At 43.3% G+C, this 136,486-nt stretch overlaps 2 protein-coding genes across 3 annotated transcripts; both read left to right on the plus strand.

The window, feature by feature from the left end:
• Window positions 1-2,773: 2,773 nt before the first annotated feature.
• Window positions 2,774-55,301, plus strand: CHAT (choline O-acetyltransferase). Of its 2 annotated transcripts, none has more exons than XM_081074728.1 (14): window positions 2,774-2,871; window positions 5,711-5,902; window positions 6,588-6,706; window positions 8,190-8,243; window positions 9,856-10,036; window positions 11,048-11,225; window positions 38,512-38,681; window positions 41,006-41,106; window positions 41,991-42,119; window positions 44,655-44,777; window positions 47,711-47,852; window positions 47,989-48,051; window positions 52,995-53,132; window positions 54,866-55,301. In XM_081074728.1, exons 1-14 carry the CDS (start codon window positions 2,806-2,808, stop codon window positions 55,133-55,135), a joined length of 1,926 nt encoding a protein of 641 aa, XP_080930854.1. In that variant the 5' UTR covers window positions 2,774-2,805; the 3' UTR covers window positions 55,136-55,301. The 2 variants fall into 2 exon arrangements, with proteins under 2 accessions (XP_080930854.1, XP_080930855.1); XM_081074729.1 differs by having other exon boundaries at window positions 2,797-2,871; window positions 5,714-5,902.
• Window positions 55,302-60,513: 5,212 nt separating this feature from the next.
• LOC308508112 (UPF0728 protein C10orf53) lies at window positions 60,514-102,101 on the plus strand (the record flags this gene model as incomplete). The annotated part of the gene is made up of 3 exons (XM_081074343.1): window positions 60,514-60,610; window positions 101,252-101,371; window positions 102,037-102,101. The coding sequence occupies 3 exons, from the start codon at window positions 60,514-60,516 to the stop codon at window positions 102,099-102,101; spliced, it is 282 nt and encodes a 93-aa protein (XP_080930469.1).
• Between the last annotated feature and the right edge of the window lie 34,385 nt (window positions 102,102-136,486).

The raw sequence follows: 136,486 nt of genomic DNA on the forward strand, positions 1-136,486 counted from the left end.
GGCAGCTGCAGGGGCTGATAGGAAACAAGTCTGTGAGGACCGGCAAGGTGACGTCACAGGGCTCTCGTGAGGTCCGTGTAACCTAGGACCTGCACGGCTCGGAGCGCCCTCGGACCCAGGCGAGCGCGCCGCTCCTCGCTCCTCAAACCTTCGGGCTCCCTCGGACTCCCACGAGCCTGTGCGGACCCACCTCCCAGCCCAGCCGCCCTGCACGCCGGATTCTAAGTGACTCTGGCACTGGTTCGTTACGAACATACTTTGCTAAGCTGTTACTGCTGTGTTGACGGCCGTATTGCTGCGACTATGCTGTGGTGCGAGGTTGAGGGCGAGGAGGCCGTTGCTCCCACCGCCTTCTCCGTGTGAACCAACCAGCACGCTGCAAGGCGCGACACCCGTGGGTCTGCCTTAATTCCGCTCGAAGCCGCGGCCGCCGCGGAGGCCTCGCTCGGGCCAGTGGATCCTCCGGGGTCCGTCCCTCGGACTTGCGCGAGGACCCCGCGGCGCGCTCCCCGACGCCCCGCCCCCGACGCCCCGCCCCCGACGCCCCGCCCCGCGGACACGCCCCCGGCGCCTCCCGCTCTCGCCCCGCCCCCCGCCCTGGACCGCGAGGTGCGGCGGCCGCCGCGTCGGAGAGCGGAGGAGAGCAGGTGAGAAAGGCCGGGCTGGCGGCGGGCGGCGCGGGCGGGCAGCGCAGGCACCGGACGGAGGCTCGGCCCAGGGGCCGGACCGGGCCGCGAGGCCCCCGGACGCGCGGAGCCCTCCTCGTCCCGAGCGGCCTCCGCCGTCGGGGCCGCGGGCAGACAGGGATCCCGCGGCTCCGGTGCTTTCCCGCGCAGGCTGGGGCTGCGGGGGGCGGGAAGCTAGATGCCGGGTGACGCGACGTTACGGGGAAAAGGACCCAGAGCGGCTTCGTCGTTAGTGCTCCGCGGCTCCTGGTGCGCGTCCTCACTTCTCCTGGGCCTCCGTCTGCTGAGTGCCACAGGCTGCACTTCTGTCCCCGGTCGAAGGGTCCCCAGGTCCCTCCCCGACCACCGGGAGGTGCCGGCGCACTGGTCTCTCCCACTGTGGAAGGGGCAGGAGGGGGGGGCGGGCGCCGTTTTAGCAAGTATAAGCGGGGTCTCAGGGAGTCCTGGGGCGTGCGGACAGCCTGTGCTGCCGGCCGCGCCGGGTTGGGCCTCCAGGGCAGAGCAGGGAGATCTCTGCGGGAAGCCTTTGGAAGCCCGGCGGGCCGGAGGGCACCGCCAGACCGACAGACAGGCAGGCAGACAGATACACCTCTGGGCTCCGGCCCGCGGGCCAAGGAGGAAGTGCTGCTGCCGCAGGGGCCTCCGCTTCGGCTCCCGGGATACCAGCCTGCTTACATCTGTGGGACTCCCAGACGTGGGGTCTCTGACGTTTCACTAGCATCTCCCCGCTATGGCGCTGGCTCCGGACCAGAGCAAAAGGAGGGGCATGGGCAGCACTGTCTCTAGGGCCTTGACCAACTTGGCCTCACCCTTCTTTGCCCCCTCAAAACCCTGTCTGCTAAGGGTGGACCCTCACCTGCCCGTTCTGGCAGTGGGTAGGGTCAGCTCCTATGCTCCAGCTCCATGGCGCCGGTGGGGGGTCTGGGGACCACCTAGTCCTGAGCACTCTGGCATGGTGCCCAGAAGGACTCTACATTCTCTGCCCAGCGCTTCCAGGCAACCCCAGGCTCCTCCACCCCTGGGCTGGATTCATCCATCTTTCTGTATGCTCTGTATGAGTCAACTGTGCCCATGCCCATCCCCAACCTGGACTGTGCCTGCCTGAGGTGGGGGTGAGGTGGGGGGTAGAATGGGCTAAGCATCAGCTTTAGGCTCTTGGGAATGAATAGGGGATGGGTGAGTGGAAAGCATGGGTGTGTGCCTCTAAAGGCTTATGCTTAGTTTAGAGGGATCTCTGAGGGTAGAGATTAGGCCCCACTGGCCTTAAAAACTGGCCTTTGCCCCTTTTGATCTGGCTCACTTCTACTGTCCCTTCAAAATTAATCCACCACTCTCCAGGCTGAGACAGGTGGCCCCTGGGCTGCCCAGCTTCCTGTACCACCTCAGCATTCCCATGCCACCCACACTGGTAACCTTCAGGCCAGAGACTGCCTAAGTCACAGCCCATCCAGTGGACCCCAGGGTCCTCTCTACCTTGGCCACAGGCCAGGCTCCCAGTCAGTCTCAGAGAGCCTTCTGGAACCCAGGGCTCTGGAAGGCCTTCATTCATTCATTCGGGCATATATTCATTCAGGGACGTATTCATGCACGCATGCATTTCTTTTACTCAGCTCCCCAGTACTAATCTTACTCCATGCCAAGCACCCAGTTGGTTCCAGAAATGAAGCACTGAACACTGCAGGTATGGTCTTGCCCTGGAGAAGCTCAGAGTCTAATGGGAAAGAGATTTTAATCTGCACTCATCTATTGGATCCCAGGCAGGAATAAAGCAAGCTCTCTGCCAATGGCCGCTAGTGGATTAGGAGTGGGCAAGCCCAGCCCTGCTTCCTCCCACGCTGCCATGGGTGGTCAGTTGAGCCTGGGTGACAGAAGCCTGGTGGAGCAGGTACCTGGAGATCAGAGGGACTGGTCTGGAAGCCAGGAGATTGGGGGCAGGCCTACAACGAGACTCGTGTACAGACAGTGTTGTCTAGTTCTGGCTTCCTCACAGGGTGTGGACAGGTATCACTATGAGAGATGAAGGGTCCGTGGCAGCTCTATATGGCTGGTTGTGTTGATGCTTCCCTGCTTCTTGGTCCCCAGGTCTGCACCTCTGCTTCCTCAACCGGGAGTCACCAAGATGCCCATCCTGGAAAAAGCCCCACCTAAGATGGCAACAAAAACTCCCAGCAGTGAGGAGGAACCTGTGAGTGACTTTTGGAGCCCTCTCTCTTACCCCTGCTCTCCCCACTCACATGCCCTTGCTTCCAGAACAGTCCTGGGTGGGACTGGCCCCCAGCACTCCATTGTCCTGGGCATGAGACCCAGGCAGCACGGTCTCATGGGTCTGTTGAGGAGTCTGGGAGGGCCTGGGGCTGGGGACTGGAAGTGGCTTCAGGGGGTGCTATGTGAATGCTGAAAGCCATACTTCCTAACCCCCAAGGCCAGGAAGAGCCCTTGACCTAGACCAGGCACTCTTGTTTTCTCCCAGGACTTCCCCCAACCCCAAGTCCCACTTCCGATGGCTTTGAGCCCAGTGGAGTTGCCTTCAATAGGCTGAGTCCCGTACTCTAAGCCTTGTCACATCCCAGCCCCAGCTGTTGTCACTAGTTCAGCCTAGAAGCTTAAGCACCCTCTTCCCCTCTGGCTTGAGACAAGCCACCCTTCCCTGAGAGGAGCCCAGAGCATTCTCTCCCTCAGCCCACTCACCTTCCAGACGGATAGAGCAACACATACGATCTCCAGGGAGTTGCATTTGTTGCTTCCTCTGCCACACTTGCCTTCTTGACACCTCCGTGACACCCCCATCCCCACCCCCGGCTTCATTTGAAACCCTGATCGGAACTTTCTGGCTTGTCCCCATGAAGTTGTTCACCACATTGTCCTGTCCACTACAGCTGACGACACCTCTGTTGTTGCTTCTTCTCCATGGCATGTCCCTCCCTTTAGACGGCGGCTGCCTTGAGAGCAGGCGCCATCTCTCCGTGGAACCTGAGTACAGCTTGGCTCACATAAACTGCAGGAAACATGTATTGACCTGAGACCCCCAGGTCCAAAGACCCTCATTAATACAAGTGCCTGCCTCTGTCCCCATTGGGGGCCAGAAGCCCGTTAGAGTCTGGGAGGAGCCCAAGAGGATGAAACATCAGAGTAGAGATTCTTGCCTCATTCCTTTTTACCTATCACCAATTCCTCATGGAGGGGAAGGCTGAGTCCCAGGGCACTGTCAGAGCCTCAAAGAAAAGTGGCCTGTTTCTAGCACGGGCTCCAGCCAGATCTGCTGGCACTCTTAGCCAAGCCACCAATTGGGCTGGGCTTTCTGTAGGTGCTTGCCCGCTTGCCCACTGCACAGGCTCCCAGGACCCGAGAGAAAGCAGAGGGAACCAGAATGGCTGGGTGGGGGACCTGGACCTCGCTCTCTGGGAGTGGACTGGACAATGTGAAATGCTGTCAGACCCATTCTCCAGTGGTCCCCAGGGCAGAGCAGCCCACAGTAAGCACTGACACCTGCCCCTCCTCCTCGGGCAGTGAACTCTAGACACAGGCTCAGACAGGTGGAGGACCCCCATTCATTCATCAGCACATGTTCACTTGGTCCCATGTGCTCAGAGCAGCTGTAGGGGCTCCAGCCTGTGCAGCAGCAGGAACCTGTACAGCAACAGAGACAATTTTCCACAGGCCCCTTCACTCTTCAGCCTACCTAGGGCGGAAATTCACTGCCCCCACCTCCCCACGGAGGAGAAACCCCTGAAAGAAGGTATCCCACTATCTGGCAACTTTGTAAAATTTAAGCAATAAGATGAAAAGTCCTGGTTTCCAATTGCAACCAGCTAAGTGAGGAGGAAGGAAAGGGGATAGAAAAGAGAACAAGGGAGAAAGGAGAGAACAGCCAACGAGGAAGGAGCAAAATGAATGCTGGATGAAGACTGAGTTCAGGTCCCAGCTCTGCCTCCAAATTGCTGGCTGACCTTGGACTATCCATTCTCTGGGCCTAAGTTTCCTCATCTGTCAGTGAAGCTAGCCATAAAATGATTGAGCACATATGTGAGATTGCTGGTAACACAGCTGGTAAACTGGGAAGCACAGGGACCAGACAGGGAGGACATCAGGGGGAAGTCGTACTCAGACTCTCTCCACACTTTGGGAGCCCCCAGAGATTATGGGGTTCCTCTTAGGAATCCCTTTGGAGGGCTAAAGACAATAACATCATAACATTTAATGGTGTGCCTATTTGGCACCAGTTTCTCTTATTTAATTCTCCCTGGGCCCCTCTAAGGCAGGAATTGGTATTTATGTGCTCTGGATAAGGAAGCTGAGAGTGGAGAGATTAAGAGAGGAAGAATTCCTACTGCACTTTCCCCCCACCCCTGCCCATACCCAAATGGAGCAGACGTCCCTCCATGGATTTCATAACTGGAAGGGATTTAATAAAGAGCCCAGGTCATGAGTCATCTTCCCAGGAAACATCTTGCAGAATTCTGGTCATCAAGGCAAGCCATGAACTATGTCTTCCGCCCCTTTCACCTGTCCAAACCTTTCCATGGAGCCCCAGCTGGGGACAGTTCCTAAGCTAAGAATGACTAGCAGCCATATCAATAGCAGGACTGTTTCATCTTAGACCCACTTGTTGTTGTTTATGAGCACTTTTATGTCCATGATCTCTTTGATCCTGTGAGAGGTGAGGTCAGTACCCCCATCTGATGGGAGGAAACTGAGGCACAGAGGGAGGGATGAGTTTCTCGAGGTCACACAACTGGTGGACAGCAGGCTCAGGGCAGGGACCCGGTCTGCCTGGGGCCAACACCAAGGTGTTTTCCACAGCACTTTGTCCTCTCCTGGAGGCAGGGCTGGGCATGGGAGAAAGCAAACAGGAGCTTCCTAAGTTCACAATTCTGCTGAGCTGAGCTGAGCCCTGGAAACAGATGAGTCCCAGGACAGGGAACAAGGATGGGGGAAGATGGAGACAGACACTGGGCATCAATTTGTGACAAGCATGGTCCACACAAAGGGCAGGCACAGCAAGGACTTGTGAACCTCCCTTCCAGGAGCTGCCCAAACTTCCAGTGCCCCCACTGCAGCAGACCCTGGCCACATACTTGCGGTGCATGCGGCACCTGGTGCCTGAGGAGCAGTTCAGGAGGAGCCAGGCCATCGTGCAGCGGTTTGGGGCCCCTGGTGGCCTTGGTGAGATCCTGCAGCAGAAGCTCTTAGAGCGACAGGAGAAGACAGCCAACTGGGTAAGAGCTGCTGGGAGGGAGCTGACTGGGTGCAGACAAAGGACCCACGGGCGGGGCAGAAGGCAGACATGGAGACAGAGGGATTTGGATGAAGGCCAGGTAGGTGGCAAAGATGGGGCAGATGGGGAACAGGAATAGGGGAGAGACAGGGGAGAGCAAGGCACAAGGTCGAGGAAGAGACAAGATGTGAGATGGGGGATAGGGATGAGGACAGAGGGGGACAGATGGGGGAAGGATGAGGACAGACAGGGAAAGGGTGGGGGCGGACTAGGACAAAGCTGGAGGACAGATGTGTGAACGGGACGGGGCAGCAAAAGGTAGAGATAAAGTCAGGGAAGCAGAGAGTGGTGAAAGGCAGGCATGGGGCCCTCATAAGGATGGGCAGGGGGCATGGATGAAGCACCAAACAACCAAGATGGGAACCTGGGATGGAAGACAAGAGCGAGTACAGGGCAAGGGTGAAAAACAGGCATGTGGGTTGGCAAGTACAAGGCCCTAGCACATAACTGGGACTCAGTGTATGTTTGTGGAATGAATGAATGAATGAAGTGCATGATCCAGTGACGTGTCCTGATTGTTCCTCCGGGCTGCCAGGATGGGACTGGTGTGCTCCACAGGCAAGGTGCCTGTGTTTGGAGGGGTGCACGTGGCACTTGGGGGTAATGGTGCCCCCCCTCCCCTGCAGGTGTCTGAGTACTGGCTGAATGACATGTATCTCAATAACCGCCTGGCCCTGCCTGTCAACTCCAGCCCAGCTGTGATCTTTGTCCGGCAGCACTTCCAGGACACCAATGACCAGCTAAGGTGAGGCCACCATGCCCCTGGGCTCATGTCTTGGGAGTCCGTCTAGGAGAGGGGTCCTGGCCCCAGCACTAGGAAAGACAAGCCGAGCTAGTGCCTTGGTGGAGCTTTCTGAGGCCAAATGGCCCTGACAGAAGCCGTCCAGGCCATGGGTCAGGAAGGAGGTTAGGTGAGAGTGCATGTGAGGAACAAACACAAGGTCTTCCTCAGAATGTATTTATTTGGGGTGAGTGGGCGCTGATGGAGGGCTCAGGTCCCGAGTTGTCCGCACGGCAGTCTTGACCTGGCTGGGGCCCTGGGAGGAGGTGGGTACCCTCTGATCCTACCAGTGCTTGAGCTGGGACTTGTTGGTGGGACACACTGCCCCAGGTGATCTGAGAGGCCTCTGCTGCCCTCCAGCCTCCAGCTCTTAACAGCGGCTCTGAGGGGGTGGAAATGATTTCCTTCCCGCCAGCTGCCTTCACCAGAGCCTGTGCCATCTGCTGCAATTTCAGAGCTCACTGAGCTGCTGGAAGGGCTCTGGGCCCAATAATGACGATGTAGGGGCCATTTACGCAGGGGTGGGGCAGGAAGGAAGGCTCTCCCTATAGGATTCACTCAGACCCAAATCTGGGTCTCTGGTTTTAAGACCTAAGTGGGGTGCAGCATGAGGACAGTTCAGAGGGAGGAAAAGAACAAAAGGTAGGGCCCACTTCACCTATGGACAGGGCTCAGCTGTGCTCAGGAGACCCTCACCCCCTCCTTCCTCACCAAGACCAGCCCAACTGTTTGGGGGGCAGCCTAACCCCTTCCCCTGGTCAAAAAGAGTGCAGAAGTACATGGCTGGTCAAATGACTTCTGAGAACAGTTCTCAAAGTTGCATCTGAGTGGGTATTTTCCTCCTGATGCAATTAAGCCACGGCTCATCATCCATGGAGAGTTAAGATGACCCGGTTCTGTGGTAGGGTTCCCCCCAGGACCCACTTTCCTTTTCATTAGCACTCAGGGAACCCAGTTGCTGACTTTTCCCAGGAAACGACATTTCCCAGAGCATCAGGGTCGTGGCCCAATCCAGCCCCAGCATGAGCCTTTCCTAGGAGGAACCCCACCCTGACTGTCCTGCCCTCTCCTGCCTGCTCCGTGGCCTCTTCTGGCTTCCTATCCTTCCTCCTCCTCACTCTCGCAGTCCAGTTTCCTCTCCTCCCTACAGTTCTCTCCACAAGACCATTTTTAATGCAATGCTTCTGAAGGACTGACAACATAGAGGTGGGTGTGGGAGGCAGCAAGAATCCCCTCTGATTAGGGCACCACAGGAGACCTTGCATCTGGTGGCTGGCCACTGAATTTGGGAAAGAGAAAGAAAGAAGGGGTGGGGTGGGGGAGGGAGGTTAGGCGACAGAGAGGAAGAAAGGAAGAAAGAAGGAAGAAGGGCGGGAGAGGAAGGTTGGAGAGAGGGAGGGAGCCTGGGCTCCTGAGAGGAGAGACTAAGCCTCATCTCTCCCTGCAGGTTTGCTGCCAATCTCATCTCCGGTGTGCTCAGCTACAAGGCCCTGCTAGACAGGTAGGACTGGGCCCAGCCCGCAAAGGGCGGTACCCTGTTCTGGCACAGCCTGTAGGCTCACCTGTCTCCCTGTCACACTAGACAAGGAGCTCCAGAGGGCAGGGACCGTGTCTGTGTTTCAGCTCTATGTTCTTCACTGCTGTCCCAGTGTAGGTGGGACCCTACCCATCCCCAGCATCAGGAGGACCTTTACCCCATCTGGCCCAACCACTAACAGTTCCTTTTCCTGGGTTAAGCGCTGTCCTTCCTCGAGCTCTTTCCTTCTTACCTCATATATACGCACTTGTAAGTGTATCGGACATCTAGAGAACACATGAGCAGGTAGAGAAGGGAGAGTTGTTGGATTGAGATGATGGTTAGTCACCTTGTTACCTGCCACTGGAAGGGAATGGGCTCCTTAGTCTGAGCCTATTTACTGGGCATCAACCCCAGTGGCTTCCTTTCTGCCTTAAACTGGTGTTCATAAAATTATCTGTGGTAAAGGACCAACAGATTTTTAAATTTTATAAAGTGTTTGTAAAATGAATTAGAAAATGGTACAAAGGTACAAAATATGAGATCACTGGCTTTATTATTATATTCAACAGACATAACATTCCTCTGTCCATTTGCTACAAAGGTTTCTGAAAGTGTCCTCTGGATTCCCATGTTCACCTTGTCATGGGTTGGTCATTACAGTTCAGTTGAACACCTGCACTTGAAGCAGCAGGGCTGTGGGACACTCACCTGGCCTGCCTCGAGGGACCCAAGCCCTTATCATGGCTGCCTCTTACCCACCCTTAGTGCTCAGCAGTGCGACTGCCCCTGGCCACTCCTTCCTGTCACCCTGGTTCACTACCTGCAACCCTTGCCCCCACCTACACATCGCAGGACCTGCACCCCATTAGAGCAGGAAACTCATGTCTTGCTTGCCACTACATTCCCAGGTCCCAGAATGGTGCCTGGCACAGAGGTATGCTCAGTAACATTTGTTGTCTGAAAGGGTGGAAGGAAGGAAGGAAGGAAAGAAGGAAGGAAGGAAGGAAGGAAGGAAGGAAGGAAGGAAGGAAGGAAGGAAGGAAGGGAAAGAGGGAAAGAGGAAAGAAGGGAGAGAGGAAGGAAGGAGGGAAAGGGAGAGAGACAGTGGGGAAGAAAGAGGAGGAGGAGGAAGAAGAAGAGGGAGAGGGAGAGGCAGAGGGAGGGGGGAAGGACACAAGGCATGCCGAGACCACAGGAGAAAGACAATTTTCTGCCTTGAACTCAGAAGACGCTTCTAGAAGAGGTGATGAAGGAGTAGGCTCTTTGAAGGAGTGAAAGGGGTTTTCAGGACAAGTTAGTTGAGCACAGGGTGGGAGTGAAGGCATGCCAAGAAAAGATCAGCATGAGCAAAGGCACAGAGGGCTAAATGGCAAGATCCATTGTAGTGCATGAGATGGGGTGAGCAAACCCCGAGGGTCGCCTTGGCCGTGGAAATGGGGCACTCCACTACTTTAAAGAGTGGAGACTCCAGCTCTTTGACTGCCATCGTAATGCAGTTCTGGTTTTGGTGCCCTGCTTTTCCTAATCGTGCTGGGGCTAGATGGTCAGTAGAACCAATTCTGATTCCTGCTTCTCCCCTGCTCTACCCTTTCAGCCACTCCATCCCCACAGACTGTGCCAAGGGCCAGCTATCAGGTCAGCAGCTCTGTATGAAGCAATATTATGGGCTCTTCTCCTCCTACCGGCTCCCCGGCCACACCCAGGACACACTGGTGGCCCAGAAGAGCAGTGTCATGCCCGAACCAGAGCACATCATTGTAGCCTGCTGCAACCAGGTAAGAGGCCCCTTGCTGCTGCACCCTGTGGGGCTTGGGACAGCATCTGTGTGCTCACCAGTCCTGCTCAGCCCCCTCCCAGAGTCACACAATGAGCTGGGACAGATTGGCTCCAGAGTGGGGACTTTTGATTCCCAGTCAGTGTCGTTTCTTGCTACTGGTTGGATTTTAAGAATGAGGAGAGTCATCAATTGAGAACCCCTTCCTTGGGCTCCCATTTCAGCCCTGATCTGCCAGGTCAGATTGAAAGAGCTAGCTGGATGGGTGGAGTGAGGGTGGTTAATGAGACTAGGCGTGGCCTCAGCCCCTCCTCATACAGTTACCCAGGCCCTGGCCTTCCCGGAGACCATACACAGACGGACAGCTTGACAGACTGATCGTTGGGACCTCCTCGCTTTGTTTTCCCCATTCACCAGTGTGTTTGACATCTATCCCTGTAGCTGTATCTAGAGCTAGTCACTCCTTTTCATGGCCAGGAAGGCATGCACTGGACAAGGCATGTACCACATTTTACTTAGCCATTCCCTCCCTACTGGAGACATTCAGGCTCTCTAGCATTTTGCTACAGCAAAAAAGGCTGACACACACATTCCTTTATAGGTCTTCCGGGGCCCAAGGGAATATGTTTCTCCAAGTCTTAGGCTAAGTGCAAGTGCTGAGTCATAGGGTGTGCACATTTTTAGTTTTGATAGACACTGCCCCCCAACAATGGTTGTACCAATTTATATTCAGTTCCCACAAACACAATAGTATTACATGAACTAGGAGCCACAAAAGCAAGTGATCTTTTAACAAAGTATAATCTGAACTTCTTTGATTGGTTAAGCTTGCAGTCCAGCACAGCTGACAGAGTTGGGTTGGCCCCAAATGGTGTCTATTCAGAGCCATCACGTACCTTGGGAACCTTGGGCCTGAGCATCCCCGTCCATCCTCACGTGTGAAGGCTCAGTGGAGGCCTGGCGCCTTGGGCCAGCTGCCATGAGTGACGTGTTTGACCTGTTTCCCCCACAGTTCTTTGTCTTGGATGTTGTCATTAATTTCCGCCGTCTCAGTGAGGGGGATCTGTTCACTCAGTTGAGGAAGATAGTCAAAATGGCTTCCAACGAGGATGAACGTTTGCCTCCAATCGGCCTGCTGACATCAGACGGGAGGAACGAGTGGGCTGAGGCCAGAACATTCCTCATGAAAGGTCAGCAGCAGTGCCCAGCACATGTCCACGCTCATCTCATCCTCACACCCATTGGCTTTCCGTCCTTCAGGGTCAGGACCATGCCTCATCCCCATTTGCCACTGCATGAGGAGCTCAGGCCTCCCTCCAACTCAGGAGCTGGCAGCAAGCCCTGCTGTCGGCGAGGCATCTTGATGCTGAAGGCACTTTGGTACCTTCTTATTTCATCTGACAATACCCCAGCTTTCTGGGGAAGGCTGACTAGCACTGGAATTCCAGAATGTCTGAGAATACTGCGGGAGGGAAGATTTCGAGTTAGAGCAAGGAAACCTGGCTGCAATTAAGCAGTTGTATTTGACTTGTGGGCAGGGAGGGTCCTCATTTGAGGGGTGTGAGTTGCTGGGACAGCTGTCCAGTGGGGATTTGGGACGGAGCCCAGCACTGGAAGGATAGCTGCTTGCGTCCTCCATGTGCTTTTTCAGGCCTAGAACTTGTCATTTTCAAGCTGACCTTATCCTTCTGGCTGGCTGCTCCTCTTGTGCAAGTTTCCAAGCATCCCCATAGGAAAGCTGGTAATAGTTTTAACATTTTAAAATCATCCTTCTGGGAATTACTTTTCAAATCCAAAGCTAACCGTATTCCCAGGAACTGGATGGGGAACCTTTCTCTCTTGCCTATGATTCATGGATGACAGGTGAGATTCTGTGAGGCTTTATCTGCCTCTCAGGCTTTCATTTGGCCAGGTATCCATCAAGACTCCTCGAGTGCTTGTAAGCTAAGGACCTGAGCTAGGCCTCAGGAGTATAAGAGGCAGAGAGGATAAAGCCCCTACCCCAAGTCCACTGGATAGGAACAGGGGAAGAGAGGCATGTGGGGGCAGGTTCAAATACATGGTAACGCATGTAAGGCGATGAGACAGTAGGTGCCAAATAAGTGCTCCAGAGCGGGAAGGTAGCCCTTCCAACTGAGAGGCTTTGAAACGGCTTCGTTGGAAGAGATGGGAATTGAGCAAAGCCCTGTGACATGAGTGAGGGGGCAGGAGACAGGGATAGCATCCAGGCTGGCAGGCTGACTGTGGGCAAAACTGGCCGTCCAGTGGGAGCGTGTCATGACCAGGAGGAAAGCAGCCTGGGCGACAAAGATGGCCATTCTGCTTGTGCTGGGAGAATGAGAAGGTGGTGGGGCCTGGCTCTTCGGCAACAGACACTTGCATTTTCTGGTCCTTCTCCCTAGAAAGCTCTTCCCACAGAGCTGGCTGGCTCTTTGCACCATCCAGAGCTCAGCTCAGGTGTCACCACCTTAGGCTCTCCTTAAGCATCCCTCCCCTAGCAAACTCTGTCACTTGGTCCTGTTTTCTCATCTTGATTACATTTCTCACTCTCTGATGCCACCTTTTCATTTGTTTGATTCGTGCTGATTATCTGCCTCCCTTCCCCAGTCAATAAGCTCCAGGAGAAGAGGAGCCTTATCTGTTTGGTTTAACTTCTGAAACTGCTGTGCCAAACATAGTAAGGGCCCGATTATATTTGTTAAATAAAAGAATGAAGGGTTACTAAGGAGACTGGGCCTCAGACTTATTTCCCATTTACCAAGTAACTAACCTTTCATTCAATTATAGGGTACCTGTGAGTGCTTGGTCCTAAATTGGGGGCTGCGCAGGCCACAGGGAGGTGTGAGAGCTGAGCGTGTTCTCACAGACCTAACTAAGTTGGGGAATTAATAACTTATCATTTGACAGTGAGTTAATTCCCCTAGGAGACCATGGTGTAATCAAATCCCACTCTTCTCCCCTCCAGGGACAGTGACAGGCATCAAAATAATCGCTTCTGCTTCCAGTACAATTTCTACTTTATTAGCAGGCCAGGCCAAGATATCTCCCTGCAGGACTGCCCAGGATTGCCTTGAGGTCTCAGTGCTTGGGCTGTGCTAATCGTAATTAATTTGTTAATGGCACTTGATCTGGCTTTCTGAATGGAAGTGCTGTTTCTGAGGGAAGCGTGACAGAAAGGAGGGGGCGCACATGCCTTCCCTTTGGAAAACCGATTAATCCAGTTAGCACTGACTGTGTCATCTGCACAGCAGGAAATCAATCCTTCACAGAGCCCTCCTCCCTGGAAGGGCCCCTTTACTACAGAAGGCAAATGGAGAAACCATTTAGGAAACAATTGCAGTATAAAAGTGAAAGATTATGGCAGATTGGGTTAGAGTTGAGAGGGAAGATGGAAAGACACAGATGAGGTCTAGATATATTTCAAAGTAGAAGAGGAAAGAAAAGAGAAATGAGAGAAAGATTCCTAGGTCTTTGATTTGAACATCTGAGTAGATGGTAGTACCATCACTGAAATGGGAGCCAGGTTGGGGAAGTAGCTACAGAATGGAGAAGTCCTTTCCAAGTGTGTCAGGTTTGAGATGCCTTGAGTCATCTAAGTGGAAACATCAAATCTGATCTATGTGTCTGAAACTTGAGAAAGAGGTTGGCACAGAGATATAAATTTGAAAGCTGTCAGCACATAAGTGATATTGAAAGTCACGGACCTGGGTGAGATCATCTTGAAGCAGAAGAACGGGGACTCAGAGGTCAGATAGAGAAAGATGCAAAGGGGATTGAAATAGAGCAGCCCTGAAGTCAAGAGAAAACCAGATGAGTCACAAAGATCCAAGAGGGAAGGAAGGAGTGGCCCACCACATGGAATGCTGCCGAGAGCTCAAGGAAGAGTCATTGGTGACCTTCACAAAGGTCAGACTGGAATAGTAGGAAGAACCAAGGCTGTATGCTGATGGAAGCAATCCAACAGCAGGAAGAAATTGTTGATGAGGTCAATGAGTAGACAATCAGTCAGTGTGGATAACTCTTTTCTGACATTTTGGTATTAAAAGGAGCAGAAAAATGAGGGACTTGCTGGAAGAGGATGGGGGTCAAGGGAAGTGTTTTTAGTAGGAGAGGCAAGGGCCTGGTTGTATATAGACAAATGCATGAACGTAATGAGGAGAGAGGAGATAAATGAAAGGGTGGAATTCTTGCAAAGACAAAAGGAGATGGAACCCAGAGAGTAAGAGACCTTTGCTTGGTTCAAGGAAAACAGAAACCTGAGCCCTAGGTCCATGAGATCGTGCTGTGGTGACAGGAGTTTGAACAGGTTCCCGACTGGTGGCTTCTGGCCTCAGATCAGCAGAGCCACATCCATGAGCTGAGAGAGGCAGAGGGTAGGATTCTGAAGACAAAAGAGAACACATGAAATAGCGTTTGGGAAAGTGGGAAAGAGAACTTACTCATGAAGCTTGATAAGATTTATGGACTGTGTTGAGGTCATGTTTAAGCACTTGAGGTCATACATTTTAGGAGAAACTAATTAGTACTGTTTTGCAATCCCCTCTCCCCACAATGTTCAGCTCCTCAGGTTCAGACAAGGAGAAGGGGGATCAGCAGGTTCAGCCAAGGTTGGAGAATATAATTGAGGGAAAGAGGGGAAGGTGTGGCAAAGGAATGGTTATAATGTTGGAATCTGAACCCAGTAAGGAGCTATAGTAGTCTGCTTGGGCTGCCATAACAAAGTACCACAAACTGAGCAGCTTAAACAACAAAAATTTATTTTCTCACAGTTCTGGAGGCCAGAGGTCTGAGATCAAGGTATCAACAGGGTTAGTTTCTTCTGAGGCCTCTCTCCTTGGCTTGAGGATGGCCGTCTTCTGCCTGTGTCTTTACAGGGTCTTTCCTCTGTGTGTGTCTGTGTCCTAATCTCCTCTTATGAGGGCACCAGTCATGTTGGATTAGGGCCCACCCTAATAACCTGACCTCATTTTACCTTAATTACTTCAATAAAGATCCTATCTCCAACTATAGTCCCATTCTGACGTCCTGAGGATTAGGATTTCACCTGAAGAATTTTGGGAAGACACAATTCAGCCCATGACAGGAGGGATGTGAAAGACAGAGGTGGATAATGGATTGTGGAAATAGTAGCGGGGCCCATGGTTTGTGGGGTGTCAGTGAGGTAAGTAAGTCAAGAGTGTGGTCAGAGGGTGGATGCTTGAAATTGACACTTTGGGTGGGGAGGTCAGCTCCTGGTAATGATGAGTTCCCAGAAATGATTGTGGGAGTGGATGCTGAAGTTAGAATGTCAAAGTTGGGAGGTTGACAGGCTGAGAGGAGGATTCGGGCTGGGTCATCCACAATGACATTCAAGCCACTTGAGTGATTGGAGTCATGATGGGAGGAGGAAGGTAAACCAGGAGCTCAGCTCAGCATAGTGGGGAGTTGTGAGGAGATAATGATAATAAGAGCACAGCAATAAGGGGTGATGGTGATGGAGGGATCAAAGGCTAGCCATTGTGGCTCCAAAGGGAAAGGGGGAAGGTGGAGTTGTTTAGGAGTGGAAACAGAGAGAAGGAAGCCACGTACCTGACCTGGCCATGGGGTACATGAGAGTGAAGGAAAACAGTCTGTGAGAGGGCACAGGGATGTGTACCCTCAGGCGGTGCCACCCTCCAGTCGAGGCAGAAGGCTACAGAACACTTTCAGAGAGTTTAATGATGCAGGGGATCAGCCACCTCTTGTCAGGCTTCATGAAGGGTTCAGGAAGGGGGGAAGGAGCGGGTGTGAGGGCTGAGCCCATGCCAGGGCCACTAGAGCAGCAGGACATGTGAGTGCCAGCGACAGACACAGGGACAGGGTCGTCATTGCAAACAATGCTCCCAAATCCTTAACTTCTGGGAAGCTGCTCTGTCCTAGTTGCAGGCATGCCTGCCTGGTTGTAGTTGTGGGGGTGGGGATGTCTTTCTAGCCCATGACAGTATCCTAATTAATACTGTGGGACAGGTTTCAGAGCATCTCAGCTAAAGTCCCAAGGTCTCCGCCCCTCTTCCTGGGACCTGGGCAGAAACCAGTGCCTATGGGCACTGGGCCCAGGCAGTTACTATCCGGCAAGAGACCTCAGTCAAGCTGAGTTCCTTTTGTCTTGGCGGAGGTCTAGAGAGAGGCCTCTGAGCTCAGACAAAAGCTGTCCCTGAATTCTCACAGGGTCAGCTGAGGCCCAGCAGGGCGATTGGTCGCATCCACCCTCTCTCCTCCAGAGAAGAGGTGGTCCGTTCCGCCCACGAGCTCCCAGCTTCTCTGCCCAACCTTCTTTCTGTGACATTGAGAGGGTGGAGCTCATGGAGGTACAGTCAGGCTACCATGGCACAGCTAATAGCAGTGGAGCCAGATTTCTGCTGCAAAGCCCATGCCCTTTCTCTGTGCCTGATGTCCCCACCGCCCCACAGCCTGTCACACAGAGCCTCTCACACAGGTCACGGAGGACGTGATACAGGACCAGTGTGTGTATTTTATCTCTGTTGGCAGCTCGGTCATGCACAGCCAATGCCAAGAGCCCTCCTGGGGTGCCAAGGACTACAAGTGCCACCAGAAACACCACAGCCTCCAGAGGTCTGCGGTCTTTGTTGGCGGAGACTGGAATACGCAGAATTGTTAGAACAAGAGCGGATAGGATAAAACCAAAGGAGTTCTCTGACAGGCATACTTAGGGCATTTGGGGGCCTCAGCCCTCTGCCCGTCATAGCCCAGGAAGGCTTCCTGTGCCAACTGGGACTGAGGCTCACCCAAGGTAGGCTGATGTCTGTGTGACTGGGGCTGGTCGACAACATCAGGATCATCTAGAGATGTCTTAGAACACAAAAAACAGATTTCTTGGTCCCAGTGATTTTCCAGTGGGACAGGAGTGAGCCACGGAATCTGTATTTGTAAGCACCCTCATGTGCAGCCCGGTTGGGATCCCCTTATTCAGATGTTAGCGGCTACTGTGCATCGAGGTCCCCTTGATGCTGGGCCCTGTCCTGGGCACTTTCTGTCCCTTGTCGCTTTAGGTCTTCATTATAAACTGGGAGGAGGATTTCATCCCCACGGAATGGAGGAGGCTGTGTCTCCCACTGATCGGGGTAACCCCACCCGTAGAGGTGTCAGCTGTGGAACTAGGCCTGACCCAGTATCATCTGCCCTCCAAGCCTGCAGGGGTGGGATTCAGGACCTCAGGAGGAACATCGTCTCAGGACCTCCCTCCCCAGCGAGCCGCGAAGCTGTGGCTTCCTAAACCCAGGAGGAGCCAACACCGTTATCCTGCTCTGGAAATTTAATTACACATTCAGCCCTGAGTCTGGAAGGCTACATCGCTTGTCAATTTGTAGGAAAAGAATAGCCAGCTCGCAGAGCTCCCCTCCCAGCTTTCCTGGGTGCTACCACGGAAATCCTGCCAACAGACTTGGAGGCAGATGTCTCCATTTATACAGGCCCATAAATATTTATCCCCAGCAGCCATTTAGAGCTGAGCCACTGCTTTCAAGGAGGGAGCTGACAGAAGGTGGCTGCATCTGCAGAAGGCCTCGGTCATGGTTTACAAGAACCACTTGGGATGGGGCGTTTTGCTATTTAAATATTGCCATCCAGAGATAGGCAAGTCAGCTGATTTTAAAACCAATTACACATTAGCAGGAACAGCCTCTCTGATTTAATTGGCCCAGAAATACCCGCAGACTCTCCAGGCTGAATGCTGTTCTCTTTCTTGGCGGGACGTGGGGCTGGAGCCAATGCCTCCCTCCTACCGTGGAATCATGAAGACTTTTATGGACCAGAGCATCCAGGCAGGCAGAGGTATGTGGTCTAGCGCGAGAAGCCTGGCCTTACCTGACATCCCTGCTGTCCCTGGAGCTTGGCTCCCTAGGCTGGGATATGACGATGGCAGCCCCTCCCTGTGGATAGTACTGAAGGGATTCAGAGAGGCTGCAAAGCAGTGGTCTGGTGTCTGGCACACAAAGAGAGGGAGTTCGCTAAATAATAAGTTTCATTACATTTGGGCAAACACTATGGGGACACAACCTCTCTAGAATAATCTGGTGACTGGAAATGGGCACCTGTTGAATGGGCACCATCCATGTGGTCGGAGACAGTGGCCTGTGGCGTCACATTGAGGACCTGTACTCCGTGCGTGGAACCCTAAGCCTTGTTAACTCTTGGGATGCTCTTTTGCTTCCGTCAGGTTCCTCACACACCATATACTCTGTGTGCACAGACCACAGACACCTCTCTCCTTTGATTTTCCCAAAGTTGCCATCACTCTGGCCCTCACTTTCCATGAAATCATGGAATGATATTTGGGGTACAATGGTATTTGGGGGTACAAGGCGTTGTTTTCCTATCTCCTGACCTTTCCATTCACCACCCCTCCCCCGATTCTGAAAGTATAATAGCTCTTTCCATGTGCCTTTGTGGAAAAGGTGATGAGAACCCAGAAGAAGGAGTAATTGATGGCTTTTGAGGGTTTTTTAATTATTAAATTAAACGTATTTGGGGATAATTGTACATGCACATGCACTTGTGGGAAATAATTTTGCCCATACTCTCCCTCTTTCCCAATGTTAATATCTTGCAAACCTCTAGTACAACATCACAACCAGGATACTGACTTTGAGACAGTCAAGATACAGAACATTCCCATCCCCACAAGGATCCCTCATGCTGCCCTTTGTAGCTACACCTACTTCCTGCCCCGGTCCTCCTAAACCCCTGGAAACCACTAATCTGTTCTCCATTTCTATAATGTTAGTATTGTTCCTAGAATGTTATATAAATGACATCATACAATACACGACCTTCTGAGACGGGCTGTTTTAAAGTTAAATTTATTGGGGTGATATTGATTAATAAAATTGTGTAGGTTTCAGTGTACAATTCTATAATCATCTGTATATTGCATTATGTGTTCATCACCCAAAGGTAACTATTCTTCTGTCACCGTATATTTGACTCCCTTTATCCTCTTTTACCACTCCCTCTCCCCACCTTACCTACTCTGGTCACCACTAAACTGTTGTCTGTATCTATGAATTTTTGTTTGTTTGTCTTCTTTGTTGCTTTCAGTTTTATATCCCGCGTATGAGTGGAGTCGTATGGTTCTCAACGTTCTCTGTCTGACTTATTTTGCTTAGCATGATAATCTCAAGATTCATCCATGTTGTTGCAAATGGCAGTATTTCATCTTTTCTTATGGCTGAATAGGATTTCATTGTATATGTACCACATCTTCTTTATCCATTCATCTATCGAAGGACACTTTGATTGTTTCCATGTCTTGGCCACCATGAATAATGCTGCAGGGAACATAGGGGTAAATAAATCTTTACAGACAAATGTTTTCAAATTTTGGGGGTAGATACCCAGGAGAGGGATTGCTGGGTCATATGGTAATTCTATTTGTAACTTTTTGAGGAACCTCCAAACTGCCTTCCATAGCGGCTGCACCAGTCTGCATTCCCACCAACATTGTATGAGGGTTCCTTTATCCCCACAGCCTCTCCAACACTTGTTACTATTTGTCTTGTTGATGATAGCCATTCTAACAGGTGGGATGTGGTATCTCATTATGGTTTTGATTTGCATTTCTTTTATAGTTAATGAAGTTGAGCATTTTTTCATATATCTGTTGATCATTTATATGTCTTCTTGGGAGAAATGTCTGTTTAGTTCCTCTGTCCATTTTTCAAATTGGATTGTTTGTTTTTTGTTGTTGATTTGTATGAGTTCTTTATATCTTTTGGATATTAGCCCCTTATCAGAGGTGTTGTTTGCAAATATCTTTTTTCATTTGGTTGGTTGCCTCTATTTTCTTGTGGTTTCTTTTACTGGGCAGGAGCTTTTTAGTTTGATGCAGTCCAATTCATTTATTTTAGCTTTTATTTCCTTGCCTTTGGAGTCAAATTCATAAAATCCTCTTTAAGATCAAGGTCCATAAATTTAGTACCTATGTTGTCTTGTATGCATTTTACTGTTTCAGGTCCTATATTTAGGGCTTTGATCCAATTTGTGCTAATTTTGTGTATGGTGACAAATAGCAGGCTAGTCTCATTGTTTTATTTATGACTGTCCAATTTTCCCAGCACCATTTATTGAAGAGGATTTCTTTTCTGCATTGTCTGTTTTTGGCTCCTTTGTTGAAAATTATTTGCCCAGATATATGTGGTTTTATTTCTGGGTTCTCTATTCTGTTCCACTGGTTTATGTGTCTTTTTTTCTGCTAATACCATGCTCTTTTGATTACTGTCACTTTGTAGTATAATTTTAAGTTATGGAGTGTGATACTTCTGGCCTTGTTCTTTTTTCTCAGGATGACTTTGGCTATTCAGGGTCTTTTGTGATTTTTACAAATCTGATGATTTTTTTTGTTGTTGTTCTATTTCTTTTAAAAATGCCATTGGAATTTTGATGGGGATTGCATTAAATCTGCATATTGCTTTGAGTCACATGGCCATTTTGACTATGTTGATTCTTCCAATCTGTGAGCATGGACTATCTTTCCATTTCTTGTGTCTCCTTCAATTTCTTTTAATAATGTCTTGTAGTTTTCAGTGTATAGCTCCTTCACATCCTTTGTTAAGTTTATTCCTAAGTATTTTATTATTTTTATTGCAATTGCAAAAGAAATTGTTTTCATTTCTTCACCTGAAATTTCATTGTTAGTATATAGGAATGCAATGGATTTTTTTACATTGATTTTTGTATCCTGCAACTTTACTGTATTGGTTTATTGTTTTTAATAGTTTTTGGTGTGGCTTTTATGGTTTTCTATATAAAGAAACATGTCGTCTGCAAAAAGTGACCATTTGACTTTTCATTCCTAATTTGGACGCCTTTTATTTCTTTTTCTTGACTGATTGCTCTGGCAAGGACTTCCAACACTATGTTGAAAAGCAGAGGTGATAGAGGACATCCTTGTCTTTTCCTGATCTTTGAGGAAAATGCTTTCAATTTTTTATCATTCAGTATGATATCAGCTGAGGGTTTCTCATATATGAGTATGGCCTTTATTATGTTGTGGTACTTTCCTTCTATACCCATTTTATAGTGTTTTAATCATAAATAGATTCTGTATCTTGTCAAATGCATTTTCTGCATCTACTGATATGATCATATGATTTTTATCCTTTCTTTGTTTATGTGATGTATCACATTGATCAATTTGCATACATTGAAATATCCTTGCACCCCTGGAATGAACCCAACTTGATTGTGATGTATAATCTTTTTAATGTATTGTTGTATTTGATTTGATAGTATTTTGTGTAGAATTTTTGTGTCTGTCTGTATTCATCAGAGATATTGACCTGTCTATATCTGTCTATAACACAAAGGATAAATTTATGTTATCCTTACCAATTTTTGGTCATCATAATGTTGATTATGATTGCCTCTTCATCAATTTTTGGAAGAGTTTGACAAGGACAAGTACTAAATCTTTTTTGAATGTTTGGTATAATTCACTAGTGAAGCTATCTAGTCATGGACTTTTACTTTTGGGGAGGTGTTTGATGATTATTTCTATTTCCTTACTGTTGATTGATCTATTTAGATTTTCCAGTTCGTGATTCAGTCTAGAAACGTTGTATATTTCTAAGAGCTTGTCCATTTCTTCTAGGTTATTGGATTTAGTGAAACAGTCTTTCAAAGTATTCTTGAATGATCCTTTGTATTTCTGTGATACCCATCGTAACGTCCTCTCTTTCATTTCTGATTTTGTTTGTGTGTTTTCTCTTTTTTCCTTAGTGAGTCTAGCCAGAAGTTTGTCAATTTTATTAATCTTTTCAAAGAACCAGCTCTTTGTTGCATTACTTTTTTCTATTGCCTTTTTGTTCTCTATTTCATTTAATTCTGCTCTAATTTTTATTATTTCCTTCCTTCTGCTGATTTGATCTTTTTCTAGTTCTTTAAGATGCAATGTTAGGTTATTTATTTGGGATTTTTCTTGTTTCTTGAGATAGGCCTGTAATTATGTAAACTTTCTCCTTATTACCACTTTTGTCGTATCCCAAAAGTTTTAATATGTTGTATTGTCATTCTCATTTGTTTCAGTGTATCTTTTGATCTCTTCTTTTATTTCTTCTTTGATCCAGTTGTTTATTATGATTATTATTGTTGTTGTTATTATTATTATTATTATTATTATTTTGACCCAGTTGTTCTTTAGTAGCATATTGTTCAGTCTCCACATATTTGTGGTTTTTCCCACTTTCATTTTGCAGTTGATTTCCAATTTCAAAGCATTGTGGTCAGATAATATGCTTGATATGATTTCAATCTTCTTAAATTTGTTCAGGCTATTTTCATGTGCCAACATATGGTCTATCTTTGAGAGAATGTTCTATGTGCACTAGAGAAGCATGTATAATCTGGTGTTCTGGGATGAAAGGCTTTGTAAATATTGATTATGTCCATTTGGTCTAATGTGTCATTTAAAAAGCCTATATTTCCTTATTAATTTTCTGTTTGGATGATCTATCCATAGCTGTCAATGGTGTATTTAGGTCCCCTACTATAATTGTGTTTTTGTCAGTTTCTTCCTTTAGTTCTGTTAGTGGTTGCTTTATATAGTTTGGTGCTTCCTGATTGGGACCATATATTGACAAGTGTTATATCTTCTTGATGTGTTGTCCCCTTTATCATTATGAAATGTCTATCTTTGTCTTTTGTTACCTTTTTTATTTGAAATCTATTTTGTCAGATATAAGTACAGCTACACCCTCTTTTCTCTGGATGCCATTTCCTTGGAATATCATTTTCCGTGCTTTTACTTTAAATCTATATTTATCTTTGCAGCTGAGATGTGTCTCTTGAAGGCAGCATATGTTTGGGTTTTGTTTTTCGATCCAATCTGCTATTCTGTGCCTTTTTATTGGTGAGTTCAGCCCACTTACATTTAGGGTGATTATTGATATATGAGGATTTCCTATATCCATTTCATCTTGTTTTCTGGTAGCTCGGTGTCCACATTGTTTATTGTCCCTTGTATTTCTGTCTGTTATTCTAGTTTGGTGGTATTCTATGATGTTTTTCTCTGGCAGAGAAATGATCCATCAAATACCATGAACAACCAAGGTAACAAGACAACTCTGAAAGAAAATGAAAAATCTCCAGAAAATAAACTTAAAGACATGGAAATATGTGATTTAAATGACAGAGAATTTAAGATTACAGTTCTGAAAAAAACTCAACAAGATGCAAGAAAGCACAGATAGGCAGTTTAATGAACTCAGAAATAAAATCAATGAACAAAATGAATACTTTACCAAAGAAATTGAAACTTTAAAAAAGAACAAAATAGAAATTCTGGAGCTAAAGAACTCAATAAAAGAGATGAAGAATGAAATAGCGAGCTTAGGAAATAGAGCTGATCAGATGGAGGAAAGAGTCAGTGATATTGAAGACAGAAATCTGGAAGTGGCATAGATGAAAAAAGAGAGAGTTGAGAGGAGAAGGAGGAGGAGAGAAAGAAAGAAAGAAAGAAAGAAGGAAGGAAGGAAGGAAGGAAGGAAGGAAGGAAGGAAGGAAGGAAGGAAGGAAGGAAGGAAGGAAAGAAGGAAAGAAGGAAAGAAGGAAAGAAGGAAAGAGGTAGGGAGGGAGGGAGGGAGAGAGGGAAGGAGAGGGAAGGGAGGAAGGAAGGAAGGAAGGAAGGAAGGAAGGAAGGAAGGAAGGAAGGAAAGAAGGAAGGAAGGAAGGAAGGAAGGAAGAACTCTACACGAACTATCTGATTCCATCAGAAAGAGCAATATGAGAATAATGTATACCAGAAGAGGAAGAGAGGGAGAAGGGAACAGAGAGCCTATTCAAACAATCAGGGAGAACTTCCCAAAACCTATGGAAAGGACTGGACCCTCCAATTCAAGAAGCAAACAGAACACCTAATTTTATCAATCCAAAAAGGCCTTCTCCAAGGCACATTATGTTAAAGCTGTCAAAATTAATGACAAAGAAAGAATTCTCAAGGCAGACAGAGAAAAGAAGACTGTAACCTATAAAGGAAATCCCATTAGATTATCATAGAATTTTTAAGCAGAAACTCTGTAAGCTAAGAGAGAGTGGAATCAAATATTCAAACTATTGAAAGAGAGAAATTACCAACCAAAAATAAAATATCCAGCAAAGTTATTCTTTAGCTATGAAGGAGAAATAAAGATCTCTCCAGACACACGGAAGCTGAGGGAATTTTCCACTATAAGGCCTGCGTTACAGGAACTACTGAAGGAGGCTATTCTACCTGAAACAAAAAGACAAAATGATATGAAACTATGAGTAAGATTACTAACAGAGACAGAAGCAGGAAATGGCAACCTTTATTCAGAATAGAGTATTATACACTTAAATATAACATAAAGACTAAAGGAGGTAGAAACATTTTTAAAAGAGAGAGAAGAAGGCAATAGCTACTACAACTTGGAAATGAACTTGCAGCATAAATAGGGATCATTTGTGACATCAAAAAAACATAAAAGAGAAGGGGGTAAAGGTCTGAATTGGCAAAGGGGAATGGAGAAAAGACGCATGCAAGAGAAAAAGAGCTACTATATATGAAACTTTGTTTTGCATAAACTTAATGGTAATCACACCAAAAAAAAAAAATCCAAAACTGAGACACATAACACTAAAAAAAGAGGAAATAGAGATTATCTTTTTTTTCACTCAGCATAATTCTCTGGAGATTCATCCAAGTTGTTGCATATGTCAATAGTTCCTTTTTATGTATTCCATGATGTATCACAATGGATGATCTAATCGTTCACCCATTCTGATTTCTTTCTACGTTTTTGGTATTATAAATAAAGCTATTATGGATATACATGTATAGGTTTCTGTGTGATCATAAGTTTTCATTTCAGGAAAAATGCCCAGGAATGAAATTGCTAGGTCATGTGACATCTGCATGTTAGTATATTAAGAAATTGCTAAAATGTTTCCAGAGTGACTACCATTTTACATTCCCATCAGCAATGCATGAGTGATCCAGTTTCTTGGCATCCTTGCCAGCATTTAGTGTTATCACTATTTTTTATTTGAGCTATTCTGATAGGTCTGTATCAATATCTTATTATAGTTTTAGTTTACATTTCTTAATGATTATCTTTTTGTGTGTTAATTTGCCATCTGTATATCCTCTTCAGTGAAATATCATTTCATGTCTTTTGCTCATTATACAATAGGATTGTTTGGGGATTTTGTTGTTGTTGTTGTTGTTTGTTTTACTGTGAGTTCTAAGAGTGGTTTATACATTTTTTACTAACATTTTATTGGACATATGGTTTTATATTTTCTCCCAATCTGTAGCTTATCTTTCATCTTCCTAACAGAATGTTTCACTGAGTAAAAGTTTTTAGTTTTGATAAAGTCCAATTTATCAATTTTTTCTTTTATGGATCGTGTATTTGGTTACAAGTTTAAGCATTCTTTGCCTATCCCTAGGTCCCAAGGATTTTCCCCTGTATTTTTTCTAAAAGTTTCATAATATTACATTGTAAATTTAAATTGATGATCCATTTTTTTTAAATAAGGTGTCAGATTTATATACATCCTTTCCCCATTGAATTACTTTCATACTTTTGTCAAAATCAGTTGAGCATATTTATGTGTGTCTATTTTGGGGTTTTCTATTCCCTTCCATTGATCTATATGTTCATCTCTTTTCCAATACCACACATTCTTGGTTATGTAGCTGTATAATAAGTCTTGAAATTGGATATACAAATTCCTCCAACTTTGTTCTTTTTCAAAATTGTTTTAGCTATTCTAGTTCCCTTGCTTTTTCACAATGACTTTTGAATAGTCTTGTCTATATCTAGAAATAGTCTTGATGGTTTATTGCTGGGAGCTGTGTTGAACCTGTATATCAATTTGGGGAGAATTGACATTCTGACTATGCTGAGTCTTCTGAAGCATGAACACGTTATATCTCTCCATTTACATAGTTCTCCTTTGATTTCTTTCATTAGTATTTTCTAGCTTCAATATACAAGTCCTGTACATTTTTGTTAGATTTACACTGAAGTATTTCATTTATTTTGCATGATTGTAAATGGTATTGTATTTTTAATTTTGATGTTTATGTGTTTGTCACTGGTATACAGAAGTACAATTGATTTCTGTGTGTTTATCTTATATCCTGCAAACTTGTTAAACTCATTTTTTAGTTCTAGAGCTTTTTTTTTTCTTCTTAGGATTTTCTACATAAACAATCATGTCATATGAAAATAAGAGCAGTTTTTTTTTTCCCTTTCTGATCTGTATCCCTTTTATTCCCTTTCCTAGCCTTGTGCACTGACCAGAATTTTGGGTACTATGTTGAATAGCAGTGGTAAGACTGGGTATCCTTTCTTAGTGGGAAAACATGCAATCTTTCACCTTTAAGTATGATGTTAGCTATAGGATTTTTTGTAAATGCTCTTTATGAAGTTGAAGAAATTCCCCTCTCATCCTAGTTTACTGAGGGGTTTTTTTTCTTTCTTTTTTACTTTTTTTTCTTTTTTTTAAGGAGGGCACAGCTTTCTTTTGTTTTTCTTTGTTAGATTTGCTAGAGATGTGATTGATCTCCATGTGGGGATCGTACTGGCAACCTTGGTGTTATCAGCACCACACTCTAACCAACTGAGCTCACCAGCCACCCCCATACTGAGATTTTTTTTTTTTAAGAGTAAGAATATTAAGTCACTTTCTATTAAGCCACTTTTTAAAAATTAAATTTATTGGGGTGACAATTGTTAGTAAATTTACATAGATTTCAGGTGTACAATTCTGTATTACATCATCTATAAATCCCATTGTGTGTTCACCACCCAGAGTCAGTTCTTTTTCCATCACCATATATTTGATCCCCCTTACCCTCATCACCCACCCCCCACCCCCTTACCCTCTGGTAACCACTAAATTATTGTCTGTCTATGAGTTTTTCTTTCTCATTTGTTTGTCTTGTTCTTTTGTTGTTTTTGGTTTATATACCACATATCAGTGAAATCATAGGGTTCTCTGCTTTTTCTATCTGACTTACTTCACTTAGCATTATACTCTCAAGATCCATCCATGTTGTCACAAATGCTCCTATATCATCTTTCCTTAACGCCGAATAGTATTCCATTGTGTATATATACCACAACTTCTTTATCCATTCATCTATCGAAGGACATTTTGGTTCCATGTCTTGGCCACCGTAAACAAAGCTGCAATGAACATTGGAGTACACGTGTCTCTATAGAGAAATGCTTCCAGATTTTTTTGGGTAGATACCCGGGAGAGGGATTGCTAGGTCAAATGGTAATTCTATTCGTAATTTCTTGAGGAACCTCCACACTGCCTTCCATAGCGGCTGCACCAGTCTGCATTCCCACCAACAGTGTATGAGGGTTCCTTTTTCTCCACAGCCTCTCCAACACTTGTTACTATTTGTCTTGTTGATGAAAGCCATTCTGAGTGGGGTGAGGTGATATCTCATTGTGGTTTTCATTTGCATTTCTCTGATGATTAGCGATGTTGAGCATTTTTTCATATGTCTATTTGCCATTTGTATATCCTCTTTGGAGAAATGTCTCTTCAGGTCCTCTGTCCATTTTTCAATTGGGTTGTTTGTTTTTTTGTTGTTGAGTTTCATGAGTTCTTTGTATATTTTGGATATTAGCCCCTTATCAGAAGCACTGTTTGCAAAAATCTTCTCCCATTCAGTTGGTTGCCTCACTATTTTGTCAATAGTTTCTTTTGCTGTGCAAAAGCTTTTCAGTTTCATATAATCCCATTCGTTTATTTTAGTTTTTACTTCCATTGCCTTTGGAGTCAAATTCATAAAATGCTCTTTGAACCCAAGGTCCATAAGTTTAGTACCTATGTTTTCTTCGATGCAGTTTATTGTGTCAGGTCTTATGCTTAAGTCTTTGATCCATTTTGAATTAATTTTGGTACATGGTGACAGATAGCAGTCCAGTTTCATTCTTTTGCACGTAGCTATCCAATTCTGCCAGCACCATTTATTGAAGAGGCTGTCTTTCCTCCATTGATACATCACATAAACAAAATAAAGGACAAAAATCATATGATTCTATCAATTGATGCAGAAAAAGCATTTGATAAGATACAACATCCATTTAAGATTAAAACACTTAATAAAATTGGTATAGAAGGAAAATACCTCAACATAATAAAGGCCATATACGACAAACCCTCAGCTAATCTCATAATTAATGGTGAAAAGCTGAAGCCCTTTGCTCTACCTTCAGGAACACGACAGGGCTGTCCCCTATCACCTGTGCTTTTCAACATAGTGTTGGAAGTCCTTGCCAGAGCAATCAGGCAAGAGAAAGAAATAAAATGCATCCAAATTGGGAATGAAGAAGTTAAATTGTCACTCTTTGCAGATGACATGATGCTATATATAGAAAACCCTAAAGACTCCACCAAAAAGCTATTAGAAACAATCAATGAATACAGTAAAGTTGCTGGCTACAAAATCAACGTACAAAAGTCCATTGCTTTCCTATATACCAACAATGAAATCTCAGAAAAAGAAATACAAAAAACAATTCCTTTTGCAATTGCAGCAAAAAGAATAAAATACCTAGGAATAAAGTTAACCAAGGATGTGAAGGACCTATATGCTGAAAACTATGAGACATTTTTGAAAGAAATTGAAGAAGACACAAAGAAATGGAAAGACATTCCGTGCTCATGGATTGGAAGAATCAACATAGTTAAAATGGTCATATTACCTAAAGCCATATACAGATTTAATGCAATCCCCATCAAAATCCCAATGGCATTTTTTAAAGAAATAGAACAAAAAATCATCAGATTTGTTTGGAACCACAAAAGACCCCAAATAGCCAAAGCAATACTAAAAAAAAAAGAACAATGCTGGAGGTATCACACTCCCTGATTTTTGCTTGTACTACAGGGCTACAATAATCAAAACAGCTTGGTATTGGCGGAAAAACAGACACATAGACCAATGGAATAGAATTGAGAACCCAGAAATAAAACCACATAAATATGGACAGATAATTTTTGACAAAGAAGCTAAAAACCATACTGAGATTTTATCATGAGTAGATGTTGAATTTTGTCAAGACTTTTACTGCATCAATTGATATAATCATGTATTTTTCCCTGTAGTCTATTAATATGATGGATTACATTAATTGATTCTCAAATATTGAACCAGCGTTGCATTCCTGGAATAAGGCTCACATAGTCATGAAGTATAATTTTGTCATGAGGTATAATTCTTTTGTAATTTTATTTACTCATATATTGTTTCGTATTTTTGTACCTATATTCATGAGGATTATTGATCTGCAGTTGGTTGTTTTGGGTGTGTGTATATTTGTACTTTGTCTTGTGTTGGTGTCAGGGTAACACTGTGTTCATAAAATGAATTGTGTTTCTTCCTCTTATAATATCTAGAAGAAATTGTGTGTTGTTGTTAATTCTTAAATGTTTGGTAGAATTCTCCAGTGCAACCATCTAGGTCTGTAGATTTCTTTCTTGGAAGTTTTAAACTTACAAATTCAATTCCCTTAGTAGTTATAGGGTTGTCAAAATTACCTACTTTATATTTGGTGCATTGTGGTCATTTATACTTTGCAAAGGATTTGTCCATTTCATTTAAGTTGTCAAATTTATGTCTGTAGAATTATTCATAGTATTTCCCAATTTCTCTTTTGATATCTGCAGGGTCTATAATGATATCCCTGTTTCATCCTGATATTGTGTCTTTTCTCCCTTTTGTTTTTCTTTGTTAGATTTGCTAGAGATGTGATTGGTCTTTCAAATTAACCTTTCTTTTCGTTGATTTTCTATTTCTTTGTTTTGTTTTCAATTTCATTGATTTTTGCTCTTTGTTATTTCCTTCCTCCTGCTTGCTTTGTGTTTATTTAGTCTTTCCCCCCTTTGTTCTTGAGGTTAGATCTTTTATTATTCATTTGAAACTTTTCCTCTTTTCTAATGTCAACATTTTTGCTATACATTTCCCTCTCAACAGTGCTTTAGCTAGGCTTCACAAATTTTGATATGGTGTATTTTTATTTTCATTCATTTCTATTCTTTAAAAATTTCCTTTAAGACTTCCTCTTTGAGCCATGGATTATTTGGAACAGTGTTATTTTGTTTCCAAACATTTGGAACTTTTCCTTTTATTTTTCTGTTACTTATTTTTACCTTGATTCTAGTGGTCAGAGAACACATTTTTGTATGATTTCAATTCTTTTCAATTTGTTGACAGTGATTAATGGACTAGAATATGGTCTACCTTGGCATGTATGTTCCATGGGCACTTGAAAGGAGTGTGCATTCTGCTGTTGTTGGGTGGAGTGTTCTATAGATGTCAATTAGCTTTTGTTGATTGATTATATTGTTGAGTTCTTCTATATCCTTGTTGACTTTCTGTCTAGTTGTTCTATCAATTATCGAGATAGGGGTGTTTAAGTGTCCAAATATAATTGTGGATTTGTCTATTTCTTGCTTCAGTTCTGTCAGTTTTTGCTTCAAGTAGTTTGTGGTATGTTTGGATTGCTTCTTGGTAGATTATCTTCCTTGTAGATTGACCCTTTGTTTTAATGTAATTCCTCTGGTAACTTTCTTTGCTTGAAGTTTACTTAATCTGATATTAATATAGCCACTTCTGCTTTATTTTAATTAATGTTTGCTTGATATATCTTTTTCCTTTCTTTTACTTTCAACCAACCTATATCATTATATTTGATGTGAGTTTCTTGTGTATAGCATATATACTGGGAAATGTTTTTAAATCTACTTTGTCAATTTCTGTCAATGTAATTGTGGATATGCTGGGGTTTAGCTCTGCCATTTTATGTTTTGTTTCCTCTGTTTTTCAATTCTTGCTTTCTTTTCCCTGCCTTCCTGTGGGTTACTTGAACATTTTTTAGAATTCCATTTTGATTTATCTGTAGTATTTTTAGTGTATCTGTTTGTATAGCTTTTTTTAGTGGTTTCTATAGGTATTGCCTTAGATATATGTAATTAATCATACTCTATTGATGTTGAAATTTTGTTACTTCTAGTGAAGTGTAGAAAATTTACCACCCTTTATGTCCCTTTACTCTGCCCCATTTATAATATAATTATCTTAAATATTTCCTCTAATAGAAATTTAAAACTATAGGCAGTGCTATATTTGCTTCAGTAGTTAAATATCATTTTAAAAACTCAAAAAGAGAATGGAAACTAATTTATTGAGATTTTTTAGTATTTCTGTTGTCCTTTCTTCCTTCTTAATGATCCAATGTTCCTCTCTTTATATAATTTCTGTTCTTTGGTGGGAAATTCCTTTAGCAATTCTTTTAGGGTAGCTCTGCTGGAGACAAATTCTCTTAGTTTTTTCTCATCTGAGAATGTTTTGATTTCCCCTTCATACCTGAAAGATATTTTTGCTGGATATAGAATTCTGTGGTGACAGTTTTCTTTTTCCCCCAGCACTTAAGAAAGGCTGTGCTATTTCCCACCAGTCTTCATGGTTTCTGATGAGAAATATGTTGTAATTTGATTTTTTCCTCCCCACCAATAAGTAAAGTGTCATTTTGTTCTCTCTGCTTTCCAGACTTTTTTTCTTTGTCTTTAGTTTTCAGAAGTCTGACTATAATATGCCTTGGTGTGGATGTCTTTGAATTTATCCTGTTTGGCATTAACTGAGCTTCTGGAATCTTCAGGTTTATGAGGTATAATCACAAAATATGGTGAATGTTTAAGTAAAAAAAAATATGACAGTAAAAGACACTTTGCCATTAATCCCACCTCACTCTGAACACACTTATCCCATCGTTCTTGCCATTTTCTGAAGCAGTTCTGGGAGACCTCTTTGGTGAGTATCTTTAGTTGCGCTGTTGTGGCTACCTTGATTTCCTGAATCGTTTTGAATTTGGGGAAGACTCAGAAGTTGCACAGTGCCAGATCCAGTGAACAAAGTCATTGAGGACACACCGTGATGTTTTTATTTGATAGAAATTGCCGTAACCAGAAGCAATGTGTGACATGGAGTGTTGTCATGATGGAGGATGATTTACGGCACACTTTAAAACACACCTTCTCTCAACCGTAGCTCACACCTGACTGACTGCACTGAACAATTTGAAACATGTCACACACTGTTACTAAGGTTCGACTTGCTGCTTCCCATATTAAAGATCCCTGCCTTTCCATTGGATGGCGCTCAGCAGCAGCATTCACTGTATGTTTGATCACACCTCATATCTCTTTTGCCCAGTTTGGGAAGTCTCCAGCCATTATTTCTCTGAGTACTTTCCTGCTCTGCTCTTTTTTCTCTCCTTTTGGGACTGTAATGAAATCATTGTTAGATCTTTTCTCCCACAGTTTCCTTAGATTATAAGGATTTTTGTCTATTTTCTCTGTTCAGATTGGCTTATTTCTATTGATTTATCTTTAAGTTAACTGATTCTTTTCTCTGCTCTCTACATTCTGCTGTTGAGCCCATCCACTGAGCTTTTATATTGGCTATATTTTTTTAGTTCTAAACTTACATTTTGGTTTTCTTTGTGTCTTTTGTTTCTTTGCTGAGACTCTCTGTTTTTGTTTTTTGTTTTTCATTTATTTTGAATGTGTTCATAAAAAATGTTGAAGCATTTTTACGATGGCTAATTTTAAAATATTTGTCAAATAATTGTAACATTTCTGTCTGTTCAGTGTTGGCATCTACTGATTCTCTCTTTTCATCCAAGTTGAGATTTCCCTGGTTCTTGGTATGGCAAGTGATTTTCTATTGAAACCTGAATGTATATATTCTGAGACTCTGGACCTTATTTAAACCTTTTGGTTTTAGCTGGCTTCCTCTGGCACTGCTCCAGCCATAAATATATGTGTTTAGAATTCTCATAGCTTCTGGGGACTGTGAGCATAAAGATTACCCCATAAGCCATAGAGTATAGAAGCATATGGGATGTGTGGTGGCAGATTTCCCTCCCAAGGGAGATATGATCCTTTCACCTAGGTAGGAAAGAGGCTCAGATGGGATTCACAATGGCTTAGAAGCTACAAGCCTCTGAGAAGGTGCCCAGTGCCTGCATCTCCTTAGACCACATGAGGCTGACCTGGGCCAACTTGTCAGGGAATGGATCAGAGAAAGCAAGTGTTCCAGAGAGGGGTGTGTGTGTGTGTGTGTGTGTGTGTGTGTGTGTGCGCGCGTGCGAGCGCGCGTGTGCGCGTGCACGCATGCACATTCTCACAGATGCTTGTGCACGTATGTGCACAGGTGTGTGTTGGGCAGCAGTGCCTGAGTGTTCTGCAGCCCTCCAAAGGCAGCAGTGCCATGTTGATTTTCTCTTTGCTCTTTTTAGTCACAGCTTGTAAGCTTTCCACATCTAATAGAAGCTCTAGGGCCCTCTAAGGCCTCATGGCCTCTGGAATTTCTGCATCACCGAAGCTGTCAACTCCCCAGGCGTGGGTGGCAGAGCAAGCTTCTCCTATTACTCAACTCCAACTTCTCACTATTAAGCAAGGGCTTCCTCCTTGAGGAAGATTGATTTACCACATTAAACAAGCCTCGGTGTGCTCGATGAGGATGTCACAAGACAAATGGCCCCTGCCGTGTGCCTCCAGCCCACTGCGCCCTATTTCCATTACACTTGGGCCAGAGTCATGGTGGATGAGTTTGGCTGTAGTTTATTTTCTGCCTTACACGATAAACTTGTCAGCATTTGACCGATCAGCTCCTTGTATGCAGGGAGTTCATTTGCAAGGCCACCTGGCATCCCCGCTCGGCTGTCCTGCTCCCATTTCACTCTATCTAATGAGCCAGGACCTCATTCCTATTGGTTGGCGCTAAGCTCCAGGACCCTGCACAACCAGCATGCAATGGTGATGGCTCAGCCCCTCCCAGGGGTCCCTTCCTCCTGTCTAGAGGGTGGCGTACTGATGCCCAAGAAACTATCCATTTTTGCTGTCAGCCTCGAGTTGCTTGGTTGGGGAGGACTGTGCCAGGCCTCCACTCTCCTGCCCAGAGGCTGTGTCAGGCCTGCTCCGCAGTCTCCTGGCTGGATTCCTGTGGGCTTCCTGGGGACCTAAGGACTGCTCACGTCACCTTGACCTTGGAGCTATTCCTAAGGAAACCTTGGTGCAGGCAGATACCAAGCCTGGGCTCTCAGAGTTCACTGAGAAATGGCCAACAGAGCCCAGGTGGGGAGCACTGGGGTCACCCGTGGCCCCTTGGCTGGCCTCCAGGCCAATGCCCTCCGCAAGCTCCTAGGCATCCTGGACTCTGCTCTGACCACATCAACCCCTGCCCGATTCTTCAGTGGCTTCCTGCTGTTGCTGGATCAAGTCTATATTCCTAAGACTGCCATTTGGTCCCAGATGATCTGCTCCTAACCTGGGCACAGGGTTGGGATCAAGTCCAGCTCGCCACTTACTGGATGACCTTAGGCAAGACATGTAGCTTCTCTGCTCCTCACCTGAGTCTAAAGTGATAATAGTATCTATCCCATATTCATCAGGATGAGTGCTTAGATTGTTGCCTGGCATGTGGTAGGTGCTCAAGAAAGATTAATTAACAGCATCACTTTACTGTGTCATTCCAGAATCACCTAAATTCTGTATGCCTTCACCCACAAGCTTGGGTGTCTACTTCCCAGCCCTAGGGGCCCTTTCCTGCACTGTTATCACCTTTCTGACATGCTTCTCCCTTCTTCTCTGCTCTCCATCCCAGGCCTGGCCAACGCCCTCCCATGTTCTGAAGTCACTAGCCAGCCTAGGAGCCCAAAGGAACCCCTAGAACAGCACACAGTGAAGGGCCAGGCCCCATGGTCATTGACAGGGATGCCTATCAATGGAGCAGAGATGGGCAGGGCTTAGAGTCTTGCAAAGGGTAAGGAATCCTTTCCCGTCTCCTTGCCTCTTCACCCCCTCTTGAAGCTCCATACCCCCAAAAGTAGTGGTTTTCTGACCCTCCAGAGGTCATGGCCCTTTCTCTTAGCCAGCTGGGCTCCCTCTCTGAGCTGTGTACATAGATATCAGCCTTACCTGTCCATGCAAACTCAAGTTCATTGCCAGCCGTGGACACTTTCTTGTGCCTGTCTCAGCTGGAAACTCTGGCACCACCCTCTATGAGCTCACAGACATGGGGAGGGGGCCAGATCAGAGCTTCTAAGGCTAGACTGGCAGTGACTGCTTGACACAGGGGTGTTCTGGGGGCAGTGGTAGGATCATGTGCTGCAGGGTCTTGTGCTGTGCAGTAGGACACAGTGGGTATAGAGGGAACAAGACCAGCTCTGTCTCAGGCACTCTGTGAGCCTGGCCTGCTGGACAGAGCAGAGGTTCATCTGTACTGAGCAGGCAGCTTCCGGTGTGAGGGGTCCTGGAGGGCGGGAGCTTCGTCTGGGCTGCTCCCACTATACCCAGGCACAGAGCCAACACTTCGGAGGATTAGGGAGCTCAGGAGGGTTCCACAAGCAGAGCTTTTATCAGCAGAGTGAGAGAAGGGCCCCATCCTGGGGACAGCCTTCCCCATGCATGTGCACAGCTGTCCAGGGAGTGGCAGGAGGCTGGTGTGAGATCCATGACAGGAGTAAGCATGGGCGACCCCCAAAGAGCAGCAGAGGTGAGCCCTGGAGTTCAGGGGCCATGTTTAGAAGTTTGGTTTTTACCTGGTGGTCAGGAGGATCCATTTCAGTTGGAAGGGGTGACACAGTGACTGCACCATTCTTAAGGAGCAAAGGGAAGGCAACTTTCCCCAGGGCCACGGCGAGGTCTCATTTACCTTTAGCTCCTCAAGGCAGAGCCCAAAGCCTTGAAGTTGATCAGACTGAGGCAGGAGAGCCCAAGAGGGCTTGTGGAAGGTGCTGAGTCATCCTGGCCCCATAGGGATCAAAAAGCATCTGAAAGTGCAATGCTCCCCAAGCCCTCATTCTAGACAGGAAAGGGGAATGGATGACTGAGAATGGGCGACCGTGCTGGTCACCCTCCTTCCCAGAGCGGAAGGCCTGCTGTGACTGATGGCTCCTTCCCCCAGGATTTTCAACAAGTGGGAGGAAGGGGACGGATGGGGACTGGAGACTCCTTTCACATGAAGACATGTGGAACCTCTCAAGAACTGGAAGAGTCGGCTGGGCAGAACAGGGAACCCATGTGCTCAGCAGGTGTTGAGGAGACCCAGGGGAGGGTCTTAAGAATTGCCTCACTCGAGGCTGACAGCATCAGCTGGGGAAATTCGCCACATGCCCAGTGAGAAAGCAGCGCAGAGAGCCCAGGGCAAGGCCAAGAGTAGGAAGGGGCAAACAGGACCTCACCGAAGGCCACCCCAAGTCCCCAGCTAGACAGAGGAAAGGACAGGCGCATTCCTGTGTGGTCCACCACTGGCAGCACCAGCTGTGTGTGGACTCTGCCTCCCACTGCCTGGGGAAGTGCTGCTGTGCTTGGCGCCGATCCACAGGCAGGAACTGGCTGGTGAATAGAGGATGCAGGGAGACCTTGAGTCTGAGAGTGGAAGCAGGTGGAAGCCACACCTGCTCCCATACATTCTCTGGATTTGGGGAAGGCAGATTCCCAATGACCATGGGCGATGATGGACATAATTCTGGAAGTAGAGAAGCTTCCGGAGCCCAGTGGGATGGGAAGGGGCAGGCGTTGAGAAGTGTGTGTGGCTATGGCTGCACATGAATTTGTTGTGTGCCTGAGCTCAGAATCTGGCACAGAACTGACTACAGGAAAGAGAAGGACCTTCACTCAGGACCAGGGACACCTACGTGCCTGCCTTGACGCTGTGACAAGAGGGAGCAAGGAGGGACATGACTGTCATCTTGGAGGGATCCTCAGCTCCCAGTATGTTTTTTTCTGACAAAGAGAAGAGCCTTCTGGACAGGCACCTTGAATTTAAATACCTGCAGCAACCAAGGAGGCTAAATGAGTGAGAAAGGACTGTGGCAAACCAGGGTGCAGCTTCTCAGCTCCAGCTAATTCCTGCAGTGTAACAACGTGAACCTAACATCACCAGACAGTGTAAGTTAGGATTAGATTTGGCCACATGTGACAGAAAACCCCAAATAACAGTGGCTTTAAAAATACAGAGGTTTCTCTGTCTTTCATGTACACCAGAAATGAGCCAGAGCTGATACATGGTGGCTAGGGTTCTTCCATCTCACTGAAAGGGTGTGGCCCTCATCCTTTTGGTCCCAAATGGAAGCTACAGCTCCGGCCATCACACCTCTGTTCCAGGGAGCAAGACGGAGGAAGGTGGAAAGAAGGGCAAAGAGCACATGCTAGTCATCTTTAAGGTTTTTTGGAAGCTGTCATGTAGTGCTTCTAGGTCTTATTGGCAGAATTTAGACACATTTGCCACTCCAGCTGTAAGGGAGGCTGGACAATGTAGCTTTAGTTCTGGTTGTCCCTGTGCCAAGCTACAAACCAGGCATACTGTGGCTAAAGGGAGAATGGATATTGCAATACGCGACTGGCAATCTCTGTCACATAATGCCACCTTTGCCTCCCAATACCACACAGCCCGTCTTCCCATGCAGAGAACATTCTGGGACTTGGGTGAGGCGTGGTAACTTTCATCCTGTTACAGCCCAGAAGTCTTGATCTCTGGGTGATGTACAGCCTCCCCATTGGGTCCTGGTACCACACCGCACAAGGGATGGTGGGAAGGAACACAGTCACCACCATAAAGATTCCTGAGAGGGACAGGGACACGGCAGTACCAGCCATGGCCATGAGCAGGTCTCACTGGGCAGGCTTTGTGAACCTCCCGGGGCTCGGTGGAGGAAGCTGCTGGCAACCCATGTGGCCGGCTCATCTCTGGTCCGGGAGGAACCCCATGCGCAGTGTCCCCGTGGAGGAGTCAGACTCCCTTGGCAACTTGTCTCCGGCACAACTCAGTGGTTTTTAATCTATTTGTCCTGATGAGTTCCTGAAAGGGCCCCATCTGGATATGGGTTCAGGGCAGCCTGGCCCTTCCATCTGCCCTCTGCATCGATTTAACTGCTGGGCTAGAGGGGGCAGGGGAGCAGTACCTTTACTCTCTTACTTCACATTTCCATGTGCAATTGACTAATTTAAAAGTCCTGACAATTAATGTTTGAAAATTATATTTCAGGACAAGTAAACACGTCTACGTGCCAGGTGTGGCTTTCGGGTGCTGGAGTGGGGAGTGCTGTTGAAAGGGGTAATTGGAGTTCCTCCCCTGGTGGAGGCTGGCCTAAGGGTCTAACATCCATGGAGACGGCCCCCTTCAACCTGGCAGGCAGGACCAGTGATGAAACATCTGGAGGCAGAACTGGGCACAGCTGGAGGGCAAGACTACTGCAGGGACTCAGGGTGAGCTGGACCCTGGGGTTAGTACAGAAGCTCAGGACAATCTGGCTGATTTCACAGCCAAGCCCACTGGGATGAGGGAGGCACACTGCTGTGCGTGTGTCTGCCTGTGGTGTGTGGGGCTGTGCAGAGGGGACCCAGGCCCTAGGTAGGGCAGTGTGAAGTCCTTGCTTGCCTGCCCTGCAGACTCCACCAACCGGGACTCGCTGGACATGATCGAGCGCTGCGTCTGCCTGGTGTGCCTGGATGCCCCGGGGGGCTTGGAGCTCAGTGACACCAACAGGGCACTCCAGCTCCTTCACGGCGGAGGCTGCAGCAAGAACGGGGCAAACCGTTGGTACGACAAGTCCCTGCAGGTAAGTGCCCTCTGCAGTATGGCCAGTGGTCCGAGCTGCCACTATGCTCATGTCTGGCAGACTCACTCATGGGCCTCGGCTGCCCAAGAGGCTGCATGTGCGGCTGAGGGAACTGAGGGGGATGGACATGTGCCATGTGTGTCGGCCCCTGAACAGGCCAGAATGATTCTCAGAAGTAAGCGGCCAAACCTAACACAAACTCCCTAACCTTCCTGCAGCCTGGTCAGACCTGGGGCTCACTGCCCATCTGCCATCACACACTGTAAGGTGGGGGCATGCCACTGAGCAAATCCTCACCACATTCAGCAAGAATCACGTCTGATGCCCAAAGATGTCAGCTTTCCTGAATTTCTGTCACCCTGGCCTGACCATTTTGGCATACCTCCGTCCATCCCTGAGAAGTAAGGCAGCCGAGCATCTTCACAGAAGGAAAGTCATAAAATGAAATAAAACAATTCATTTTTTTTTCCATTCATATGACATCAGCCCAGAAATAAGGCACTTTGTCCGGGAGAAAAACAGTCATGCAGGTAGGGATGAAGTTGAGGTTAGGCCATTCATTTCCGTTCTCCCATCCTTTTTTCCCCAGCATGCGAATCCTGAATCTAATCTTGTTTATGTTTCAAGCTGCCACACTTCCACAATGACCATATTAAATAGCAGCCGATGATCTCTCTGTTTCGCTCGCACTGGTGAGCGTTTCTAGGCTTATTTTTCTGTTCCTCTGTCCCCTCCATTCTGCAGCATATCCTTTTTATTGGTTTGCATATTGATTCTGCTCTTTCTGATGAGTTCTCTTGCTGCTATTCTGGCTATTTCAGCCTCCACCCGTGGTGCTAATGGCTTGTAATCTTTCACGGAGCAGCTGTGGGAGTGAAATGATATAATGAGTGTACAGGACCCAGATCATAGTAAGGCTTGGTAGCAGTTTTTAAAAGGCACCATTTGCCTCCATCTCTTTTAGTGACAGGGACAGAACAACACTCAGGTATGAGTGGGCACAATCCTTCCCTCCTGTCTCATGGGGATGGCTGTGCCCACCTCTGGGCTCTTCTTGCAACAGGACAGACAGATTAGCAGGTGAGCTGGAGAAGCCCAACAAGCTTCGTGGATGTGAATTGGAAGGACTTAGAGCTAGTCTCAAAACAGAATGGCACGGAACTCTCGGGGAGAGAGAAAAGAGCCTGCAGGGATGAGTTTTGTGAGAAACTCTGTGGGAAGTTTGTTTGAAGAATGGGAATAAAGATTCAGGCAACTGAAAACCATGTGAGAGATTGGGGAAGACATGAAGAGAGTCAGCTCAGGAGTGGGCTGTGTGCCCAGTAAAGATTTCAAAAGCTTGTTTGTATGTTTGTTTGTTTGATTATGGCTAGTGGGCTAATATCTCCTGAGTGTGATACTGTGCTCACCTACAAGACAGCCCTACTTTATTTGGGTTACTCTTTAAGAATCAAACCTCATTCTTACTATTTTCTTCCGGTACTTTTGTGCACTGAGTATGTCCTGTTTCCAAGTCAGCTAAATACAGCCTTTGTAAGGTCATGAAAAAAATCACAAGTAATCTTTACCGTTCTTGTGGTCCTTTCATGTACCTTCTCTCTAACCCTCATGTCAGTCCTATGAACTAGCCTTAATGGATCCATTTTAAATGAAAGCGAACTGAAGCCAGAGAGTTGAAGTGTCTTGTCAAAGCTGTCCCAGCTGGCAGGCAGTGACGGCAGACCTGGAATCTGGGTCCTTGGCACAGAGCCCATGCAGCGGGCAACGGGGCACCCCCAGCACACCTTTCCCTCACTCTCATCTCTCCCCAGGAATCTGCATGCCATCCAGATTGGATTGTTATCTTTCATTCAGCCATTCAACATTGTGTCAACTGGGTGTCCAGACCAGTGTCTAGATGCTGGGAATAAAATAAATGGTGCCCAAACACACAGGGGCCACCAGCCACATCGTCACACAATGTCGTACAGGACGGTGTCCCTGCCACACACTGTGAAGGGGAAACAGGGCTAGTAGAAACTGCCGCGACTCGCCCATGAGCCAAGGAGAATGTGCAGAGCCTCTCAGCCAGAGCACTTAGGCTGCACCCCCACTGCTTAGAGCGTTTCTGGGAAGGAGATCGCCCAGTTCCCATCTGTTTGGGACGCCCGCCCACATTCTCAGGCACTGGCAACTGCACGGGACGTTCTTTTCAGGAGTTAACATGCTTTGGTGTCCTTGAGGAGAGAGCCCGTGAGAGGCCAGGGGGACGCGGCCTGGAGCACGGGGCTGGTTTGAAATGTCGACTCTCCCAGAGGCCTGCTCATCTCTCTTCCTTATTGCAGTTTGTGGTGGGCCGGGACGGCACCTGCGGCGTGGTGTGCGAACACTCCCCGTTCGACGGCATCGTCCTGGTGCAGTGCACGGAGTATCTGCTCCAGCTCATGTGAGTCTAGAGGGTACGGCCCCTTCAGAACCACCATGGAGGCCAAGCCAGATTGCCCAGCAGCCGCCAAGCTAGGCTACAAAGAATTGGGGTGGCCACGGGGGGGGGGCACATTATTCCTGAAAGTGTCATAGCAAAAGATGAATTTGCAAACCAGCTTGAATGAGACACCACACGCTTTATCGGCCTTGGACAGAAGGGGCTGACCAGGCAACAGGTTTCGGGAAGTTAGGGAGAGGCTTGGCAAAGAATTTTCAGCCCAAAAGGAATACTTGCTTTGATCCAGGGTCGCTCAGATCAATCCCTATTGTTTACCCAGAGTCCCACCTGGGCGAGCTGACGACCCACAGAGGGAAGGTCTTTGAGCTGCACGTCCTTCCGTCCCCTCAGGCGGGGTCTCTCACTCTCTCTAGCTTCCACACTGGCCAGACTGAGGGCTTCTCTGTCCTTTAAACACACTGGGTTCCTTCCTCCATTTACGATTTCGCTCATTTTCTTCCTCTAGAATCTTCTCCCTGATTGTAGGTTCTAAATTTCTTCCATGATTTAGGACCTCTTTAGGATCTCTGAAAACCCATACCAACCCTTGTAGACAGAACAACACAATCTGCTTCAAATGTTTTGTAAATGTTAGTGGTGTAACGTTGTCGAACAGGAAAGTGTGAAAGAAATAATGGGCGTTAGAGTCAGAACTGGATGTAATCCTGGCTCTCCCACTTGCTAATTTGGGTGGCCTCTCGGAGCCTCAGTCTATTCTTCTGTGCAATGGGTCGGTGTGGGGGGCAGCACACACCCACTGAACCTCCAACACTGAGGTGCCTGTGGAGCAGAGAAGCGTGCTGCCCAGCGCTCTGGCTCACAGGGTCGCCTCTTTGTGCCTGCAGGATGAGGAGCAGCAAGAAGCTAGTCCGAGCTGACTCTGTCAGCGAGCTGCCGGCTCCCAGGAGGCTGAGGTGGAAATGCTCCCCAGAAATTCAAGGCCTCTTAGCCTCCTCGGCAGAAAGACTACAATGGTAAGGAGAAGCCCGAGTCTCCTTGGGGGTGATGCTCTGGGGGTTACCTCGTGGTCCCCTTCCCACCCCAGCTGCTGAGGCACCCAGGAAGGTTCCAGAGACCCCAGCTTCTCCACCCCGTCTCCCTCCAAGGAAATGTAGTCAAACTAAAGGGGGGCTATAACTCTCAGGGCAATAAACTTGCTGACAGACTCATCATTTCCATAAAATGCAAACAAGGAGCTATTTTCTTCACGGGTTTCACCTGACTGGGCAGAGTCAAAGTGGGGAAATCACCCCCTGCTTTCAGAAGAGTAATAAACAAATGGTTTGAATAGGTCATTTGAATCCAAGCTATTTCAATTTGCTTGAATTTTCACTGCAACTTGACAAGGTGGCCTTTCTTCCCAAGGGCAATTTTGGCCCTAATGGGATCCAGGCAGGAAGAGACAAGGTCAGGTGTGTGCCCCTCTTGGGGGTGGTGCTGGCAGTGGCAAGGTGTGGAAGGAACCATGGGCTGACAACTGAATCCGGACCTTGGTTATTTGTTCCCTCATTCAGTAAGTGAGCATGAGTTCATTCATTCATTCATTCATTCATTCATTCATTCATTCATTTATCCCACATGCGCAGAGCTGTAGTGTGTTCCAGGCTCTGAGGACACAGAAATGAATGTGCCATGGGGCTTGCCTTCTATCTGTTGGTGGCAGAAGTGGACACCCCCAGAGCAAAGACGTGTGATGCAATAAGTGCTCAAACCAGAGAGAGGCCTACAGACCTGAGCTCATAGAGGACACGGGAGCTGAATTCTGCCAGGACACTGAAGGAGGGCTTTGCAAAGACAGACCTTGAAGGGTGGAGAGGAGTTTCTGTTGCAGGCAGCTGGGGAAAAGGCAGGTTGATAAAAGACCCAGGCTGCTCTGGAGACCAGCAGGTGAGAGGAAGGCCAGCACTGGGGCACTAAAGGGAAGCTGGGGCCATATTGTGAAGAGCTTTGTGCTCTTTTTGTCACAGGGCCCAAAAGCTGCAAGGAGCCGTGGAGGATTTTGTGCAGGGGTTTTTGGGGACCCAGGGAGGAGACTGTGGGAATAGGGTAGGTGAGCTGGACACCATGTGGCTGGGCTCAGGGGCCAACGGGTGGGGACGACTAGTCCATTGCAAACTGCTGTGGAGGTTGACTAGCTTTCTTGGAGGAGTGGGAGAGGCCATAGCTGTTCATCTATTATATAAAGTGGTCCTGGTATCTCAACCTTAAGCAGCTGTTTTTGCGATAAGCAGGGCTACTAGGGGAGTGAGCTGGTGGGCTGGTGAGCCCTGCAAGGAAGAAGGAGCCTGCTCACTTTTAGGGGTTCAAGCAGTCCCCACTTGATCTTGAGGCCCCCAGCTCCTCTATCTGGAGGATGGAGAAAACCAAGAGAGGCCTGTAAATGGGGAAGCAGGAGGGTCCTGAGATGCCCATGGAAAGCGGTGGGGTCTGAGTGGGCAGAGCTTGGGCAAAAAGTTTCCAGGGGGCTGTGATGACCATGAGCTCAGCCTATCTGGAGACAGTGGGTCAACAGGCCAAACTGAAGGGCGAGTTCCTATGAGAACTGGCTCTCTGAGTCCCCAGAACCTGGCATGGCCCTACTGAGAGCTGAACTCAAGGGAGGCTGAGGAATAATTGAAGGAGGGGCAGGCAGGGAGCATGAGTCCTGAGGGAGGGAGCATGTGAGTGGGGCCAGGGTTGCCCGACCAGGGCTCTGCACTCACACATGTCCTTGCTGGGCATTGCTTCAGCAGGCGGTCATCCCAGACCCCAAACTCATTATGAAAGAGGAGACTGGACATTACTGGGGGGTGGGAAGGATGAGACCGGTGCTCAAGGGTCTCAGTGGAGACTTGGGGAATCTTCCCGCTACTCTGACAATGATTCATGGGCAGCAAAGGCCTGAGCATGTCATGGAAGCCACAGCAGCAGTTTCTGGGTCAAATGGATTTTTAGTCACCGGCAAAGACCAGACCAGCAGCCTTTGCTGTGTGGACCAGGACCAGTGACCACGCTCCAGGCCTTTCTTCCCAAAGCACAACAAGGATGGGTCTCAGTGAGGGGATGCTGCTTGCAGCCATCTGAGAAATAGGCTTTTCCCAGCACGAAGGGGGTTTGCGGATCTGGCAGGATGGCCAGGATGCCAAAGAATCCACAGGGATTCTGGACACACCTTCCCAAACAGGTCAAATGAATGGCCTCTCGCAGGCCTGCTTCTGTGGGCAGTGTTCTCCCTGCCCATGCAAAGGACTCTCCTGCCCCCATGTCCTTCCCACCTCCCCCCACCCCGAGCAGGGCCAACGTCCTGCCCAGCCCAGCCTCCCCTTCAGCTCAGAGTAACCCTGGTCCGCAATGCCCTCTGTCACTTCCATGTGCCAAGCACTGACCCCCAATCCTTTCCTGAGGGCAGGGACTGTGTCCTGGGCGTGCAGAGTGCTAGGACATAGACCAAGCTCAAGAAACTTGGTTGGACTCTGTGTGTGCTTTCTAATCTGCATGCAATAAAAGCTTCTTTTCTTTTTCTTCCACAGCATAGTAAAGAATCTTGACTTTACTGTTTATAAGTTTGACAACTACGGGAAAACGTTCATCAAGAAGCAGAAATGCAGCCCTGATGCCTTTATTCAGGTGGCCCTCCAACTGGCCTTCTACAGGTGAGCAAAGCCTGCCCAGATGAGCTGACAAGCTGCTCTAGACTCTAGAGTCTAAAAGTACCCTGAAGGGAGGACGACTTTCTGTGAGTCCAGAGGACAGGAGGATGACCAGGCCAGGATGTGTGGAAGGAGGTGCCACCTAACTGGGTTTCAAGGTGTGAATCCAACCTCAGAAAAGAGAAGGAAGGATGTTGCAGTCAGTGAATTGCCTGATGGCCCAGGGACACAGAGCTTAAAGGGCAGGAGCAGAGCTAACCAGGGCAGGGCACGTGATGGGGACTTGGGATTGAAAAGATGCTCCTCCTCCTGATCTTCCCCCAGCCTACCTGGGCCCCTGTAGCTGTGACGTGTCTCTCATCTTTCTGGTCTTGCTAAGGGAATGGAGCTAGCACCCCCAGTGGATCAAGTTAAAGATTTTGGACTCATCCTTGATTGGTCCCTGTCTCTCATCCGCCATCACGTTAGTTCTCCTCCAATGTCTCTCAAACCCATGCTCTGTCTATCTCCACTGCGATCGATGCCTCCCAAGCCCCTGCCATCTCATGCTTGGTCAACCACAGCATGCTCCCCAATCTTGCTTGCTATACCTTGTCTTCATAAAGTGTGAACTTGGAAATATGCAAATCAGATTCTACCATTTGTCATCTTGAACCCTCCCAATGGCTTCCTGCCAGGCTTAGAAGGGCTCCCCATGAGCTGGCCTCACCTGGGGCCCTCCCCTAAGCTCTTTCCGCCTCTAAGACTGTTGCCCTAGCTGTGCTTGCCCACTTGTCACCATCACTCTTCACTTGCCAGCTCCTTCCCACCACTCAGATTCATCCCTCAGAGTCTCTTCCAGACCTCTTATCTAAGCTCAGACCCCTTTCTCTATGATGCCAATCGTGTTCTCTTTTTCTTTCATGGCACTTGTCCTTCATGTGAACTACCGTGTTCGTTGATTTCTTGACTTTGTTTTCTAGACTGTCTCCCCCAAGCATGACCTTGGTTATCTCGCACAGCTGGCACAGAGTAGGTATCGGGTACTGAGTCAAACATGAGAAGACACTACAGTAGTGTTAGCTGGGGCTGGCATGGTCAGGTCTGTTTAGGTTTAGAAAAAGCTCTAGAGTGGTAGCTCTGTGCCGGGGGAGGGGTAGGAGTAGGGAATAAGGACGGAAGGCAGAGTAGGGTTCCCGCCTCACCTTTTATAGAAGGTTAAAACTACTATGCAAAATACATCTTCCTCAAGATAGGCCTGGCTCCAGTTGGCGACAGCGTTCCAGAAGCAAAAGCTCAGAAACTATCACAGCTAGTAATTAGCACTCCCCCCACCAGACCTGCTTTCCGTTTGCAACATCCAAGGGAACATGACGTGATCTTGTGATAAAGGTGGGGCAAGGAGATCTCACTCATGAGTGGACAGAATCTATGTGGACATAGCGTCCACATCCCAGTGTCCCATGCGAGGCTATAATTCATAGGGGAGGAAGCAGCCACTCTGAGCATCTGTCCTGTGAGGACTCTTTGGGAAAGGCTGACATCACCCCACCTGAGAACTGTGCTCCTCTCACCACCGGGACACAGACACCTCGCTGGCATTGAGCTATGGAAGGACCTGGCATCTGGAACTGCAGTCAGCCGTTCTCAGACTCAGATCGCAAATGGCTGAAATGGGCCATGAGGTCAGGACCCTGCAGAGCCATGACTGGGTCAGTGAGCACTTCAGAGCTTCAGATTCAAAGCCAAGGGGAGCTGACAGAACCTACACAGAGCACTGCCTCCTTAAGTGATTTTTGCTGTCACCCGTCATGGCCAAGAATGGACGTGGCCAGGGGCTCCTGAGATCACTGGATAGCTAAAATATGACCTGCTTCCCATGGAGAACATGCTTCAGAGTTGAAGCCGTAACGTTTTTTCCCCCAATCTGCTCCTAGATTCAGTAAACCTAGAAGCTGCCTAAGTTGGGGTTGATCAGTAACCAGCCAGTCAGTGCCTCTACTTTTGTGCTTGGCATAGCATTTGCCTCTAGGGGCCACAGAAATACAGGAAATGAGCTCCTTGCCAGTGTCTTGAGGAAATGAGACTTAAATGTACAGGCAGTTTATTCCGTTGCTCACCCAGCAATACAGAGCCAAGCGCTGTGCCAAATCAGACTCAGCCCTCCCCCTCCTGGAGCTCACCCGGTGCAGGAGAGACGTGCCCGAGGAGGCTGAGACATAGGGCTGTGACTTGCTGTGTGACTTTGGGCTGTCACTGCTCTTCACTGAGTTCTGTCACATTCCCTTCCCCCAACCGCAACATCAAGGACTTTACTGACTGGTAGAAAAGGTGTGTGCCAACCAGGTATGCAAGCTTAGGGGTGCTTGCTGGGTTCACATTCCTAAGGAAGAGACTTTCCTTGGCTGGTGGACAGCGTGGCCACTGCTGCTCCTATCACAGACGTCAGGCAGGAGCTGCTCCGTCACAGTGCCCACAGGTGTATTGGTAGCCCAGCTGCCCTGGATCCCCATGGCCACTGAGGCCGCTCCCTGCCTCCATCCGTAGGTAATGCTTGAATTGTTTAAAATAAAAAAAGGATTCTCTCACAGGTGTGAATGATTAATGACACAGTTAATCCATTCTGCACTATTAATCAAACACTCATTGGGTCTCACAGAAAATTCTAGGTTTCCCATTAGATTGGGATTTTTTTTAAAGCTACCAGTTACTTCTTTATTTTATATATTGATGCAGTATCATGAGAGTATGGAAGTGTACAGAGCTCTTCACATTAGAGATGCCCAAACATTCATCTTTGGGAAACCATCTCTAGAATTCTATTAACATTAAAATGAAATACTATGCCAAGTAAAGTCAGGAGTGTGAAAATAAAGCCTGCTGGGGCTATTTTTTCTCAACATTGCTGAGGCCCTGAGAATACTCACCATTTGCCATTCATCCTTCATCTCGTGCAGGCTCCACAAGAGACTCGTGCCCACCTATGAGAGCGCATCCATTCGCCGATTCCAGGAGGGACGGGTGGACAACATTCGATCGGCCACTCCAGAGGCACTGAGCTTTGTGAAAGCCATCACTGACCACAAGGCTGCCATGCCGGTAAGCCTTGTTCCATCTGAGAAGTCTCAAGGATGCTGCCCATCTGCTTAGCTCCGTGACAACCAGCTCCTTTGGCCTGTTTGTCACTGAGCAGCCTCCTGATGCCCCAGGTGCTGTATCTCTCATCTATTTACAGGATTTGGAGAAGCTTCTGCTCCTGAAGGATGCCATCCGAGCCCAAACCGAGTACACAGTCATGGTGAGTGACGGGGCGTGGCCTTGCCTGGGCTCAGGACTGCAGGCTATGCCAGAGCTGGGCCTGCAAGAGCAGGGTTGCAGCGCGGGCTGGGTGAGAGCTGGGCCACCAACTGCCCAGTGACTTGGCCAGGCCACTTTGCCTCTCAGAGCTTCGTTCTTATTTTCAGAACCTAGATAACACACCACTCCTGCTTTCTACCTGGATTTTACGAGAATGCTATGAATGGTCTTTGAAACAACAATAATAATAAAAGCACCAAATACACATAGCAATTTATAATTTATACAAACAAGAGAAGTCAAATGTGAGGGGTGGTGCCCAGACCTGGCAAACTGGTGGTTTGTACACTTTGCACAATCGCAGGTGAGCTGGTATTTTTTCCCACCTAGGGCTATTTTTTACCTTCTTATTCCCATGTTTTTATTTATACTGCCTTTGAATAAGAGTCTTTTCTGAAAATTAATAGTGACATCAAAATTGTAAGAGAAATGTTTCCCCAGGTTAGGGAAATAACTTATTTTCTAGTACTGCAAAACCAGCATACAAACAACAGAGAATAAGCTACTACTGGGTCTAGCGAGCAATATAATAATTGCAAATCATTCTGATACAGTCTTTGAAGGATCACATAATCTACAGAAAGGGGTTGACTAGATTTTACTCTATACATTTGAAAACAAATACAATGCATATCTGGGTTTTAGAACTAGCCAATGTAGACTTTCCTTTAATTCAGTATATTCTCTAATATAGGTCCCTAATTCACCTGAAGAGTGAAGTGTTCTGTTTGGGGGAAATCAAGCTCACTCTCATGTATTCAATGGGTATTTTTTGGTTTTCTGCTTTATGCCAGATAAAGTGCTTGGTGCTAGGAAATAAAAGATGAAGTCCATAACCTTATCATAAGAGAGTTTCCTGTGTAGTTGGGAGGAGAGGCCCTAATGATAAATCCAATCCATGTGAAAGGAGCCCTGAGGAAGTAGTAAAGAGCATGGAGGAGCTAGCTCATTCCTCTACTTGGGAAAGCCAAGAAGACTTCCTGGAGGAAGTGCTTATATGAGAGCTGAAGGATGAAGAGGTGCTTGTAACAGACATAGAAGGGAAGGATGGCCCCAGAAGGGAACAGCATGTGTAAAGACAAAGTCTTGAGGGAATAAGATACATTGGAGGGAAATCAAGTAGTTCAGTGTGCAGAGAACAGAGAAGCAGGTGAGCTCATACTGCTGGATGTCCCCGTCACTAAGCTACTTTGGTGACCAGGCAGAAGAAGGACTGGTTGGAACATGGGTGGTCTGCCAAGACGTAGCAACACTCACTGGGAACCTATATATATTTAGGGAGAGCTAATGTAAAGTCTGAAGTAGAGCAGAGGCAGGGGGTTGGAGAGGAAGCACAAACTTCTGATTAAACATGGTGCACTGAACAGAAGCGTTTACTGTCACCCGCCCCCCCCACCCCCCGAAATCCTCAAAAATACTGACAAAGAGATTTTTAAGCCACAAACACACTCGGGCAAAGAGAATGGGAAAGAAAGGGACACCAAAGTTTTAGAGCTGAAAAATAGAACAGATAGATGGCAGCTAGTTTAGCAGAGCAGAGAAAGCTAAAACCCACTCAAAAGAGAGGCCCAGGAGCCCAATGAACTACACTGATTCAGGCGTTGGGGGCACCCACCAAAAGTAGAGGTGACGTGGGGCTGAAAAGAAGAGAATTGGTTGATGATCTATAGAAGAAATAGTCAGACTCCTAGTTCTTCTTCACTACTCCCATGCAGCCAGGCCACCATCTTCCCTTTCCCCAACGGTGGACTAGAAACTTACCTCCTGAAGACGTTGAAGAAGAAGGAGTTTTTGTTTCATTTTAAAAATAATTTGCAAGAAACTTAAAGAGAATGAAAACAATGCAGGAAAGAAAAGGACTTTTTAAAACTATAATGGAGATATTCTGAAAGATAAGGGATGATATTGCATCCATAAATAAGAAAACAAAATTCTAAAAGTTTTTTTTCAAGAAATAAAAATAACTCTCAGGAGAAATATGGTAGAAGTGTAATTGGACTTCTCAACACGATCAGTAGAAGGTAGAAGATGGTGGAGCAATGCTTTTAAATTCTGAGGGAAAATGATTTTTAATGCATATGCCATGCCCAGCTAAACTATCATCAAGTTTGAAGATAGAATAAAGACATTTTCAGACAGATAAGGTCTCAAAATGTTTACTTATTATGCTCTGTTTCATGTAAAGCTATTGTAAGATGTGGACCACTAAAGTAAGAGAATCAAACAAACAAACTAAAGAAGTCATAGGATCCAAAAATCACAAGATTGAATAAGAAAAGAGGCAGAGAAAGAGGATGATAGTAAAGGGCGATCCCAAGTTGACAGGTGTTCAGCAAACCTAAGGAGCAATGAGTACGCAGAGGAGCAAGAAGTGAGAGGCGGAATGAAACAGATAAATTATCAGACATATTTGAATGTATTGAGGGAAGTTTTACATGTCTGGCTGAGAGTTTAGGAATTCACTAGTTATAGTTACATAGAAAACTCAGCAAGTGGGGAAAAAATCACAACTTAATAATTTAAAATAGTCAATTCTTGGGAAAACAAAAAATTGAATAAGAAAGGAAATCTAATTGTAATACACAGCTGAGAATACTTGCACAATTATAATCATGTGAACACTGAATCAAACAACAAAGAGCTAAAATGTAAATCTATTGGGAGCATGGGAGAGTGGATGTATGTATCTGGGGAGCGGGGGTATAAAAGAGCCGAAGTCCATCTTCTATAATAAGATTCCAGGTAAAACTGGAAAATGCGGTAATGGCCGTCTAAGCCCGTTATTAGAACTAAGAAAGTAAATGCCAACAGCGTTCTGCGTGTGGCCTCTGTGGCGTGTGAATCAGCTCTGGCAAGGTGACATAAGCCGTTGGTTTATTGGGATTTTTAAACTATATAAATATATAACTTTGGTAATAACTTAAATTTTTAGGAAAAAATTTCAAAACTATCGTCCAAAGAATTGTCATAGGGTTATTTAGTGTTAACTATTTTAAGTTGTTGGGAACAACTAAATAAATAAGAGAGATAGGGGATGGTGAGAGGTGAGCTATGAAGATGCTTTGTAGGTAAATCTGGTGCCTGGTTGGCCGTGCGGGGTAAGGGGCAGGGGAAAGAGGCATGACCCCTCCACATATGTGGCAAGCATACTTGGCAGTGGTGGTAGGGAAAGGAAATCCCAGTGAAGGGGCAAATGTGGTTCAGACTCCCTTCACATATTCTCACAGCACCTTGTGGTTTCCTTTATAGCACTCATCTCGGTGGACGACCACAAGTTTATTTGGATGGTTGGTTACTATCTGCCTCCCACCACACGCAAGGCTCCTTGAGGGCTGAGTCTAGCACTGCTTCGTTCTCTGTTGTCACTCCAACCACAACAGCAGCAGGCACATAGTAGGCACTCAATTAAGACTCTCTGAATGAATGAAAGACTGAATGATGAGTTGTTTTACTCATTACTATTCATGGCTGTAATCCAAACAATCTTTTAAAGCAACTCCAGTTGCTCCAGAGGGTTCAGAGACAGTGAAAGCCCACTCAGGGGTGGGTTGGCCATTGCACAGAGCAGCTGCTTCTACACATCTACACAAATCATCGATTAAACAGAGGTAACCAGAGAAATCAGAAGTGCGCTCTACTTCATAGATGGGCTCATAGTTCTTCCCCTGTCCTCACGGGGCACATCTAATGTGAGCTGTGCTTGTCAACTGTTCAGCCTATAATTAGATGCAGTTGGAGAGACTGGGGCCTCTGCGTCATCTTTATGCACTCGTTCCCAACTGAACGGGAACAGCTGTCAAGTCCCAAGCGTGCCTTGTAAACCTGAAAGAAGTTCACCGCTGGGGGAGGTTTCCTCCTAGCTGGGCCTTTAACAGCCAAATGGCCGTCTTCAGTAACTGCGAAGCCCCCAGTTACTCACAATCACCCTAATGTTGACCCAGAGCTTATCACTGTAGGCCAGGGGTGGCCCCCATGTCTCCATCATCTCCCCAAATTGCCCCCAATAAACATGCAATCCAAGCAAAACCAGTGTGCATGCTACACAGGCAGCCTCAAGTGGGAAAGATGTATGAGGGCCTCAGCCCACTGCCCCGCTTCCAGCCACACCACCACCCGGAGCGCCTCCTACATGGAGATTCAGGAGCCCCCACCACTATTATCTTAGCCTTTGATCAGAGCTCAACTACCTTGTGATAAGTAGAAAAAAACCTTTCTTCACTCAACAAGCTCTCCCCTTGAAAATGTCAGCTGAGCCTCTGTTAAGATGCCTAGTTTCTGTCTCAAGATGATTTCTTCGATTATGAATCTAGTTGAGTCGAATTGATTCTGGGCCCATGAAATAACAGCCAAGATTCAGGAACAGACCTAATGCCCTCTCTCCTCATCCCTCGGGCTCCCGCTGGAGGATAAAGTGTTGTGGTGAGAGTCTGCCCAGTGATTCCCAGGGAGCCCCTCGTCATGCATGGCTGGGGCTCAGCAGTCCTGGGACCAGCACCTGTCCTTCTCCCTAGACTCCTCCCCTATCTGAGAAGGTCCTGCCGCTGAAGGTCCTGCCGTGATAGCACTGAGAGGCTATCACGGAGCATGCCATCAATGACCATGGAAGGGGACTCAGACTCACCACCCTTTAATGCAGGCTTCCTCACGTTACAATGCAGCCTATCTGGACTCATCCTGTGCACAGAGAAATGCACAAGGGCACCAGGAGCAGTGGCCGTGTGTTAAATGGTGAGTCCTGGAAAGCCACCCATGCACACTGTGTGCAGCAAGCACTGGGCCACAGTGGCCGGTAGAGTCGCCATTAGCACTGTGGACGAGAGAGGAGGGCCGGAGGCATGTGGGAGCCCGCGTCTCATTCCTTGTGCGTTGTCCCCTGTTGCCCAGGCCATAACAGGAATGGCTATCGACAATCACCTGCTGGGGCTGCGGGAGCTGGCCCGGGACATGTGCAAGGAGCTGCCTGAGATGTTCACGGATGAAACATACTTGATGAGCAATCGATTTGTCCTCTCCACCAGCCAGGTACAGCCCTACTGCGGCCGTCACCCAGAAGGCCACTGAGTATAACCAGTGGGCTTTCTAAAGAGCTCAGGGAATACAGCCCGCTGGTTGGAGTCAGGCAAGTCCCGTATCTGCTTCTCACAAGCTGAGTGACCTCAGCAAAACGACCTAAATGGTCAGAGCTCTGGTTTCCCCATCGTCTAAATAAGAGTAATCACAGACGCCACCTTAGCAGAGGTGGACAGGAGGAAAGCACCCAGTCTGGTGCCATAACCATTGTGCTTACTACCTTTCAATGTGCTACATGAAAGGCGGTGGTGTTGCACTGTGGTGCCACAGGCTCTGAAGCCCGACAGGCCTAGAGGGAAGTCCTGGCTCAACTAAACAGATGCGATGACCAAGGTAGAAAGCCCAGCCACGTGCCTGCCATGCACTGAGCCCTCCAAGCCATTTCTGTAAAGGGCTACACGACCAGTACGACAGCCTCATTCTGTTGGAGAACCACAGTCACAAAGATAGAAGGAAATCCATCAGAGAAAGGCAGCAGCTTAGGAGACAAAGTACCGCACCCCCCACCCCACCCCACATGTCAATTTGCTAGAACGCCACCTCATCTGTGAAAGGTGGAATGTGGGCAATAAAAGGAGCTGACAAAGTTGTGTTTGAGGATAAAAGCTCACTCAGTAATTTGATTCTGTCATTATGGCAGTGAGCTCACAGACGTGAATAAATGAGGGCAGAACAACATAAATTCTTCAGGAAACCATCCCTGGGCAAAAAGTGCTTTGCAACGGCTTTATAGCCTTCGGCTGTTGCACGGCAAATTTATCTGACAATGAGGTGACTCTATTAGCAAGACTAATGGCTTGTTCTGCCCCATTAAAACAGCCAGTGTCATTTCTGAAGTCCTGAGTACACCGAGCCAGAAACCTGTGCGTTTAAAACAAACCCCACCCGCACCTGCCCAAGAATGTGTTCTCTTTCTCCCCAAAGACCAGCTAATAAAATTAATTGGGGTGTGGTAGTTTGGGGTTGTTTTTTTTATTTGTTTTTTTCAGCTGGAAATGAACATTTATGGCTTGAATGCCTTCAGAAACACATTTTCTTGGTTTGTGATCTAGATTACAAAATCTCGGAGCTCTAAACTCAAAACATTAGGTGCATAACTAAAACTCCAATTGTGGCAAACTTTGAAATGCCCAACGCTGGGTAATTGTGCATGGCCAGGCTCTGTGGAGAAAATCAGAGCAGCCAGGCAACGCTGGCAGTAATTAAGGATGTGGGGAGAAGAGACAGAGGAGACAGGGCAGATTTCCTCCAGTTCATAAATTACTCCCTCTGCGAAGCCATTGAACCACTGTATGTCACCAGGGTGCCATTTAGTAAATTACCCTGATTGCCTCCGTGCTTCAGACAGGCCCCCAGGTAAAGGAGAGATTCAGCAGAGACCCAACAGCAGGTGAATCTGGGAGTTTCTGACTCCACAAGTAGAGCAGATTTCACACCAGGGAGTGGCGTACAGCTCCTCTTCTTCTGCTGTCATGCAGTTAGATGGGTTTGTTTTTACCACTGGCTGTGGCCCTCCATGCGGAAGCAATTGGCTGATTTGGTTAATTCAGTCAAACGCCCAAGTGGGAAAAAGTCAGAGTCGCAAATATTCCATTGAGGCCCCGGGTTGTTGGAGTGCCCTTCATTCTAGCAGGCCCATGGCTGCATTCCAGAATAAGCAGCTCCTGACCTGTCCTCTCCTCCAGGTGCCCACAACCATGGAGATGTTTTGCTGCTATGGGCCTGTGGTTCCCGACGGCTACGGTGCCTGCTATAACCCCCAACCCGAGGCCATCCTTTTCTGCATCTCCAGCTTCCACAGCTGCAAAGAGACCTCTTCTACCAAGTTTGCGAGAGCTGTGGAAGAAAGCCTCACTGAAATGAGAGATCTCTGCTGTCTGCCACAGTCGGCCACAGGCAAGCCACTGTCGGCAAAAGAAAAACCAACTAGGCCCAGCCAGAGCCACAAACCTTGACTCCTGCCACTAGGTGATGCCTCCCCAAACCCATCATTCTGCCGCAGCCAGACCCTGCCCACCCCCTGCTCCCAAGCCTCAACCCAGCTTTCTGCAGCTACCCTGTCCTCAGGACCCAACTCATAGCCTACACTGAGGTGTTATACAAAGCTGAGTGTTAGGGGAAAACGTCCCTCATTATGCATGGAAATCATCATTAGTTATTGAGGTGCCCTCTGCCTGTGCACTGGCGTGAAGGCGGCCTGGGAAAGGTGGGGAAATGACACTGACTTCCCTCCATGGCCTCAGAAGCTTAATGTTGGTGTTTGCTTCTCCAGCAGGACCTAGCACGTCCAAGTCACGTTTGCCCAATGAAAGAATGAGTCACCTTATTAAGTACAATGTACCTAAATGACTCATGAGCAAAGAGGCGAACTCCAAGTCATTACCTCTTTTCTTTTCTTTTCTTTTTGGGAGGAGTAGGGGTCTTTGTTTTCAGATTCAAAGCAGACTGCTCATTCAGAGTGGCCTGCACTGAACCAGTCCTATAAGCACCTCCTCCCCTGCACACACACACACACACACACACACACACACACACACACCAAGTTAATTTAAAATATAGTGACCTCGGCCCACGAACACATTTCTCCTTTCGCGCCCCAGAGGCAGCCTTCCACTGAGTTCAGAAAACCTGGTCTGGCTATTCCGGAAGGGAAAACCCTGGTCTGCCATTGCCCTGGAGTAGTTACTGCTCTCTGCTTCTCTGGAAGCCTCAGGGACAGTCCAGGATGATAAACAGCACAGCCTGGGGCAAGCAGTGGGGATGGAGGGCGAGCCAGTCCACTACCCCAGGATCCTGCCACTTGCACTTTTCCGGATTGCTTCCCCACTCCCTTTCACAGGAAACACGCCCACACAGGTGATCTGCCTTGTAGAGAAGGTGAGAGACAGTTGGTTTGGGGGCTTTCTGTGGTGGTTGTTGTTGTTGTTATTGTTGATTTGTTTTGTTTTATTCATTCTTAAGAGAGGCTTTTAAGAAAACTGCTGTGATATTAAGTTCAGGAAATGATCTCAATGGGTTAAGCAGGACACCCTTAGACAGCTGGGCTCCTTTGCATGGAGGATGTTATCCAGGGATCGGGACTAAAACCCATGTGGAGGAGCCCAGGGCAGGGCTCTCCTCTGGCCTCGGGCTGAGAGCACAGCTGGCAGAAAGCAGGGCCAGGAGGAGGGAATGGCCAAGTCCAGAGATGGCCCTGACGGAGGGGCAGACAGTCCACAGAGCGAGAGTTGAGATTGTCCTGCGAGCTCTGATTGGATAGGAGATCTTCCAATTGGGGCATATTTTTATGAGAAATCTAAAAGGACAAAGGAGTGGGAAAGCAACCAGAAAAATCCAAGCTACAAATAGCTGAGGCAGTCTGCTTCTGTCCAGAGGAGGCGCTGTGCTCCCTGGGGAGTTTCCTGAAAAAGTTGTCCCGACCTCCACCCCCACCCATCCTGCTGTGCTCTGCACCATTCTGAGCATTCCACTCTGGCCCAGGGACCCTGCACATGTCCCTTCTTTGGGCCACTGTGCATGCTGTCCGCATTTTGACCTGTGCTGAAGCACGCAGGGCTAGATGGGGGCAGGTATTTTGACCTTCGCTCAGCTCTCTGAAAACCAAGCAGCCTCAACAGTCCTGGTTTTAGATTGCAGATCTATTGAATGATCTGGAGATTCTGGCACTGCCCTTCAAAGTCGCTGGTCTGTAGGTCTTTGCTCCTGCCCTCAGTCATCTCTCTCCTGCTCCCCTGGGAAAGCTGCAGCCCAAGAGTCCTGGGAATGTCTGGGGAGCTGCTGTCCAACTGCTGTAAGCTGACCCAAAGCCCCTTGTCTGTTCTCACCCAATAACCACAGTGAAGATCCGAGTTCTCTTCTGGTTTTCCTCCATGGATTTCTGGGCAGGCAGAGAGCTCTGGTTTGGGGGTCAGGCAGCCCTGCTGACCTTGGCCAAGAGACTTAAGTGCTCAGAGACTCAATCCCCTCCATCATCAAGTGGGGACAAGAATGTCCCAACCTTGCGGGGCTGTGAGCATTGGAGAGCATGTGTATAAAGGGCTTTGCACACGCAGGTGGGCACTGGTGCCCACTGTCAGGATGGCGTTACCCCAGTGGGCATTGTTTGGGTGATTTTTATTTCAGATGTTTTACACTGATTTGAACGAACCAAACTCACATCTGCCATTCTCTGAACACAGGGAAAGGAAAGTGACTCTGTATATTCAGATATCAACCATGCACTGTGAGGGCTTTGAGAAGTGTGGATGGGGGCTGTTTGGCAGGAGGGACACCTCCTCTCTCTGAGGAAGGGCTGGAAGCTGGTCTTCCCCCTCCAAGCACAGGTGGCTTCCCCGAGTCTTTATGCAAAGGCAACACTGAGCCATGGCCATGGACATCTCTGTGGGGACCCTGGTAAAGGAGACTTCCAAGTGCCTCAAAGAGATGGAAAATGAAACCTGGAGACAGTCATTGTGGGATAGTGATGCATAATAAAACTGTATGTGGCCACCTTACAATACTGCTAAGTTGCCAAAATACATAAAGTTGTTTGAGTTCTATTTTTATAAAATAGTTTTAGATTTATGGCAATATGTACATGTGTATGTATAGTCTTTCCAGTCTAAGTTATAGTTTTGTGCTTTAAAGAAATATATGTATGACTAAAAAACTGGATATCGAAAACACTATATTCAAATTATTTAAAGACTGTAAGTCTGCATTCAATAAAAGGTAATGCAAAGAAAGATGGTGTTGGTCATTGTTTCTCCCCCAGAAATGTTATAACAATTTTGGTGTAAATTCTGTGAGCTGGGTCAACAATTCATTTGCCTTTGAGATCTGTCAGCAGTAGTGGTGGCTGCTTTTAGATACAAAGACTGAGAGAGAAAAGAAAGGGAGGAACTTTGTCTCTCCTCGTGTGTGGCATACCACCATGGGGTGGGGCAAGGGTCAGAGAGGCTTCACAGGGTGTTTGTGATCAGGTTAGCAGAACTTAGGCCTGCACAAACATTAGGGAAGGATGGAGTGGAAGGAAAAGCACCCAGCTCGGCAGTGGGATGCCTGGACTATGAAACGAGCTCAATCTCTAACTGACCATGGACTTTGGGGACATCATTTCACCTTTCTAACCCTCAGTTTCCTTGTCTGTAAAATAGGAATGTTGATATCAGCACTACCCACTTCCAAGGGTGTGGCAAGACATGGCTCACAGGAGGGAAAGCAGCACAGGAGATAAAACAAACGGGAGAATTAACATCAGAAAGCCTGGAAAGAATAGGTGACTCAGAGGAAAGCTATAAAATAGATATGTTTAACATGAAAACAAAATGAAAATACAGGGAAGATACATGTAGGAGTTCAGGAAGAAGAGACTAAAGAAAATGGGGGGAACACAGTCAAAGAGAAAAATGTCTTTCTAAAACTCATGGCTCAAAGAAGAAATAATAAGGAAAATTTTAAAATGTAGAGCAGAATGATAATAAAGATACCTCATATCAAAACATCTGGGATACAGCAAAAATTATTCTTTGGAGGAAATTTACAGCTTAAAATACTTACATTAGAAAAAAAGAAAGACTGAAAATTGATGACTTAAGTATAACTTGAAAAATAAAAAAAGAAAAAGAAAAAGAATCAAACAGTAGACTCAAAGAAAGCAGAAGGAACAGTAAACTCAAAGTGATAAGATTAAAAACAGCTATCAGTAAAGGAGGAGAAAAAAAATAACAGAGAAGCTAAACAAAGCAAAAGTTGGCTTTTTTAAAAGACTAACAAAATAGACAAGTCTTCAGAAAAACTAATTTAAAAAAGAGAAAGGCAGAAATAAATAATATTATGAAAAAAAATTTGATATAACTATAATAGACATTAAAAAATAAAATACATCAAACATTGTATGCCAATAAATTTGAAAATTTAGATACAAATAAACAAATTCTTAGAAAAATATAATTTACTAAAACTGATGAAAGAAGAAATAAAATTTCTTATAAATCATAAATAAACTGAAGCAATAGTTTAAAATCTTCCCACTCAGGGAAGGGGAAAGAGGAACATAAAATTTTACAGACATGTTCTACAAAACGTTCAAAGAAATGGTCATTTTAATTGTATATAAAATAAATAAGGGGATATTCTTTCTTCTTCTATACTCCCTTATTTATTCTCTGAACCTACTTTAATATCCAAACCAGAGTAGGACATACAAGGAAGAAAAAGCTACATGCCCATTTCACTCATGATTATATATATCCAGAAATCCTAAACAAAATATTAGCAAGCAAATTCTAACTGTATATAAAAAAGATAATATACCAATGACCAAGCCAGGTTTATCCAAGATTGCAAGTTAATTTAATATTAGAAAATATCTTATTTTTATTTACTCATCAACAGCTTAAAGAATAAAAATAATAGTATCATTTTAATAGATCATTATAAAAAAGTGGTTTGAAAAGGCACCAAGCTAAAATTCTAGTATTGAAAACTTAAATAATTGACATAAACAACCTAATTGACGGCTTTAACAGCAGTTAAGACACAGCTGCAGAGAAAATTAGTAAACTGGATTACAGGTAAAAATTAATGAATGAATACTCACATACAAACAATCCCCAAAGAAGCATGGAAGAAAAACACAGAAGAGAAGAGACGTAAAGAATACAGTGATAAGGTATAACACACATTTACCTGGAGTCCCTGAAAAGTGAGAAAATGGGACAGAAATAATATGTGATGAGATAATGGCTCCAATTTTTCCAAAACAGACGGACTTAAATTCACAGTTTCAAGAATCTCAACAAATCTCAGGCAAGATAAATAAAAAGAAATCAATACATAGGCACTTCACAAGGGTTTTCAATCCTGACTTGGCTGGGAAGGTTATTTGGACCCTCTGGGCCTCAGTTTTGTAAATACAAAATAACACAACACAACCTACTTTATAGGGATGGTAAGATGATTAAATGAGATGACATATAGAAAGTGTTTAGCATGTCGCCTGACACTTTCTGTAACCGGCTGTAAATGTTGGCTATTGTTATTTATCAACACTTGCCATATCAGGTTGAAATCTCATGTTTACCTGGCTGTGAGGGTCACGAAAGCAAGTCATTTCCGACCAGCACTGCGCCTTTTCGCACCCCAGTGGTGGGTGCACATTAGGTGGTGCAGGTATCCAGGAAGGGAAATTCCTGATCTCACCCCCTAAGCCAGGCTCTTGTGGGTCTTCAAGCTCCACCCTCCCCGGCTCTGGCCACGCCCATCCGCTCATGGCCACGCCCACCCCCACGGGGCTCTAGAGTAGTTGCCTAGCAGTGTGTGTTGCGCTGTAGCCCTGGCAGGGGGCCCAGCCATGCCCAAGAACGCATTGGTCATCCTGCGCTATGGCCCTTATAGTGCAGTCGGCCTGTCCGTGGAGCACCGCACCTTCCGCCTGGAGGGCCTGCAAGGTGGGCAGCGAGCGACAGAGGGCCACCCAGCCGTGTGCGCTAAGTATACCCTAGCCTCTGAGCCTCTGTGCAGGCTGTGCTGTAGCTCTGCATACTTCCTCAGACCCAGACCCAGTGCCACCTCCTCTGGAGAGTCTTCCGTGAGCCCTCACCACCCCAGGATGATTTAGCATCTTCCTCGGGCTTCCACTGCTTCAATGTAAGAATGGCAGCAAACATGTGCTCTGGGCCCACTGGAAAACTGAGGATCAGGAATAATAAGTGACTTTCCAAGGTCATATGACTACCTCGAAAATGAGCCTATCCCTTGATCATTCACTCGTTCAACAACCTTTACTGGGCACCTAATGTGTGTCGGACGCTCTCCCAGGCCTTGGGGACATACTGGTGAACAAAGATAAATACCCTTCAAGTCTCATTGTTGACTACTAATTTACAGAAGTGCTGAGCCTCGGACAGAGGAACATAATCATAGTAGGTCCGTTTTACTTCCTCTGTCTCTAGGCTTTTCATTTCTGCAGACATTTTTTTTTCTTCACCTCAGCCTTAGTGGTTACCATCTCCTCCTTCCTAAATGACTCTCACATTTTCTGTCTTAGTTCAGCTACTTCTTTTTCTTTTTGTACTATTTTTTTGTTGTGGTGAAATACATATAACATAAAATTTGCCAGTTCAACTATTTTAAGTGTACGATTCAGTGCCATTAATGATATTCAAAATGTTATGCAAACATCACCACTATCTATTTCCAAAAATGTTTAATGCCCACAAAAGAAATTCTATCCACTAAGCAGTAACACCCTATTCCTCCCTTCCCACAGCTCCTGCTAGCCTCTAAGGTAATTCCTGTCTCAATGAATTTTCCCATTCTAGATACTTTATAGAAGTAAAGCCACACGATATTTGTCCTTTCGTATCTGCCTTATTTCACTAGAATATTTTGAAGTTTCATCCATGTTGTAGCATGTGTTAGTATTTACTGCTTTTATACAGCCAAACAATATTCTATTAATATGTATATACCACATTTTGTTTATCCATTCATCTGTGTATGAACACTTCACTTGTTTCCATCTTTTGGTTATTGTAAATACTGCTGCTCTGAACATGGGTGTAAAAGTATCTGAGTCCTGTTTTCAATTTGGATGGGGGGCTGTATACCTAGGAGTAGAATTTCTGGGTCATATGGTAATTCTATGTTTAACGTTTTGAAGAACTTCCGAACTGTTTTCCACAGCAGCTGCACCATTTTAACATTGTCCCTAGCAATGTATGAGGATTCCAATTTCTCCACATCATTGTCAACACTTGTACATTTTTTTAATTATAGCCATCTAAGTAGGTGTGAAATGGAATATCATTGTGGTTTTTATTTGCACTTCTCTAGTGACTAATGATGTTAAGCAGCTTTTCATGTGCTTATTGGACATTTGTGTGTCTTCTTTGAAGAAATGTCTATTCAAGTTCTTTGCTCATTATTTAATTGGATCATTCCTTTTGTTGTTCGGTTGGAAGTATGCTTTATATAATCCAGATACTAGACCCTTGTCAGATATATTATTTGCAAATAATTTTTCCCATTCTGTAGATTGTCTTTTCATTTACTTAATAGTGTACTTTGACACACAAAAGTTTTTAATTTTATGAAGCTCTGTTTTTCTGGTTTTCCATTTGTTCCCTGTGCTTTTGGTGTTTAAGAAATTGTTGCCAAATCTAAGGTCATGCAGATTTGCCCCTATGTTTTCTTCTAAAAGTTTTATATTTTCTAAATTTGGATTTTTGACCCATTTTGAGCTAATTTTTGTATATGTTGTAAGATAAGGGTCCAACTTCACTCAAAAGATATTCATGTGAGAACTTCTAGTCAAGATGGCAGAATAGGTAAATGCTTTACTCACCTCCTCCCACAACCACATCAAAATTACAACTAAATTGTAGAACAGCCACTCTTGACAACCACCTGAAGACTAGCTGAACAGAATTCCTATACCTAAGGACACAAAAAAGAAGCCACATCAAGACTGGTAGGAGGGGAAGAGACACAGAACGGGCAGGTCCCATACCCACAGTGTGGAGATTAAGAATAAGGAGGAATATCTCAGCTGTAGAAGTCTCCCCTGAGGAGAAAGGGGTCCAAGCTCCACACTGGGCTCCCCAGCCCAAGGTACTACTGCCAGGAAGAGAAATGCCCATAACAAATGGCTGAGAAAAACAGTAGGGTTTGTATCCAAGTGATAGAGAGGGTTGCTGGAGCCTTAAGGGGCCTGTGCATGGACTCCCTCACTTAAAAACTCACTTGCTCAAGGCTCCAGCCTAGAGAAACAGCTCTAAAAGTGCCAGGGACATATGTAGAGGAACAAAATTAACTAGCTTCATGATGAGGGCTGAAGAGGCCTGGGTTAGGGCAGCTTTCTCCAAGGATGGAAATGCTGGCAGGTGGTATTGTTTCTTTGTTGAACCCTCCAGCCCCAGTGCAGGGAGGTGCTGAATCTGTACGCTTCATTAGCATGGATAACACTGGTCACCCCACCCTGGTGATTTCCTGAGACCTTGCTCCACCCAACTCGCATGCCTGGTTCCTTTTTCAGCAGCTTCCAGCAGATTTTCCACACAAGCAGTCTGCCGCAGCTGACACTACAGATTTCCCACAAATCTCTCAAAGGTCCACACACCCCAAACAAGCAGCAGACATCTGTACCTCTTGCTAAGTGAACACAAGCCTGGTACAAGCAGCAATAGATCTCAACTTGCATTGCCATTCCCATCAGGTGGCCTCCAGACAGAAATAAGCTGTGGCCAGTGGTAGCTGGGAACATAGCCTCAGTTAAGTGGCCATAAGGTCAGCCCAATTGGCAGCTGGCCTCAACTCACATCGTGGTACCCACGAAAGGGTGCCAAGCCTGGAACTAATGGCAGCTGTCCTCAGTTCCCAGTATAGCTTCTCCCAAACACCTATAAGCACAGAACAAGTGGCAACCAACAGCAGGTCACTTTGTAGCTCCCACCATGCTGCCCCAAGGTAGACATAAATGGCCACCGATCCTGGCCTGCACCAGAGCCCTTCACAAAAGGCTCCAGAAGCAATATGCCTGATGACCAACTTCAGAACACACCAGAGTACCACCCAAACAGCTCCACAAACAACAAACTTGAAGGACAGACTTGGCTGACACCAGAACCTAACTAAAGTGACTCCTGCTCTGTGGAGTCAGCCCCTGCACAATAGCTTGTCCATTGTAGTCACAGCCAGCTCTCATACACAGTCAGCCTTTGGGTCTATCTCACCCACCAATGTGCAAACAGCAATCAAGACTCAAGTACAGATAGGAGATCCAAGATGGTGGAATAGATGAACACTGTGCCTGCATCCTTTCATGGGCACATCAAAATTATAACTAAATTATAGAACAATCAACCTGGAGAACCATCTGAAGTCCAGCCAAACAGAAGTCCTATATGTAAAACTCTAAAGAAATCACATCTAGACTGGTAGGAGAGATGAAGACACAGAATGGGCCCCAACCTCTCTGTGGCAGAGAATCAGAAGGGATAGATATCTCAGCCATGGAGTTTCTCCCAGAGGAGCAAGGAACCTGAACTCCCCACACCAGGCTCCCCAGCCCGGAGTACTGATGCTGGGAAGAGAAGCCTCCACAACATCTGGCTGTGAGAAACAGTGGGGATTCTGACTGCTCAGGTGGGACAGAAGGATGCAAGAAACCCAGACGTTCTCCTAAATGACCTACATATGGAATAACTTGCTTGCAGTCACTCACCTTGGACTCCAGCGGAGAGATGGTGACTCGGGGAGTCTTGGAGACATATGAGGGGGAGGACAGGGACAGACTGAGGTGTGTGGCTTCAGGAGGAGGATAGGAGGACAGTTGGCATTTTCTCAGAGAGGGGTTCTCCTCCCATGCAGCCAGCAGGTGGGTGACATCTTTCCTATGGTGAGCCCACCCCCACAGGCCAAATCTGAATCTGATTGGTCTGGTGAGCTCTGCTGTTCCACTCTGCTGACTCAGCTGGGACCCCACCACACCTAAGTTGAACACTGCCAGAGGGACTTCCTCGGCAAACAGCCAGCCCCTCCCGCATTGCACTCCTTCTTGGAAAACTATAGTAGTCCACAGGCCCTAGGTGGGTGACAACTGGCCTCAGTGTGCTCAGAGACTTTTGCTGAGTCACTCTAGGCTCAGCACTGGCACCAAACCAAAGTCTACATTAACCTGGTGACCACAACTCTTCCTATTCTGCTATGTTTATATACTCCTGGAGACTCTGCCTCACCCAACTTGTATACTGAACAAGGCTTTATCAGTGGCTGAACCTTACGGGAGCCAGGTGCCCTGGCTATTTGTGGAGTTACCCGAGGCCTGGTACTGGTGGCAGCTGTCTTTTTTCTCACCGTGGATTCTCCCACCTGCCTTCAGGTTTAACACAGACAGCAGACAACTGGGGATTACTTTTTACTTCCTACCAGGTAGCCCCTGGCCAGTCACAGGCAGTCGCTGACCTGGGTCTGCAACAGAACCCCTCCCAAGAGGTCCCAGAACCAAGATACTTGGAAGTTGGCTTCAGACCATAGCAGAGTACTGCCCAATTAGCCCCACAAGTGACACACAAAAAGAGTGGTCTCAATAGGCACCAGAACCTGCTGGAGCAAAACCTACACAGCAACTCATAAGCTGTGGACATGGCCAAACCCCACAACCAGTCAGCCTGAGGGTCAATCCCACCCACTGATGTGCGAAAAGCAATCAAGTCTCAATAAGAACAGGAGAGCACATACAACCCACACAAGGGACACTCCTGGAGCACCTGGAGCACCTGGCTCAGGTGACCAGGGAGACTCCCCCTGGATCCTACAAGACACCTACTACATAAGGCCACCCAGCCAAGACTGGAAGACATAGCACATCTGCCTAATACATATAAACAGGCACAGAGAGGCAGCCAAAATGAGAAAACAAAGAAATGCATTCCAAATGAAAGAACAGGAGAACAATCCAGAAAAAGAACTAAATAAAATGAAGGCAAGCTACATACCAGAGATAGAGTTCAAAATAATGATTATAAGGATGCTCAAGGAACTCAGTGAGAACTTCAACAAAGAGATAGCAAGCATAAAAAAGACATACCGTGTTTCTCTGAAAATGAGACCTAACTGGAAAATAAGCCCTAGAATGATTTTTAATAAGTCATTCCCTGAAAATAAGCCCTATTGTGTTTCCCCCCAAAATAAGACTGGGTCTTATATTTAGTTTTGCTCCAAAAGACACACTAGGGCTTATTTTCAGAGGATTTTTTAGTAAAAGTCATGATAGGGCTTCTGTTCCAGTTAGGTCTTATTTTCAGGGAAAATGGTGGAAACCATAAAAAACGTCAAAAGTGAAGAATGCAATAACTGAAATAAGAATGCACTAGAAGGAATCACCAGCAGACTAGATGAAGCAGAGGATCAAATCAACAATTTGGAAGACAAGGTAGCAGAAAACGTCCAATTGAAACATGAAAATATAAATAAATAAATAAACAATTTATTTTCTTTTTTCTTTTCTCTTTTTTTTATTAGTTTCAGGTGCACAAGACAAGGTAATACTTAGACGTTCATCATTTATATCCCTTACACTGTGAACCCCCCTCCCCCCTTCCACTATCCCTCCGACATCACACTGAGCCATCACATTATATATATAAAATTATAGTTGGCATTCATTATTGTTTAGCTTCTGGTGTACAGTGCAGTGACCAGGCATCTACAGCATCCCTGAGGTGGTCTCCCAAATGGGACACGTGTCCATCGGATACCCTACAAAATCTTTACAACATTATTGATTACGTTCCCCAAATTAATTTTCAAAAACCCTGAGGCCATCTTGTGGTCACCGACTGTTTCCTAATCTCTTCACCTTCCCCCTTATCTCCACACCCGCCCCCCGCCCATCTAACAACTCTCAGTTTTTCTTCTTTGTCCCCTAAACTGTTTCTGATTAGTTCATACACATATTCTTTTCTTTAGATTCCGCATATAAGTGAAATCATATGGTACTTGTCTTTCTCTTTCTGACTTATTTCACTTAACATAATGTTCTCTAGATCCATCCATGTTGTGGCAAATGGTAAGATTTCGTTCTTCTTTATGGCTGCATAGTACTCCATTGTATAAATGTACCAGAGTTTCTTAATCCAGTCATCTACCAATGGGCATTTCGGTTGTTTCCATGTCTTGGCTATTGTGTATAGTGCTGCAGTAAACATAGGAATGCATAAAGATTTTTGAATTGGAGTTTTGGGTTTCTCCGGATAGATACCAGGGAGTGGAATTACTGGATCATAAGGTAGTTCTATTTTCAGATTTTTGAGATACCGCCATGCTGTTTTCCATAGTGGCTGCACCAATCTACAATCCCACCAACAGTGCACAAGCGTTCCCTTTTCTCCACATCTGCGCCAGCACTTGTTGTTTGTTGATTTATGGATGATAGCCATTTTGACTGGGGTGAGGTGGTATCACATTGTGGTTTTTATTTGCATTTCTCTGATGGTTAGTGAGGTTGAGCATTTCTTCATATGTCTGTTTGCCATCTGTATGTCCTTTTTAGAAAAATGTCTCCTCAAGTCCTCTGCCCATTTTTTAATTGGGTTGTTTGTTTTTTTGGAGTTGAGTTGAGTAAGTTTTTTTTATAGATTTGTGATATTAATCCCTTATCAGATATATCATTGGCAAATATCCTTTCCCATTTAGTAGGATCCCTTTTTATTTCATTGATGGTTTTCTTTGCTGTGAAAAAACTTTTTAGTTTGATGTAATCCCACATGTTTATTTTTTCTCTTACTTCCCTCGCGCGAGGGGATATATCAGTAAAAATCTTACTACGAGTAAGGTCTATGAAGTTTCTTCCCATATTTTCTTCTAGATATTTTATGGTTTCAGATCTTACATTTAAGTCTTTAAGCCATTTTGAATTTATTTTTGTATATGGTGTAAGGAGGTGGTCCAGCTTCATTTTTTTGCATGTGTCTGTCCAGGTTTCCCAGCACCATTTATTGAACAGACTGTCTTTACCCCATCGTACATTCTTGCTTCCATTGTCGTAGATTAGATGGGCATATAGGCATGGATTTATTTCTGGACTCTCTGTTCTTTTCCATTGATCTATGTGTCTGTTTTTATGCCAGTACCATGCTGTTCTGATTACTGTAGCCTTGTAGTATAATTTGAAGTCAGGTATCGTTATACCTCCCACTTTGTTCTTATGTCTCAAGATTGCTGAGGCTATCCGGGGTCTTTTATGGTCCCATATAAATTTTAGGATTTTTTATATGTTCTATTTCTGTGAAAAACGTCGTTGGTAGTTTGATAGGAATTGAGTTGAATATGTATATTGCCTTAGGCAGTATAGACATTTTAACTATATTAATTCTTCCTATCCATGAACATGGAATGTGTTTCCATCTATTTATGGCTTCTTTCATTTCTTTCTTCAGTGCCTTTAATTTTCTGAGTACAGATCTTTTACTTCTTTGGTTAGATTTATTCCCAGGTATTTTATAGTCTTTGGAGCAATTGTAAATGGAATTGTTTTTTCAATTTCTCCTTCTGATATTTTATCATTGGTATATACAAATGCAACTGACTTCTGAATATTAATTTTGTATCCTGCAACTTTACTAAATTCATCTATCAGTTCTAATAGCTTCTTGGTGGAGTCTTTAGGGTTCTCTATATATAGTATCATATCATCTGCATATAGTGATAATTTTACTTCCTCCTTACCAATTTGGATGCCTTTCATTTCTTTTTCTTGTCTGATTGCTGTGGCTAGAACTTCCAGCACTCTATTGAATAGAAGTGGAGAAAGTGGGCAACCTTGCCTTGTTCCTGATATTAGGGGGAATGGTTTTAGCTTTTCCCCATTGAGTATGATGTTAGCTGGGTTTGTCATATATGGCCTTTATTATGTTGAGATATGATCCCTCTATTCCCACTTTCTTAAGGGTTTTTATCATAAATGGTTGCTGGATTTTATCAAATGCTTTTTCTGCATCTATTGATGTGATCATGTGATTTTTATTTTTCATTTTGTTAATGTGGTGTATCACATTAATTGATTTGCGGATGTTGAACCACCCTTTCATACGAGGGATGAATCCCACTTGATCATGGTGAATGATCTTTTTAATGTATTGCTGAATTCTGTTCGCTAATATTTTGTTGAGGATTTTTGCATCTATGTTCATTAGCGATATCGGCCTGTAGTTTTCTTTTTTTGTGGTGTCTTTGTCTGCTTTTGGGATCAGGGTGATAGTGGTTTTGTAAAAAGTGTTTGGGAGTCTTCCCTCCTTCTGGATTTTTTGGAAGAGCTTGAGGAGAATAGGTGATAATTCTTTTTTGAACGTTTTAAAATTTCACCTGTAAAGCCATCTGGTCCAGGGCTTTTGTTTGTTGGGAGATTGTTGATTACTGATTCAATTTCCCTGGTGGTAATCAGTCTATTCAGGTTTTCTGTTTCTTCTTGAGTTAGCCTTGGAAGGTTTTATGCCTCTAGAAAATTGTCCATTTATTCCAGATTGTCAAATTTGTTGGTATATTGTTGTTCATCGTAGTTTCTTAAATTTTTTTGTATTTCTGTGGTGTCTGTTGTCACTTCTCCTCTTTCATTTCTGATTTTATTAATTTGGGTCCTCTCTCTCTTTTTTTTAATGAGTCTGGCTAAAGGTTTGTCAATTTTGTTTATCTTCTCTAAAAACTAACTCTTGGATTCATTGATCTTTTGTGTTGTTTTTCTGGTTTCTAGTTCATTTATTTCTGCTCTGATCTTTATTATCTCCTTCCTTGTGCCCCCTTTGGGCTTATTTTGCTGTTCTTTTTCCAGATCCCTTAAGTGTGAAGATAAACTGTCAATTAGTGATGTTTCTTGTTTCTTTAAGTAGGCCTGCAATGCTATGAATTTCCCTCTTAGGACTGCTTTCAAGGCATCCCATAGATTTTGGGTCGTAGTGTTCTCATTCTCATTTGTCTCGAGATATCTTTTGATTTCTTCCTGGATCTCCTGTTTGACCCATTCATTATTTAGTAACATGTTATTCAGCCTCCATGAATTGCTGTGTCTTCCAGTTTTTTCCCTGTAGTTCATTTCTAATTTCATAGCACTGTGGTCAGAGAAGACAATTGGTATGATTTCAATTTCCTTAAATTTATCAAGACTTGTTTTGTGGCCTAACATATGATCTATCTTTGAAAATGTTCCATGTGAGCTTGAGAAGAACATGTATTCTGCAGCATTGGGGTGAAATGTTTTGAAAATATCAATTAAATTCAAGTGGTTCAATAATTCATTTAAGGCTGTTGTTTCCATATTGATTTTCTGTCTGGAAGACCTGTCCCTTGTTGTCAGAGGTGTGTTGAAGTCTCCTACTATGATAGTGTTACTGTTGATCTCTTTCTTTATGTCCATCAGTACCTGTTTTATATATTTAGGCACTCCTATGTTAGGTGCATAGATGTTTACTAGGGTTATGTCCTCTTGTCGGATCGATCCTTTTATTATTATATAGTGCCCATCTTTGTCTGTTAATATGTTCTTCACTTTAAAGTCTATTTTGTCAGATATAAGTATTGCAACTCCAGCTTTTTTCTCACTTCCATTTGCATGAAATATCTTACTCCAACTCTTCACTTTCAGCCTGTGTGTGTCTTTTGATCTGAGGTGAGTCTCTTGTATACAGCATATACAAGGGTCTTGCTTCCTTATCCACTCAGCCACCCTATGTCTCTTGACTGGAGCATTTAATCCATTTACATTTAAAGTGATTATTGATAGGTACATAGTTATTGCCATTTTTTAAATTTGTAATTAGATTGTTTTCATCTTTCTTCTATTTACAGAAGTCCTTTTAGTATTTCTTGCAATACTGGCTTGGTGGTCATAAATTCCTTCAGTTTGTTCTTTTCTGGGAAGCTTTTTATCTCTCCATCAACTTTAAATGATAGCCTTGCTGGAAAAAGCAATCTAGGTTGTAGGCCTTTGTGTTCCATCACTTTGAGTATCTCCTGCCACTCCTCCCGGCCTTCAATGTTTCTGTAGAAAAGTCATTTGATAGTCTTATGGGAGTTCCCTTGTATGTAACTCTCTGTCTTTCTCTTGCTCCTTTTAGGATTCTCTCTTTGTCTTTAAGCTTTGCCATTTTAACTGTAATATGTCTTGTTGTGGACCTGTTTGGGTTTATCCTGGTTGGAATTCTCTGCACTTCCTGGGCTTGTATGTTGGTTTCCTTCATCAGGTTAGGGAAGTTTTCGGACATTATTACCTCAAATATGTTCTCAATCCCTTGCTTCCTCTCTTCACCTTCTGGTATTCCTACGATGCACATGTTGTTGCTCTTGATGTTATCCCAGAGGTCTCTTAAACCATCTTCATTGTTTTTTTATTCTTCTTTCTTTCTGTTGTTCAGTTTGGGAGACTCTGCTAACTTGTCTTCTAAGTCGCTGATTCGATCCTCTGCTTCATCTAACCTGCTGGTAATTCCTTCAAGTGAGTTCTTCATTTCCGTAATTGTGTTCTTTAGTTCTAACTAGTTGTTCATTATGATTTCTACATCCTTCTTCATGTCTTCTCTAAGCTCCTTAAACATTCTTATCACCAGTGTTCTGAACTCTGTCTCTGAAAAGTTAGTTACCTCTGCTTCATTTGGTTCCACTTGTGCAGGTTTCTTCTGTTCTTTTATTTGGGACATGTTTCTTTGTCTCCCCATTCTGACTGACTCTCTGTGTTTGCTTTGGTGTATTAGGAAGATCCCCTAGAGTTCTTAGTTCTTGCTGGGTTATCTTATGTAGTAAGTGTTCTTTATATTTGACTTGCACTACTTCGTTCTTCTCCTCTGCGTGTGCTCCAAGGGTGACTATTGTCCTGTTCAAGAAGAACTTTAATTGCTTTTTACTTGTGAGTAGGTGGTTTAACTCCTAGGCTGACTAGTTGTGAGACTTGGCTCTGCCCTCCGCAGGGTGTTCTGCTCGCAGAGGGTTGACCACTTAAATGAGGTTTGGCCTCTATGGGCTCTTGTGCCTTCAGAGAATTCCCTCTGGGTGTATGACTTGTAGGTCAAACCCAGTAGTACACTGGTTTGGTCTAGAGTTGCTTCTGGATATGTTGAATCTTGTGCCTCTTAAGCTAGGCCCTGGTAGGGCAGTTTCAGAACAAAGCACATTATCAAGTACAACAACAACAACAACAAAGAAAAAAGATCAAGTACATTCACATGTAAAAAACAACCGACAACCCTCGCTCGACACAGGCAAGAATATCAAAGAAATAAAGACAAAACAAAGCAAAACAAAACAAACAAATCAACAAAAAAACAAACAAAAACAAAGCAAAAAACAAAAAACAAAAACAACAAAATAAAACAAAACAAAAAAGGAAGAAAAAAAGGGGGGGAGAAACAAAGCAAAGCAAAGCAAATCAAGAAGCAGCACCAGTCTTGGCTTAAGCCCACCAAGTAATCTCCAGGTTGTCCTCTGCTGTGCCAAAGAGTCCCCTGCCTATTATGCTGGCAGCACTGGTGACCTGGTGCCCAGAGTGAATTTGGGACTGTAGATTTAAATGTGAGGGGCTGAGGGGTCTGGATGACAGTTTTTAGAGAGTCGGTGCAGTTTCTGCCCTTGCCTGCACATATGTATGCTGAGAGTAGCACTACCAGCCCTGTGTCCAGTACTCCTGAGACTTAGGACACTTCGTCTGTGTGTGTGTGTGTGGGGAGGGCTGGCAGGAGATTTTTGAGGTGCTGAAAGGCAGAAGCTGCCTCTGCCGCTTAGTGCTCATCTCAGGGAGTGCCTCCGCAGTTGCACTTGCCCCCCTCCAGGCCAGCCAGAAAGGGTGGGGGCTGGGGATGGAGGGATCTTCTCTCTCCCAGGCCAGCTGCGTCACACTCCTCCCGCAGGCGGAAAAGGTGGTGGATGGAGGTGGAGGAGTCTGCTCTCTCCTTGTCCAGCGAAAATCCCACTCCTCCCAACCTCTTCCATGGGTCAGAGCTGGCTGCCAATCTTCCCAGCGCCTGAGCACAGAGGCTCCTCTGTAATCTGACACTACTCCTCAGTTCAGGGCTCAGTTTAAGTCTCTGGAAGGGCGGGGGTAGGATTGGAAGAGCCGGATGAGGGGCCCAGGTATGGAGTCTGTGTTCTTTGTCTCTCCTAGGGCCCACCAGCTGCCCTCCCCAGCGGGAGCAATCAGCTGTGGGACACAGGGAAGGAGCCCACCTCCTGGCGTTTGTGTTCTCTGTTCCTCCCTGGGCTCCTGTGGGTCTCTGGGGCTTTGGGTGCTGCCGCGCTGCTGCTGCTGCTGTCGGCACACTGTAGGGCTGCGGCTGTACCCAGTAAATAAATTTTTTAAATGAGGATAATGTAAGGGCTTCTGGGACAATACCAAGTGTACCAACATTTACATCATAGGGGTACCAGAAGGAGAAGAGAGAGAGCAAGGCATTGAAAACCTATTTAAGGAAATAATGATTTAAAAAATTTCCTAACTTGAGGGAGGAAATAGACATCCAAGCCCAGGAAGCGCAGAGTCCAAAAGAAGAGGAAGTCAAAGAAGCCTACATCAAGTCACATCATAATGAAAACACCAAAGGTTAAAGACAAACAATCTTAAAAGCAGCAAGAGAAAAGCAGTTAGTTACATACAAGGGAGCTCCCATAAGACTGTCAGATGATTTCTCAATGGAAACTTTACAAGCCAGAAAAGAATGACTCAAAATATTTAAAGTGATGAAAGGCAAAGACTTACAACCTGGATTGCTCTACTCAGCAAAGCTATCATTTAGAATTGAAAGAAACATAAAATTTCCCAGACAAGAAAATGCTAAAGCAGTTCATCACCAATAAGTATTACAAGAAATGTCAAAGGGTTTTCTTTAAGAAGGAAAGCAAAAGATCAAAAATATGAATAAGAAAATATAGGAAAGAACATTGTTAAAATGTCCACATTACCCAAGGCAATCTACAGATTCAGTGCAAGAACAAGTCATCCTAAAACTTATATGGAATTACAAAAGACCCCAAAAGTCAAAGCAATCTTGAGATAAAAGAACAAAGTTGAAGGTATCATACAACTTGATATCAAACTATACTACCAGGCTATATAGTAATCAAAACAGCATGATACTGGCACAAAAACAGACACATAGATCAATGGAACAAAATAGAGAGCCCAGAAATAAACCCAGGCTTATATGGTCATTTAATCTATGACAAAGGAAGCAAGAATATACAATAGGGTAAAGATAGTCTCTTCAATAAATGGTGCTGGGAAAACTGGACAGATACATGGAGAAAGAGGAAGGAAGGAAGAAAGGAAGGAAGGAAGGAAGGAAGGAAGGAAGGAAGGAAGGAAGGAAGGAAGGAAGGAAGGAAAGAAAGAAAGAAAGAAAGAAAGAAAGAAAGAAAGAAAGAAAGAAAGAAAGAAAGAAAGAAAGAAAGAAAGAAAGAAAGAAAGAAAAACTAAACTACTTTCTTTTACCAGGAGGTCTGAAACTTAAATTCACGAACTCATCCTAGAAAAAGTGCTACATACCTCATTACTGAATATCACTACAGTCACCTTCAAAGTACTCCACTTGGAAAGCTATGTGCCGACACCTGTGCTTAGTCCACTCTTCAAAGCAATTTTGGAACTCTTGTTCTGGAATGGCCATCGGAACTGTCATCATATTACCTTTGATGTCCTGAATGTCATCAAAATGTCTTCCTTTCAATATTTTCTTTATCTTTGGGTAAAGAAAAAATTCATTGGGGGCCAGATCAGGTGATTGGGGTGTGTGTTTCAATACAGTTATTTGTTTAGTGGCTAAAAACTCCCTCACAAACAGTGCCGAGTCGGTGCATTGTCGTGATACAAGAGACATGAATTGTTGGCAAAAAAATCAGGTTGTCTTAACTTTTTCATGCAGCCTTTTGAGCACTTCCAAATAGTAAACTTGGTTAACTGTTTGTACAGTTGGTACAAATTCATAATGAATAATCGCTCTGATAATATCAAAATAAGTTAGCAACATCATGTTGACTCTTGATTTGGACTGATGGAACATTTTTGGTCATGGAGAATTGGCTGACTTCCATTGTGCACTTTGACGCTTTGTTTCAGGGTCGAATTGGTACAAGCATGTTTCATCACCAGTGATAACATGTCCCAAAATGTTGTCTTGCCTCTCCAAAAGGTCTTGGCAAACTTCAACTCACCTTTGCTTTTGTTGTTGGTGAGATCCATTCTTGCACACACCTTTCTCATGCCAAGATTTTCAGTTAAGATTTTCCTAACTGTTTCTCTATCATTATTTACTTTGTCTGTGTAATGATGAGTGGGGAAAAGAAAGGGAAGGATCACACTAGAGTGGGGAATTAATCAATTTATTTATTTTGCAATATCTAATCAATTTATTTAGCACTATGTAATAGCAAAAGACAAAGGCACTTAAAAGAATGTGCTAATGACAGAAAGTAAAGGTGGTTAAGTCTAAACTATACACATTGATAACAATGTCATGTCAAAGGAGTACTCATACATATAAGTTTAAGAGATCCCAACACATGTTTGCTATTCATCAAAAATCACTGGGTTAAATACATAAATGACATTAGTAAGGAGTACAGAAAAGCAGTAATAAGCTTTATAGAATATTAACTAATACAGTAGATGCCAAAAGCTCACCAAACTGGGGTAAAACAGCACTGGAAAAGTTATAAATCAAAATTTTGCCAGGTCTGAAGCTGAGAGAAACTCAGGCATCTCCCACACCACTGCTTGTTAGTTCCCAAGAATGCTGCTGTTGTTGTTGTTGTTAGAAGTCAAGGCATCTTCTGACGCTATAAGCTGCAAGCTACATATAAGTTTTCAAGGTGTTAACAATCTGAAGAATGTTGTTGCTGTTGTCATTGTTGCTGTTCTTGTTGTTGGAAGTTAAGACGTCTTCTGATGTTGTAAGCTGCAAGCTGCATAAAGTTTTCAAGATGCTAACAAGTTCTCAAGAAGGCTAATGGTGGGGAACAACACTAGAGAGGCCGGGAACCAGCCAGCCCTCACCAGGTTCACAGCTGGAAGTCAGGACATCCCCTGGTGTTGTAAGCTGCATGTTGCTGGAAGTCTTCAAAATGTTAGAACGATGAAGAATCACCAATGACAAATGACAAAATGACAAAAATTACACTGCCAAATGAGGTCTCTCATATATTTTCTCAGATGTACCTTAGAGCCAAGTTCCTTGTTCCTGCCTCCCCCTCTGGGAAGGGCCAGTTTCAGGAGGATCCAGCAGTTACTGTGATAAAAATATTTCTTATCCAGCTAAAGCAGATGGACAAGCAGATGAACTACTGTTCCTGCTTGGGGCCATCAGCCCAAGGTCTTCCAAAACCTGACAACGTGCCTATCATGTCATCCTGATATACCTTAGCTACTTCTTCACTTCATCTGCTGACGAGGGAGAAACAGACAGAAAGCAACATCATTTCATATCTCCCCTACTCAGAAGAATGAGACCAAAGGGGGAATTAACTCAACCCCTAATCACAGCACAGAATTTTTTTTAACCCTAAGCTCACCATCACCTCACATGCAGTAAAAAGCCTCACAGCACAGACAAAAAAGCAATCTCATCTCATACAGAAAGAAACTTCACTCCATATCTCCCCTGCTCAGGAGAATGAGATAAAAAGGGGGAATTTACTCAACCCCTGATCACAGCACAGAAATCACCTCACATACAGGAACAGATAAAAGCTAATAGACGAAAGCTCACATCAACCAAAGAAGGAAAATTTTCCTCAACGTCTACCCGACAATCTGTTATGCTTCTCACAGTCAGCCAATGATTTTAACACACAATTCGACAATTTTTGCAATGTTTTCATCAGTTCTGATCGTTACTGGGCACCCTGACTTCTCTTCATCAGTGACACGTTCTCTCCTTAGAAAAACATTTAATCCATTTGTACACTGCCATTTTCTTCATGGCATTATCCCCATAAACTTGGACTAACATGTCCCTGACTTCACTTCCACTCTTGCCAAGTTTAACAAGAAATTTAATATTTGTTCGTTGCTCTGATTCAAGCTCAGACATTCTCATGATGGCACACAAAGCCGCACAACAACAATAACGCACTCAGCAAGACACCGCCACATGTCGACATGAACACAGCTGTGAGACACTGGTATGCCTAGGTTATGAAACCTTACCGAGCTGTTTGTCCAGTGCTGCCAATGTAAGCGCACAGTGGCAAGTTAACAGACTTAATTGTCAGACCTCTATATACAAGAATAAATTCAAAATGGAGTAAAGATGTAAATGTAAGTCCTGAAATCATAGAACTCCTAGAAGAAAACATAGACAGTAAACATTTTGACATCACTCTTAGCAATAATTTTTTAAATATGTTTACTCTGGCAAGGGAAACAAAAGAAAAAATAAATGGGACTATATCAAACAGAAAAGTTTTTGCACCATGAAGGAAACCATCAACAAAACAAAAATACATCCTACTGCATGGGAGAATATATTCACCAGTGATACATCTAATAAGGGTTGATATCCAAAATAGTATATAAAGAACACCTATGACTTAACACCAAAAAACAAAAAAACATTCCATTTACAAATGAGCAGAGATTTTGAATAAACATTTCTCTAAAGAGAACATACAGTTAGCCAACAGACATATGAAAAGATGCTCAATATCACTAATCATCAGGGGAATGCAAATTAAAACCACAATGAGACATCACCTCACACCTGCCACAATGGCTATTATTGATAAATCAACAAGCAACAAGTGTTAGGATGTGAGGGAAAGGAAAGCCTTGCGGATGGTGCAGCTACTATGGAGAATAGTATGGAGATTCCTTAAACATTAAAAACAGAACTACCGTACGACCCAGCAGTTCCACTTCTGGGTATTTATCTGAAGAAATTCAAAATACTAATTCAAAAAGCTATATGTACCCCTATGTTCATTGCAGCATTATTTATAATAGCCAAGATATGGAAACAACCTAAGTGCCCATCAATAGACACTTGGATAAAGAATATGTGGTACATACATTCAATGGAATATTACTCATAAAAAGGAATGAGATCTTACCATTTGGGACAACATGAATGGACCTAGATGGTATTAGGCTAAGTGAAGTAAGTCATACTGAGAAAGACAAATACTATATGATCTCACTTATATGTGGAATCAAAAACAAAGCAAACAAAATATAAACAAACTCATAGAAACAGAGAACAAATTGATGGTTGCCAGATGGGAAGAGGGCTGGGTGAAAAAGGTGAAGAAGATTAAGTAGTACAAATTGGAAGTTATAAAAATAGCCATGGGGTATAAAACACAGCATCGGAAATACAGCCCATAATATTCCGATAACTATGCAGAGTGCCACATGGTTACTAGACTTATTGGGGTGATCATTTCATAAGTTAATAAATGTCTTATCATTATATTGTACACCTGAAACTAATATAATATTGTATATCGACTATAATTAAAAAATACAAAAAACTTAAGATATTTGTGTAGATATCCAGTTTTTCCAGTACCATTTGTTAAAGAGACTGTCCTTTGCCTATGGAATGGTTCTGACATTCATGTCAAAAATCAACTGATTATTAGATGTGATGTTTTATTTCAAGACTCTCAATCCTATTCCATTGGTCTATATGTTTATTTTTATGACAGTACCACACTCTTTCGATTACTTAGCTTTAGTAAGTTTTGGAATGAGGAAGTATGAGTCCTCCAACTTTGTTCCTTCTCAAGATTGTTTGAGCTATTCTGGTCTCTTGAAATTCTCTATGATATCTTGGAGTTTTTCCATTTCTGAAAAACATCATTGGGATTTTAAGAGGGGTTGCATTAAATCTGTATAATGCATTGGGAAGCACAGTTGACTCTTTTTTTATTATTATTAGTTTCAGGTGTACAAAACAATGTAATAGTTATACATTTATACCCCTCAAAAAGTGATAGCCCCCGTCCCCCAATCCCCAACCCCTCTGATATCAAACACAGTCTCTATTCCTTATGCTGTGCTCCACTTCATGTGAATATATATATAGTTGACATTCACTATTATTCAACTTCAGCCTCAGGTGTACAGTGAAGTGGTCAGGCACGTAAACCATCCATGAAGTGGTCTCCCTAATAAGACACCCTACAAAATCTTTACAACATTACAACATTATTGATTATTGATTATTATTGATTATATTCCCTCAACTGTCTTTCGGATCCCCATGGCAATCTTGTGGTTACCAATTGGGCTTTCTAATCCCTTTTCCTTCTCCCTCATCCCCACCAACCCTACCATCTAGCAATGCTCAGTTTTTCCTCTGTATCACTGAGACTGTTTCTGATCAGTTTGTTCATTTATTCTATTCTTTAGATTCCACATATGAGTGATATCATATGGTATTTGTCTTTCTTCATCTGACTTATTTCACTTAGCATAATGTTCTCTAGGTCCATCCATATCGTTGCAAATGGTTAAGATTTCATTTTTCTATGGCAGAGTAATACTCCATTGTATAAATGTACTGCAGTTTCTTAATCCAGTCATCTACCGATGGGCATTTCAGTTGTTTCCATGTCTTGGCTATTGTGAATACTGCTTCAATAAACATAAGGGTGCATAAATTTTTTTCAAGTTAGTGTTTTGGATTTCTCTAGATAGATACCTAGGAGTGGAATTGCTGGGTCATAAGGCAATTCCATTTCCAGTTTTTTGAGATACTTCCATACTGATTTCCATAGTGGCTGCACCAATCTGCAATCCCACCAGCAGTGCACGAAGGATCCCTTTTCTCCACATCCTCACCAGAACTTGTTTTTTGTTGATTTATTGATGATAGACATTCTGGCCAGAGTGAGGTGGTATCTCATTGTGGCTTTTATTTGCATTTCTCTGATGATTAGTGAGGTTGAGCATTTTTCCATATGTCTGTTTGCCATCGGTATGTCCCCTTTAGAAAAATGTCTCTTCATGTTTTCTGCCCCTTTTTTAATTGGGTTGTTTGTGGTTTTGGTGCTGAGATGAATGAGGTTTTTTTTTTTTAAATAAACTTTGAATATTAACCCCCTATCGGATATATCATTGACAAATATGTTCTCCCATTCAGTAGGATGACTTTTGGTTTTATTAATGGTTTCTTTCGCTAGGAAAAAATGTTTTAGTTTGACATAATCCCATATATTTATTTTTTTCTCTTACTTCCCTTGCCCGAGGGGATATATCAGTAAAAACATTACTAAAGGTAAGGTCTGCAAACTTTGTTCCTATATTTTCTTCCAGTAGTTTTATGCTGTCAGATCTTACATGTAAGTCTTTAATCCATTTTGAATTTATTCTTGTACATGGTGTAAGGAGGTGATCCAGCTTGATTTTTTTGCATGTGTCTGTCCAGGTTTTCCAGCACCCTTTATTGAATAGACTGTTTTTACCCCATTGTAAATTCTTGCTTCCATTATTGTAGATTAAATGACCATATAGGCATGGATTTATTTCTGGGCTCTCTATTTTGTTCCATTGATCTATGTGTCTGATTTTATGCCAGTACCTTGCTGTTTTGATTAGTGTAGCCTTGTAGTATAGTTTGATACTAGGTAGCGTGATACCTCCCACTTTGTTCTTATTTCTCAAGATTGCCATGGCTATCTGGGGTCTTTTATGGTTCCATATAAATTTTAGAATTATATATTCTATTTCTATGAAAAATGTCCTTGGTAGTTTGATAGGAAGTGCATTGAATCTGTATATGGCCTTAGGCAGTACGGACATTTGAACCATACTAATTCTTCCTATGCATGAGCATGGTATGTGTTTCCATCTATTTGTATCTTCTTTAATTTCTGAGTACAGGCCTTTTACTTCTTTGGTTAAATTTATTCCTAAATATTTTATAGTCTTTGAAGCAATTGTAAATGGGACTGTTTTTAAAATTTCTTCTTCTGATAGTTTATTATTGGCATATATAAATGCAACTGATTTCTGAATATTAATTTTGTATCATGCTACTTTTTAAAATTCATTTATCGGTTCTAATAGTTTTTTTCTCTATATATAGTATCATATCATCTGCATATAATGACAATTTTACTTCCTCCTTACCAATTTGGATGCCCTTTATTTCTTTTTCTTGTCTGATTGCTGTGGCTAGAACTTCCAGAACTATGTTGAATAAAAGTGGAGAAAGTGGGCAACGTTATCTTGTTCCTGATCTTAAGGGGAATGGTTTTAGGTTTTCCCCATTGAGTATGATGTTATGTAGCAATGGGTTTATCATATATGGCCTTTATTATGTTGAAATATGGTCCCTCGATTCCCACTTTCTTAAGAGTTTTATCATAAATGGCTGCTGGATTTTGTCAAATGCTTTTTCTGCATCTATTGATATGATCATGATTTTTATTTTTCATTTTGCTAATGTGGTGTATCACATTAATTGATTCACGGACATTGAATCAACTTTGTATACTGGGAATGAATTTCACCTGATTATGATGTATGATCTTTTCAATGAATTGCTGAATTCTGTTTGCTAATATTTTGTTGAGGATTTTTGCATGTATGTTCATTAGGGATATTGGCCTGTAGTTTTCTTTTTTTTGTAATGCCTTTGTCTGATTTTTGGATCAGGGTGATACTGGCCTCTTGAAAAGAGTTTGGGAGCTTTCCCTCCTTCTGGATTTTTTGGAATAGTTTGAGGAGAATAAGTGATAATTCTTTTTTGAGTGTTTTGTAAAATTCGCTTGTAAATCCATCTGGTCCTGGGCTTTTGTTTTTTGGGAACTTGTTGATTACTGATTCAGTTTCCCTGGTAGTAATCAGTCTATTCAGGTTCTCTGTTTCTTCTTGAGTTAGTCTTGGAAGGTTGTATGCTTCTAGAAAATTATCCATATCATCCAGATTGTCTAATGTGTTGGGGTTTAATTGCTCATAGTAATTTCTTTAATTTTTTTGTGTTTCTGTGGTGTCTGTTGTCACTTCTGCTCTTTCATTTCTGATTTTGTTAATTTGAGCCCTTTCTCTTGTTATTATATTTTATTTTTAGTTTTTGATGGATCTGGCTAAAGGTTTGTTGATTTTGTTTATCTTCTCAAAAAACCAGGTCTTGGTTTCATTGATCTTTTGTATTGTTTTTTTGTTTTGTTTTGTTTTGTTTTTTTGGTCTTTATTTCATTTATTTCCACTCTGATGTTTATTATCGCCGTCTTTGTACTAACTTTGGAGAAATGTCTCTTCAGATCCTCTGCCCATTTTTCAATTAGGTTGTTGAGTTGCATGAGTTCCTTGTACATTTTGGATATTAGCTCCTTATCAGTGGCACTCTTTGCAAAAATCTTCTCCCAATCAGTTAGTTGTCTCTTTATTTTGTTGACGGTTTCTTTTGCTGTGCAGAAGCTTTTAAGTTTCATGTAGTCCCATTCGTTTATTTTAGCTTTTAGTTCCATTGCCTTTGGAGTCAAATTCATAAAATGCTCTTTGAACCCAAGGTCCATAAGTTTAGTACCTATGTTTTCTTCTATGCAGTTTATTGTGTCAGGTCTTATGCTTAAGTCTTTGATCCATTTTGAATTAATTTGGGTACATGGTGACAGATAGCAGTCCACTTTCATTCTTTTCCACGTGGCTATCCAATTCTCCAAGCACCATTTATTGAAAAGGCTGTTTTTCCTCCATTGTATGTTTTTAGCTTCTTTGTCAAAAATTATCTGTCCATATTTATGTGGTTTTATTTCTGGGTTCTCAATTCTATTCCATTGGTCTATGTGTCTGTTTTTCTGCCAATACCATGCTGTTTGCTAGACATTCAATTTGCTAGAATTTTGTTTAGGATTTTTGCATCTATATTCAGTAGAGACATTGGTCTGTACTTTTTTTTGTGTGTGTTGTCCTTACCAGGTTTTGGTATCAGGGTAATGTTGGCCTCATAAAATGAGTTAGGGAGTACTGTCTTTTCTTCAATTTTTTTTGGAACAGTTTGAGCAGGATTGGTATTAGATCCTCTTTTAAGCTTTGGTAGAATTCACTAGGGAAGCCATCTGGTCCCAGACTTTTGCTTTTCGTAAGGTTTTGGATGACTGATTCAATTTTGTTACTGGTGATCCGTCTGTTTAGATTTTCCAGTTCTTCATGGTTCAGCCTTAGAAGGCTATATGTTTCTAAGAACTTGTCCATTTCTTCTAGGTTATTGAATTTGGTGGCATGTAGTCCTTCATACTATTCTTGGATGATCCTTTGTATTTCTGTGGTGTCTGTGATAACTGCCCCTTTTTCATTTCTGATTTTGTTAATTAGTGTCTTCTCTCTTTTTATCTCACTGAGTCTAGCCAAGGGTTTGCCAATTTTGTTAATCGTTTCAAAGAACCAGCACTTTGTCACACTCTTTTTTTCTATTGTCTTTTTGTTCTCTATTTCATTCATTTCTGCTCTGATTTTTGTTATTTCCTTCCTTCTGCTGACCTTGGGTTTTACTTGTTCTTCTTTTTCTAGTTCTTTAAGGTGTAACATGAGGTTATTTATTTGGGATTTTTCTTTCTCGAGATAGGTCTGTAATGATATATATTTCCCTCTTAAAACTGCTTTCGCTGCATCCCTAACAATTTTGGTAGGATGTATTTTCATTGTCATTTGTTTCTATGTATCTTTTGATCTCTACTCTAATTTCTTCTTTGACCTGGTCGTTCTTTAAAAGTATGTTGTTTAATCTCCATTTATTTGTGTTTTTTCCTGCTTTCTTTTTGCAGTTGATATCCAATTTCAAAGCTTTGTGATCAGAGAATATGCTTGGTATGATTTCAGTCTTCTTAAATTTGCTGAGCCTGAATTTATGTTCCAATATATGGTCTATCCTTGAGAATGTTCCATGTACACTCGAAACGAATGTATAGTCTGATGTTTTAGGATGAAGTGCTCTTTATATGTCAATTATGTCCATTTCATCTAATGAGTCATTTAGGGCTGCTATTTGGTTATTTATTTTGTTTGGATGATCTACCCATAGATGTCCGTGATGTGTTTAAGTCCCCTAGTATAATTGTGTTTTGGTCAATTTCTCCCTTTAGTTCTGTTAGTAGATGCTTGGTATATTTCGGTGCGCCCTGATTGGGGGCATAAATATTGATGACTGTTATGTCTTCTTGTTGTATAGTCCCCTTTACCATTATGAAATGTCCATCTTTGTCTCTTGTTACCTTTTTCACCCTGAAGTCTGTTTCATCTGATATCATTATGGCTACACCTGATTTTCTCTGGGCACCGTTTGCTTGGAGTGTCAATTTCCACTCTTTCACTTTGAGTCTATGCTTGTCCTTGTAGCTGAGATGTGTCTCTTGTAGACAGCATACGGTTGGGTTTAGTTTTTTGATCCAATCTGATAATCTGTGTGTCTTTATTGGTGAGTTCAGTCCATTTACATTTAGGGTGATTATTGATACGTGAGAATTTCCTGTCATTCTATCTCTAGTTTTCTGGTAAGGCTGTGTCTTCATTGTTTCTTTGCCTTTTTGTTGTTGTCTATTATTTATGTGTGGTGGTGTTCTATGATGTTTCCCTCTGTTTCTTCTTTTATTACAGTATATATTTCTGTTCTGGATTATATTTGAGTGGTTACCCTTAAATTTATGTAAAAAGAAGTTTGATATTTAGAGTATTCCAGTTTCTTCAGCACGCTTACTTTCTCGATTCCCATATTTCAGTTCAGGCCTTTACTCTCCCCCTGTTTATGTTTCGGTTGCCACAAATTGTCCTTGTTGATGGTGGTCCTTTAGTATTTCTTGTAGTGCAGGTCGTGTATTAGAAAATTCCCTCAGCTTCTATATGTCTGGAAAGGTCTTTATTCCTCCTTCATATCTAAAGGATATCTTTGTGGATATATTATTCTTGGCTCATAATTTCTCTCCTTCAATAGTTTGAATATTTGGTTCCACTCCCTCCTGGCTTGTAGAGTTTCTGCTGAAAAATCTGATGATAATCTAATGGGCTTTCCTTTGTAGAATACCGTCTTCTTTTCCCTGGCTGCCTTGAGGATTCTTTCTTTGTTGTTGATTTTAGACAGCTTCAATACAATGTGCCTTGGAGAAGGCCCGTTGGGATTGAGGTAATTAGGTGTTGTATTTGCTTCTTGGATTCCAGGATCCAGTTCTGTCCACAAGTTTGGGAAGTTCTCATCAACAATTTGTTTGAATATATTCTCTGTTCCCTTCTCTCTTTCTTCTCCTTCTGGTATGCCCATTATTCTTATATTGCTCTTTCTGATGGAGTCAGAAAGTTTTTGTAGAATTCTTTCATTTCTCTTAAGTCTCAAGTCTCTTTTATCTTCCATCTGTAATTTCCAGGTTTCTATCTTCGATGTCACTGATTCTTTCCTCCATCTGGTCAACTCTACTACCTAAGCTGGTTATTTCATTCTTAATTTCTTCTACTGAGTTCTTAATCTCCAGAAATTCTATTTGGTTCTTTTTCAAAATTTCAATCTCTTTCGTAAAATGCCCATGTTGTTCTTTGATTGTGTTTCTGAGTTCATTAAACTGCCTTTCTGTGTTTTCTTGCATCTCATTGAGTTTTTTCAGAACTGCAATCTTGAATTCTGTGTCATTTAAGTCACGTATTTCCATATCTTTAAGTTCCTTTTCTGGAGACTTTTCACTTTCTTTCTGAGCTGTCTTGTTGCCTTGGTTATTCATGGCAATTACTGATTTATTATTTCTCTTCCTAGACATCTACAGGAGTGGCTTCTGCAACAGGTTGATAGGAAGAGGTCTTTCTTTTGTTTTCCAGTACTTGTTGGTAAATGTTTTATTTTCTCTCCGACTGCTGCTTTTTTTTCTCTCTCTCACATGGTAGTGCTATGTTTTCTCTGCACTATTCCAGCTTCTCACGCAATGGAGGAATCCCTGGCAGATGGGCTTCTCCTGTGTTAATAGTTCGCCTGGGTCACAGGGCACAGTGTCCGTGTGGATATGTGGAGAGCTTTTGAAGTTCCAAAGTTCTTCCTGCACCAGATTCAGAGCCCGTGTGTTTCAGCAGTTCTGTTTACTCCTGCAGGGATTTGCTTAGATAAGTGGGGCCAGGGGTGAGGTGAGTTGTGAGAGATGGCCCAGAGCAATGGCGGTGACCACCACCACAGCCGGTCCTGCTTCCACAGCTCCCTCTCCTTTGCCGGAACTAGTTGGGCTGTGAATCTGTGTGGTCCACAGTTCTCAGAACAGCAAATATTATGTTCTTTTGACCTGACACTGCTACTGTTCCGCTTCTAGCACCAGGCAGGTGGGGGCGGTCGAGCTCTGGCAGGGTAGGGAGGGGGCAGCTAGTCTCAGTGCCTAAGGCTTCCGTTCTCTGCTCAACAGTGAAGGCTTAAACCACCATTTTCAGTCTTCTTCCCTTAGTCTTTTCTCCAAGGTCTCTGCCGTGAGCATTGGGTTCAGCCGTGTTATATGCTGCCCCCTCAGCTCTGTGGCCCATAAGCAAGACCTAGCAGTTCGAGTTATTCCCTCTCCCTCAGCTGCGGTAGTTCTGGGATCCTGGAACACTGAGCTAGGTCTGCGTCCTGTGCCCTTCCCTCCTCCCCCACTCACGCAATTTGCCCACTTTGAGGTGAATTCAGTGGTGGGCCTGTTCGTCTTGCCTGTCTGCTGTGCAGGGAGTCCTTTGTGGAGTTATTGTTGTTCGATTAGTTGTAAATTTAGGGGAGCTTTACAGAGGCTCACCTCACACGGCCATTTTGATGACCTCTCCAGTTTCCTTTTCTTATATGGTATCTTCATCTGGCTTTTCTATGAAGATAACGCTGGCCTATAATGAGTTTGGAAATGTTCCTTTCTCTTCAATTTTTTAAAGAGTTTGAGAAAGACTGGCACTAATTCTTCTTTAACTGTTTGCTAGAATTCACTGATGTGGTCCTGGGCTTTTCTTTGTTGGGGAGTTTTTGAGTATTGATTCACCCTTCTTACTAGTTTTAGGTCTGTTCAGGTTTTCTATTTCTTCTTAAAACTGTTTTGGTAGTTTTGTGTTTCTAGGAATTTGTCCGTTTCTTCTAAATTATCCAATTTGTTAGTAATAGTTGTTAATAATATTATCTTATAATAACCCTTCTTGTTTATGTATTCTCTTATAACCCTGTTTTTATTTCTGTAAAGGCAGTAGTAATGTCCCTTCTTTCATTTATTATTTTAGTTATTTGAATCTTCTCTCTTTTTTCCTTAGTCTAGTTGAAGATGTGTCAATTTTGTTGATCTTTTCAAAGAACCAACTTTTGGTTTCATTGATTTTTTCTACTGTTTTTTCATTTTTCTCCAGTCTAATATTTATTATTTTGCTCCTTCTGTTAGCTTTGGGTTTGGTTTGCAATTATTTTTCTAATTCCTCAAGGTGTACAATGAGATTATTGATTTGAAATCTTCTTTTTTAGTGTAGGCATTTACAGCTATAAATTTCCCTCTGGGTACTGCTTTCACTGCATCCTGTAAGTTTTAATATGTTGTGTTTTTCTTTTCATTCATCTTGAGATACTGTCTAATTTCCCTTGTGATTTCTTCTTTGACTCATTGGTTGTTCAAGAGTGTGTTGTTTAACTTCCAAATATTTGTGATTTTTCTAGATTTCCTTCTGTTATTGATTTCTATAATAGTTTCTTTCCTTTGTGAGCACAAATGATACTTGGTAAGATCTTATTGTTTTAAAATTTATTTAGACTTGCTTTGTGACCTAAAATATAGTTTGTTCTGGAGAATATTCCATATGCACTTGAGAAGAATATTTACTCTGCCTTTGGTGGAGTGTTCTATTTATGTATGTTAGGTCTAGTTTGTTTACAATGCTGCTCAAGTCCTCTATTTCCTTTTGGTATTCTGCCTAGATGTTCTATCCGTTATTGAAAGTGATGTGTCAAAGTCTCCAGCTATTATCATTAAAACTATTTCCCCCTTCCATTCTGTCAATTGCTGCTTTATACATTTTGAGGTTTGGTCATTAGGTGTGTATATGTGCATAATTGTTCATTTCCTTAATGGCTTGAAACTTTTATTAATATATAATGTCCTTCTTTGGCTCTTGTAAACTTGTTAACTTAAAATATATTTTGCCTAATAATAATATAGATAACCTGACTCTCTTTTGAGTTGTTATTTACATGGAATGTTTTTTCCACCCTTTCACTTTTAACCCTTTTGTGTCTTTGTATTTAGAGTAAGTCTCTGGTAGACAGCATATAAATAGATTGTGTTTTTTGTCCATTATGCCAATCTCTTCCTTTTCATTAAAGTGTTTAATCTATTTACATTTTAATTACTGGTAAGGAAGACTCCTGACATTTAGCTATTGTTGTCTGTATATTATATCTTATTTTTGTTCCTCAATTTCTCCATTATTTTCTCTTTAAATATTTATTTGATTTTTTTGTTATGTGCCATTTTTATTTCCTCTCCTTTCATTGTTAGTATATTTTAAAATTATTTCCTTTGTGGTTACCTTAGGGGTTGCAATAAATATTCTAAACTTATAACAATCTAGTTTAAATAATACCAACTTAGTTTTCACTGGTGCATTTCTTGTAGGGCAGGGTCTATTAGCAACAAAATATTTTAAAAAGATTTTTATTAAAATATAGCTAGCATACAATATTATATTAATTTCAAGTGTACACAATAGTTATTCAACTTTTATATACCTAAAGAAGTGATCACCATGATAAGTTTAGAAACCATTTAACACTGTACCACACTATCACAATATTATTGACTATGTTCCCTATGTTATACGTTATATCCCCATGACTTACTTTTTCACTCCTTTATGTTGTCTGTGTGTGTCTTTTGATCTAAAGTAAGTCTCTTGTAGGCAGCATATGTAAGGGTCTTCTTTTCCTATCTATTCAGCCACCCTGTCTTTAGATTGGATCATTAGTTCATTTATACTGAAAGTAATAGCTGATATGTATTTTTTGCCACTTTATTATTCATATTTTTGATCTGTTGTTGTTGTCGTCCTCCTCCTCCTCCTCCTCCTCCTCCTCCTCCTCCTCCTCCTCCTCCTCCTCCTCTTCTTTTTTCTTCTCCTTCTCCTTCTCCTTCTCTTTCTCCTTCTCCTTCTTCTCCTTCTTCAAGAAGTCCTTCTAAGATTCCCTGTAATTCTGGTTGAACTCCTCTAGCTTTTGCTTGTCTGGGAATCTCTTTATCTGTCTTTTTATTCTAAATGATAGTTTTGCTGGGTAATCTTGGTTGTAGGACCTTACTTTTCATCACTTTGAATATTTCCTGCCAATTCTTTCTGGCCTGCAAATTTTCTGTTGAGGAAGGAGCTGATAATCTTATGGGAGCTCCCTTGTAGGTAACTAACTGCTTTTCTCTTGCTGCTTTTAAGGTTCTCTCTTTGTCTTTAACCTTTGGCATTTTAATTATGATGTGTCTTGGTGTGGGCCTCTTTGGGTTCACCTTGTTTGGGACTCTGCACTTCCTGGGCTTTTATATCTCTTTCCTTCACCAGGTTAGTGAAGTTTTCTGTCATTATTTCTTCAAATAGGTTTTCAATTATTTGCTCTCTCTCTTCTCCTTCTGGTACCCCTATGACGCAAATGTTGGTAAGCTTGATGTTGTCCCAGAGGCCCCTTAAACTCTCATCATTTTTTTTAATTCTTTTTTCCTTTTGCTGTTCTGATTGGGTGTTTTCTGCTACCTTATCTTCTAAATCACAGGTTCAGCCCTCTGCTTCATCTAATCTACTGTTGATTCCCTCTAATGTATTCTTCATTTCAGTTATTGTATTCTTTATTTCTTTGTTTTCTATCTCCATTTTTATATTTCCTATCTCTTTATTGAAGTTCTCCCTGAGATCGTTGAGCATTTTTATAACGATTGTTTGGAACTCTGCATCTGGTAGATTGCTTGTCTCCATTTTGTTTAGTTCTTTTTCTAGAGCTTTGTCCTGTTCTTTCACTTGGGACATGTTTCTTTGTCCCCCTACTTTGGCTGCCTCTCTGTACTTGTTTCTGTGTATTAGGTAGGGCTGCTATGCCTCCTGGTCTTAGTAGAGTGGCCTTATGTAGTAGGTGTACTGTGGGGCTTAGAGGCACAGTCTTCCTGATCACCTGAACTGGGTACTCCAGGTGTGTCCATTGTGTGGGTTGTTGGTGTCCTCCTGATGTAGTTGAGCGTTGGTTGTGTTTGCACATTAATGGAAAGGATTGATCCTCAGGCAGATTGGTTGTGAGGACTGGCTGTAACTACATTGGAAGGGCTGTGGTGCAGGGCTGACCCCACAGAGCAGGATTTGCTTTGGCAGGGCTCTGGTGCCTGCCCAGTGCATCCTTTGGGTGTGTTGTACACAAAGGCTGCCAGGTGATGCTCTGGCTGAGTCCAAAGTTGACCACCAGATGTACCAGAATGGAGGCCTCCTGGGAGGGCCCCACCACAAGCCAATTACAGCTGTAGCCCATGCCATGACCGAGGCCATATGGCATGAGCCACAAAGCAATCCACAGATGGCCACTGCTCGCTCTGGGCTTGGAAGTGCCTCAAGAGGCCAAGCCTTGAACCGACACCAGCTATCACAAGTGCTGGGCTTATGGCTGTTCAGCCAGAGGTATGGGACACACCAAAGGAAGATGATGCTTGTTCAAGTTTTGTGAACCTTTGAGAGATTTTAGGAGAGTCTGCAGCATGAGCCAAGACAAGCCATTTATATGGAAAAGCCACTGGAAGCAGCTTGAGTGTGCCCAAAAGTTGGGTGGGGAAGGGTCTCAGGGAATCATGGCGAATGAACAGTGTTAGCCAGGCTAATGGAGACTCATATATGACAACCACCTGTGTCTGCACACTGGGAGAGCTCCACAAAGAAACAATGGTTTCTGCCAGCTCCTCCATCTGGAAGATTGCTGCCCCTCTAGGCCTCACCCTGAAAACAGACAATTCAGTTCCTCTCGGCATGTTCCTGGTGCCTTTCAATCTGCTGCCCCAGCTCTGGTGTTCAGAGCGAGTGAGTCCATCAGAGAGTAAGTCTATGTGCAGGCCCTTTAAGAGGAGCACCTGGAACTTCAGCTGCCCTCTTTCTCACTCACCTACCATCTTTTCCCAGCACTGGAACCCTGGGCTGGGGAGCCTTGTGTGCGGCTGGGACTCCTTGCTCCTCTAGGGTGGACCTACACAGCCAAGATATCCCTCCCAAATTTTAATGGTCACCCACACATGTGGGACCAGCCCATTCTATGTCTCTACCCCTTCACCAGTCTCAGGGTGGCTCCTTCTTTATATCCTTAGTTGTAAGGCTGTGGTTTAGCTAGATTTCAGGCAATTCTTAGTGATCAGGTTGTTTTGTAGTTTAGTTGTAATTTTGATATGGTGGTGAAAGGACATATGCACAATATTTACCTACTCCACCATCTTGACTGAATCTCCTATTAGCAACAAATTCTGTCATCTTTTATTTATCTGGAAATGTCTTAAATTTTCCTTCATTCTTGAAGGGCAATTTTGACATACATACAATTCATGATTGACAATTGTGGTGGTTAGTTTTTTGTGTCAACTCTCGGGTAGGCTATGGTTCCTAATTATTTGATCAAACAAAAGTCTAGATGTTGCTGTAAGGGTATTTTTCAAATGTGATTAACACTTACAATCAGTAGACTTTACATAAAGCAGATTACCCTCCACAATGCGTTGAAGGCCTTAAGAGAAAAGACTGAGTTTGCCCAAATAAGAAGAAATTCTCCTCAAGACTGCAACATAGAACCACTGCCTATGTCTCTAGCCTGCCTGACTGGTGGGATTCAGAATCATTCACAATACAAACTCTTACCTGTATTGCCATTCCTTCAGACTTCAGATTTATCAGCCCTCACAATTATATGAGCCAATTCCTTAAAATAAATCTCTTTTTCTCTTTCTTTCTCTGTCTATATATAACCTGTTGGTTCTATTTCTCTGGAGAACTCTGACCAACACAAGTTTTTTCTTTCAGTACTTTAAATATGTCATTCTGCTGTCTTCTGGCCTTAATGGTTTCTGATGAGAAATCACTGAGCTGTTAATCTTATACATGACAAGTCACTTTTCTTTTGCTCCTTTCAAGATTCTTTCTTCGTCTTTGTCTTTTGATAATTTGACTATAATGCATCTCAGTGTGGATTTCTTTAAATCAATCCCTGTTGCAGTTAGTTGAGCTTCTTGAATATGTATTTTTACATCTTTCATGAAATTTGGGGAGTTTTCAACCTGTCCCCTTCCTCTTTTCTCATTCTGAGATTTCCATTGTGTGTATGTTGGTATGTGTAATTATGTCCCACAGGTTCTTTAGGCTCTGTTCACTTACTTTTCTTTATCCTTTGTTCTTTCTGTTTCTTGGACTCAATAATTTCAATTGTCCTGTCTTCAGGTTTACTGGTTCTTTCTTCTACATGCTCAAATATATTGCTGAATCTCTCTAGTGAATTTTTCTTTTCAGTTATAGTAGTCCCCTTTTATCTGTGGTCAACTACAGTTCAAAAAAAATTAAATGGAAAATTCCAGAAATAAAAAGTTCAATAAACAATTCATAAGTTTTAAATTGAGCACTGTTCTGAGTAGTATGGTGAAATTTCCTGCAACCCTGTTCCAATCCCATCCAGATGTGAATCACACCTTTGTCCAGTGTATCCACACTGTATATATTACCCAACTGTTAGTCACTTAATAGCTGCCTCAGCTATCAGATCAACTGTTATGGCATTGCAGTGCTTGTTTTCAAGTAACCCTTATTTTACTTAATAATGACCCCAAAGTGCAAGAGTAGTGATGCTAGCACCCCAGATATGCCGAAGAGAAGCCATAAAGTACTTCCTTTAAGTAAAAAGGTGAAAGCTCTCAACATAATAAGGAAGGAAGAAAATCATATGCTGAGGTTGCTAAGATCTATGGTAAAAATAAATCTTCTATCTGTGAAATTGAGAAAAAGGGAAAAGAAATTTGTGCTAATTTTGCTGTTGCACAAAAGTTACAATCACAGTGCATAATAAGTACTTAGTCAAGATGGGAAATTAAATTTGTGGGTGAAAGACAGGAACAAAAAACGTGTTCCAATTGATAGCAACTGTTGCACCAAAAAGCATTGAGCCTATACGAAGACTTCAGCAAGGTATCCCCTGAAATGAGTGATCACACTCACATAACTTTTATTATAGTCTATTATTATAGTTGTTCTATTTTATTATTAAGCATTTTTGTTAATCTCTTACTGTGCCTAATTCATAAATTAAATTTTATCATTGGTGTTTACATATAGGGAAAAAAACATGGTACATATAAGGTTTGGTACCATCCGCAGTTTCAGGCATCTACTGGGGGTCTTGGAATGTATCCCCCATGGATAAGGGAGGACTAGTGTATTGTATTTTTGAACTTCAGAATTTCTATTTGGTTTCTTTTTAGAATTTCTCTTTTTATTGATATTCTCATTTTGTTCATACATTATTTCCCTGGTTTCTTTTCATTGTTTGTCCATGGTTTCCTTTTGCTTTTTACCATTTTAAGATAGTTAATTTAAATTAAGTCTAATGTCTGAATTTCCTCAGTGACAGTTTTTGTGAATTTATTATTTTCCTTTGAATGTCTACTATTTCCCTGTTTCTCTGAATGCTTTTTAATTTTTGTTGTTGTTGTTGTTAAAAACTGGATATTCACATGTTATAAGTTGGTAACTCTAAAAATCAGATTCTCCCCATTTCCCAGGATTTGCTGTTCTTAGCTCATGTTCAGCCAGTATTTCGACAGAGATTTCCATGAATGCCAGTAGCTTTAAAATAAAACAAAAACCCTCACCATTCTTTATGTATTTGCTCTATGTTGAGGCACTCCTTTAACAGTTATCCAGACAATTTACAATACCTCAGCTTTTACTTCCTACTTTCACTGTGCCTGTAGATTAACCAGTGGTGAGAGCTTAGGATCTTCCCAGGTCTTTTCTGAGCATGCATCCTATTCTGGGCATGCACTTAGCTTTCTAATTTTCTAGTCTACATGAGTACTTTTAAATGTTCTAATTTCCCCAAGAAACTCTCTCCCCAGCTTCTCCTTTCAGGCTTTATATGAAATTTATTGGATGTCTCAATAACCTTTTGCTCAGACAGCTATAAATTTTTCATTTGCTTTACAGTGTTTTTGAGCACTGCCCACAGATTTTACACCCTGTGTGAGTTCCAAGTTAGGTGAAACAAAGACTAGCGCCTTGTGTCAATCCTTTAGGTAGCCCCCAGACAGGTTAGAACTGACAAATACAAGAATTTGCAATTAAGGTCTGCTGTGCTCCCTCTGGAAACAAGGGCTGCTATCTTCAAGACTGCCACCAAGCCAGGGACGGAGGGGAGTGGGGGTGGCAAAAGCAAAGATGTCACAATGCTTTCTTACCAGTTTAAAGTTGCCTTTTACATGATTTAGCATTCACTTGTTTGCCACCTTTTACTATTTTCCAAAGTTCTGAGAAAGTTGGTTGTCACAGTTGCTGGTTGATTTTTTGTTTGTTTGTTTGTTTGTTTGTTTGTTTGTTTTGTGTGTGTGTGTGTGTGTGTCTTTTTATGTTTCTGTGGGTGAATGAGAGTTTGGAGCTTCCTACTCTGCCATTTTGCTGATGTCTGCAGACAATTTTTAATTGTGTTTCTTCCTGCTGTCATAATCAACCTGATTGTATAGAGTTCAATTAGATTGTTTACATACCAAGAATTATATTAAAGCAGAATGCTTGAAAGAACATTTGTTATAATTTACAAGTATTAGGGGGAAAGTTTGTACATCTTGTTTGTACATAAATCCTGTTGGCTCTGCTGGTTACCTCTCCCTGCTCATTTGTCTCCTGCTTGCATTGTTGCCAGAGACAAGGCTCTGAGGTCCAACCGACCTAGGTTTGAACTGCTCTCCACCTTTTAATAGCTGTGTGGCCAAAGTCAAAATCAACTTATTTTACCTTTCTGAGTCTCCATTTACTTATTGGTAAAATGGGAGAAAATCCTTATCCTACTGATAGGGATTTTCCAAAGTGAAGTGAATTTCACTTCACTTACTGATGTGAAATTCCAATGAGAAAATGCATGTAGAGTCATGAACACCATACTTGCCTGTAGTAAGTGCTCAGTGAGCACTGGTTCTTATTATTCTGGGAGGGGGGTCACTAAGAAGAAGAGGACAGAGTAGCTTGGGGCATGTTGGTGAGAAGCAAGCAGTGGATCTGCCTAGAGGAAGGTGTGCAATAAGAGAGTCAGGTCTGTTTTACCCTTGGCAAAAGGAAGCCCGTGTTCCTTGAGCTAAAGAATGATGAGATCAAGGAAGTTCTTAAGAAACCAATTCTGAAGGAAAAGATTTGGGGAGGAAAAATGGGAGAGAATGAATTATTAAGAAATATTAAAAGGTTAGAAATTACATTCTGTATTTCAGGCAGATTTAAGTCAGAAGTAGTTATGACTTTAAATGACATCTATATGCTGATGACTCACAAATTTATATCTCCAATCAGGACCTCTCATTGTCATTGGGATATGTAGTAGGCACTTCAGACTAATACATCCAAAATTTTTTAACTGGCCTCCTAATACTCACCCCTACACAGCCCCTCCTGCATTCTTTCCATCTCGATTCATAGTAGCTCCATTCTTTCAGTTACTCAGGCCAAAAATCTTGAAGGCATCTCTCTCTCCTCTCTCTCCCTCATACTCCCATTTAGGCTTCAGAACATCTTGTCGTTTCTATCTTCAAAGCATCCAGACAGAATCCAACCATGACTTACCTTCCTACCACCACTCTGCACCTCTTTGTCCAAGCTACCATCATCTTCTGCCTGATCATGGCCCTGGCCTCCCCACTTAGCTCCCTGTGACCACCCTCGCCCCCTGAAGTCCATTCTCAACCCCCAAAGCCACTTGAGTCAGAGCATGGCCTGAGAGTCTGAGAACATTCTGGTGACTCCCAGATCACTAAAGGTAAAACCAAAGACTTGGAGTAGTCTTCCAGGCTCTTACTGACCCCCCTGACTTCATTCCTTCCCATCACTACTCCCCTCACTCACTCAGCCCCAGCCACACCAGACTCCTCACTGACCTTGAACACTCTTAGTGCACTTTCACCTCAGGGCTTGAGAGTTGCTCCACCTGGAATGCTCTTTCTCCAGATTCCCGCAACGGCCTTCACTCCTCACTCTCTCTCAGCCGTCAGGCCTTTCTCAAAAGTCACCTGCACAGACAGGCCTTTCTTGGGCATCCCCATCGAAAATGCCAACACTCACCTGTGCCTCCTTCTTCCTTCCCTCCCCTCCCTCCTCTTTTAGTTCTTCTAGTGCTCATAAGTATCTAACACAACATATATTTCACCTATTTACCTTGTTACCTTCTCCTACTGGGATGTAGGCTTCAAGGGAGTAGGGATTTTTGTTTGTTCTGTTCTCTGCTGTGTCCCAGTGTCTGGGCCTGTGCCTGGTATACCTTAAGGACCAATAAATATTAGTTTAAATGAACCTACATGGAGCTGAATGCTGGAACGACAGGAGATGAGACTGTGGAGGAAGCAAGGAAAGACAGAACCCAGCAGACAGCAGGACGTCGACAGTGGTCCCTCCAAAGGGTGCAGAGGTAGGAGAGAACCTGGAGGCACAGGCAGCAAGTGACATGAGAATGTCAAGATGAAAAGGGCTGATGGGCACGAAACTGTAAGCAGGAGTGATCTTCAGAAAAAGATGAATTCATGGTTGATCAAAAACATAGAAAAAGAATGTCCTCAAAGACTTGCAATGGGAGGGTAAATTGGCACAATAACTGTCATGTGGGGCGGCCTGCGGGTCCTCTGGTCCCGCCCCCCACATAATAACGCAGGATATGGTGAGGCCAGAAAGGAACACCCACGAGCCAAAGATGGGGGAGTCATACCACTATATTCTCCCTGGCGGCTGGGCGAGACACACATAGTAGTAGCCACACGATCCACAGTCCCCATTCACTTCTCTGCCTGCCAACCAACCAACCAATCAACCAGCCCCGCAGTTACATCAGTAGCCAATTGGCTAACCGGTTATAGCTGATGGCCAAGCAGTCACAGTCTACAGTCATTCACTCTCCGAGCCAGCACTTCCCCACGCAAGACCGAGAGCCTGGAAACTGCTCTCTGGGACTCTGTTCCCACAGTAACTTTAGAAGGCATCTTGGCAGTGTGTTAAAATTTAACCACATACTGAAGAATCCAGTAAATGGAGACTCAGAAAGGTCAATTTTCTCAATTTTACACATATACACACACACACAAACACATATGTACTCACAGCATATGTACATGGAGGCACGCCCATGAATACTTCCTGAAACTTTCTTGGTGACAGTGAAAAATTAGAAACAAGCAGAAAAAGGCATAACTGAGTAAACTGCCGTACGTCCATCACAGGAAATGCAATGCAGCAGATCTACGTATATTGACAGGGCGTTAGGGATAAAGTATGTTTCTGAATTTCATGTACATATGATCCCACTTCCATTGAAAAACACAGAGGGAGGGAAGGAGGAAGAATTATGGGTAATTTAAATATTTTTGTACTTTTCGATAATTTTTAAGGTTTCTTAAAAATTGTGGGGCTACACGACACTTATAATCTAAAAAAACGTTGAAGTTTATAACATATTTCTTTGTACCAGCAGAAGTATTTTAAAGAAGCAAAAAAGGAGATGAGTCAGTGCGTCCATCTGCCAAGAGGGGTGGGGGAGAACTGGGTGAGCCATTGAATATGCTGATGGTTCCTCACCTCTGAAAGCACAGACAGGTTCAGGAGACCGTGGGCTGAGAGCTTCAACTGCAGGAGGTAAAGGAGGGGGTACAGATGAGGAAGCAATGAGCACAGGCAGCTCTTTCCACAGTAGGGGAGGAGAGAAGTATTTTGAGAAGATCAAGGGGAGAATTTTTATGGCTGAAGGAGACTTGAGTATTGCAAGGTATCAGCGGGTGGTTGATTTTTAAAGTTAGCTTTGTATATTTCTGAATGATAATTCATATTACACTGCCAGCCAACATTTACTGAGGGCCGGTGACAAATGCCAGGGTGTTAACAAAGCAAAGTAGGGAGCGTCGGCGCTGCCCTCCCTGTCCCACACACCCCTACCACTGCAGGTGCAACACTGAGATCACAGCACGCAGAGTGGTCCATTTGCAGATTCTCATATGTAAACTCTGCGTCTGAATTCTGTGTGTTTCTTTAAAAATCACAGCTCTTTATCATGTCCTAAAGCCCTGCTGGCTTTGGAAATATGCTTGATCTTTCTTGAACTTACTATGCCTTAAGCGATAGAACATTTTTGTTCTTTCTTTATTACCTGCAAATTATAATAGCTCAGCAATAATGTCTCCACTCTTGTGTCAGTGCTGATGAAACTAAACTAACTAATGTTTAACAAAAAGTTCTGAACAATTTTCCTGGCCAGGGTCTGCTCCTTGCCTGCTGTATTTAGGTCTGCCAAATGACCCGCGAAAGGGCATGAGAAGGAATTGAAACTGGCCCATAAACATGGAGTCCACCTGTATTTAGTTAAGATGCTAGCAGTGCACTAGCTGCACACAGCAGTGGTCACTGGCATTGCATCTGCCAAGCAGAGAAGGGGGGATGGCTTGTCTCTCTGTTTGCCTTGACTTCCTGACCACCAGTATTTACATCATTTGCAGATGGTGCACAGTTCTGCCAGCACTGAGAAAAGGGAGGCTTTTCCGTGTCCCTTTAGTTTACCCAGATCCCCCTTGAAGAATGAGGTGCCACTTCAAAGAGTTAGGCGTTCAGCGGGTGGCCTTACAGCTTCGGGTTGATTTATGCTGGAGTTTAACCACTGCCTTTGCAAGACTTTGTTGCATGGAGTATATTTATCTGACCTTTCTTTGAATAGACAACCCCATGGCAGCTCATAGGAACAAATGGGTCCTCCATGTAGAGAAGTGGCATTTGGATGAGCTGCAGGAATTCTGGTGCTTCTTCAAGTTTGATCCCTTAAGCCTGCACTGGCCACCCGACCCACTGGGCTCAACACATCCTGGACTGATGAGAAGGAACGGCTGTCCTGAGGGTGATATATGATCTAGACTCTGAGGTGGCTTATCGCTTTAACAAAAATCAGTCTTAGGTCACTCAGGGTCCCAAAAGTCATTGGAAGTGCGCAGTGCCATCATGAGCTTGTTTATTCAATGAGATTTATTAACACTGGGCACTTGGGGGCAGAGGGATGTTTTCAGTGAGGGAGGCATGCCCTGAAAGGCGCCGAGGGCCCGTGCTTCGCCACCATATACAAGGTAAAGTGAGGAGGGATTTGCTCTCTTCAGAGAATTTCTTTCTATAGGGCTCCACTCACTCGGGTATGAGGCAGATCCCCGTTATTCAGCACACCCCACTTCCACAGGGTGGGTATTTGGTGGATCAAATCCAGTTTCTCAGATACTCCTTGCCATGGAAGGCTGCTGCTGTTCTCACAAAACACATCCCAAACTCACATGCTCCATGAAGCTCGGTCAGATTGGGCCCTGAGGAAACAGGCCATGGCAGCTGCGGGGTGCACACTTTCCCAGGGTCTCCTCTTATGGAGCCCTTCCTCACTTACTCTGCAGACACAGTGACCAGCCCCAAACTGAACCTGTGCCCTCCTTCTTTCCAGAACCCCCAGGCCTTAGAGAGTTGGTGTTGGGTGTTGGTATGATAGGGACAGCACCTATCTCCCAGAGGTGGGGTATAAAGTGAGAGTGGAGAAGATGATTTGTTCCTGATTTCTTCCTATCATATTGAAGTACAGGAACATGTTCACACAATGAAAAGCCAAGGTCATGGGGGCTGATTTGCCTCCTACCTACTACCCACTGGGGCTTTTCCCTCTCTAGCTACACCTCTCCTCTCCTGAGAGGGTCCTGCTAGGAGAGTATATGATCCCAAAAAATCTCTGCCTGTAGAGATTTATGCTTCATAGGTGATCCACTGGCCATTCCTAATGAGTCAACTGCTCCATTTTAAACAAGTCATTGGTCCAAGCTGAGTGCCTTCCTCCAAAGATGTTTAAGAACAAGACACTTAACTAGGATACAATAACATAAATATGCCAAAGAAAAAGATGCGGGTGTTCTGTGGAGATTGGCGTTTGCTGACACAAGGTCCGTTAAAGCCTCCACTGGGTGCCCCAGGAGTGCTATCTTATTAATGGAGATCCTCGCTGAGTTACTTTCTGAAGTTCCTTTCTAGAAGTGAAATTAAAATCATGCAATTAAAATGTTCACAGTTGGGGTTGGGTGTTCTTGAACTGATTGAAAGGTGAAGAAGTGGACATGTCAACACTTTGAAAAAGCAATTGTCTCTGTAATTAAATACAATTAACTGACATAACTGTCTGCTTTTCTCCGCATAAGACTGGTTGAAGTGCTAAGACTTTAAAAAACATGACCCCCATCCGATTTCTCTTTGCATCCTAACCAAAATTCTCACTGATGCATGAAAACTGCCAAAGGTGGTGATTTAGCACACAACTTTAACACCAAGGAAATTAGGGAGTAGCATGTTGGAGAAAAATAGAGCTCTAAGCTGTTCAGTGCACACCATTTCTCCTAAGCCCAGATACTCTTGCATTTCCACCATTAGAGAATAAATCTAATGATTTTTCCATAACTGATCTCTAGGAAAGGAGCCATTAAGAGTAAGTGATAACCAAAATGAAAATTCCAAAGATGAGAATAAAAGTTTAGTCTATTAGTTTTTAAAAAAATACATTTTTTTCATTATGATGGAAAATCTGGAAAATGATAAAAGAATAAAGAGAAAAAAGTTTCTCCCAATCTACTACAGATAACCACTTAGTATTTTCTTCTTTTATGCTATTACATATACATATTTTAATTAGTATTGAATATATGTATATGCATGCATGCTGATTTTTGCTTATGTTACAAACGTTTTTCTTGCTATTAAATAATTCATACATATTTTTTGAAATACCCAAATAAAGTCTCATCATGTGGGCTTAGCACTATTTACTTGACCATCCCCTTATTACTGGGTGTGTAAATTATTCACATTACTTTGATATTATAAAACTTCAGAATGAAGTGTCTTGTTGCAAAAATCTGCCTATATTTCTGATTTTTTCCTTAGGAAACTTTCTTATAAGTGCAAGTTCCTGGGCCAGAAATTAGAATCATTTTTTAATTCTAATTTTTTTGAGGCTTTAAAGGTTTTTGGCATGTACTGCCAAAATGCCCTCCAGAAAGGTGATCAATTTGTACTTCCATCAGCAGGATAAGAAATTAGTTCCACAAATCCCCTCTAACACTGAGTACTGTCTCTATAAAATGAAAATAAAAGCTCAAAAACTCTTCCTAGATAAAGCACATATTTTCACAGATCATATGGGTCTGGGGCAAATCACAACCAACCCTGGAATGCTCAGGTCTCTGGCTGTGCTTCTCAGCACAGGTAAGGGCACATTGGGACCAGCACCAGGTAAGTGCCCACCAGGACAATTGAGTTACAGCCCCCCAACAACTGGAGGGCAGACCAGCTGCTGTTATCCATGAGGATGTCTGTGTATCAGATTAATCTGAAGTCTGCTCTGTGTCACCACTTCCCTCTCCATCTTTTCCAGCTGTGTTGGCTGAAGATGGACACACGGTCATTCTAGAGAAGACAGAAGACTGGAATGTGGTAGAACTCAAGGTGAACGAAGACATTGTCTTCCAATGCAACATTGAAGATTTGGAGTTTGGTAAATGCTTCCAACCAGTGTTTTGCTTTCTCTGAAGCATCCTCAGTTTCTAGTTGAAGTGGTCAGTGTGTCGTGCCCAGATGCAAAATGGGTTTCTTTCTGAGTCTGAAATTCTTACTCACAGCCCTGTGCTCTGTGGCATGGGAATGAGCGTATCCAAAACCACACCCAATGTAAGTGCTTGATGGCTTCTTCCCAGAACACTGGGAACAGAAAAGGGACACAAAGGAAATGAAATTTTAGCTCTAGACTTCAAATGACATGATGGGAATTTAGAGGTAATGGGTTGTTTTTGGGGAAAGAGGGGAATTGAATTTTAATAATGCGTTTTATTGTTAGTAGCCTTCAAAACAGTTTTTGTTCCATTTGATTATTCTAGATAGGCTTGCTAAGACATAGTTGACATGCCAGCAGTGCATGGCATTAACAGAAATGTATAAGGATTTCTTTGTCCTGGAGAGCTTCTGGGCTGGCATGCTGGCATTGGGCATATCTCACTCTCCTCAGAAGTAAAAGCTTTGGCAATCCACTAATACTCTATTAAAGGCTAGTTAACCATGAGCATGCCTGTGTACTTTGAAAATACTCTGCCAGTGGAAGTCTTATATCTGTCTTATATGACATTAAGTTGTACATTTTCTATCTATTTCTATCTATTTCCCTAGGAGGTGATGGTAAACTAGACCCTCTGTGCCAAGAGGCCAGGTTAGCTATACTAAATGCCTACTGATCTCCTCGCGGGAACAGGCATCTCAAGTCAACAGGACAGCAGCTGCCTCAGCCATTCTGTGATGCAAACGAAAGAAGCCATTTGGGCCAGGGACACCGGGCTCTACCAGTCAGAACGAGGAAACATCAACCTGTCTTTCACAGCATAAGGTTTCTCACCTGGCTGCAAGGAAACAGGGCCCACAACAAAGTAAAATGACATCACTTGCAGCATCTCTCAATCTCAACCCATAGGGAGAGCCCTCCAATATCATGTTGAGCTGAAGGAAATAATAAAATGTTGAGCTGAAGGAAATAATAAAATGCAATCTAATAACAAAACTCCATCTGTTACTAATAATCCATAGTTGCCACAAGCATCTGAGATTTCATTCTATATTTAGTGAAGAGCTAGGAACAGGTAAAATTAAAGATGGGCAGGAGAGGGTGGGTGGGCAGAAGAGAGAACAGTGGCCTTTGAAAATCTGAACCAAAAGTTAATTTTGAAACCTGGAAACCTGAATACCAAAAGTATTTTGAAACCTGGCTAATCCTACAGGTTGATTTCTTACTCCCCAAGGAATAATACTTAAAATGCTAATAGACAATTACTTACAGTCAAACCTTCAGTTATTTTCCTTTAAAACAAGAAAATTATCTGCCTTCTTTTGCATTAGCCAGTCCAATAGGCTGTTCTGAAGAAGACCCAAAGGAGGCCAAGGCAGAAGGGTAAAGTGGCTCCCCTGTCCCTCTGAAGGAAAAGACAGCCCCATGGAGTTAAGAAAGGATTTCCATTACGGTCAGTGTAAAAAAACAGCCATGTCAAAATGACGCTCTTTTTCCTTTCAGTTCCATGCACCACACTGTAGTATATATTCCTAGCTACAGAGTACAGAAGAGGGGAGCAACAGATCTAAAGACATTACATGTGAGGTCGTGGTAGGAAGGCATCACACTTTTGTGAAGAAACATGGATTCCTGCACAGAGGATGATGGGCACATGTTGACAGAAGGACTTTCAGAGCCTCCACAAGGTAGCTGCTGGCTCTGAATACATGACCTTCAGAGGCGCCCCTGCTCCCTGTGGCTTCGTGGCACCTGGGAAGCTGTCCTTTCGATTGCCCCAGGCAGCCTCAGACCCTCCTGCACCCCAGAACCTGAAACGTGTCCAGCACTCCATGAAACCACTTGCACAAGTTCTTTGTCACACAAGGTGAAACAGGATGTAATTTTCATTTTCAGCCCAAACTTCACTAATCAATTTCATCCACAGATTATTAATCACTTAGGACTGTTTGGAAATATTTAGTCATCCTCACTGAGAAACTGAGGCTAAAAAAATTCTTGCTTCTGGTGTCTGGTGCCAGGTTTTATCCATCTTTTTTAGTAACTCTAGATTTAGTCCCCTTTTCTCCAAGAGCAGTAAGTTATTACAGATGTAGCATTCTATCTTTGTTTTCATATCAACATTCTCCTACAAGAGAAATACATTTTCATTAAAGTAAAATGGAAAAATTTAGGTAAGAATAAAGTATAAATTTGATAACATTTTGGTATATTTTAATTTGGGTTTCTTCTATTTATGTCTGAATATTCATAAAGAGACAAACACACGAGGTCTGACAATTAAGTTCGTGAATTCCTACTGGAAAAAGTGCTACCTACCTCATTGCTAAATATCACTGCAGTCAGTCACCTTAGAAGTACTCCCTTGGGAAGCTATGCACTGACACCAGCGCCTTGCGGGCCAGATCAGGTGAGTAGGGAGGGTGTTCCAATACAGTTATTTGTTTACTGGCTAAAAACTCCCTCACAGACAGTGCTGTGTGAGCTGGTGCATTGTCGTCATGCAAGAGTCACGAATTGGCAAAAAGCTCAGATTGTCTAACTTTTTCACGCAGCATTTTCAGCACTTCCAAATAGTAAATTTGGTTAACCTTTTGTACAAATTCATAATGAATAATCCCTCTGATATGAAAAATGGTTAGCAACATCATTGCAACAAGTTCAGGAACTTAATTGTCAGACATTGTATACAGTAATTGATGTAACCAATTTGGGATCATGTTGTATGTACCCAATTAGGAATGTTTTTTTTAACTTGCCATTTTTATATTGAGCTTCTTCCCATGGGACTAAAACGTTTGTTGACTGTCTAAGCATTCTATCTTAAGTCAGGAAATTTCTTCCTCTTTGAACAGTGACTCCTACTTTCACTGCCCAAACTTTTCCTGCTGAAAACTAAAATTGCAAGCTTTCTTGCCTGCATCTGGTGGAGTAAGTTCAGTTCCAACGTATCCCTCTCAGCCTGTATTTGTGCCCTCAGAGCAGCCCCCGACCTCCACCAGGACCTGCTCTCCTGCCCGCCATGACCAGAGCGGAAAGACAAGGTGTGACAAGATAGCACACAGATTCTAAGAAAAATCCAAGTGCATAAATCTTGTGGGAGATGCCACTGTGTTCCAGTTTAGATCAGAGTTAAATGACACATGAGTCAACATTACTGGAAACAGCCACAGCGTTACCTCTGGGTGGAGGCGTGGAGAAGTGGGTGGGGTAGGTGGAGGGAGGAGGCCTGCAGGACTATGGTGTCTTCCATATGGAAATGTTTTCAGTGGTGTAACCAATTGTTACTTTGCATGTGTGTGGGGTGTGAGGGGTTAGGGAGGTACTTTTCAAATAAACACTTAAAATCAAGAATTTGACTTAGAGGTCTTCTGTCCATGACCTAGTCCTTCCCTGTCATTGATTAAGAACAGCTTTCTCTTTGGAAACGTAATCATTTTTTGAGTCTAAAGAAATGTGTCCTCATCTTCTTCCTCTGTCCTATGTCTTCTTGCACGTGTCTCCCTGCAGAGAAACAGGAACACGGCTTGCTCCCGACTGAAGGCAAAAGTCTCTGTGCTTCCAGACAGTAGTTTAGTGGTTACCAGAGGGTAAGGGGGGTGAGGGTGGGAGATGAAGGTAAACGGGGTCAAACATATGGTGATGGAAGGAGAACTGACTCTGGGTGGTGAACACACAATGGGATTTATAGACGATGTAATACAGAATTGTATACCTGAAATCTATGTAATTTCACTAACAATTGTCACCCCAATAAATTAAAAAAAAAAGTCTCTGTACTTCAACGAGACAGACATTCAGGTGCCTTTTAACGCTTTTAAAATGACACTTAATTAAATCATATTTTAATTTTTACAAGATGCCAGACAATTGTATTGTTACTGGAACATGCAAAGAAAGTGTCTTTTTAGAATAACTTTCTTATTAGTTTTCAAATGAAATTTGGAATCTCTCAGCATTTTTCATCAAGTTTTAAAATTTTGAAAGAATGGAGATTTTTAGGGACCTCCCTGGACTTACTGCCTGGGGCTGCCATGGCTGTACTTGCACTCTTCATGGGTTCGTCTTTAAAAACATTGACAAACAATACTTGTGACAAGCCCATATATATAAGAACTGTGTTAAGAAATCAGTTCCCAAGGTAAGCTGCTGAGACATGTGAGCGGTGTGGGGATGAAAGGACCCCAAAGGACACTACATACCCTCGGAAACAAGGGCTCTGCTTGTGGACACATATCCCAGGCAAAATAATACTGGGACAGGGCGCTCAAATTCACCTGCGTCAGACATTCAGCCCAGCTTGGGGGCTTTGTGGGTACCATGGTGGAGAACATCTGTGACAATGTGTGTACACCCTGTGGGTGCCAAGCTTCCAGCAAAAACACACAGTTGGCCAAATCCAGAGGAAAGACAAGGAAATGTTAGTACAGGTCTCTGGCATAAAGCATGGAGAAATTTTCTTCCCAAATGGCTTGAACATTTCATAGCAATGTGACGGGGTGCCCCAGTCCTAGCTGTGAGCCGAGGTTCTGACTCCGTGGGGGAGACCTGAATTCTCCTCCATGTGGACCAGGCGTCCCCACCTTGCAGACTCAGAAAAAGAGCAGGCTGGGTGGCACTAAACTGGTACAAGGAAACATCATACGATTCCCCAGGGATAGTGGCCTCATGGGGACGCGGTGGGGCATGGGGCGTGGGGCTGGGGTGACCTGTGTAGCAGGCATCCAGGCTTACAGGGAAGCTGCATCTTGTATATCAATTTTCGGAAATTTTCTAGAAAAGCCAGGAATCTGGACTTTTATTTGAAATGTTGGTTTTAAAGTGTTGACTCAATTTTTTGAAAAACACAATGACAACAAAAAGACAAAACCATACATCTGGTCCATTATCAGGATGTTCCCCTGTTCCTGTTTGCCCAGGGCCACTCCCAGCCTAGACCTTTGGTCTGTGTGTAACTATCCCCGTAAACGACAAAGTCCCCTTCCCACAGGCACATCGCCTCTTGTCTGCAATGCTGGTGTGTGTCAGCTACTCTTTGTACTAATAAAACCACTTGACCCAACCATTTGGTTATGCAAATGAAAAGCAAACTCTGTAACTATTTGCAGATCTATGAAATGAAGACATTTAGGAAGCTGAGCCCCTAAGTATGCTTATTGTTCTCTGTGATCAAGTACAAGGAAGCCCAGGTGCAGGCAGAGTGGGGTCCCCCAGATCACAGTTCCGGAGAGGAAATGCTCCTTCTCTCCATGACACGTTGGACTGCCTATCCCTGGATGGCTACAGACCTTTTTGAAAATGTGTGTTGCTGTTGGAGTGGCTGTTCAGAAGAAGTCAAGAGCTGAGGTCCAGGGGCTGCCAGATGGCTCACTTGGTTAGAGAGCGAGCTCTCAACAGCAAAGTTGCTGGTTCAATTCCCCCATGGGATGGTGGGCTGCAACCCCTGGAATTAAAAATTGAAAAGGGTGATTAGACTTGGAGCTGAGCTGCACCCTCCACAACTAGACTGAAGGACAATGACTTGACTTGGAGCTGATGGGCCCTGGAGAAACACACTGTTCCTGAACATTGCCCAATAAAAAAAAAATTATTTTAATTAAAAAAATGAAAAAAGAGCTGAGGTTCAGAAGACTAAAGAAGAATGGTGATCCCCAATAGCCCCTTCACACGAGAGTGACGAGTTGGAAGAAGCTCAGGCCAGCCTGAATCACTGATACCACCAATATATAATATTTAAGGCAAAAATGTCTGACCCCAAGGGCTGCACTGATGTTGCAGTCTCTTTTCAGCAGGTCCTGGGCCCCAATCTAGGCTCTGATTTAATGAGTCTGGTATGGGACCCAGTAATCTGCATTTTAACATGTGCCTCAGCTGTTTCCAATCATGTAGGTCATCTCATTCTGAGAAAAGTGGCATTTGGGTATTAGGGCAAGACCACACACTATATGGAGAGGCAGGGATGCCCCTATGAAGGGGAGGGAGCTGCCCTCCCTCAGTGTGGGGACAAAACCCCAAAAAAACAGTTTCCAGGCTCTCGGCCTCACATAGAAAGGTGCTGGCTCGGGTAGTAAATGGCCATCAACTGTGATCAGATGCCAGCAGCTGTGGCTAGTTGGCCGTCAGCTGTAACCCGTAGGCCATTGGCCACTAATATAACGGCTGTGGCTACGCTAGCAGGAAAGGAATGGGGGCTAGCAAGAAGATGGTGGCTGGCAAGCGCGGACTGCTGTTAGGCAGATTATGTAGATCCTGCTTCCTGTGTCTCCAGCCCAGCCGCCAGCGAGAATATATTGGTTTGACTCCCCTACTTATGGCTCCATGGGTGTTCCTTTTTGGCCTTACCGTGTCCTGCGTTCTTGGGCGGGGAGTGGGAGCTGAGACCCGGCACGACAAATGGCGCAGCGAGCAGGGTCCCCTGCGCGACACATGGCGTAGTCGGCAGGATACGGTGCTGGCCAAAGCTTTCCGAAGGGCAGTGGAGCAGTTTGTGCGTATGAAAGCTCAGTCTGAGGAAGACCAGGAGGAGCAGCTGCCGGAGAGCTCGATTCCCGTGGAGGGGTGGAAAGATGTGGAAGGTTCCCCAACCAGCAGAGGCCGGAGAAAGCGGAGAAAGCGAAGGTTGTTGCCGCCCTGTGGGCTGGGAACTGCTTGCTGAGGAAGCCCAGATGCGGGATTTGTCCCAGGAGGAAATGCATGCTGAGTCCTCCGTGGGAGATGAGGGTGAGGTCAAGGTCATCCCTCACCCCCAGGACAGCCCTGGCTAATGACTATGGACTATGGGGAATTGCCTTCCATCCCTAATTTAATGGACGCTTGACTGTTTGGGAACATACCACCATGTAGTGGGACTGGCGAGAATGTTTGCTTTTGTGTCTTGACTGGCCGCCATTGATAATATGTAAGCACCTTGATGTGAGCCACTGTTGTTCCAGCACAGTACCCCGAGAAGCCCAGAGAGAGAGTGGCAGTGCCCTGAGAGCCCTGGCTGAGTCCAGGAAGTCTGGCTGTGTCCAGAGAGAGTGGCAGTGCCCTGAGGCCCTGGCTGTGTCCAGGAAGTCTGGCTGTGTCCAGAGAGTGGCAGTGCCCAGAGAGGCCCTGGCTGTGTCCAGGAAGTCTGGCTGTGTCCAGAGAGAGTGGCAGTGCCCTGAGAGCCCTGGCTGTGTCCAGGAAGTCTGGCTGTGCCCAGAGAGAGTGGCAGTGCCCTGAGAGCCCTGGCTGTGTCCAGGAAGTCTGGCTGTGTCCAGAGAGAGTGGCAGTGCCCTGAGAAACTCTGGCTGTGCCCGGGGAAACAGGTGGTACCCTAAGAAGCCCAGGAAGTCTGGCTGTGCCCAGAAGTACTGTGGTGGTGCCCTGAGAAAACCTGGCTGTGCCCGGGGAAAACAGGTGGTACCCTAAGAAGCCCAGGAAGTCTGGCTGTGCCCAGAAGTACTGTGGTGGTGCCCTGAGAAAACCTGGCTGTGCCCGGGGAAAACAGGTGGTACCCTAAGAAGCCCAGGATGTCTGGCTGTGCCCAGAAGTACTGTGGTGGTGCCCTGAGAAACCCTGGCTGTGCCCAGAGAGCCTGGCTGTGTTCAGGATAGTGCATTCACCTCCAGGCTCCTTGCACAGGGACCCTCGCAGAAGACGCTTGTCACGTAGATTGTGAGGCGAGACCCTGTAGGGGTGGAGTGTGGGGACAAAACCCCAAAAAAACAGTTTCCAGGCTCTCGGCCTCACATAGAAAGGTGCTGGCTCGGGTAGTAAATGGCCATCAACTGTGATCAGATGCCAGCAGCTGTGGCTAGTTGGCCGTCAGCTGTAACCCGTAGGCCATTGGCCACTAATATAACGGCTGTGGCTACGCTAGCAGGAAAGGAATGGGGGCTAGCAAGAAGATGGTGGCTGGCAAGCGCGGACTGCTGTTAGGCAGATTATGTAGATCCTGCTTCCTGTGTCTCCAGCCCAGCCGCCAGCGAGAATATATTGGTTTGACTCCCCTACTTATGGCTCCATGGGTGTTCCTTTTTGGCCTTACCGTGTCCTGCGTTCTTGGGCGGGGAGTGGGAGCTGAGACCCTGCACGACAAATGGCGCAGTGAGCAGGGTCCCCCGCATGACACTCAGTCAGCCTGGCAGGGCCAGGAAGGCTTGTGGCAGATAGGAGAGATGGCATGTTTCCTCCCTCTGAGCCTTGTGTTCTTGGGCCTGGATTCCAAGGAGCCTTAGGAGGCTTGGAAATCCCTCTGGGCATGAGAGAAGCTGGTCTCCAAAGCATGGAGGTGGTTTGGGGGCTAGGCTGGGAAGTGTCCTGTGTAGCTGGTACGCCCTGAGTGTGACAGTTATCCCAAAGCCTCCAGCAAGCTCTTGACACCTGAACTGTGATGTGTGGACTTACAGGAGGTATCTATACTTCTTCCCCATGTGTGTCTACTCTTGGGCTGGAAGGAGGGAAGGATGCGGGGAGGGAACACACCCAGCAGGTAAGCACAGCAGCAACAGAGGCCTTAGAAGGCAGTGGCACTGGATCCTGCAGGAGGTGACTCTGGGCAGTTTGGACAAAGCCTCCCGAAGGCCCGGTGCCACATGGGAGACCGTGCAGGTGCACCTCCCCAACACGCCTGTCCACAGAAGGGGCACAGGGAGGAGTGTGGGCTGTCTTTACCACTCAGGAAGACGCTGCTGAACTAACTCAGGCTTTTGTTGCTCATCTTTCGTTTGTACCCATGAACCCAGGGGAGCCAGGCAGCATTTGGATTATACCTATAAAACTTACTTGCCTTTCTAGAAATATCTGTTAATTAAAAACCCATACTCACATCAATAGGTCTTTTACGTTGGCTAAAAATCACTCCTCTGTACTGGGCAGGATAGGCTGGCTGCAGCCAAGGGCAGTGATGGAGCAGTGATTCTGGAGGAGAGGGGGGCACACCTCCCCAAGGATGGATCAGATTCCAGCTTTGTTCGATCTGCAGACACCTTCTGTAGAGACTGACATAATATACTGCGCCTCCCCAGGGGAGTGAGCCTGCGGCTAAGTCCACCGCTATTATCGATGTGAGATGTGTTGAATGGGGAAATCCAAGTCGAAAACCACAGCCATAAATTTTTTGTAAAGTGCTTCTTTTTCCATTAACTTTTATTTTAAATTTAGGAGTATATTTCTGAACTACTATAACTACTATGCTAATAGTTGTTCCCCAAATTTATTGTGGTTTTTCATGCCTTTTGAGTCCTACCACTGACCTAGACCTTATCCTACACACAACCTGCTTACTCCAAATTTCTCATAGTTCCTCTACATAAACCACACTTTTCTTTTTTCTGCCTTTATCATGCTGCTCTCTCCTCCTGGAATGTCTGTGCTGTGTCCTCTGGATGACAAAATCTTGCTTAGCCTTCAGGTCCCCACTTACCTATCAGGCCCTCCTTGCAGCTTTCCCTGGTCCCACCACACTCCCACCTACCATGTTTCCCGAAAATAAGACCTAGCCAGACCATCAGCTCTAATGCGTCTTTTGGAGCAAAAATTAATATAAGACCCAGTCTTATTTTAATATAATATAAGACTAGGTCTTTATAATTAACATTATAATATAATATAATACCAGGTCTTATATTAATTTTTGCTCCAAAGACTTATTAGAGATAATGGTCTGATTTTGGGGGAAACATGGTAACTGTATTGGAACATCCTCCCTACTCACCTGATCTGGCCCCCAGTGACTTCTTTCTTTACCTGAAGATAAAGAAAATTTTGAAAGGAAGACATTTTGATGACATTCAGGACATCAAGGGTAATATGACAACAGCTCTGATGGCCGTTCCAGAAAAAGAGTTCCAAAATTGCTTTGAAAGGTGGACTAGGCACTGGCATCGGTGCATAGATTCCCAAGGGGAGTACTTCGAAGGTGACCGTAGTGATATTCAGCAGTGAGGTGTGTAGCACTTTTCCTAGGATGAGTTTGTGAACTTAATTGTCAGACCTTGATACACAAACACATACATATACAAATATAATAACTGTATATATACACAAACATGTGCATATATAAATAATATTTGTGTTTAGTGTATGTACATATATCTATAGCTATATACATACATACATACATATGTAAATTTATAAGCCATTGACTCACATGATTATGGAGGTTAAGAAGCTCCACGATGCACCATGTGCAAGCTGTAGACAGGTATGTATATCCTATTGGTTCTGCTTCTCTGGAGAATCTTGCCTAATACAGAAGTCTAGACTGGCCGCTCTTCTGTTACCAGTGAGCCCAACTCCATCTACGAATATCTCACTGCTCTGTCATCTTAGCATGGAGCCTCCTGGTCCATCAGGTTTGTGTTGCAAGTAGCCAGGAAGAGGAAGGGGCACAAGGAAGGGTTTGTCCCTTTCCTTTAAGAAGAATTATCAGAAACCCCACACGATCCTCCATTTACGTAGCCAGATCTAACAACAATAGGGAATGGGAAGTGGAGATGGGCAGCCAAGCTGATGCAAGCACCAAAACATCTTACTACTGAAGAAGAGCAGAAGAATGGCTCCTGGGAGGCAATTAGCAGCCTTAGCCACAGGCTGGCGCAAAGTAGATGCTCGCGGGACAGCTGCTAGATATATGTATTAAGGTGGCTCAGTCATCACTGAAGGCTTGTGATGCCTGGTATTGGGACACCTGAGAGCTCTAGGTCTGGGAACATTTCTAAGCAGTTCAAAAGTCCCTGTCATCATACTTCCTTCCTCCTCCTAGATACTACAGGCAGGCTCATTTTAAAGTATCAAGTCCCCTTAAGTTAATCCATAAATGTAATATATGCCCAACTAAAATGTCAATAGGACTTTTGAAAACAAGAAAAACTGATGATAACATTTATATTGAAATATAAACAATAGTAGTAAAAAAATAGAAATCTGTAATCAGCAGAGAAATGTAGGGTATGATAAAGGGCTTTTCAAATCAGTGGGGAAGAGTCCTTCTAAAAATGTTAGACAACTAGATTGCCGTGCAAAGGAAACCTGGATTACTATCTCACCTTACCCTAGAATAAATTTCAGATGGATCAAATATTTAAAAGTAGTAAATAAAATCACAAACTTGAAATCATTTTTAGACTTGGAGTAAAGGAGGCTTTTCTAAGTATGACTCAGAACCCAAAGACAAAGAAGACAAATGGATAAATTCAACTCCATAGAAATAAAAGTAATTTTGTGTTTTAAAAAAAATGAAAATATCATCAAAAGTCAAAATACAGATAGGCAAAAGCATTTTCAATTCATATCTTTAATCTATACAGAGCACCCACATCAATAAGAAAAACACTAACAAGCCAGCAGGAAAAAAGGGCAAATAATATGAAGAAGCAATTCACAGAAAAGGAAATATCAATGGCCCTTAAACACAGGAAAAGATATTTAACCTCACTCATAATAAGGTCAATGCAAATTGAAACTGAGATACTAAATCAAAAAATGAGACCATATTCTATGTTGGCAGGGATGTGGGGAATGGGCACCCATGCACTGCTGGCAGCAATAGAAATTGATAAAATGTCTGCAGAGCAATCTGGAAGTGTTTGTCAAACATTTAAATCATGTATCATTTCATTCAATAGATTCCTCTTATCAGAAAGATTTATATCTGCACATATAAATTTCTGTATGTACAAGAATTCTTTACAGCATGGCTTACAATAGCAAAAGACTGGAAAATGTCCCACATCTACTAACAAGGGACTTGATTAAATGAAACACAGTTCATTCACGCAATGGAGTCCTGTGCATTCTGTAAAAGGACTAAGAGATCTTCAGGGTCCTGTTATGAAACTAACTCCAAGATATATTGTTTAAGTCAAAAAGCGTGAAAAGCATGCTGCAGAAGTGTATATGCTATGTTATGATTTGTGAAAAAAGGAGAAAGAACATATGTGTATACATTGACTCTGCATAAAAATTCAAGAAACGGGAAGTAGCTAATTCTAGATAGGGAGTCCTGAGGTAACAGAGGGACAGCAGTGAGAGGAAGACCTTTTCACTAGACACTCTTTTTATCTTTTAAAAAGCATAGTAGAGGGTCATTGAAGACATGAAAAACAAGAATCAACTGAAAGATGACTAAAGAGAGATTCCAATATGTGGAGAAAAATCCAAAAGTCAGTTCCCTCAAGAAATGACGCTGGGAGAACTGGGGAGCCACATGCAAGAAACTAAAGTTTGATTCTTCCCTCAAACCAGACGCAAAACAATGGATGAAAGACCTATATGTAAGAGCCAAAAGGAAAAACCTTTTAGAAGAAAACAGGTAACTTTTCATTACCCTGAATGTGGCAATGGTTTCTTAGATATGACACCAAAAGCACAATCAACTAAAGAAAAAATAATTTGGGCTTCATCAAAATTAAAAACATTTGTCCTTCAAAGGATACCACCAAGAAAGTGAAAAGACAACCTACCTAGTGATAAAATCATGTATGTCAAATTACTTGTATCTAGAATACATAAAAAATTCTTACAACTCAATAATAAAAAGACAATAACCCAATTTTAAATTGAGGAACGGGTCTGAATAAACATTTCTCCAAAGAAGATATACAGATGGCCAACAAGCACAGGAAAAGATACTCAACGTCATTAGTCATCAGGGAGATGCAAACTGAAACCATTATGAGATATCACTAGGATGGCTATTATCAAAAAATCAGCAAGTGTTGGTGAGGATATAGAGAAATCAGAACCTTCATACACTGTTGGTGGGAAGGGAAAGTGGTGCAGCTGTTTTGGAAAACTGTCTGAATTTCCTGAAAAAGTAAAACATAGAGTCACCTAGAAACTCCACTCCTAGTTATATATACCAGAGAAGTGAAAACATATGTTGACACAAAAAGTTGTACATGAATGTTCATAGCATTTATTCAAAATAGCCAAAGTTGGAAACAATCCAAATGTCCCTCAACTGTTAAGTGGATAAACAAAATGTGGTCTGTACATACAATAGAATATTTTTCAGCCATAAAAAGAAATGAAGTACTGATACATGCTACAACATAATGGACCTTGAAAACACTGTGCTCAGTGAAGTAAGCCAATTATAAAAGACCGCATAGTATATGATTCCATTCATATGAAATGTCCAAATAGGCAAATAGAGAGAGACAGTAGATTAGTGATTGCATAGGGCTGGGGTGATGGAGGATTAAGGGGGTGATAGAGTACAGGGTTTCTTTTTGACATGATGAAAATATTTTGTAATTGATTTGCTGAGAGCTGTACAAGTCCATGAACATACTAAAAACAATGGAACTGTACATCTTAAATGGACAAATTGTATGACATGGAGTATATGATTCTGTAAAACTATTACCAGAAAAAGTCAGTTGCCTCTTCCCTCCAAACTATTTGAATAACTTTAAGAATGAGATATTATCTCTCTCAAACTATAGGTGCTGGTTTTGTAAAGATGTCCTATCACATATGTGTGAACAATTATGTGGTGTGTGTATAGTATGTGTACACACATTTGCACAACTACAGGTATGTCAGGAACCTTGCCCAGGGTTGCCTGAGAGCAAGGCAAGCAGGTAGAAGGGAAGTTTCCTTTTCCCTTTTGTACTTCTACAATGTTTGAATTTTTCATAATGAGCACTTGTTATTCTGTTAGTATACAATAAAAAATAAGTAAAGGCAAAAGCTGAGCTCCTTTACCGACATCTATCAATTCTGGAGCCTTTGCTACGTGCCACACACTATTCTGATCTGATGTGCCTGATCTCATCTAATCCTCAAAAGACCCATACACAGCCCTACACAGTCAGTATCCTCTCCATTTAACAGGTGGAAAGACTGAGTCTCCATGGAGGTGAGGGACTCAACCAGGCTGTTTTCCTGGTGAGAAGTGGCCCCAACTGAAAGCAGAGCCCCCATCCAACGGACCCCAAGTCTCAGCATTCAAGTTCCACCCCATCCCATTGCAGGGATGGGACTCAACCTATGCTTGTCATTTTCCCAAAACTGACCTCCTGGATGTTTCCTTCAACAACAGTGTGTGACAACAATAATCCAGTTAACATGAGCATATGAAATAAACAAGGTTTCTGCAAAAACTTCAAAGTTTACCCAGATTAAGGAAGAGCCTAAAGAACACCAAAGGAGGCTCTGAGCAGCTGGTGATCAGGTTCCAAGACTTGACTGATTCTTGTCTTTAAAATGTTCTGGTCACTTAAATATTCATTAGGGATTTAGCATCACTGGGGAAAGGGTTTAAATGAGTTAAGTGAGCACAATCCACAATGGAAATATATCTGAAACTGCTTGCTGATGACTGTACTTTCTGAAGCAGGCACTGGAGAGTCATTCAGGCCGGGCAGTCCAAGGGCATTTGAATTGTATAGGCCTCCTTAGAAACTGTCCTCGGAGAGGACAGTGGTTTTCTGTAGAAGTGAAAGAGAAAGCACTAGTCTTGTTTTGGTTTTAATTGTCTTAAATAAAACTTTCTTAATCTGCTACGAACATTAGCACTTTATAAGAAGGGGCCAGCATTAGTGCTGTGTTATTTATAAGTGTTTCTAAGTGTATTTCCATACTGCACCCACATATTGGCTCACTCTGTGGCTGTCCCTGGTCCCTTCTCCATGCACATTCTAAGGTCACACATACAACTTCAGCTACAACTTCCTAACATCTTCTCCAGCTCTGATTCTTGGCTGAGTTCTAGATTCCCAATCCCAGCGGTCTGGTCAGAAAATTCTCATCTTTAGGTGGCTTAAGCCAACTGCAGTTGGCCTAAGAAAATAGAAGCTACATTGGCTCATCTAACTGAAAAGTCCATTTATAGCTTCCAGCTTGGCTGGCATACAAGTGCTCGGTGAACGACAGCAGGACTCTGTCTCCATTTCTGGGAACTGGTTTCTTCTGTGTTGGCTTCATTTTCATGCAAGCTCACCCAAAGTAGTGATAAGAAGGCCACCAGCAGCTCCAGGCTGATATTTCACCAGCTTATCAGCCTCCATAGAAAGCTTTACTTTCCCAACAGTTCCAGAAAAGCCCCAGGGCCTGACCTTCTTTGGGCCAGATTGAGTCACGTGTCCATTTCCAAACCAATCACTGTGACCTGCGTTAGTCAGGCCTGGATGACATGCTTACTTCTGGGATTGAGAGAAGGGGAACTCAATCTATTAGAAGCTAAAGGACGGAGTGCAGGGAATAGGTTGGTTTCCCAAAAGGAATATAGAGGATCTGTTTCCTGAAAAGGAGAACCAGTACTTGCCAGAAACACTAGTTGTCCCACATCTCCTAAACATCTACAGCTGGATGTCCCACAGACAACCTGCGGTAAGCCCCCACATCTGCTCCCCACCTCTTTTCTCCTACTGTATTCCCACGTTAGAGTTGTGATCAATGACCTACTTACTCAATTTGAAAAGTTGGAGACAGCCAATTACTCCTTCACCATCTCTCCTGTTTTTCCCTCTGAAATACTGCTGGTCTGACCTTTCCCCAACAATACCAGTGCTTCTGCCCTAGTTTGGGATTTCAATACGTTTTTCCTAGACAATTTTACTGGATTCCTATCTTGTTACTTTCTCCATTATCTCCTCCTGCAAACTGCTCTCTACATTGCTGCTGAAATAATCTTTCTAAACTGTTAGTTGGACCCTGTTTCTTCCCTGTGTGTCTGTGGTTTTTTTGGCTGTCCATCATCAAAGCATTCCTGGACACCTGCCCACACTCTGGGCCTTGGTGGAAGCCAAGTCAAGGAACCCACACTTTGTCAATTGGATGCCCCAGCCCCAGACTTTGACTCTAGAGCTCTCGGCACAAGGATGATGAAAGAACAAATACGTTCCATGGCTCCAGCTGTGGCAGCTACACGTCGCCTCTGTAAGGCAGCCAAGACGGTCACACCAGCCATAGCACCCAGCACCCAGTGAGGCTGGTGGTGCAGCTGCTGTTTCCATGAACCATGACCATGGATCCTCCCAGGCCTGGTTTTGTGGTGTGACTTGGGCTGTTCCTCTGGCTTTGTCCCCATCGTTTATCCAGCCTGGTTCTTCAGACTTCCTGCCAATTCTTTGAGTTCCCTGGTTTCCTTTCAAACAATTCCTTGTTAGCCTATCTCAGCCAGAATCAGCCCTGCGGCTCACAGCTACAACCCCAACTGAGACACCCCTCCATGGCTTTAGGATAAAATCTAATCTCCTCAGCCTGTATGATCTGGGTCTCACTCACCTCTCCATTCGCCCACTGTCTACTTTGTAGCCCTAAGTGATCCCACCAGGCTCGTCACATTTACACACCTGTGCCCTGCCATCATGCCCTATTCACCTGGTATAATGCTGCCCAGCTCAAATGGCTCCTCTTGATGTAATCTTTCCTCATCCCTTCTCTCACCACACAACAGTGGACTCCATCCTCTAGTCTCCGGCAGCCCTTGCTCCCCCATGGGTTCTGAACAAACACCCAGCACCTGTATCCATGAGCACCTGTCGCCTGAGAGGGTCCCAGAGCTCCTCAAAGTGGCAGCCATGTCATCGTTTACATCTCTGAGCCTCTTGCCTCCAAGCCTTGTACAGCAGGATCACATAGTGAGGCCTCAACTGAAGGCTTAGACACCAGCAATCACTGGCCCAGACTACACTTGCTTAAGGGGCAGTGTAGCATTCTTGCTTCATCAAAGCATGTTGGAAAATGCTTAGTACAAACTGCTGCTGATGATTTCTTAGCATCTCCCTTTGGGAATCAGTTGACCTGCGGGAGAAAAATGTTTCCCTAGGTTCTTTGTGGCCGGAATATCTCTTCCAGAGCAGAGAAGACTTGTCTCTCTCCTTTGGCCACTGTGTTGGATAGTGGCTGTTCACTTCTGCTGCCTCCCTTCTCCCTTCTTCCAGCCCTGTGGTTTTAGGGTCCACATCTCCCCTACTCTGAGTCTCTGTGGTCTGACTGAGAGGCCATCCTGTCCTGTGGCAGCTGCGATTCATGTCCAGCCAATCAGAGCACACCCAGCCACAGTGATTGGGTTTTCTAAGGTAGTGTGACTTAGGTTTCCTGTCACTTGGAACCAAAATGTTTTGCACTAGATCATCCATCAAACAACAGTGGTGCTCAGCAAGATTCCATCTGCCACTGAGAGCAGCTGAGGGACCTGGGCGAGCTCTCACACCCGAGCTGGGGCAGCTCTCTGCAGCTCCCAGCACATCTGCTCCAGTTTGGGACTTGAGTCACCCACCCATCCCTGCAGGAGCTGATGTTGTCGCTCACCTCATCTTCCTCTCAGGGCACCCCCAAATAAACCCACTCACCCAGAGGCAGCCCTACACAAAGTGGAATTTATGGAAGCTTCCCTGGGGGAAGAGAAGGGACTTCTCTCACATGCCCCACAGTAAAGACTTTGAGAGTCCTCCTCACATTTGTCTCTTCTCTGTCTCCTATGGCCCAGCACAGCCCATCCTCCTCCTCTCCATTTTCCTAGGACCTTGCCTCCTCCCCACACCCTTTGCAGAAACAAACACTGTCTTATTTTCTCAGGCAGGAAACTCCTCCCCCTTATCTCAATTCTAGGAAAAAATAGACCACAGGCTGCAAGGCTTCACTGTTACCTGTTTTGAGAGAGGAAGCTATGCTGTGCTCTTCATGTATGCTAATGAGTTCTCAACAACCTGTGAGCTAACCAGCCTCCGTAGCTGGATTTTTAAACAGTATTTCAAAGAGTGAAGCAACTTGCCTCTGGCCAAAAGGCTGGCTGGGGGCAGAGTCAGGACTCAAACTTAGTCTGCTTTCATGACCCAGATTAAGCGAAGAACCAGCAAGGACATGTCCTGTGCTGATGGATAAGGGAGAGAGGCAATGCCGGTGGCCAAGAACACTCCAACTCACTTCATTAGATGTAGAGAAGGTGTCAGAACATGTTAGGGCTTTTGGCAAGAGGGCAGAAACACATGTGTTGGAGTTTTTCCTGAGAAAAATGATTGTAACAGTGATATGTTTGGGAATATTGCCCCATTTCTCAATTTTTTTGTTCAGTTGTCACCACAGATTGTTACTGTTTTCCAGACAGTTTGACTTGCTCGGAACATGAGTTATGCCCATCCTGGCGTGCAGTCCCAGCGTTACAGCACCTTTGTTGTTCAGATTACTCATTTCAACAGGCCATAAGACCCCAGCAAACGTATCCTCAAGTCCCTTTCCTGAACAACACAGTCTTGGACACACGTATGTTTGAGAAAATGTTTTCTCAAATGGAAGCACGTGTGTAGTTTTATGGACTGGAGGCATAGAAAAAAGAAAAGATGGCAGTTTTCTTGGTCAGCATCGCAATACACATAGTTCAAGGTGGAAATTCAGAGCTGGGATGTGAGTGCTAGCTCCCCTCTATAATCTGTATGGCTGAAAAATTACTCAACCTCCCCATTCTGTTTTCTCTTCTCTAAAATAGGGGTGGTCATAAGACTTTCTCCCTGGCACTATCATGAGGATAAAAACGAAGTAATATAACGAGCAGAGCCCAGAGCCTGGTGCATTGTTAAGCCATCAATAACCGTTGGTGTTTATTATGCTTTATTATTTTCCTGAGTGTCTCATTTTTACTCAAAGGACATTATTACATTTCCATGTGAGCTTTGGTTTTTATGATTCTTTGCAATAAAGCAGCAGCATATTTTCTTTGGCCTTTCTTTGGGCCTAGTGGTTCTGAGAAGGAAATGACTATGGGGCATTTTCATTTTGCACTTCAGCTGGAAGGAGAGGTGACAGACAGCATGGGGAGGCAGATAATTTGTAACACAGTTCAATTCTGGCCTCTAATGTTTGAGAATCCCCTGTTATTATGAAAGTTTCCTCAGGTATTCAAGGAAACAATAGCTCACATCACTTCTCACTCCCCACATATAGAGAAAACTCCATGAGCCCAAATCAGACCCATATTGACCAATCTGGTCAGACACTGGATGACCACACTGGCCTGGGCAATGTCACATGCTCTTCCTGCACTTCTTCACTGAATTCTCAGTTAACCTAATGAAGAAACACCTGAGTCCAGAGGCGTGTGTCTCAGTGGCTCAGGATAAGGACCCTAGACCCCAACAAACAGGATGTGAATCCCAGCTATGTGACCCTAGGAAAGTTACTCAACCTTTCTGAGCCTCAATATCTTAATCAGTAGCATGAAAGTAATACATATCTTTTGGGGTAAAGTGAGGATTTAAAGGTGTTATTAAGTGGAAGAGACCAAGAACAGTGACTGGCACATAGTAAGAACTTGAAAATACTTGAAAAATATTGTTGTTATTGTTCTCACACCTACTTAGTGACAGAACATGTAGCCTGGGCATCTAGAGGTTTTTTTCTGCCCAAATGCATAGTCTCATCTTCTGGAACCAACACCCGAATTTTATTTTGGGATTCCTCCTCCATTCACTGCACACAATCTAGAATAGGTTATCAATCAAATTACTCCAAAAAAGATATGTGTAGCCCAAAAAATGCCAATCAGATCTTATTTTCTGGAATTTGACTCTTAAAGATAGTGACAAAATGACTGAGGCATAATCTTGGGAACAGCATGGACCAGGCTCTCCATTAATTCCTACTGCCCAGGTCCCCTGACCTACCCTAGTCACATCTTTCCAGTCCATGGGCTACCTCCCAGGCTCCCTGTGTGCAAATTCCAGAGATCATTTCTGTGGCTTGCAATGAAAGAACTCTAAGATATCCTTCAAGAAATCTTCCTACTTCAGCACAGACTTCTGCTCCAAATACATAACAGTGACAGATAAAATTTTAAAAGAGGAGTGCTCTAAGATATAGTCAGCTCATAAAAAGAAAGATAACCATGTTTGCGGCCAGAATCAGGACAGTCATACAACATGGTAGATGGCACAGAAGCCACAAGTCTGCTGAGCACTGGAGCCCAAAGCAGGCAACATTCCTGGGAGCTTGGCTTTTTTACAGGTAAGAGGACTAAAAATATTCCATGTGAGGTGGAGGACTGGCTCCAATATCTCTGCTTTAAGTCTGGTGTTAAGATTTGGATGCCCTTGTAGGGAAATAAGGTTGAAACAAACCCAGACACACTGCCGGGAGCCCCAGGTTATTTGAGGTTCTGGATATCAAGAGAATGCTGAACAAAGGCTAGAATTAATCAACGTTGCATATTGGCTTCTTGTCTGAGCCTAGGATTTCTCTAGCATTACCACAGAATAGGATCTGTAAAACTCCATTATAATGTTTAGTCCTAGGTGGGAATAGATGTGGCTTAGTGAAAGACAACTGTAAAAGTCAAAAAGTGATGGACAAGGCCAGAAAGAGAAGAAAAAAAAACACAACAAAACAAAAGCCCTAAAACATTCTACTCGATCATCAAAATGGCAGCGTGAGGTGAGCCTCTGTAACGCTCCCCTGGAATTTACAACTAATCGAACAACAATAACTCCACAAAGGACTCCCTGCACAGCAGACAGGCAAGACGAACAGGCCCACCACTGAATTCACCTAAAAGATGAGAGAATCCCGCGAGCGGGGGAGGAGGGAAGGGAGAAGTGTGGAGACGGAGCCACGCGGGCGCGGCACCCAGACCTAGCTCAGTGCTCCTAGCTCGCTGCTTCCCGGAACTACAGCAGCTGCGGGAGAGGCAAGAACTCAGACTGCTAGGGCTCTGCTTACGGCAAGCAGGGCTGATGGCGCAGGATATAACATGGCAGAACCCAACGTTCACGGCAGAAACCTCGGAACAAAGACTGAGGGAAGAAGGCTGAAAATCGTGGTTTAAGCTCTCACTGCCGAGCAGAGACCGGAAGGCTTAGGTACTGAGACTAGCCACCCCCTCCCTAGCCTGCCAGAGCTCGCCCCGCCCCCACCTGCCCGATGATAGAAGCCGAATAGTAGCAGTGTCGGATCAAAAGAACATAATATTTGCTGTTCTGAGAACTGTGGACCACACGGATTCACAGCCCAACTAGTTCTAGCAAAGGGGAGGGAGCTGTGGAAGCAGGACCGGCTGTGATGGTGGTCACCGCCATTGCTCTGGGCCACCTCTCACAACTCACCCCACCCCTGGCCCCACCTAACTGGGTGGATCTCTGCAGGAATAAACAGAACTGCTAAAACATACGGGCTCTGAATCTGGTGCAGAAAGAGCTTTGGAACTTCAAAAGCTCTCCGCATACCACACGGACACTGTGCCCTGTGACCCAGGCAAACTATTAACACAGGAGAAGCCCATCTGCCAGGGAATCCCCCCATTGCGTGAGAAGCTGGAATAGTGAAGAGAAAACACAACTACCATGTGAGAGAGAAAAAAAGGCAGCAGTCGGAGAGAAAATAAAACATTCTACCAACAAGTACTGGAAAACAAAAGAAAGACCTCTTCCTATCAACCTGTTGCAGAAGCCACTCCTGTAGATGTCTAGGAAGAGAAATAATAAATCAGTAATTGCCATGAATAACCAAGGCAACAAGACAGCTCAGAAAGAAAGTGAAATGTCTCCAGAAAAGGAACTTAAAGATATGGAAATATGTGACTTAAATGACAGAGAATTCAAGATTGCAGTTCTGAAAAAACTCAATGAGATGCAAGAAAACACAGAAAGGCAGTTTAATGAACTCAGAAACACAATCAAAAAACAACATGAGCATTTTACAAAAGAGATTGAAATTTTAAAAAAGAACCAAATAGAATTTCTGGACATTAAGAACTCAGTAGAAGAAATTAAGAATGAAATAACCAGCTTAGGTAGTAGAGTTGACCAGATGGAGGAAAGAATCAGTGACATCAAAGATAGAAACCTGGAAATTACACAGATGGAAGAAGAAAGAGACTTGAGACTTAAAAGAAATGAAAGAACTCTACAAGAACTTTCTGACTCCATCAGAAAGAGCAATATAAGAATAATGGGCATGTCAGAAGGAGAAAAAAGAGAGAAGGGAACAGAGAATATATTCAAACAAATTGTTGATGAGAACTTCCCAAACTTGTGGACAGAACTGGATCCTCAAATCCAAGAAGCAAATAGAACACCTATTACCTCAATCCCAACAGGCCCTCTCCAAGGCACATTGTATTGAAGCTGTCGAAAATCAACGCCAAAGAAAGAATCCTCAAGGCCAACAGGGAAAAGAAGACTGTACCCTACAAAGGAAAGCCCATTAGATTATCATCAGATTTTTCAGCAGAAACTCTACAAGCCAGGAGGGAGTGGAACCGAATATTCAAACTATTGAAAGAGAGAAATTATGAGCCAAGAATAATATATCCAGCAAAGATATCCTTTAGATATGAAGGAGGAATAAAGACCTTTCCAAACATACTGAAGCTGAGGGAATTTTCTAATACACGACCTGCACTACAAGAAATACTAAAGGAGGCTATTAGACCACCATCAACAAGGACAATTTGTGGCATCCGAAACATAAACAGGGGGAGAGTAAAGGCCTGAACCGGAATATGGGAATGGAGAAAGTAAGCGTGCTGAAGAAAATGGAATACTCTAAATATCAAACTTTCTTTTACATAAACTTAAGGGTAACCAATCAAAAATAATCCAGAACTGAAATATATATTGTAATAAAAGAAGAAACAGAGGGAAACATCATAGAATACCACTACACATAAATAATAGACAACAACAAAAAGGCAAAGAAACAATGGAGACACAGCCTTACCAGAAAACTAGAGATAGAATGACAGGAATTCTCACATATCAATAATCACCCTAAATGTAAATGGACTGAACTCACCAAAGAAAGGCACAGAGTAGCAGATTGGATCAAAAAACTAAACCCGACCATATGTTATCTCCAAGAGACACATCTCAGCTACAAGGACAAGCATAGACTCAAAGTGAAAGGGTCGAAATTGACACTCCAAGCAAATGGTACCCAGAGAAAATCAGGTGTAGCCATAATGATATCAGATGAAACAGACTTCAGCATGAAAAAGATAACAAGAGACAAAGATGGACATTTCATAATGGTAAAGGGGCCTATACAACAAGAAGACATAACAGTCATCAATATTTATGCCCCCAATCAGGGAGCACCAAAATATACCAAGCATCTACTAACAGAACTAAAGGAAAAAAGTGACCAAAACACAATTATACTATGGGACTTAAATACATCATTGACACCTATGGATAGATCATCCAAACAGAAAATAAATAATGAAATAGCCCTAAATGACACGTTAGATGAAATGTATATAACTGACATATATAGAGCACTTCATCCTAAAACATCAGACTATACATTCTTTTCTAGTGTACATGGAACATTCTCAAGGATAGACCATATATTGAAACATAAAATCAGCCTCAGCAAATTTAAGAAGACTGAAATCATACCAAGCATATTCTCTGATCACAAGGCTTTGAAATTGGATATCAACTGCAAAAAGAAAGCAGGAAAAAAAACAAATACATGGAGATTAAACAACATACTTTTACAGAACGACCCAGTCAAAGAAGAAATTAGAGGAGAGATCAAAAGATACATAGAAACAGGAGTGACGTCATAGGAATGACAGCAGTGGGGCGCGCTTTTTGAGTTCTCCTCCAGATCTTATCACAAACGGGACATATAACCCATCAAAGGACGCTCTGCTCATCACAAAGAACAGCTAAGAGTCTCATGCAAGGATTACTTGAAGGTGCGCAAATTGGGCGAGCAGAGGAAGAGGGAAGGGAGCAGAGTGGAGACGCGGACCACACCTTCAGCTGTGGAGACTGGGCCCAGATCTGCAGCTTTGGAAATGCGGCCGGCATCCGCAGCTGTAGAGACGCAGGGGATCCCAGGACGGAACAGAGAACACAACAGCCAGGAGGTGGGCTCTTTCCCTGCGTCCCAAAGCTGATCTCTCCCGCAGAAGGAGCAGCAAGTTGGGCCCTACATCAAACAAAGGACTCAAACTCCATACCTGGGCCCCTCCCCCCCACTCTTCCAATCCTATCCCGCCCTTCCAGAGACTTAAACTGGCCCCTGAACTGAGTAGTGTCAGATTACAGAGGAGCCTTAGTGCTCAGGCTCTGGGAAGACTGGCAGGCAGCTCTGACCCAGGGAAGAGGCTGGGAAGAGTGTGATTTTTTGTTGGGCTTGGAGAGAAGAGACTCCTCTACCCCCAGCCACCACCTTTTCTGGCCAGCGGGAAGAGTGTGACACAGCTGGGCTGGAAGAGAGAAGACCCCTTCATCCCCAGCCCACACCCTTTCTGGCCTGCTTAGGGCGGGGCAATTACACCTGCCGAGGCACTCCCAGGGATCAACAGTAAGTGGCAGACACAGCTCCTGGCTTTCAGCAGCTCAGAAATATCCCACATGCCACACACACACACACACACACACACACACACACACACACACACGGAAGAAGTGCCCTAAGACTCAGGAGAACTGGACACAGGGCTGGTGGTGCTACTCTCAGTGCGCATATGTGCAGGCAAGGGCAGAAACTGCACTGACTTGTAAAAACTACCATCCAGAACCCTCAGCCCCACGCATCTAAATCTACAGTCCCAAAGTCACTCTGGGCACCAGGTGACCGGCTCTGCCTGCAAAATACGCAGGGGACTCTGGTACAGCAGAGGACAACCTGGACATTACTTGGTGGGCTTAAGCCAAGACTGGCGATGCTTTTGTTTTGCTTTATTTTGTTTTGTTTTGTCTTTATATATTTGATATCTTTGCCTGTGTTGAGTGGGGGTTGAGTGGGGGTTGTTGGTTGTTTTTACATGTAAATGTATTTGATTTTTTCTTTGTTGTTGTTGTTGTGCTTGGTGATTTGCTTTGTTCTGAAATTGCCCTACCAGGGCCCAGGTTGAGAGGCACAAGTTTCAACATATCCAGAGGCCAAATCCAGACCAAATCAGAGTACTACGGGGTTGACCTACAAGTCTCACACCCAGAGGGAATTCTCTACAGGCACAAGAGCCCATAGAGGCCAAACCACATTCAAGCAGTCAACCCTCACGCAGCAGAGCATGCTGCAATGGGCAGAGCCAAGTCTCACAACTAGCCAGCCTAGGAGTTAAACCACCTACTCACAAGCGAAAAGGAATTACAGATCTTATTTAACAGGACAATATACACAACACAAGAGACACCTTTGGAGCACACGCAGAGGAGAAGAATGAAGTAGTGCAAGTCAAATATAAAGGACACATTCTACATAAGATAACCCAGCAAGAATTAAGAACTCTAGGGGATCTACCTAATACATCAAAGCAAACACACAGAGTCAGACAGAATGGGGAAACAAAAAAACATGTCCCAAATAAAAGAACAGAAGAAACCTCCACAACTGGAACCAAATGAAACAGAGGTAACCAACCTATCAGAGACAGAGTTCAGAACACTGGTGATAAGAATGTTTAAGGAGCTTAGGGACGACATAAAGAAGGATGTAGAAATCATAACGAACAACCAGTTAGAACTAAAGAACACAATTACCAAAATTAAGAACTCACTTGAAGGAATTACCAGCAGGTTAGATGAAGCAGAGGATTGAATCAGCGACTTAGAAGACAAGTTAGCAGAGATCACCCAAACAGAACAACAGAAAGAAAGAAGAATAAAAAAACAACGAAGATGGTTTAAGACACCTCTGGGATAACATCAAGCACAACAACATGCACATCATAAGAATAACAGAAGGTGAAGAGAGGAAGCAAGGGATTGAGAACATATTTGAAGTAATAATGTCCGAAAACATCCCTAACCTGATGAAGGAAACCAACACACAAGCCCAAAAAGTGCAGAGAGTTCCAACCAGGATAAACCCAAACAGGTCCCCACCAAGACACATTATAGTTAAAATGGCAAGGCTTAAAGACAAAGAGAGAATACTCAAAGCAGCAAGAGAAAGACAGAGGGTTACATACAAGGGAACTCCCATAAGACTATCAAATGACTTTTCTACAGAAACATTGAAGGCCAGGAGGGAGTGACAGGAGATACTCAAAGTAATGGAACACAAAGGCCTACAACCTAGATTGCTTTTTCCAGCAAGGCTATCATTTAAAGTTGATGGAGAGATAAAGAGCTTCACAGAAAAGAATAAGCTGAAGGAATTTATTACCACCAAACCAGCATTGCAAGAAATACTAAAAGGACTTCTGTAAATAAAAGAAAGATGTAAACAATCTAACTACATATTTAAAAATGGCAATAACTATGTACCTATCAATAATCACTTTAAATGTAAATGGATTAAATGCTCCAATCAAGAGACATAGGGTGGCTGAGTGGATAAGAAAGCATGACCCTTGTATATGCTGTATACAAGAGACTCACCTCAGATCAAAAGACACACACAGGCTGAAAGTGAAGGGTTGGAGTAAGGCATTTCATGCAAATGGAAATGAAAAAAAAGCTGGACTTACAATACTTATATCTGACAAAATAGACTTTAAAATGAAAAACATATTAAAAGATAAAGATGGGCACTATATAATTAAAAAGGGATTGATCTGACAAGAGGACATAACCCTAGTAAACATCTATGCATCCAACATAGGAGCACCTAAATATATAAAGCAGATATTGACTGACATAAAGACGGAGATCAACAGTAACACTATCATAGTAGGAGACTTCAACACACCTCTGACAAGGGACAGGTCATCCAGACAGAAAATCAATATGGAAACAACAGCCTTAAATGAATTATTGGACCACTTGGATTTAATCGATATTTTCAGAACATTTCACCCCAATGCTGCAAAACACACGTTCTTCTCCAGTGCACATGGAACATTTTCCAAGATAGACCATATGTTAGGCCACAAAACAATTCTTGATAAATTTAAGGAAATTGAAATCATACCAATTGTCTTCTCTGACCACAGTGCTATGAAATTAGAAATGAACTACAGGAAAAAGAACTGGAAGACACACCAATTCAAGGAGACTGAATAACATGTTACTAAATAATGAATGGGTCAAGCAGGAGATCAAGAAAGAAATCAAAAGATATCTCGAGACAAACAAAAATGAAAACACGATGACCCAAAATCTATGGGATGCCGTGAAAGCAATCCTAAGAGAGAAATTCATAGCATTGCAGGCCTACATAAAGAAACAAGAAACATCACTAATCAACAGTTTATCTTCACATTTACGGGATCTGGAAAAAGAACAGCAAAATAAACCCAAAGGGAGCACAAGGAAAGATATAATAAAGATCAGAGCAGAAATAAATGAAATAGAAACCAGAAAAACAACACAAAAGATCAATGAATCCAAGAGTTGGTTCTTAGAGAAGATAAACAAAATTGACAAACCCTTAGCCAGACTCATTTAAAAAAAGAGAGAGAGGACACAAATTAATAAAATCACAAATGAAAGTGGAGAAGTGACAAAAGACACCACAGAAATACAAAAAATTTTAAGAAATTACTATGAGCAACTATATGCTAACAAATTTGACAATCTGGAAGAAATGCAAAATTTTCTAGAGGCGTACAAACTTCCACGGCTAACTCAAGAAGAAACAGAAAATCTGAATAGACTGATTACCACCAGGGAAATTGAATCAGTAATCAACAATCTCCCAACAAACAAAAGCCCTGGACCAGATGGCTTTACAGGTGAATTTTTCAAAACGTTCAAAAAAGAATTATCACCTATTCTCCTCAAGCTCTTCCAAAAAATCCATAAGGAGGGAATCCCAAACACTTTTTACGAAGCCACTATCACCCTGATCCCAAAATCAGAAAAAGACACAACAAAAAAAGAAAACCACAGGTCGATATTGCTAATGAACATAGATGCAATAATCCTCAACAAAATATTAGTGGACAGAATTCAGCAATACATTAAAAAGATCATACACCATGATCAAGTGGGATTCATCCCTGGTATGCAAGGGTGGTTCAACATCCGCAAATCAATTAATGTGATAATCACATTAACAAAATGAAAAATAAAATCACATGATCATATCAATAGATGCAGAAAAAGCATTTGATAAAATCCAGCAACGATTTATGATAAAAACCCTTAAGAAAGTGGGAATAGAGGGATCATATCTCAACATAATAAAGGCCACATATGACGAACCCACAGCTAACATCATACTCAATGGGGAAAAGCTAAAACCATTCCCCCTAAATCAGGAACAAGGCAAGGTTGCCCACTTTTTCCACTGCTATTCATCACACTGCTGGAAGTTCTAGCCACAGCAATCAGACAAGAAAAAGAAATAAAAGGCATCCAAATTGGTAAGGAGGAAGCAAAATTGTCATTATATGCAGATGATATGATACTATATATAGAGAACCCTAAAGACTCCACCAAGAAACTATTAGAGTTGATAGATGAATTTAGTAAAGTAGCAAAATACAAAATTAATATTCAGAAATCAGTTGCATTTGTATATACCAATAATAAAACATCAGAAGGAGAAATTTAAAAAGCAATCCCATTTACAATTGCTCCAAAGACTATAAAATACCTGGGAATAAATTTAACCAAAGAAGTAAAAGATCTGTACTCAGAAAATTATAAGACACTGAAGAAAGAAATGAAAGAAGATACAAATAGATGGAAACACATTCCATGTTCATGGATAAGAAGAATTAATATAGTTAAAATGTCCATACTGCCTAAGGCAATATACATATTCAACACAATTCCTATCAAACTACCAACGACGTTTTTCACAGAAATAGAACATATAATCCTAAAATTTATATAGGACCATAAAAGGCCCCATATAGTTTCAGCAATCTTGAGAAATAAGAACAAAGTGGGAGGTATAACAATACCTGACTTCAAATTTTACTACAAGGCTACAGTAATCAAAACAGCATGGTACTGGCATAAAAACAGACATATAGATCAATGGAACAGAATAGAGAGTCCAGAAATAAATTCATGCCTATATGGCCATTTAATCTACAACAATGGAAGCAAGAATGTACGGTAGGGTAAAGACAGTCTATTCAATAAATGGTTCTGGGAAACCTGGACAAATGCAAAAAAATAAAGCTGGGCCACCTCCTTAAACCATATATAAAAATAAATCAAAATGGCTTAAAGACTTAAATGTAAGATCTGAAACCATAAAATACCTAGAAGAAAATATAGGAAGAAACTTCATGGACATTACCGGGAGTAAGATTTTCAGTGATATATCCCTTCGCTCCAGGGAAGTAAGAAAAAAAATAAACATGTGGGATTACATCAAACTAAAAAGTTTTTTCACAGCAAAGGAAACCATCAATAAAACAAAAAGGGATCCTACTGAATGGGAGAATATATTTGCCAATGATATATCTAATAAGGGATTAATATCACAAATCTATACAAAAACTTACTCAACTCAACTCCAAAAAAACAAACAACCCAATTAAAAAATGGGCAGAGGACTTGAGGAGACATTTTTCTAAAAAGGACATACAGATGGCAAACAGACATATGAAGAAATGCTCAACCTCACTAACCATCAGAGAAATGCAAATAAAAACCACAATGAGATACCACCTCACTCCAGTCAAAATGGCTATCATCAATAAATCAACAAACAACAAATGCTGGCGCGGATGTGGAGAAAAGGGAACGTTTTTGCACTGTTGGTGGGATTGCAGATTAGTGCAGCCACTATGGAAAACAGTATGGAGGTATCTCAGGAATCTGAAAATGGAACTACCCTATGATCCAGTAATTCCACTCCTAGGCATCTACCCGGAGAAATCGAAAACTCCAATTCAAAAATCAGTATGCACTCCTATGTTTATTGCAGCACTTACACAATAGCCAAGATATGGAAACAACCGAAATGCCCATCGGTAGATGACTGGATTAAGAAGCTGTGGTACATTTATACAATGGAGTATTACACAGCCATAAAGAAGAAAAAAATCTTATCATTTGCAACAACATGGATGGATCTAGAGAACATTATGTTAAGTGAAATAAGTCAGAAAGAGAAAGACAAGTACCATATGATCTCACTTATATGCGGAATCTAAAGAAAAGAATATGTGAATGAACAAATCAGAAACAGTTTCGGGGACACAAAGAAAAAACTGAGAGTTGTTAGATGGGCGGGGGGGGGGTTAGGGATAAGGGGAAAGGTGAAGGGATTAGGAAGCAGCTGGTAACCACAAGATGGCCTCAGGGTTTTTTGAAAATTAATTTGGGGACCGTATTCAATAATGTTGTAAAGATTTTGTTGGGTATCCGATGGACATGCGTCCTATTTGGGAGACCACCTCAGGGATACTGTGGATGCCTGATCATGGCATCGTACACCAGAAGCTAAACATTAATGAATGCCAACTATAATTTTATATATATAATGTGATGGCTCAGTGTGAGATCAGAGGGATAGTGGATGGGGTGAAGGGGGTTCACAGTGTGAGGGATATAAATGATGAACGTCTAAGTATTACCTTGTCTTCTATACCTGAAACTAATAAATTTTTTAAAAAATTAAAAAAATAATAAAATAAAACAATCACAAAAAAAATAAAAAAATTAAAAAATAATAATAAAAAATAAAACATTGGCATGTAAATTAAAAAAAAAAAAAAACAATACCTGACTTCAAATTTCACTACAAGGCTACAGTAATCAAAACATCATGGTACTGGCATAAAAACAGACATATACATCAATGGAACAGAATAGAGAGTCCAGAAATAAATCCATACCTATATGGCCATTTAATCTATGACAATGGAAGCAAGAATGTACAGTAGGGTAAAGACAGTCTGTTCAATAAATGGTGCTGGGAAACCTGGACAGACACATGCAAAAAAATGAAGCTGGACCACCTCCTTACACCATATATAAAAATAAATCAAAATGGCTTAAAGACTTAAATGTAAGATCTGAAACCATAAAATACGTAGAAGAAAATATAGGAAGAAACTTCACAGACATTATCTGGAGTAAGATTTTTACTGATATATCCCCTCGCGTGAGGGAAGTAAGAGAAAAAATAAACATGTGGGATTACATCAAACTAAAAAGTTTTTTCACAGCTAAGGAAACCATCAATAAAACAAAAAGGGATCCTACTGAATGGGAAAAGATATTTGCCAATGATATATCTGATAAGGGGTTAATATCACAAATGTATAAAAAACTCACTCATCTCAACTCAAAAAAAACAAACAACCCAATTAAAAAATGGGCAGAGGACTGGAGGAGACATTTTTCTAAAAAGGACATACAGAAGGCAAGAAGACATATGAAGAAATGCTCAACCTCACTAACCATCAGAGAAATGCAAATAAAAACCACAATGTGATACCACCTCACTCCAGTCAAAATGGCTATCATCCATAAATCAACAATCAAGTGCTGGTGCGGATGTGGAGAAAAGGGAACGTTTTTGCACTGTTAGTGGGATTGCAGATTGGTGCAGCCACTATGGAAAACAGTATGGCGGTATCTCAAAAATCTGATAATGGAACTACCCTATGATCCAGTAATTCCACTCCTAGGTATCTATCCAGAGAAATCCAAAACTCCAATTCAAAAATCTTTATGCACTTCTATGTTTATTGCAGCACTATACACAATAGCCTAGACATGGAAACAACCGAAATGCCCATCAGTAGATGACTGGATTAAGAAACTGTGGTACATTTATACAATGGAGTATTACGCAGCCATAAAGAAGAACGAAATCTTACCATTTGCAACAACATGTATGGACCTAGAGAATATTATGTTAAGTGAAATAAGTCAGACAGAGAAAGACAAATGCCATATGATCTCACTTATATGTGGAATCTAAAGAAAAGAATAAGTGAATGAGCTAATGAGAAACAGTTTTGGAGACAAAGAGGAAAAACTGAGGGTTGCTAGATGGGCAGGGGGTGGGGATAAGGGGGAAGGTGAGGGGATTAGAAAACAGTCGGTAACCACAAGATGGCACGGGGTTTTGAAAATTAGTTTAAGGAATGTAATCAATAATGCTGTAAAGACTTTGTAGGGTATCCAATGGACACGTGTCCAATTTGGGAGAACACCTCAAGGAAGATGTAGATGCCTGATCACTGCACTGTACACCTGAAGCTGAACAATAATGAATGCCAACTATAATTTTACATATATGTATATGTATATATATATATATGTATATATGTATATACTTACAAGAAGCAGAGTACAGCATTAGGAATAGAGACAGTGGAAATGTAATGGCTATGTGCGATGTCAGAGGGATAGTGGACGAGGGGAGGGCGGTTCACACAGTGTGAGGCATATAAATGATAAATGTCTAAGTATTACTTTGTCTTGTGCACCAGAAACTAATAAAAAAGATACATAGAAACAAATGATAATGAAAATATACCCTACCAAAATTTTTGGGATACACCGAAAGCACTTTTTTTTTTTTTTTTTAATTAATTTTATTGGGGTGACAATTGTTAGTAAATTTACATAGATTTCAGGTGTACAATTCTGTATTACATCGTCTATAAATCCCATTGTGTGTTCACCACCCAGAGTCAGTTCTCCTTCCATCACCATATATTTGATCCCCTTTACCCTCATCACCCACCCCCCACCCCCTTACCCTTCGGTAACCACTAAATTATTGTCTGTGTCTATGAGTTTTTGTTTCTCATTTGTTTGTCTTGTTCTTTTTGGTTTATATACCACATATCAGTGAAATCATAGGGTTCTCTGCTTTTTCTGTCTGACTTGTTTCACTTAGCATTATTCTCTCGAGATCCATCCATGTTGTCACAAATGTTCCTATATCATCTTTCCTTAACGCCGAATAGTATTCCATTGTGTATATGTACCACAACTTCTTTATCCATTCATCTATCGAAGGACATTTTGGTTGTTTCCATGTCTTGGCCACCGTAAACAAAGCTGCAATGAACATTGGCGTACACGTGTCTCTATAGAGAAATGCTTTTATATTTTTGGGGTAGATACCCAGGAGAGCGATTGCTGGGTCATATGGTAATTCTATTCGTAACGAAAGCACTTTTAAGAGGGAAATTTATATCATTACAGGCCTATGCCAAGAAACAAGAAAAATCCCGAAAAAATAACTTCACGTTACACCTTAAAGAACTAGAAAAAGAAGAACAAATGAAACCCAAGGTCAGCAGAAGGAAGGAAATAACAAAAATCAGAGCAGAACTAAATGAAATAGAGAACAAAAAAAACAATAGAAAAAATTAATGTGACAAAGAGCTGTTTCTTTGAAAAGACTAACAAAATTGACAAACCCTTCCCTAGACTCACTAAGATAAAAAGAGAGAAGACACTAACTAACAAAATCAGAAATGAAAAAGGGGAAGTTATCACGGACACTACAGAAATTCAAAGGATCATCCAAGAATACTATGAAGGACTATATGCCACCAAATTCAATAACCTAGAAGAAATGGACAAGTTCTTAGAAACATATAGACTTCCTAGGCTGAACCAGGAAGAACTGGAAAATCTAAACAGATCGATCACCAGTAACGAAATTGAATCAGTCATCAAAAACCTTCCCAAAAGCAAAAGTCCAGGACCAGATGACTTTATTAGTGAATTCTACCAAACCTTCAAAGAGGATCTAATACAAATCCTGCTCAAACTCTTCCAAAAAATTGAAGATGAGACAGTACTCCCTAACTCATTTTATGAGGCCAACATTACCCTGATACCAAAACCTGGTAAGGACAACACATAAAAAGAAAACTACAAACCAATATCTCTGATGAATACAGATGCAAAAATCCTAAACAAAATTCAGCAAATCAAATACAACAATGCATTAAAAAGATTATTCATCACAACCAAGTGGGGTTCATCCCCGGGCACAAGGATGGTTCAACATCCGCAAAACTATCAATGTGATACATCACATAAACAAAATAAAGGACAAAAATCATATGATTATATCAATTGATGCAGAAAAAGCATTTGACAAGATACAACATCCATTTATGATTCAAACACTTAATAAAGTAGGTCTAGAAGAAAAATACCTTAACATAATAAAGACCATCTATGACAAGCCCTCAGCTAATCTCATAATTAATGGTGAAAAACTGAAGCCCTTTGCTCTTCGTTCAGGAACACAACAGGGCTGTCCCCTATCACCTCTGCTTTTCAACATAGTGTTGGAAATCCTTGCCAGAGCAATCAGGCAAGAGAAAGAAATAAAACGCATCCAAATTGGGAATAAAGAAGTTAAATTATCACTCTTTGCAGATGACATGATGCTATATATAGAAAACCCTAAAGACTCCACCAAAAAGCTATTAGAAACAATCAACGAATACAGTAAAGTTGCTGGCTACAAAATCAACGTACAAAAGTCCATTGCATTCCTATATACTAACAATAAAATCTCAGAAAAAGAAATACAAAAAACAATTCTTTTTGCAATTGCAGCAAGAAGAATAAAATACCTAGGAATAAACTTAACCAAGGATGTGAAGGATTTATATGCTGAAAACTTTAAGACATTTTTGAAGGAAATTGAAGAAGACACAAAGAAATGGAAAGACATTCCGTACTCATGGATTGGAAGAATCAACATAGTTAAAATGGCCATATTACCCAAAGCAATATACAGATTTAATGCAATCCCCATCAAAATCCCAATGGCATTTTTTAAAGAAATAGAACAAAAAATCATCAGATTTGTTTGGAACCACAATAAACCCCGAATAGCCAAAGCAATCTTAAGAAAAAAGAACAATACTGGAGGTATCCCACTCCCTGACTTTAGCTTGTACTACAGGGCTACAATAATCAAAACAGCATGGTATTGGCAGAAACAGACACATAGACCAATGGAATAGAATTGAGAACCCAGAAATAAAACCACATAAATATGGACAGATAATTTTTGACAAAGAAGCTAAAAACACACAATGGAGGAAAGACAGCCTCTTCAATAAATGGTGCTGGGAGAATTGGATAGCCACATGCAAAAGAATGAAACTGGACTGCTATCTGTCACCATGGACCCAAATTAATTCAAAATGGATCAAAGACTTAAGCATAAGACTTGACACAATAAACTGCATAGAAGAAAACATAGGTACTAAACTTATGGACCTTGGGTTCAAAGAGCATTTTATGCATTTGACTCCAAAGGCAATGGAAGTAAAGGCTAAAATAA

Source organism: Rhinolophus hipposideros, assembly GCF_964194185.1.
Source record: "Rhinolophus hipposideros genome assembly, chromosome: 15".
In the NCBI taxonomy this organism is placed as follows: Eukaryota; Metazoa; Chordata; class Mammalia; order Chiroptera; family Rhinolophidae; genus Rhinolophus; species Rhinolophus hipposideros.

Excerpts from the sequence above, each read along its gene's own strand:
- CHAT (XM_081074728.1), top strand. The coding sequence starts at position 2,806 with ATGCCCATCCTGGAAAAAGCCCCACCTAAGATGGCAACAAAAACTCCC. Across the intron at positions 5,903-6,587 it reads AGGAGAAGACAGCCAACTGG|GTGTCTGAGTACTGGCTGAA; the intron begins GTAAGAGCTGCT and ends CCTCCCCTGCAG. Across the intron at positions 47,853-47,988 it reads ACCACAAGGCTGCCATGCCG|GATTTGGAGAAGCTTCTGCT; the intron begins GTAAGCCTTGTT and ends ATCTATTTACAG.